A 144179-nucleotide genomic window follows, 5' to 3' on the forward strand; every position below is an offset into this window, starting at 1 on the left:
TTATTTTCCTCAATTAAGTTGGAAAAATAGGATGATCGAGCAGCAGTGAGGGCTCTTCGATACTGCACGGTACTGTCTTTCCAAGCTAGTCGGAAGACTTGTGGCGCCATTTCCGTTCCAATTTTCTGGAAGCTTACTCGGGTATTTTCTGTATACCAGGGAGCTAGTTTCTTTATGAGAAATGTTTTTAGTTTTTAGGTGTGCAACTGCATCTAGGCTATTGCGCAAGGTTAAATTGAGTTCCTCAGTGAGGTGGTTAACTGATTTTTGTCCTCTGACGTCCTTGGGTAGACAGAGGGAGTCTGGAAGGACATCAAGGAATCTTTGTGTTGTCTGTGAATTTATAGCACGACTTTTGATGCTCCTTGGTTGGGGTCTGAGCAGATTATTTGTTGCAATTGCAAACGTAATAAAATGGTGGTCCGATAGTCCAGGATTATGAGGAAAACATTAAGATCCACAACATTTATTCCATTAGTCAAAACTAGGTCCAGAGTATGACTGTGACAGTGAGTAGGTCCAGAGACATGTTGGACAAAACCCACTGAGTCGATGATGGCTCCAAAAGCCCTTTGGAGTGGGTCTGTGGACTTTTCCATGTGAATATTAAAGTCACCAAAAATTAGAATATTATCTGCTATGACTACAAGGTCCGATAGGAATTCAGGGAACTCAATGAGGAACGCTGTATGTGGCCCAGGAGGCCTGTAAACAGTAGCTATAAAAAGTGATTGAGTAGGCTGCATAGATTTCATGACTAGAAGCTCAAAAGACAAAAACGTAATTTTTCTTTTTGTAAGTTCAAATTTGCTATCGTAAATGTTAGCAACAACTCCACCTTTGCGGGATGCACTGCTTCAGCCATCAGGCTTAAGCCATGTTTCAGTCAGGCCAATCACATTGGTGTTACTGTATAGCGCAAGTTCTCAAGTGATTAGTTAATTGACTATAATTGCCTTTGAAGTAAGGGATCTAACATTAAGTAGCCCTATTTTGAGATGTGAGGTATCATGATCTCTTTCAGTAATGACAGGAATGGAGGTCTTTATCCTCGTGAGATTGCTAAGGCGAACACCGCCATGTTTAGTTTTGTCCAACCTAGGTCGAGGCACAGACACGGTCTCAATGGGGATAGCTGAGCTGACTACACTGACTGATCTTGGCACTCCTCCACCATTCTAAAAATATTTTGGAAGCTATAGAAATGCATTCATTAATGTTTCACATTTATTCTATTACAAAGCCTAAACCTCTGTTTTGGAAGATATTAATTTTATGGCCTTTTTTTGTCCATTTTGCCACTGGAATAAAGGTTTCTGATGAATATCGATGTCACATATGCCATTTTTTAAATGAGATAAGTCAGTTCTCGAGTTCAGTTCTGCTTTAATGTTTCCCAGCAATACTTCTGTAACCCACTTACACTGTCTGTGCTGATCTGAACATACAGGATAAGAGAAGGCAAATGTCAGAATACTTTCACATGTCAAAATCAAATATAAATATTTGTAAAGGAAAGGATGCTATTTTAGACCATTCATAAAGATCATTTATCTGAAAGGAATTCTCAATTTACAGTAGCGACAGATAAGCACAGTGATATACACACACACAACGCCAGATGCCTCACATCTGATCTAAAAACAAATAATAATAACGCGTTTCATTGGAACGTTGCAAGAACATTCCTGTGTCTATGGACGTTTAAAACACAGGACATTCTGTCATGGTCCCCTGGAGGTTTTTTGTTTAGTTGCCGGCTTGTTCCGGGTATGTACCTAAATACATTTTCAGGACCTCCACCGATGGTCCTAAAGAATCGTCTCCAAAAAAGTTTCATTCCACATCACCCCTTGTTACTGTTGCCGAGCACAGCAAGTCCCTGATTGGTGAACCACTAATCCATTCACAGTGTTAGGGACACCCCACACAAACAGCACTTTCAACATACAGCGTTTGTATGTTGAAAGTAGCAAGAGGTGGTGTGTAAAGAAACACATTCATTTTTAGAATGTTTCTTTGGGACCATTAGGTGTTTAAAAAAACACATTTAGGCATGTCCCCAGAACAAGCTGGGAACTAGACTAGACATCACAGGAAAATTATAGGTAATAACTTAACAAGACTCTTAAGGGACCATTCTCTAAAGTTGTGGCAATGTTTATTTTTGGGAAGTTGGTGTCTACATGTCAGCTAGGCCTAGTTATTTCTACTTGTATGTCTTTATTCCTTAAAAACAACAAAATATAATATAATGCATGATTTACTAAATTGATAACAATTCATTCTATGAGCTCTACTTATTTGGTTTCATCTCATTTGTATTATGGATGCTCGATGCTGATTGGTTAAAACCACATTCCAGCAGTTGTTTACCCTGGTTGCGGTCTCTGTTCAGCTATTACATTCCACTCCTTGCCACTTTGGAAAATGACAGGATCGGCAAGAAGTGGAATGTAAGCTAAAAAGACTGATACCCAGACTGGTAGTTTCGACACCGAACAAATGTAAACTGTTGGTCCCATGTTTCATGAGCTGAAATAAAAAATCCCAGAAATGTTCCATACACACAAAAAGCTCATTTCTCTCATATTGTGTGCACACATTTGTTTACATCCCTATTGGTGAGTATGCTGGAGAGTATTCTGTTTGTAATAAAGCACTTTTGTGGGGAAAAACTCATCTTGATTGGCTGGGCCTGGCTCCCCAGTGGGTGGGCCTCGCTGCCAAGTGGGTATGCCTATGCCCCCACAGGCCCACCCATGGCTGCACATCTGCCCAGTCATCCCTAAATTAGAGCCTAATGAATTTATTTCAATTGACTGATTTCCTTATATGAACTGTAACTCAGTAAAATTGTATTTTTGTTCAGTATATTTCACGACTACCTATGATGACAAAATGCCTATCTGCTGTTCCATCTAAAAAGTAAACGTCCCATCAGCCCAGCCAGGCAATTGATGAACAAGATCTCCACTTTAAAAAAGCATCTAGACAATATCTCCCCTTGCTTTTGGCTAGCATTTGGTTTGACTCAATGTCACTGCTACAGAGAATATACTAATAGTCGGTGACAATAATTTGGCCTAGGTGGTGACCTTGTTTCCCGGTCAGGGTTGTGCTGAGGTCCAGCTCCTAGTCTGCTTTCTGACAGATACAGCATCACCTTTGTATGTGTGTGTGTGTTCTATGTGACATGATTTGTGTTATGTCCCAATTCGCTACCTCAGGGGTTCAGCTTGAGAACCAAATGAGGAATTAACTATCCTACAACGACCCAAGTTAAGAACAAATAGTATTATGTGATTATAAATGTATTAACTCGTGACCTACCTCTCACATGCCCAGTGCCCACTTTGGGTCCCAACCCACAGTTTAAGAAACTCTGCTTTACCTCCCTAAGTGTGCACTAATGGCATACCTCATTATTGACTTTAAAGCATTGGATTGAGTTATATATTTTTTTCATTCTGGTTTGTATTTAAAACCCAGCAATTCAATATGATTTCAGATTTTCTGGTCAAAGAGCACTGAACACATTTTTATCGGCCATAGATTTAAAAAAAAATAATAACATAAATTGAATACCAAAGCACAAATGCTACACTTTTGGGAAAGATACAATGCCCGTAAGAACCCTGATAGTACTTATATAATTAAGAACTCTTTGTTTGGTTGGTTTACAGGTATTGGAGGAGGTTGCAGAGTGAGCGAGCACTTGACTCCCCTGTACCATAGATGGTGTCCAGACAATTGTGTAATCCGGTGTGTGTGTGTCAATCAGATTGCAGATTTCTCCAAACCTGTTTTAAAAATGAATTGTTAACTGAAATGATAAATGTGTTAACTGTTTATATTTAATTGTGTAATCCTGTGTGGTTTTTGTGTGTACACATCTTCTAAATAAAATGTTAGATGCACATGAGCTCAATTTTGAGTCTCATAGCAAAAGGTCTGAATACTTATGTAAATAAGGTATTTCTGTTTCTTATTTTGAATAAATTTGCACAAAAAAATTGTAATTCATTTTAGAATAAGTCTGTCATGTAAAAAAAATGTGGGAAAAGCCAAGAGGTCTGAATTATTTCTGAATACACTGGCTGTGCTTACGAGCAGCAGTTGTTCCTGGTTTTGGGTTTTCATAATTGATTATTTGGATGAATCAGGATTGGAGTCAATGCATTTCTTTTTTGGCCATGATAAACACGAGTGAAATTAGCGGAAGGGAGAGGTTTGGCCTAAAGTTTCCGTTGGGGTTGCCAGGTCTAAGCAAAAATGTCTAGCCCAATGACCACTCAACCTGCACAAATGGCCTAAAAAGTATCCCCCAAATTATTTTCACAGCAAGAGACGAGTTGCCATATTTATACAATAAGCCCTTTTTCCATGATGTTATCGAGCAAATTAAGAAGGAATATCGTAGTAACTTGTAACGACGTTAGAAGCTAAATGAGGTTTTCCTAAAAAATAATAATTGCGAGCTATGACATGCGTTATAAAGGAATTTGAATGCAGTACCAGTCAAAATTCTGGACACCCCTACTCATTCCGGGGTTTTCTTTATTTTTAATATTTTCAAAACTATGAAATAACACTAGGAATCATGTAGTAACAGTGTTAAACAAATCTAAATATATTTGAGATTCTTCAAAGTAGCCACCCTTTGCCTTGATGACAGCTTTGCACACTCTTGGCATTCTCTCAACCAGCTACACCTGGAATGCTTTTACAACAGCGTGGAAGGAGTTCCCCAGTGCTGAGCACTTATTGGCTGCATTTCCTTCACTCTGCAATCCAACTTATCCCAAACCATCGCAATTGGGTTGAGGTCAGGTGATTGTGGAGGCCAGATCATCTGATAAAGCACTCCATTACCCTTGGGCAAATAGCCCTTACACAGCCTGGAGGTGTGTTGGGTCATTGTCCTGTTGAAAAACAAATGATAGTCCCACTAAGCTCAAACCAGATGGGATGGCGTATCGCTACAGAATGCTGTTTTAACCATGCTGGTTAAGGGTGCATTGAATTCTCAATAAATCACCGTCAGTGTCACCAGCAAAGCACCATCACACCTCCACCTCCATGCTTCACTATGGGAACCACACATGCAGAGATCATCCGTTCACCTACTCTGCGTCTCACAAAGACACGACGGTTGGAACAAAAAATCTCAAATTTGGATTCATCCTTTAATTCAAATTTGCCATGGTTTGCTTAGATAAAGTCAGTTAGCCTATAGCCCCTTATAGGCCTACACCTAATTTCAGATAGTTTACAGTAGCCTAGACAAGATGTAGGAAAGACGTAAACTGAACGATTTAGCAGCTTGATTAGTTCAAATTAACAGACTAATTTGTTCAACATGAATAGCGAGACAATTTCGAGGTTATAAGTGCTTATGTTTCCCAATAGCCTGTTGGAAGGCTACTGAGGGTAGGGTCATCATTTCAACACTTAAAATATTAATAATATGTACATTACTGTTGAAAAGTTTGAGTCACTTAGAAATGTCCTTGTTTTCCATGAAAACATACATGAAATGAGTTGAAAATGAATAGGAAATATAGTCAAGATGTTGATAAACAATAATTTAAATTGATATCATTATTTGTCTTTCAAACTTTGCTTTCGTCAAAGATTCCTCCATTTGCAGCAATTACAGCCTTGCAGACCTTTGGCATTCTAGTTGTCAATTTGTTGAGGTAATCTGAAGAGATTTCACCCCATGATTCCTGAAGCACCTCCCACAAGTTGGATTGGCTTGATGGGCACTTCTTACGTACCATACAGTCAAGCTGCTCCCACAACAGCTCAATCGGGTTGAGATCCGGTGACTGAGCTGGCCACTCCATTATAGACAGAATACCAGCTGACTGCTTTCTCCCTAAATAGTTATTGCATAGTTTGGAGCTGTGCTTTGGGTCATTGTCCTGTTGTAGGAGGAAATTGGCTCCAATTAAGTGCCGTCCACAGGGTATGGCATGAAGTTGCAAAATGGAGTGATAGCCTTCCTTCTTCAATATCCCCTTTACCCTGTACAAATCTCCCACTTTACAACCACCAAAGCACCCTCAGACCATCACATTTCATCTACCATGCTTGTGAGATGCGTAAAGCACTCCTCCAGCATCTTTTCATTTTTTTCTGCATCTCACGAATGTTCTTCTTCAAATCAAATCAAATTTTATTTGTCACATACACATGGTTAGCAGATGTTAATGTGAGTGTAGTGAAACGCTTGTGCTTCTATTTCCGACCATGCAGTAATATCTAACAAGTAATCTAACAATTTCACAAAAACTACCTTATATACACAGGTGTAAAGGAATGAATAAGAATATGTACATAAAAATATATGGATGAGCGATGGCCAATCGGCATAGGCAAGATGGTATAAAGTACAGTATATACATATGAGAAGTAATGTAGGGTATGTAAACAATATTTAAAGTGGCGAGTGATACAATTATTATATCCAATTTTTAATTATTAAAGTGGCTAGAGATGAGTCAGTATGTTGGCAGCAGCCACTCAATGTTAGTGATGGCTGTTTAACAGTCTGATGGACTTGAGATAGAAGTTGTTTAATAGTCTCTCGTTCCCAGCTTTGATTCACCCATATTGACCTCGCCTTCTGGATGATAGCGGGGTAAACAGGTAGTGGCTCGGGTGGATGTTGTCCATGATGATCTTTTTGGCCTTCCTGTGACATTGGGTGCTGTAGGTGTCCTGGAGGGCAGGTAGTTTGCCCATGGTGATGTGTTGTGCAGACCTCACTACCCTCTGGAGAGCCTTACGGTTGTGGGAGGAGCAGTTGCCGTACCAGGCGGTGATACAACCCGACAGGATGCTCTCGATTGTGCATCTGTAAAAGTTTGAGTGTGGGTGGACCAATTCAGTTTGTCCGTGATGTGTAAGCCGAGGAATGTAAAACTTTCCACCTTCTCCACTACTGTCCCTTCGATGTGGATAGGGGGCTGCTCCCTCTGCTTTCCTGAAGTCCACGATAATCTCCTTTGTTTTATTGACATTGAGTGTGAGGTTATTTTCCTGACACCAGACTCAGAGGTTCCTCACCTCCTCCCTGTAGGCCATCTTGTCGTTGTTGGTAATCAAGCCTACCACTGTAGTGTCGTCTGCAAACTTGATGATTGAGTTGGAGGCGTGCATGGCCACAGTCATGGGTGAACAGGGAGTACATGAGAGGGCTGAGAACGCACCCTTGTGGGGCCCCAGTGTTGAGGATTAGTGTGGTGATGTTGTTTGATTGAAGTGGGTCTAGGGTGTCAGGTAGGGTGGATGTGATATGGTCCTTGACTAGTCTCTCAAAGCACTTCATGATGACGGAAGTGAGTGCTACGGAGCGAGTCATTTAGCTCCTTTACCTTAGCTTTCTTGGGAACAGGAACAATGGTGGACATCTTGAAGCATGTGGGAACAGCAGACTGGGATAAGGATTGATTTAATATGTCCGTAAACACACCAGCCAGCTGGTCGTGGAATTGCGACTACTTTGTCTCTACACTGACGCTTCGCTTGTTTGATTGCCTTGCGGAGGGAATATCTACACTGTTTGTATTTGGTCTGGTTTCCAGTCGCCTTGCCCTAATTAAAAGCCGTGGTTTGTGCTTTCAGTTTCGTGCACATGCTGCCATCAATCCACGGTTTCTGGTTGGGGAAGGTTTTAACAGTCGCTGTGGGTACTACATCACAAACTTAGATTAGTCTGTCCATAACACTTTTTTCAAATCTTCCTCTGTCCGGAGTCGCCTCTTCACTGTTGACGGTAAGACTGGGGTTTTTGCGGGTACTATTTAATGAAGCTGCCAGTTGAGGACTTGTGAGGCGCCTGTTTCTCAAACTAGACACTAATGTACTTGTCCTCTTGCTCAGTTGTGCACTGGGGCCTCCCACTCATCTTTCTATTCTGATTAGAGACAGTTTGCGCTGTTCTGTGAAGGGAGTAGTACACAGCGTTGTACGAGATCTTCAGTTTCTTGGCAATTTCTCGCATGGAATAGCCTTCATTTCTCAGACCAAGAATAGATTGACAAGATTCAGAAGAAAGTACTTTGTTTCTGGCCATTCTGAGCCTGTATTTAAACTCGCTAATGCTTCAGACACACAACAAGTGTAAAGGCCAGTTTTATTGCTTCTTTAATCAGAACAAAAGTTTTCAGCTGTGCTAACATAATTTCAAAAGGGTTTTCTAATGATCAATTAGCCTTTTAAAATGACAAACTTGGATTAGGTCACACAACGTGCCAATGAAACACAGGAGTGATGGTTGCTGACAATGGGCCTCTCTACGCATATGTAGATATTCAAAAAGTCAGCCATTTCCAGCTACAATAGTCATTTACAACATTAACAATGTCTACACTCTATTTTTGATTAATTTTGTTATTTTAATGGGCAAACAAATTTGCTTTTCTTTTAAAACCAAGGACATTTCTAAGTGACCACAAACTTTTGAATGGTGGTGTAGCTTATTAAATCATGTCTCAAAATACAACACTTCCCCTTTAAGCTCTTTACCTGACTGATGGGTAGAAATACACATGTGGTTTTATTGGAAGCAACCACTCCTCCATTGTTGCATATTGGCCTACTGCACCTCTGATTGGTTATGGTGCACCGGTCTGTGTAGTTGCCCTGGCCTGAGTTGTGCCTGTCAATGCAATATCATCCTACTCCAATGCGCTATGCCTACAGGAGGAGGTCAAAAAGGGAGGTCAAAAGGGGGGTGAGTGTAGCCGATGTGAAATGGCTAGCTAGTTAGCAGTGGTGCGTGCTAGTGGCGTTTCAATCGGTGACGTCACTTGCTCCGAGACCTTGAAGTAGTGGTTCCCCTTGCTCTGCCAGAGCCGCGGGTGACTGTTGACGTGTGCAGAGCGTCCCTGGTTCGCGCCCAGGTCAGGCGAGAGGACGGACGTAAAGGGATACTTTGGAACAGATTTCCACAATTTTTATCACTTGGAGCTGATTTGCTGTACTTTGTTTTATGTCCAGCAATGAACCATAAAACATAAATGTAAATGATTACTTAGAAAAGTAAAAATTTCACCCCTCCACTGGTTGGGCCACATAAAATAATCCGTGGACCAAATTTGGCCAATGGGCCACCAGTTGGGGAACCCTGTTGAAGCATGTCTGTCATTCACCATGTCCATAAGAGCATTATTCATTTTTAAATTTTGTCCATTTAGCAGACACTTGTCCAGAGCGACATACAGTCAGGACTTTCAACTAAGGCAAGTAAGACAACCCAGTCATTATTCACGTAAATAAGGTCATTTCAACAAACATAATTTCTATTTTTTCTTTCTTTATTTCAATAGATTTTACACTATCTTGCTGTAACATAAAATAGCACAAACTATACGCACAAAGAAAACAGAAAAATGGTTACATCAAAACTAATAATCCAATGAGTCTTGTCTTTTTCTCTATATATATATATTTTGTAAAGTAGATGGGATACTGCATTTCTGATGACTAAGCAGTCTCAATTCATTACCTGGGTAATATTCAATAGTGAAAACCGTAAGCGAAACGTTTTGCAACATTAAACAAAAACAAGCGTTTCTTATTGGACAAGTTCACTTAGCCCCTTCCCGTTTCAGCACATTTGCTTCCTTGTGAATAAGACCCTGGCTGCAGTCCTTTTAGGGACCATTACGCATGGCATGATGGCCACAACCCTCATCGTCAAGCTCTCTACAAGGGCAGAATAGGGCCCTGTTCCAATACTTTAACAAAATGCATCATTGCTTTCCCCCTTCCTTGAAGAAATACCTAATCTGCCATGGCTGGATTAGAGAAAGCTATATGATAGAACTGTTGCTTAAATTTCACAAATTGTGTTAGATCAGAAAGTAAGTAAGGAAGGGTGTGTTATTAAAGTATTCGAATGGGGCTTTAGGACACAACTTCTTTTTGTACAGCAGTTGATCCTTTTGGCCTCACCAAAAAATACTAAACTTAAAACGATATTTAATATGTGTATAAATAAAAATATTGTTTTAAGTTTTTACTTTTTTTATATATATACATACACACACACAACCGTTCAAAAGTTTGGAGTCTTAGAAATGTCCTTGTTTTTGAAAGAAAAACACATTTTTGTCCATTAAAATAACATACAATTTATCAGAAATACAGTGTAGACATTGTTGTAAATGACTACTTTTTATGGAATATCTACATAGGCATATTACATTATTACATACATGGAACATGTGTTCCAATGGCACGCTGTTAGCTAATCCAAGTTTATAATTTTAAAGGCTAATTGATCATTAAACCCTTTTGCAATTATATTAGCACAGCTGAAAACTGTTGTTCTGATTAAAGAAGCAATTACAACTGGCCTTCTTTAGACTTGTTGAGTATTTATAGCATCTGCATTTGTGGGTTCGATTACAGGCTCAAAATTGCCAGAAACAAAGACCTTCTTCTGAAACTCATCGGTCTATTCCTGTTCTGAGAAATGAAGGCTATATTACATGTGAGAAATTGCCAAGAAACTGAAGATCTTGTACAACGTTGTGTACTACTCCCTTCACAGAACAGCACAAACGGTCTCTAACCAGAATAGAAAGAGTGGGAGGACCCAGTGTACAACTGAGCATGAGGACAAGAACATTAGTGTGTTTAGTTTGAGAAACAGATGCCTCACAAGTCCTCAACTGGCAGCTTCATTAAATAGTACCTGCAAAAACCCCAGTCTTACCGTCAACAGTGAAGAGGCAACTCCGGGATGCTGGTGTTTTGTGGGTTCTATTTAATTAAGCTGCCAGTTGAGGACTTGTGAGGCGTCGGTTTTTCAAACTAGACACGAATGTACTTGTCCTCTTTCTTAGTTGTACACCGGGGCCTCCCGCTTTTTTTTCTTTGAAAAACAAGGACATTTCTAAGTTACCGCAAACTTTTAGTGTGTGTGTGTGTGTATATATATATATATATTATATATAAAACGTAAACGTCTTCAGTAGAGACTAGTTTATAGCCTTTAAAAGTTTATTTTTAACAGCTCTGGAACATAAAACCTTAAGCACGATGGACTAACGATAAGGCAAAGTGTTTGGATAAGCTGTCTGCTCAGCTGACCCAAGTGCTTGTATATTTTTCTCTTACCGTCAGTCAATGTCAACACATTTAATTTCAATCCAAGAACAACTTGGATTTTTGTCTCATGTGCAGACTATCTTTTGTGTTTTTCGGTATAACTAGAAACATTCAGTAAATTGTTTATTAATAAAAACTTTTTTCCATGCAAGATGCTCAAAGGTTATTTCTCTGATACAAACAGGTAGTGACTATTATACAGAATTACTGGTGTAGAGTAACTTTGCAAATTTCATTAGGTATGGCATCGGTAATAATGAAATGTTTTACTTTACCGGAAGTGCAATCCTTAACTGATGATAAACAATTTAACAAACTACATTCATAAATATTTTTCCATTGGTGTGCATGAAACCAGTGGTCCTTTCTCAGGGGAAAAGTTGTACATCTTAACTATTCAATTAATAGATCATTTGTTATAATTTCATCCTAAATAACATTGGTAACTTTGTCTATTACATCTTAAGTGTTAAAGTTACACCTTTACAGAGGCTGCTAAGGAAAATTGTCATAATCACGACAAATAAGAAATGTTGAAATCTGCTTTACAATCTAGTGATGTGTGCAGTGTTCTAGAAAAAAAGTCAACTTAATGATTACATAGTTTACAAAAATACAGAACTTTAGTAATTGCAACTTTGTTGCCACAGCAACAACTTAATATTATGAAATACTAGAGTGAAAAGTACATATTTAAATCATTTTTTTGGTAAAATTTCACCTATACAATTAACATTCTTATTTTCTTTTTTTTTGTTGAACAATAAGCAATTCTAAAGCCTTGTTCATTACTGTAATGCGATGAACTGTGTTGACAAGACAAGGGAGATCCAGTAGCTTTCTATTGGTGGCTTTTTAAGACTCCACCCCCTTGCTTCTGATCTGCATCTCATTGGCTGACCAAAGAGACACGACCTTGTAGGTATGCACAGCGCAATAAATTACATTCATTTCAAAATTGAATAGGTTACATCATTCTGACTCATTTGACAAAACATTAAAATACGATAAGTTACCAAAAAATACCTTCGTTCACCTTCCACCAAAAATTACATTAAAACTGTAACCTTTTAGAAGAAAATCTCAGTGAAAGTGAACAAAAATAAACAAAAAACAAAATACTAAGACCAGTGCCTTATTTTTGAACCAAAGGTGTCTCATTGTGGATTGTCTGTTGATCAAGCGCCATGAAAATATGTCATGATTCTGATCCTTTTTGTTGAACACAAGGAAAATAATTGGTTGTGTAGTGTCGAAAAATGTGATTTAGAGTCGAAATACACATCTCATAAACCATTAGGTAATAACGTGGAGGTTGGTTTAAAACAATGCTAGTACACAATTAACTATAGCATGGCATAAAATAACAGACTGTTCTGGTGACACACTTATTTTGATGCTTAACATCATAAAACAAATTGAAATAAATGTGAATACATTGCTGCTACAACCATGATTATAAACTCTCAAAGAAACACATTACATACATTACACAAGTCACAATTTCCTGTATTCTCAATCACTTTTTTCAATGTACACTACTAAAAACCTATGGTAAGAACAAAACATTACATCATGAAAATGTTTAACAAACATTCTACCAAGCTATCTTGGTTAGTTTATATATATTTTCTATTCAGAAAGTTATTTTTTGTTGTGTTAAATATATGTTTACAATAACACTAGGGTACTGCTTTAACCATGGCATCTGCATGAAAAGTGAATAGTCTTTTCTCTAAATAGGTCAACATACTATTGGGAACTTTGCTTGAACCATCCTTTAATATATTCTTATTTTTTTCTTTGACAATGTTTCTCCAGATGCTTGTTGTTTTAAAGTTAAAGGATTTTTAGGCACTTCTACAGTTTTTCTCAAATAGAAACAGGATTCTCGGTGATAGCAGGGTGACGACTGAGTCACAGATAGCCCTCCAGTCAATAACTTCACGTCATCTCACGACGATGACTAGCATCTTTGAATGCACCTTTTTGAGTCGTAGCACTTGTTTCACCCCTCGCCGATCTCACCCTTATCCCTCCTTCTAGCCCCACTCCCCAAAAGGCCTCGTCCCTGTGGTCTTGACTTTAGGGCCTCTGGTGGACTTAGTCGAGTCGGTCTGTTCCAGTCTGCTGGCAGAATCCATGGCTTGGCCCATTAGGCTGAGGCTCTCTCCCGCCGTATGCTTTCGGCCACCCGCAAGCTTTTGTTAAGCCCTTGGCACACAAACCGGGGCCATATAGGCTAGTAGCACTCCCTGATGCCCAGTATAACTCTCCCCAACACCGACCCCTCTAAGGCTTCCACCCAACCACACACACACACACACACACACACACACACACACACACACACACACACACACACACACACACACACACACACACACACACACACACACACACACACACACACACACACACACACACACACACCCAAATGTAAAATTGAAATTTAACGAAGGAGAAGAAATCGAAATTCTAGGTTCTTTTTTTCCAGACGTGCACAAAAACGAGGCCCGACTGCACGTTTTGGCCACGAAGCTGTTCCACGTCTGTTCCCTTGCAGATCGACTCCGATCGCTTCTGTCCGTTAGTCTGTCAGTCGTGATGACTTTCGTTTGGCAAGCCGTTGGTTTTCCAGAGATTAAATGTTGGCAAATGGTTCATATGGAGTGCATACACCATTTTAAAGGGGTGGTGGTGATGGGGTGGGGGAACGCGTTCAAACCATCATTAAGAGGACAGTCATTGAGTAAACATGTCGTCTTCCCTAACATTTGTCTTTTAAAAATAATTAAAACAAACAAAAAGTAAAACGATCCCTTCTAGCTTGATCTGGAGCGCCAGTTGCAACCAGGGGCTTCTCTGTGACTCTCCTGTTTAAAACAATGAAGCACTTTTGACAATAAGCACTAGTTCTCTTATAGTGCAAATAAGGTGTTTTCAAAGGGTGAACATTTGTGCAGATCGAGGTTCTGTTTTGAAAACAAAATATAAAAAAGGACCCATATTACTTTAACAGAGAAAACAATCGTTAAAATGAACTATTCGCCATCTCTCCACTAAGTGTATGTAGTTCAGTACATATTCTTTTTTGTCATAATTTTCATGGCAATAGTTTCCTAGCAATACATTTACATATTTTTGTTGTGTGTATCATCTTACACCAGCACTCAAGTCTTATGGTTAATTGGTAGTATTACACTCTTAGCATGCAGGTTGTTGAAGGGGAAGGTAGTATGTACAGAAAAAGGGCTGTTTTGGGCTTTGTAGTGCAGCTTCTTGACACTCCATTTCCTTCCTGACAGTTACTTCAGGATGATCTGTGGGAGAGGTGAACAAAAATGGAGAACAAAAACATCAGTTCATTGCCTAAACCTTTTCAACTGATAGGCTCCATCTCATTTCATCTTTCCGTGATTCCTCACATCTGATCCCCTCACCACCTTCTCAACCATACTGGAGAAGAACCAAGTTTCCTCTGACTTTCTCCATTGCAAGTAGAGAGGATGCAAGGAATCCAGGAAAGATTGAACAAAAGACAGATTGTCTTCATAGGGTGGCTAAAAAGCCAATCCCTAACATACACTACATGACAATGTAAGTGGACACCTGCTAGTCGAACATCTCATTCCAAAATCATGGGCATTAATATGGAGTTGGTCCCCCCAATTGCTGCTACAACAGCCCCCACTCTTCTGGGGAGGCTTTCCAATAGATGTTGGAACATTGGAAGCAAGTCCCAGCAGCATCCAGCCACAAAAGCATTAGTGGAGGTCGGGCACGGATGTTGGGCGATTAGGCCTGGCTTACAGTCCGCGTTCCATCGAACACCTTTAACATCCCAAAGGTGTTTGTTGGGGTTGAGGTCACACTGATCTCGACAAACCATTTCTGCATGGACATCGCTTCGTGTACGGGGGCATTGTCATGCTGAAACAGGAAAGGGCCTTCCCCAAACTGTTTCCACAAAGTTGGAAGCACAGAATCGTCTATAATTTCATGGTGTTGTAGCTTTAAGATCTCCCTTCACTGGAACTAAGGGGCCTAGCCCGAACCATGATAACTGCCCCAGACCATTATTCCTCCTCCACCAAACTTTACAGTTGGCACTATGCATTTGGCAGGTCGCACTCGGTTCTGTGAGCTTGAATAGCCTACCACTTCACGGCTGAGCCGTTGTGGCTCCAAGACGTTCCACTTCACAATAACAGCACTTCCAGCTGATCAGGGCAACTCTAACAGAGCAGAAATTTGACAAACTTACTTGTTGGAAAGGTGGCATCCTATGAAAAGTCACTGAGCTCTTCAATAAGGCCATTCTAATGCCAATGTTTATCTATGGAGATTACATGGCGGTGTGCTTGATTTTATACACTTGTCAGCAAGGGGTGTGGGGGAAATAGCCAAATCCACTAATTTGAAGGGGTGTGCACATACTTTGTATATATAGCGTGTGTGTGTGTATGCAATGTCGATCCTGCAAGCTCATAACAAGTACTTTTAATGACACGAGTGGAGTCATTTGACTTGAAGAAAAAAAAAGAAGCTGAGTGTTATATTGATGTTGTGTGATGTCCCGTTGGCTCCTAGTTGCTTACTGCTGGTTACCCAGACAGAGGTCTTCTCCAAACCCCTTGCCTCCACCCCCCACCCCCACCATTGCGACCTGTACGCTCTCGTTGGCTGGCCCTCGCTTCATACTCGTCGCCAAACCCACTGGCTCCATGTCATCTACAAGACCCTGCTAGGTAAAGTCCCCCCTTATCTCAACTCGCTGGTCACCATAGCACACGCTCCAGCAGGTATCTCTCTAGTCACCCCCAAAACCAATTCTTTCTTTGGCCGCCTCTCCTTCCAGTTCTCTGCTGCCAATGACTGGAACGAACTACAAAAATCTCTGAAACTGGAAACACTTATCTCCCTCACTAGCTTTAAGCACCAACTGTCAGAGCATCTTACAGATTACTGCACCTGTACATAGCCCACCTATAATTTAGCCCAAACAACTACCTCTTTCCCAATTGTATTTAATTTATTTAGCTCCTTTGCACCCCATTATTTTTATTTCTACTTTGCACATTCTTCCATTGCAAAACTACCATTCCAGTGTTTTACTTGCCTTTTGCCTTTACCTCCCTTCTCACCTCATTTGCTCACATTGTATATAGACTTGTTTATACTGTATTATTGACTGTATGTTTGTTTTACTCCATGTGTAACTCTGTCGTTGTATCTGTCGAACTGCTTTGCTTTATCTTGGCCAGGTCGCAATTGTAAATGAGAACTTGTTCTCAACTTGCCTACCTGGTTAAATAAAGGTGAAATAAAAAATAAAAACTTGCGTAGATCCAAGAATACTAGATGGGTGTAAGTAATATAAGAGGAAAAGGTCGAGCTACACCTATCCAATCCTTTCAAATATACAAAATAGGTCAACTGTTTAGGTGGTAGGGTCTAGGGGTCATTTTTGGACAGGGCCACAGAAAGCAAATTATTGGCTTATCATGGCAGTGAAAGGCCTCAGAAAGCAGACAGATACAGTATATGAGCTGGCTGATGCATAGAGGACCACCATGATGTGTTGTACCAGCTACAGCATTGAAATATAATGTTTTTTCCCCCTTTTAGGCATTTTATTTCCATGCGTTACAGGCCAATGCTAGGAAAGGCAAAAGGTCACTTCACACACTGGCACAGTTAACTGGCAAACTGCCTAAATGACCATAACAAGCGTTCTTATCACCTGTACATGCACACTGAACATGTGTAATGAACGCGTGAAAAATGATCATAAGTGTTCAAGGGTGGAGATGCTTGCATGCTTGGAAATGGAATACACAGACGTCACTGAGGACAGCAGTAACAGCAGCAAATCAGATAATCAGTCATTTGGAGTGAGTGAATGGGCCATGATGGACAGAAAAAAGGAAATGACAGGTCAGGGGTGGATGCCTGACCCACAATAAAATAAAAGCAAACATCAGATGATGTTGTTGGAATAAAATGTGTGTGACACTGATTGCACCAGTTTTTTTTGTGCTTCTGATGGAACTTTACATAAATCCTTACTGCAGACAGCAGCCCCAAAGGAGACATTGTACAATCATCCTGCAGATATGTGAACCAATGTTTACTCTAATTACTTTTTCTAACCAATGTGACAAAACCACCACTAGTGTATCTCGGTGTATTTGCCAATTCAGACAGAAGAGGGCGTCCCCATATCCGTGTCAGGGCAGTGAGAGGCTTGTCTGTGGGGCTGACGCCAATTAGTCGACCTGTTCGATTGTTTGGTAGTTAGGCTGTTAGGCTGTTGGTCGACCGAGATCGTTTTAGTCGAGCAGTAACAAATATACACTACTGGTCAAAATATTTAAAACACCTACTCATTGTACAACAATAGTGAAGACATCAAAACTATGAAATAGCACACATGGAATCATGTAGTAACCAAAAAAAGTGTTAAACAAAATCAAAATATATTTTATATTTGAGATTCTTCAAATAGCCACCCTTTGCCTTGACAGCTTTGCACACTCTTGGCATTCTCTCAACCAGCTTCATGAGGTAGTCACCTGGAATGCATTTCAATAAACAAGGTGTGCCTTGGTAAAAGTTAATCTGTGGAATTTCTTTCCTTCTTAATGCGTTTGAGCCAATCAGTTAGGTAGGAGTGGTATATTTGGTAAAAGACCAAGTCAGAAACCTTCTGTCCAAAAATGCAGAAAAATATATCCATGCTTTTGTCACTTCTAGATTAGACTACTTGCAATGCTCTACTTTCCAGCTACCCGGATAAAGCACTAAAAACTTCACTTGGTGCTAAACACAGCTGCTAGAGTCTTGACTAGAACCAAAAATGTGATCAAATTACTCCAGTGCTAGCCTCTCTACACTGGCTTCCTGTCAAGGCTAAGGCTGATTTCAAGGTTTTACTGCTAACCTACAAAGCATTACATGGGCTTGCTCCTACCTATCTTTCCAATTTAGTCCTGCCGGACATACCTACTAGTACGCTATGGTCACAAGACGCAGGCCTCCTTACTGTCCCTAGAACTTCTAAGGAAACAGCTGGAGACAGGGCTTTCTCCTATTGAGCTCCATTTTTATGGAATGGTCTGCCTATCCATGTGAGAGACGCAGACTCATTCTCAACCTTTAAGTCTTTATTGAAGACTCATCTCTTCAGTAGGTCCTATGATTGACTGTAGTCTGGAAAAGGGGTGTGAGGGTGACCGGAAAGGAACTGGAGCAACAAACCGCCCTTGCGGTCTCTGCCTGGCCGGAAACCCTCGCTCCACTGGGATTCTCTGCCTCTAACCCTATTACGGGGGCTGAGTCACTGGCTTACTGGTGCTCTTCCCTGCCGTCCCTAGGAGGGGTGCATCACTTGAGCGGGTTGAGTCACTAACGTGATCTTCCTGTTCGGGTTGGATCCCCCCTTGGGTTTGTGCCGTGGGGGAGGTCTTTGTGGGCTATACTCAGCCTTGTCTCGGGGTAGTAGGTTAGTGGTTGAAGATATCCCTCTAGTGGTGGGGGCTGTGCCTTAGCAAAGTGGGTTGGGTTATAATTCTGCCTGTTTGGCCCTGTCCGGGGGCATCGATGGACAGGGCCACAGTGTCTCCCGACCCATCCTGTCTCAGCCTCCAAGTATTTATGCTTCAATAGTTTGTGTGTCAGGGGACTAGGGACAGTTTATTATGTCTGGAGTATTTCTCATGTCTTATCCAGTGTCCTGTCTGAATATTCTCTCCCCCCCCAGGTTTTTTAACTAAATAAACAACAAAGAATATGATCCACATGATCAGTCACTTTGAAAAATAAAAAGTGGTTAATGTGAAAGCAAGCAGTTTGCATACGAATCACGTAGGTCACCTATTTTGGATTCAAAACGGCGAATTTTGCTGAAAGGTTTGCATCCCTGCCAAGTTCATTTTATGGCAAAAACAACTCTAATAAGCAAAGAAAAATGACAGTCCATCAATAGTTTAAGACATGAAGGTCAGTCAACCCAGAACATTTCAAGAACTTTGAATGTGCAGTTGCAAAAACCTTCAAGCGATATGGGTCATACGTAAATGCCAACAAAACTGAAAAACAAATATGCTTCACAGAGTTCAAGTAACAGACACATCTCAACTAGGGATGCACGATATATCGGTGAACATATCGGAATCGGCTAAAAAAGGCAACATCAGTATTGGCCCAATGTATAATTTAACACCGATGTTAAAAATCTATGTCAAAGCTACCGTGCACAGCATATAATGTATTTACATGACGTAATAACGCCACGTCAAATTTGCTCTACATGTGCAACACATCATTCCTAACCTAGCCCACAATGTCTGCTGTGTGGATCAAGCAGTCAACAAGTTGAACAGTCATTTGAAAGAGTTTAAACATTTCAGCGAGGCAACTCAAAAGGGCAAAATCCATTAAAGCCAAGATAATGGTATTCATTGCCCTTGACAATCACCGGCCACAAACGATGTGTTTACAATGCCGCGTTGGAAATAAAGCATAATTTGTTCGACCGCAACTTTTGGGGTAGCTATCTTTAGCTTGATAACTAGCTAGCACCAATACAACCAGCCTGAAAACAATGACCAGTAGAAACTGCAGTCATTTGAATTATTCTTAGCAATAATTTAGGAATCCTTGTGACTATTAGCTAGGTTGCCACTTGTTTTTCACCTATTGAAATTGAACTTCAGTTGATAAAATAAATAGCTAGCCAGCTACTGATGTGAAGCCAGCCACAATAAGGATTAGACACAAGTGGAATTTGCAGTTTTCCTTAATAAAAGTATGTCATTGACAGTGATGCAAATGAATACAAATAGTAGAACTATGCCATATTTTTATTTTGAAGGCTAACCCGCAAAATCCACTATTGTGGCTAATCCTTATTGTGGCTAGTTCCACATAGATGGGTCCGACCACCATTAATCAAATACGAACTGTCTTATAAATTAGGGTTATTTTTAGATGACAGCTAGCTAACTAACTATAGCTACTGAAACAGATTATGTCGTGTTATTTGACACGTTTTAGATGACACCTAACTATATAGTTAGCTAGCTAACTATAGATGCTAAAACAGATTATGTCGTGTTATTCAAATAGTGTTATTTGACGTATCTTTTTTGACACGCAAAGACCCAAACGGCGTTCCATAGAAATCGTGGTTGAGAATGAAATGACTAAACAATTGAAGAACAAAACAGCACAGCAAGTGAAAGAAACAGGTTTTGATGATGTTTTACTGGTAATGGGGACATACCTAAATGCCAACAAAATAACTTGTTGGTCAGTGTGGTGTGTGTGTGTAACTTTTATTTAACTAGGCAAGTCAGTTAAGAACAAATTATTATTTACAATAACCCTAACCCCAATCACAGCTGGATGTGATACAGCCTGAATTTGAACCAGGGACTGTAGTTACACCTCTTGCACTGAGATGCAGTGCCTTAGACTACTGCGTTCATGTGGGTGTGTGTTAACTATTTAACTGTACTAGAATGTTTAAAAGGCCGCTAAAATTTTTAAATATTGCTTATCGGTATCGTTTGTTTTTGGCAAGGAAAATATCGGATATCGGTATCGACCAAATATGTCATATCGGTGCATCACTAATCTCAACTGTTCAGAGGAGACTGTGTGAATCAGGCCTTCATGGTCGAATTTCTGCAAAGAAACCGCTACTAAAGGACAGCAATAAGAAGAAATGACTTGCTTGGGCCATGAAACTCGAGGAATGGACATTAGACCGGTGGAAATCTGTCCTTTGGTCTGGTAAGTCCAAATTTGAGATTTTTGGTTCCAACCACCGTGTCTTTGTGAAACACAGAGTAGGTGAATGGATTATTTTTTTCATGTGTGGTTCCCACCGTGAAGCATGGAGGTGTGATGGTATGTGGGTGCTTTGCTGGTGACACTGTCAGTGATTTACTTAGAATTCAAGGCACAGTTAACCAGCATGGCTCCCACAGCATTCTGCAGCGAGATGCCATTTCACATCATTTGTTTTTCAACAGGACAATAACCCAACACACCTCCAGGCTGTGTATGGGCTATTTGACCAAGAAGGAGAGTGATGGAATGCTGCATCAGATGACCTGGACTCCACAATCACCCAACCTCAACCCAATTGAGATTGTTTGGGATGAGTTGGCCCGCAGTGTGAAGAAAAAGCAGCCAACAAGTGCTCAGCATTTGCCAAGAGTGAGCAAAGGTTTGATTTGTTTAAAAATTTTGGGTTACTACATGATTCCATATGTATTATTTATATAGTTTTAATGTCTTCACTATTATTCTACAATGTAGAAAATAGTAAAAATAAATAAAAACCCTTGAATGAGTAGGTGTCTCCAAACTTGACTGGTACTGTATATCACCAGTAGTAATTCCTATCATTTCTAATCTACAATGTTTGTTACTTTGTTATGGTAATTTATGTTAATGCATTCAATATCATTATTCCAGTCTTCTCGTTATCATTGTCTGAGTAGACACAACCTATTATACACTTGTCAGAAACAAGTTCTGTTTAATTTCATTCCATTATTGTCTTTTGTTTGGACCGCTCCTGTCAATGTTGAGAGTAAGGACGCGCACACATAGAAGTTGGCCTAAAGAATACCTGGCCTGCAGGCAAATGTAGTCATATACATGTGCCCATTTGGGGATCTGATAGTATTTCTGATTGGCTTAACACACCACCACCTGTGGAGCTTCTCAAAGTAACGTGTTCTTGAGCTCAAACAGCAAGCAAACAAAGTATGTTTTTACATCCATTGAGAATTACAATTGTTCCTCAATGTATTTGAAAAATCTTCCCAGCTCCCTACCTTTTCGATAATCACTCAGCATGAAAGGGAAAAATTGCATTCTCTGATTCAGTGGAAACGTAATAAAATAGGTCTAACTGATTACTTCTTATCAGTGCTGGAGTTCGACTGAAATAAGTTCCGGTACTCATTTTGTGTGCTGGTACTGTTTATATGTAGGAGATCCACAATACCTTTTAGCTAATGTTCTATAAGAGGAACAGGAGCTCAAGCAGTAGAAAATGTGAGGTGTCGGGCAGGAGCTCACTGGGGCTGAGTACCAAGTCAAGCACTGCTTCTTATCCCTTGCGCAAATAGCCTACAACTGTGTCTGTCCCGTGCTCACTGGCGTGGGAAACTGAGGGCCCAGAATATTTTATACAATGTTTCAAGTTAGCTAGTGCAAGCTGCAGCCTGAACCAAGTTAATATGTGATACAATGTTTCAAGTTAGTTGTAGTCAGGCAATCTGTAGCCAATGTGATTTATAGGATTTATTTATTTTTAATTTTTAATCGGGATATTTTGTACCTGCAGTCTGCAATGGTTTTATTTGTTGGCTTTATGTAGGCTATTTTTACATTGTTGGCAATGGCAATAGAAGTTACTTTCAGTTTATCATTTTCATTTAAATTTGGATAGAATTTTGATTAACCACAAGACAATGACTTTGACAGTGACTGTTTCACGAAAATGTGCATATGAAAACCATAACTGGCAAGCAGAATGGTAGAAATGTTAAGATAAATTGCATTCCATAAGGTGAATGCACCAATTTGTAAGTCGCTCTGGATAAGAGCGTCTGCTAAATGACTTAAATGTAAATGTAAACAAAGGTCAGTGTAGCCCATTACCGGCAACTTCAGGAGAGTAATGGCAGAATCTGCGAAAGCCAGCATGAGGAGAATAGGGTCAGCTAAGTTTTTTTTTTTACTCTTTCTTATTGGTCTATTAACACATTTACCGCCTGGTGATGTTACCAGGCCAAAACTCCATCCGACCAAAACTGGCAGAAATTTCAGTTAAAAGGGCATGATCATCATCTTCGCAATTTCACAGTATTATTCCAAACTCATAGTGCGGAAATATATATAAAACACTACAAAAATCACATTTTTGACTACACTGGGCCTTTAAAAGAGGGTCCACTTCACCCATGTCAAACACGTTACTCCAAACGATTACATTTTGTACTGTGAAAACACAATGTATATGATATATTATAGATAGACAACTCATGTAATACTGTAGCTGGGTTGTGTCTGGACTGTGAAGGTATATACCCTGAATCTCTATACATTGCTTACACCCATCCACTCCGCTTAGATCTACACAAGTGCATAGGGGTTAGGGGTAGGTATGAGATTCAGGTTTGTCCCCCACATTGAACCCTCTTCCCTGTATAGTGCAATACTTTTGACCAAAGCCCAAGGGACGGACCCAGGATGCAGACAGAGAGAGGGCATGTGAGGGGAAGGCTATGGCTGTCTCTACAGCTCCTGTAAGACATATACACAGTCACAGCCCGCAGCTGTTAGCTAGTGTCCATGCATTATGACTAGAGCCATGTGTTTCACTAGCTCACTGCGATGATGAGTCAGTGATAATGACGAGATCCACATTGGAACATCAAAAGTGGTCCCTCCCTCAGTTTCTCCCTGCCACTCTCTCTTCTACTCAGACACACTGGACAAAGCAACACCATCTGAGACTGGGAGGCGGTGTGTGTTTGTGTGTGCCACGTGTCCTCCCCGACGCGCACCTAGCAGTCTCATCTTCAGCTGCCTCACCAGGTGTGCTACTCTGAGGGTGGTGTGATGTTAGGGATGCATGCGAAACGGCACCCTATTCCCTATATAGCGCACTACATCACTGATCAGGGCTCATACGACTTTATGTGCACTGTAGGGAATAGAGTGACATTTGGGACGCGCCATAGCGAGAGGCTACAAAATGGCGATGGGTGTGTGTTTCGAAGGTAATCATTAAAAAGCTTTTCTCCCTGGTCATGGTCCAAAAATAGAACAATATCAAGGAAATTGCTAGTCATGAATGATAAATAGCAAGTGGGACTGAGTTTTGAGGAAAATGGTAGAGAGACATATGCGTAATAGTAGGCCTACAATAATAAAACATTACAGGTAGCAATAATAGGTAATGTGCTAGTAATAATACTAGTGTGGTTGGTCATACAAAAATAAATAAAAATACATTTTCATCCATTTTGAATTCAGGCTGTAACAACAAAATGTGGAGTAAGTCACACATGACTGTAAGTCGCTTTGGATAAAAGCGTCCGCTAAATGGCATATTTCATTTCATTTCATTTCAAGGAGTATAAATACTTTCTGAACGCACTGTATGATGTGTAAGAGTGCATTTTCTGGTCCATTTTTTGACCAAATAAAGCCTGGGATTGAATGTGTAATGATGTGAAAACTAACAGAAAACCAACCATCACTTTCTCTCAATATAAACCAATTCGAGGGAACAGTGTGAAATAATGATGATTCACCCACAACCGGAAGTCTTGATGATCATGGATCGACGTCATCCGTCCAATACATTTATGGGAAAGCTCACTGACCACTGAGTTGTAAATCAAATCTCATCAAGCCTGTAACGTGGCCAACGCTCAAGGCCTTTCTAAGTGGGGTTAATGGGAGGACTGCTTGGTTTGCTGAGGGCGCTCCACCTGGCAGTGCGCTGTAATTGTCAGGTTTAAAAAGAGTAGTGTGTGTGTGTGTGTGCGCGTCACCTGACTTCCGCACCAAACTGCACCTTCCCGGCCCCTGCTGACACAGAGCCATGCATCTAACTAGTAACTGTGCTTATCTGGAGCTATCTTAGGCCTTTCCGGAGACGTCCTTCCTGTCTCTTGTAACACTAATATAGCAGACATGTCCACCCTGGATCGACAGTTTCCTCAAGGCTTTTGTCCTCACCCATCACCGCCAAGCAGAAGAGGAAGTCAGAGAGTAAAAGCTGTGTTTGCTGACAGGAGCCAACATGGTGGATGGAGAGGCTAGGTTTTTTTAGGTGGAAAAAAAGTGTATGTGCGTGCGTGTCACGAAACACACAAGTGATGTATGTTTCTAACGTAAGTGAAGATGGAAACTCGACCACGTAAAGTGGATGAAAAACAACATGCATGCAAAACAAAACCTAGCATCTAGTGAAACACAAGACAACAACTATTATCTGCAAATGTGAGAGCTCTGAATAAGTGCTTCACTGGGTCATTGTGAAACATGCCCAATAAATTACTACACATTACTGTACGTTTGTACAAGTATGTCTTCTGAAATAATAGTCAACACATTCTGACACCTGTGGCAGATATTGAAATACCACAGTAGCAGACTAAGCATGAATGGGACAATACAATTTGATTTGAAGGACGTGGAGGTTGGGCTCAGCCATAGAGTTGGATAGAGGGCACACAAAGAAATTGACTAGTTCAATTGAAATTATAGAAGAGGAGCTCTATGGTCATCAAGCACTTATTTAGAGCTCTGGGACTGGATGAAAAAGCTTTAAAATGAGCAAACCTGATTGGCTGGCGCTGCTGCTGCGTAGGGGACACTTGTGACAGGAGTTGTTGTTGCAGAGATAGTAGCAGGCGTAGCACTGTACATCATGGGTACTTTTTCAGGAAGGGGGGGGGACATGGAAGCAATGAACAGGTAGGCAGTGTGATAACAATGGCAACGGGTGTTGATTGTTTGGTTGTTGTTTTTGGGCATGATGCATATTACAGAGGGGCGAGCCATCATTAGGTTAGCCCAGCGGAAGGTGTGCGCATCACAATGCAAAAGCGAGAGAAAGCATGGGAGAAAAAAAAGAGGAGAAAAAGCTGAATTACAATCACAAATTTGGACCCACAATCAGTTGTTCCCAGAGGACTGAGTGAGATATGATGAGTGGTATTATAAGATTTAGATTAACTAGAAAACAATTAAGAGCCCCATCAAGATCGAGAGCTTTTCTACCAATTGTGTTCACCCACTATCTATTTTTCTCTGGGATCAACACAGCACAGTAAAAAGCACAATATCTACTTTTCAACAAACAATTAATTTGGAATGCCATTTTTTAAATGTATACTAGTAATACTGATAATGTTAAGAATTACACTTCACATTTCATAATTAGGGTAGAAGACAGTAAGTAGCTAAGTAACAAAATATATTACATCATAATTGACAATCATTTCTAACAGGTGAGTTCAAATTAACATGTAAGGACTGCGCATTACTTTGTGGCACTTTTCAGTAAAAACAATCATGCACTCTAGCCCAATGTTCTACAACCGTGCCTCTCACTGTGTCACAACATCCATGAACTTTGTGTCACCTGTAATCGCTTACATCTCCCGGCCTGTTCCCGCTCTCCCCCCAATTTAAAGAGGCTCCATGGTGAAGTTTCCCCTAGGTACAGATCTAGGATCAGCTTCTCCTCCCCCAATCCTAACCTTAAACATTAGTGGGGACCCAAGATCAGAGTCTAGGGGCAACTTCACCCTATTCCTTTAAAAGCATAGTGAGAATGAAAAAGGGAAAGGAAGGAACCTACCAAGGCTGCTAGCTGGAGTCATGCACAAGACTGACCCTGTGTGATCATGCAGTGGAAGAGAGTGAACAGAGGGTTAAATACGGGGAGGAGAAAAACATGTTAAAGAGGAGACAGAGATTTTGGTTGTAGCCTGGTTCCAAATCGGTTTGTACGGTATGGCATGCCATTGACCATAGGAGTCGGCAAGTGAGCACAAACAGATCTGGGACCAGGCTAGAGATTTTGGTAGCTAGCTATATAAACAACATGTCTTTAAACAAGCCTGCAATTGGTATGACTGCACTGTGCAGTTTGACTCCATTTGTAGTCTTATGCCATACATTATGCCACACATCTGGCCGTGATTGGGAGTCCCATAGGGCGGTGCACAATTGGCCCAGCGTCGTCCTTGTTTGGCCGGGGTAGGCCGTCATTGCAAATAAGAATTTGTTCTTAACTGACTTACCTAGTTAAATAAAGGTTCAATTCAACAAAAAAAAAGTCTGGTCTGTAAATAAATCATTAAAAAAATATGTTCTGGGGGGGTGGGAAGGTAAGATCACATACTACAAATGAAACTAAGTGTCAGTGGTTTATTAGCCTCATATGTGTGTGCCATCTTGCCAACTCCTATGGTCTCTGTCACAGCAGACACATGGTGTGACAATGGCAATAGGAGCTGGCAAGACAGCACACATATTTCTGGGATCAGGCTAGAGAAGGTTAGGGGCTGGATGCTTGAACCATGCAGTGAGAACGAATCAGACCTGGGTTCAAATAGTATGTCTTCTTTCAAATGACTTTATGCGTTGGACCTGGAGTGCCAGATGGGCAGCGTTTGCACTTTTGGTTCAATAAAGCACAGCTAGAATATTCCAAGAGAAATCGTTATTATTTGAACCCATGTGTGGTGTGTACACAGCATTCTGAACATGCTTCCTACACTGGGAAAGGAGAGGAAGGGTGTAAAGGCCATGGAGGATGATAACACTAAAGAAAGGAGTAGGTAGGGAGGGATAGGGGGTTAGAGGAAGGTAGTCTCATCCACAAGAGGCTTAAAGGGACAGTTCGGGATTTTGGCAATGAATACCTTTATTTACTTCTCCAGAGTGAGATGAACTCATGGATACCATTTGTATGTCTCTGCGTCCAGTATGAAGGAAGTTAGAGGTAGTTTTGCGAGCCAATTCCAATTGCAATCTTTGAACAGGGCCCATAACAACTTGAGGAAAAGCGGTTGATCACACTGTTGGTTTAAAGAGAGACTGGCCTCAAACTTTTGGAGAAAATATGGGGAATATCCCATTTCTTCACAAGCTCACCTGGTGAAACCTTTTACGGGTTATATACTTGAACTTTGCCCTTTGATGCTTTTATGGGGAAACGGAAAGTTAGGGAAGCTCTATCCAGCTTGTGTCTACATGCTACATGGGTGTGTATCTGTGCACATAAATGTGTGTGTGTGCCTACATGCGTCTGTGTGCAGGTACATGTGCATGTGTTGTGGGCAGGTGTACTCCCTACCAGTGGGAAAGCCACAGAAAGCTGTCTGCTGCTGCAGCTGTGCGTTGGCCAAGGCCTGCTGGTAGTGCAACATACTGGGGTGAAAGAGCGAGCTGGCCCCGTTGCTCTTCTCAAGTGCTGGTCTCTTTGGTAGGGGCTGCAGGCAGCCGTGGGGGAACGCCTGTACGGGAGGGACGAGGAGACATTAGATACAACGAGGCGGAGGCCTCAAAAATGACTACATTCATATGACTATTCTCTATACTATCACACTGCTTCTCTGGGTCTTTTGTGGCTACTAGCTACAAAACAGCACAAAGTTACAACAGAGAAGTCACAATGGCAACTTGGGTTTAAATAACCACATGGGGACAATAACGGAACTACACACGATATCTAGCAAGGCAATTTTAAACAATGATTTACAGTAACAAACAAATTGATACTTGGGAATTAACATTCTCATTGTTGTTATACGATCAATCAATGTAAAGCATACTAAAATAATAACTACAAGAATCATATTGGTGGATATTAATTGCATAATAAAAAATACTTGGACATTTAAAACAGCAAAAAGCCAAATTAAAATTATTGTGAGTTGCTACAGTACATTAAAGAAGCTACATGCAAAGCAAAAGGTGAAAGGTCAAAGTACCAGTTCTACAGTTGCCTCGAGGGGTCGCTTCATTGCTTTGGCAGTCGACTGAGTCTTTAAATAGCAGGCAGCGAGCACATGATGGCAGTGGGCCAATGGGAGTCAAGCGTATTAACATACAGGTAACAGCAAGCAGAGGTGCGTCATGGGGGACAGCATTGCATTGTGGATAGGTGAGAAGGAAAAACAAAACAAAATAATCTGAATGCAGTATACCACATACAAAACAATAGGCATGCACATAAACAAAAAATAGTTTGCTGTTTGTTTAAAGAAACATATCACTAAAGTTCTGTAAAGCAAAAAAAGCATCTACTATACCTTTGGTTAAAACGTTTAATAAATACAAAGATTTTCAAATGCACTTATGAAGTAAACAAACTATTTGGATTGCAGTTATTAGTTCTGTAAAGCTAGTTACGTCTTTACAAGTAAATCAGTTATCTAATCAATCTATGTATCAACATATGTTGGGGTATTATTGATAAACAATTGACATTCAGTTGGGCCAAATCCTAACTTGAGATCTGTGCGCATAACTCAACTTTTTTCATAAATCTCCATTTGAAATCGTGATTCACGTGAAAGTTTGAGTTATGTACACAGATCTAAAAAAGGTAGGATTCGGCCTCTTCTGTAAACACACTTGTACACGATCTGCTGTATGGAATATTGTTGGCTCTGTTTTTGGTGCTTTGGTGTGACTGGCCACCATGACAGAATAGGATGTGAGTGCAACAACCATTTCTCACCGAAAAACCCTAGTCTTTGTTCTAGCCCTTACTATTGTGTTCATAGAGCTGAAAGGACTGGATAGGTGAAAGCAATAGGAAACATATTAGAGGGCTAGGATGGAACCATCACCATCGCATAAACCTATCCAGTTCTTTGAGATGAGAAAACACAAAAACAAGGGGCTAAGGGAATGGGCTACCAGGGAATAGATGTTCTCAGCAAGTGAGAGTTTCTGATCAATGTACAATGGAGAATCATTGTTGAATAAAGTATTGTTGATTGGACAATGAAGGACCACATGTCTTGTTGATTGGAATTTTTAGTTTTTACAATAAAAGCAGTGCAATTTTAGAGCACATTTTAGAGACCATTATGACCAATGGTTTGATAGAAGATGCCCTATGGCAGACAATGGTAGAAAGGACAATCTTTTGGCAGCCGGTTGGTCACATCCATTTCAGTCACGGGGTAAAATAAAATCTGATTTAGGTGTTAAAAGCAAAACTATTATTTTTCTTTCCATAACTACACTAATAAATGAGTGAACCCAAATGTGTAACTTGTTAGTGTGTGGTTAATGGGCAACTTTGTAACAATATTTGTTATTAGGAAAGTCATCACAAAATGTGGAGCTCTGTTTATTCTACATTCCTCTTTGATTATACAGTAAATATATATATATATTTGCTCAATGCAATAACATTTGAAGAAGAGAAAATGGATGTTTTTAGCAAGGCTTCTGAATGAAACCAATCGATGACATTGCACAAAGGAAACATCGATGGGACAACCAAGGCACTTATGATTACTAGGCCATGCACAAGCCTTTGCTTTATGTGTAGGATAATACTAAGATTATTCGGTAACACTTTATATTAATGTACCTTTTATAAAGATATTCGATATTTTATAAAATGTTACCGAACATTCCAAATGAATACACCTCAGATTCAGTGTTAGATTTAGACTGAAATGTTATGTTAATGGAAGCATACGGAGGGGAGGGAAATATGACAGCATTCAACTTGCGACACAACAGGCTATGGAAGGCAGAAATGGAGCTAAATTAAATCAAATGACACCTCAGTGTAACTGTATAGTCTAAAACTAAACACATAGCAGGATCTAACCTCCACCTGTTGTTTATAATCTTATGTACTATAAACTTGGTTCTGTCTGGGGTGTATTTCCAGATGAACAAATCTTTGGGTAATGTAAGCTCATGATACATGTATTGTTGGTACAGTTGTGGGCACTAAAAAGTTACACAATGCATGAGCAACATGGCACTTGGTCTCCTTTTGATAGTTTGTCACAAAAAAACTGTACTATGGTACAACTTTTCAGTGCCCGTAACTGTATCTAACTTAGGACAAGAGTCTGGTCGAGTGGTTAACCCTCTCGCTTCCGGAACCATACGATTCCCCCTTCGGGAGGGATCTAGTTTTTTTAATCCTGCTAATATCCTGCTAATAATAAAATATACGCAAGTTCTCCTTTATAAAAAACTAACACAGTATCTAACTTACTGTACCTTGTGCCAATACATTGTAATGGCTGTATAGTACATGATACATTTATGCAGAGGATTGCAGTGGGGAAATGCTCCCATAGAGCTGACTAAAAAGCTCTTTGTCCTCCGGTAAACCATAAGCCCCGTCGCCCCAATATCTTATCTAAGGTCACACCAGCTTAAGGAAACAAAGCGTGAGATGTCATTAACTCATAATCATGTCTTCTGCACTGGATGACGTGTGTTTTCCTATTGTTTGTGTCCTTTTTCTTTTAAACCCTAACTGTGCTCGAGTCATCTTTTCACCCAGTATCAGTGGAGGTGCGTGCGGTTGGGGTTTTAGAGAGCAAGCAGCGATGGAGGAGCAAGCTGATGAGACGAAAAGCATGCTGGACGATGCCATGGAATCAGACAGCAGCGCGAGAGCAGTGACGGCAGTGTGAGTGGCAGCGGGCAAGACAGAGCCAAGTCTACTCATTCAACAGCCACTGACTCGGACCAATGTTGACACAGAGTATAGAGAGGGGGAGGGAGGGTCACAGCCAAGTGAAAGTCCTATTACCAAAACCTGCCTGCCTCTCTGCCTACCTGCCTCTCTGCCTGCCTGCCTCTCTGAAGGGGGAGGGTCCAATAATGATGGAGTGGATCAATGACCAACCAGAGCACTAATGTCAGTTTGGCCTCGCATTCTCACCCATCTCTCTTGATTCAATTTGTACTGATCTACAGAGAGCTACACTTATCATTGAGAGGAGGGCGGGCATTGTCTGTTTGTATGATCAAGGGCGAATATAATAGCTCCTAGCCTGAAGCTAATAATAGTCTGCGTCCCAAACGGCACTCTATTCCCTATATAGTCCACTACGTTTGAACAGAGGGCTGGTAAAAAGTAGTGCACGATTCTAGGAAGGTGGTATATCAACTGTATGGAAAAATAAAGCAGTGCTCCACATTTTATATACTTGTGTTCTTTTCTAGATGTGTAAAATATAATTTTTTAAAGATTCTAGTGTGTGTACTTTACCAAACTAGTTGTCTATAGTTGATTACATATTATAAACATTAGAAATGATATTTTTTGATCTGGCCCTTTGTCAGGTATGCTTTCTGACATTGCTGGGGCTACAAAAGTCTTGTGACTTTCCCAAAAGTCCAAGGTTTTCCAGAAATTACAGTTCAAGGAATCCCTCCTGACTTCAGGAATATTTCAACCAGGATTTCTGGAAAACCAGGGAATTTGGAAAAGTTAGCAAATTTTTGAAACCTACTTTAGTCAGTGTGCTGTACTCACTACTCTACAGGCTGTGAGGGTGGCGGAGGGTCTCACCATGGCAGCAGCTTGCGCGGCCACGGCCGTCTGGTTGGCCTGATGCTGCGCAGCCTTGATCTTGGCCTGCAGGTGGGCCGGCGGGTGGAAGTACTTGCACTTCTCCCGGGAGCAACGTGACTTGATGTAGTCCATGCACACGGTCACCGTGTTATCGCTAGTGTCAATCATAGGGCTGTCACTGGGGTGTGCGAAGCGGCAGTCCGTCTCGCCACGGGCGCAGTTGCCCCGCTGGAACTCCCGGCACACCTGGGAAGGGGGGTGGGGTGCACACGGACAAACAGACATGCACACGTACATACATGGACAGACACACGCATAATCACACACAAATGGACAGACATGCACAGTGACAGACAGACACAAATATTAGCTTAATATATCATACAATATAATACACATACCAATAACATATCAACAACTTATCATTATGTTTATAACTATGGACTGAATAATGAACAGACTAAGATGTTACTCTATTCAAAGCCTGGGCGTAGTCAATCAGAGGGGGCTTCACTCACAGCCTGGGATGTAAAACATAACACCGCACACTCACTAAGTGTGGGGCAAGCAAACGCGCGAGCACGCAAACAAACACACACACACACACACACACACACACACACACACACACACACACACACACACACACACACACACACACACACACACACACACACACACACACACACACACACACACACACACACACACACACACACACAAGGCGGTAAACAGTCTCACTTAGTGTGGGAGTATCCCCATTCCTCAGTGGAACATGGCCTCTCATTAGCAACCACATCGCTCTGTTGCTAAGTGACGGTACTTTGAGGAAAACACACAATACACCTACACTCCCAGGTCTGTCTGTGCATGCCATCCTTCCAAGGCTATTCTTTGTTTTCATTAACTCACAATTGCCTTGGTGCTTTGTTGTGGTATAAACAAACCCCCCATTGAAATAATCTCATCCATTTTAAGTAGATTTTTAAAATATAGATATTTTTAGAGATATTATAGATATTTTTATTTAACTAGTCAGTTTAAGAACAAATTATTATTTACAATGACGGCCTAGGAACAGTGGCCTTGTTCAGGGGCAAAAACGACAGGTTGACCTTGCCAGCTCGGGGATTCGATCCACCAACCTTTTGGTTACTGGTCCAACACTCTAACCACTAGGCTACCTGCCGCCCCGTTAATCAACGGTGAGGTATAGAATTCTGTTGGCCAGCGCTCAAGTTCTTAAAGTGATCTATTATTTTAAAGTAAAGGTGTGTGGAAAGGGAGTACGTAAAATATAAGTTTCATATCTCTGATGGTTAAGACTAGGGAAAATAAGATCTGTGATAAGGGGTAACTTCCACCTCAACCTAGGTGGGTAAGGATGGTGTCGTAATGTAATTATGGAGAGGCTTTCCCAACCCGCTCAAAGGGCAAACTCTTGATTCCTCGTATCGTGACTTCCCAGAGGCCGGCTCTCCTAACTCCTGGTATTGTACTTGGTTATTTTGTGATGTCTCCTAACTGCTAATATACTTCGATATACTATGACTTTTGGTATTGTTATTGGTTGGTGGTGGTGTACCTCCAGCTTGTCCGTGCGTAGAAGCTTCTGGTTGGAGGAGGAGCTCTGCATGGAGCAGGGAGGGCTGCCGGGGACGATGATACTCTGGGTGCTGGGCTGGAGCATCTCGGTGGGCATCATGCCCATGCTGTGGGTCATGTGGGTCAGGTAGGGAGCGTAGCTCAGCCCCGGGCTGGAGCCCAGCCCCTGGCTAATAGGAAACGACTGCTACCGAAAAATAGGAGGCGAGATGGGGGGGAAGATGGGAGACCGAGAGGAACAGAAATGTTAAAAAGGCAGAGAGAGAAGAGGTTGGATGGAGGAAGAGAAAGGGAGAGACCCCAAAAGTTATAGAGTAAGAAGAGAGAGAGAGAAAAGAGGGGAGAGAAATAAGCAATTGTACACATCAGCGGTAGTAATGCCTCGTAGTCCGTTACTCACCATGGTAGGCTGCATGGTCGTGCCAGGGAACATGAAAGGCATCTGTTGAGCCAACATGGCTGCTGCAGTCTTCTGTTGTATGAGGTTGTTGCGGCCGTTGATCTCCAGCTGGGTCTTCAGGTGGGCCGGGGGGTGGAGGTATTTGCAGTTCTCCCGTGTACATCGGCCCTGAAAAAAAATACAATAAAAAAAATATGGTCATATGGTCAGAGGTGAGGCATATGCAGACATTCTTCAATACATTGAATACTGAGGGGCACATTGATATTCACAGCTGATGCTTTTGCAGCGGTTAATGGGGATCCTAATATCAAATGACGAGGAGTTGGGCGTATTGGCCTCAGCAGCCCGGTGGAGCAAGCTCAGGGGTTTGCGCTTGATGGCTAGCTGCTTCAATAAAGGATCTTTAACACCTTACAATGTGTGGCTTTGGCTTCAACGTGTGTTAGCAAGATAATGACGCCAGATGCTTCACCAGATGTATAAATCTGAAGCATCCGGTATCCATCTCCTGCTGTTGAAATGCCTCACCTCAACACCACCAGGCAGTAAGGGAAGAGCAGTGACCCAATTAGCTGAGCATCAACGCCCCAGTCACAGGTCTATGCTGAAATAGGACAACCTCCCTAACAGTCCACTGACAAACAAGCATACAGCCAGCCGCTCTCCATGCGCACACTGACCAGCTGGCTCTGACCCCCAAAATAGTTCCACTGCGGTTACTACTACAGTACGCTAACAATATTGTATGGTGTGCAGTAAATGTTAGGATGAGCCTAATGATGACCTTAGACGTGCTTTGCTTGTGATTATTTTGGATTGGGCCACTAAACATTCCCTAAATGAAGGCTGAAGGAATCTGTGTTGCGGGGCAAAGGCACGTGCTCCCTCAGATTTGTCCTGTTTTAACATTCTCAGATGTTAAATGACAATTTTTTATTTTATTTTTAAGCCCACAGATATTTTTAGAAATAATTATGATACTATCAGTGGTATTTTGAGGAAGGTGCCCACTGACTAGACCAGGCAAAGAGTACCCCCCCCACACCCTATTTTCCCTAGTAAGTGGTTCCTTCCAAGGTGCAGAGCAAAGGGATGCCTAGGCAAGACACTAAATACTCAATGGAGGAGGAGACGGGAGTAGAGTGACACACACAGGATTTGTCTAGTCATTCCTTCGCAAATAAAACAAATGTTTTGTTGTGTCTCTGCAACACTAGCCACAAAGCAGTTTTATGAAGTTGGCTTCAGCTAGCTAGATTGGAAACCTATCTCCCAACTTCATAACTAGCTATAAATCAAGTCAGAGTAGATTTTCTAACTATCTGAGCTGGCATGTCTGCTGGCAAGGTTGCATAATGATTATCGCTCTAGATTGCAGGGGGAAAAAGCCGTTTCAGATGTTTGAAAAATTAAGTACCAAATAATGGGTACATGACGCCTCTGCTTTTAGCCAAGGCAACATGTCAGAGAAGATGAAGTGGACCGCATTCTTGATATTCTTCTTGACATCACATGTCAACGTCAACCCTATAAGGGTGGTTGTAAATCTGAACCACGCTTTATTTATGGTTCCCCCGTTTCAATATCCAGATTATTGTTCTGGCCACGAACATGAGCGGACCTTTATTCAATGAGGGGTTATTTGACCCCGGGGAGTCCGCAGAACAAATAACGTGTAATCACGCTGGTCAGCCGGGTGTTGTCTTCCCGAGGCAAAATTAGAAACCTGATGAAAAGTGCTTGTTTTTTACCCCACTGTGATAAAAAAGCACCAGTGAGAGCATCAAACTGAGAGCAGACATTCACACTGATTTGGGACATGAAGTTGGACATAGAAGGCCAACCTAGGGCCGAACTGAGCCCAACAAAGCTGTATGTGTGAAGGTATGCCTTATTTATGTAAGATACTAGCTATAGCTAGATATAATATGATTATAAGTACTAAACCCATCATACAATCATCTCTAAGACAATTCTGGGGCAAAGCAGGCTACACTGTTAAAAACAAACACTGATAGTCATCTATCATCATGGGATTAATGCAGAGTTATTTTTTTTGTGTCGGTGGATAAAACATGATTGTGTTCCTTTTACATCAGGCCTATCCTTCAAATAACTAATATTTCAGGATATGAACATAATTCTCCCTAGTGGAGGGGCACAGAGGTCTTGGTTTAGTGTGGGGGAAGTCAAGTCACCCGTCGGATGGGGTGCCACAGGGCTGCACTCTACGCTCCTTTCAGTTTCTACAGATGGTTCGTGCCAGTGCTGCACTGTACTCCTTCTCAGTTTCTCCACTGGCGCAGGATATCCCTCCTCCTCCTCTCCACTCCATCCCCAGCCAAAGAATAATGTTATCGCTGTGCCTCGCAGCCAAGAGCCTGAGAGGTGTCAAAACCAATCAGAGCCTCTCTCACTGATGCCGCTCTAGGCAGACAGACTCCATGGCGACTGCTGGGAGGGGAAGAGTGATGGGGGATGCGGTGCTGCTGAGGCTGAGCTTTCGATGCCTTCCCTGTGACTGTGAGGATGGCTTGAAGGGCATTAGAGAGTGCTGTGACCCCTGACAATCACACACATGAGTAGGGCCGTGAACACCTTGACCAAACCCCAGAACCTAGTTATAGCCTATTTTCTGTGGTCAGGGAAAAACTCAGAAAATCCTGGGTTGCTTGCTTAGAAACAAGCCACATGACAACAATGCTTTCTTTGTTACATTTTGCTGCCAATGTCGTGATTGATTCAATGCATTCGGTGCCAGTTTAGAGCATCGTTACTCACCATTTGAGGGAGGAGTTAAGCTGCCTTAAAAGCACTTGGGGAGAGTGTTTCATTTGACACGTTAGAAAGGAGGGGGTTATATTCATAAGTGTGTGGCACAGCGGTCAATATGCTCTCCCTCCACATTACTTTACTTCTGCTTATTAGCATTGACGGAGCGGTGTAAATTTTAACAAGCATTATTAAATGATAATCACAGGGTCCTTTTCACTCAGGTACTAATTAACTTACAGCCCACTGACTCTCTAAGTCACAGCGATGCTGGCTAGAACACTTATGCAGTAAGTACACGTGAGATGACGCAAGCAGGGTCGGTCTGTTCAGAGAGTCGTGCCACTGACTCTGCAGATAAGAGACAACTAGAGGAGCGTTTCTGAGCAGAGCTGCCGGAGAGCGCCCCGGAGCGTTCCTCGTGTAACAATGACAGTGCTAAAAAGCTGCCTGTCTCAGATGATGAAAAACTGAGCGAGAGGCTGTGATTAGAGCTCGAGTCAGATGTTATCTTGCCCAGCGGAAGAATAGAGAGAGGCCCGTTGTCTTAACCACCCACACTGATGGAGCAAGAATTTATTCATCCTCACCATCGCATCGGAGCACGCATTTATGAAAAGGGGCTTTTGAAACCTGAGGCACATGATTACCCCGTTAAACAAGCCCATTTCAGACGCTACATCGTTCAGCTGTAATGACACAGTGGATCCCTTCTGATAGCTGGGTCTGTCTCAAAATTTCAGCACAAAGTCAAGGATCTATGCATCTAGCTAACTTGTGATACTAGGCCTAATAATATAATAGGGTTAAGAAGATAATTATCTCTTCTGGGTTTGAAAAGCGATGACAACGAGGCCGGGAGTATAATACTAATAAATGCTGGCCCGTTTTTTTACATATTTAACCACAGGACCGAGCTTTCTTGCCACCCACTTTTAAAATGATGGCTCTTGGGAGACTAAACCTTCCTTTTTCTACCCAGTTAGCGGTCACCCTTCCCTAACCAACTGAGTTTCTATGAACAGCCCCTGTACATTAGATTAATCCCAGGGGGACGCAGATGAACGTCTGTAATTTCATGAACAGATTAGGATTATGCTCACTTAACCCATTTAGGCCCGTCCCCTTGGAGGCTAATTACACCTATTAATTGCCCATGTGAATCCAAAGTCTTTAACACCGAGAAATTTGGGGTTTCACATGCATGTTGTGATCGAATCATGACAAGTCATTCAATCATGGTAGCACTTTTCCCTTGTCATATTGGGGTAGTCAAATGGAGCCAAAGTTGTTTCCCTCAAGAATCTCAATAATAAACTAGCCTAGTTAGTCTCTTCCCACAGCTGCTGTGAGTTTGGGGCAAGCAAGACTACGAGAACACTGTATGATGCCTGCTGTAGCTATAGCATTGTTACATTTACATTTACATTTAAGTCATTTAGCAGACGCTCTTATCCAGAGCGACTTACAAATTGGTGCATTCACCTTATGACATCCAGTGGAACAGTCACTTTACAATAGTGCATCTAAATCTTAAGGGGGGGGTGAGAGGGATTACTTATCCTATCCTAGGTATTCCTTAAAGAGGTGGGGTTTCAGGTGTCTCCGGAAGGTGGTGATTGACTCCGCTGTCCTGGCGTCGTGAGGGAGTTTGTTCCACCATTGGGGGGCCAGAGCAGCGAACAGTTTTGTCTGGGCTGAGCGGGAGCTGTACTTCCTCAGTGGTAGGGAGGCGAGCAGGCCAGAGGTGGATGAACGCAGTGCCCTTGTTTGGGTGTAGGGCCTGATCAGAGCCTGGAGGTACTGAGGTGCCGTTCCCCTCACAGCTCCGTAGGCAAGCACCATGGTCTTGTAGCGGATGCGAGCTTCAACTGGAAGCCAGTGGAGAGAACGGAGGAGCGGGGTGACGTGAGAGAACTTGGGAAGGTTGAACACCAGACGGGCTGCGGCGTTCTGGATGAGTTGAAGGGGTTTAATGACACAGGCAGGGAGCCCAGCCAACAGCGAGTTGCAGTAATCCAGACGGGAGATGACAAGTGCCTGGATTAGGACCTGCGCCGCTTCCTGTGTGAGGCAGGGTCATACTCTGCGGATGTTGTAGAGCATGAACCTACAGGAACGGGCCACCGCCTTGATGTTGGTTGAGAACGACAGGGTGTTGTCCAGGATCACGCCAAGGTTCTTGGCGCTCTGGGAGGAGGACACAATGGAGTTGTCAACCGTGATGGCGAGATCATGGAACGGGCAGTCCTTCCCCGGGAGGAAGAGCAGCTCCGTCTTGCCGAGGTTCAGCTTGAGGTGGTGAGCCGTCATCCACACTGATATGTCTGCCAGACATGCAGAGATGCGATTCGCCACCTGGTCATCAGAAGGGGGAAAGGAGAAGATTAATTGTGTGTCGTCTGCATAGCAATGATAGGAGAGACCATGTGAGGTTATGACAGAGCCAAGTGACTTGGTGTATAGCGAGAATAGGAGAGGGCCAAGAACAGAGCCCTGGGGGACACCAGTGGTGAGAGCGCGTGGTGAGGAGACAGATTCTCGCCACGCCACCTGGTAGGAGCGACCTGTCAGGTAGGACGCAATCCAAGCGTGGGCCGCGCCGGAGATGCCCAACTCGGAGAGGGTGGAGAGGAGGATCTGATGATTCACAGTATCGAAGGCAGCCGATAGATCTAGAAGGATGAGAGCAGAGGAGAGAGAGTTAGCTTTAGCAGTGCGGAGCGCCTCCGTGATACAGAGGAGAGCAGTCTCAGTTGAATGACTAGTCTTGAAACCTGACTGATTTGGATCAAGAAGGTCATTCAGAGAGAGATAGCGGGAGAGCTGGCCAAGGACGGCACGTTCAAGAGTTTTGGAGAGAAAAGAAAGAAGGGATACTGGTCTGTAATTGTTGACATCGGAGGGATCGAGTGTAGGTTTTTTCAGAAGGGGTGCAACTCTCGCTCTCTTGAAGACGGAAGGGACGTAGCCAGCGGTCAGGGATGAGTTGATGAGCGAGGTGAGGTAAGGGAGAAGGTCTCCGGAAATGGTCTGGAGAAGAGAGGAGGGGATAGGGTCAAGCGGGCAGGTTGTTGGGCGGCCGGCCGTCACAAGACGCGAGATTTCATCTGGAGAGAAAGGGGAGAAAGAGGTCAGAGCACAGGGTAGGGCAGTGTGAGCAGAACCAGCGGTGTCGTTTGACTTAGCAAACGAGGATCGGATGTCGTCGACCTTCTTTTCACTTTTGCATTGTGCTACATTACCAAAACCAGAACGACACAGCTGCCCTCGAAGAGGCCTTGGTGAGTAGGGAAAAACATATATCCTTAAGGCAACACTGTGGCTGACTGCTGCTGTACTGGCATGCCCCCCCCCCCTGCCTAGAAAAAAAAATACCTCCGACCCCCCCACCTTCTCAATCAGCTGTGCACTGAATCGAGACAGTGATGACTGCGTGTCTGTGGGTGGCACAGCACAGAGGGCCGCAGAACGGTGATTCAGTTGAGGCCTCCGCTGGCCATTTGCATTTTCCTTTCAATGGAACTCTATTCTGCCTCGCCCGAGGTTCACCATCACTTGAGCCGACAGAGGTGCAAAAAAAAATTTCAAAAGTAAAGCTAGACCCTAATTCAGGGAAGGCTGGGTGGCATAGCGGCCCCTCTCGTTATGTGGGTGGTAGGGGTTCAAAAACCCCCTCCCAGTCCATCATTCAAACTCTTGCTCGCATACATAAATCGGTTCTGGTACTCCTTGTATATAGCCATGTTATTTTCTACTCCCTATGTATAGCCATGTTATTTTCTACTCCCTATGTATAGCCATGTTATTTTCTACTCCCTATGTATAGCCATGTTATTTTCTACTCCCTATGTATAGCCATGTTATTTTCTACTCCCTATGTATAGCCATGTTATTTTCTACTCCCTATGTATAGCCATGTTATTTTCTACTCCCTATGTATAGCCATGTTATTTTCTAGTCCCTATGTATAGCCATGTTATTTTTACCTGTTATTGTTTTTTTTTGTTTTTTTTTACCCCCCTTTTCTCCCCAATTTCGTGGTGTCGAATTGTTGCAGTAGCTACTATCTCATCTCATCGCTACAACTCCCATACGGGCTCGAGAGACTAAGGTTGAAAGTCATACTATCTCATCTCATCGCTACAACTCCCAGACGGGCTCGAGAGACTAAGGTTGAAAGTCATGCGTCCTCCGATACACAACCCAACCAGACGTACTGCTTCTTAAAATAGCGCGCATCCAACCTGGAAGCCAGCCGCACCAATGTGTCAGAGGGTACACCGTGCACCTGGCAAACTTGGTTAGCACGCACTGCGCCCGGCCCCCCACAGGAGTCGCTGGTGCGCGATGAGACAAGGACATCCCTACCGACCAAGCCCTCCCTAACCCGGACGACGCTAGGCCAATTGTGCGTCGCCCCACGGACCTCCCGGTCGCGGCCGGTTACGACAGAGCCTGGGCGCGAACCCAGGGACTCTGATGGCACAGCTGGCGCTGCAGTACAGCGCCCTTAACCACTGCGCCACCCGGGAGGCTACTTGTTATTGTTATTCATTATTCACTGTGTATTTATTTCTTATGTAACTATTTATGTCTTATAACATTTTGTATCTTCTATTTAATTCTGTATTGTTTAATATAATGACCTGTAAGTAAGCATTTCACTATTAGTCTAGACTTGTTGTTTACAAGGCATGTGACAAATTAAATTAAATTAGATATACATGACTTCGGGGAGGGAGATTATGTTGGTGAATGAGAATGGGGGCTTTAGTTATGGAGGGAAGTGGTGGGGTTCTCGCTCTCTTTGTGTGACTAGGGTCAGACACAAGCTACTCATTCACCCTCAGGAGAAAGGCACTGTACAGGGTTCGCATAGCTGAAACCCACATTATGACATTATCACCATCCTGACAGCTCGACAGCCAGGATCGATGGCCTTTTGGAGAAGAGTGACAGACGAGAAGGCCAATAAGACCTAATGCCAGTTTAATCAAGGGAGAAGAGTCGTGGGGGGGAAAAAAAAAAACGAGGAACTGGTGAGACATAGTGGAACGCCGCGGGCGAGGCTTCTCTCTGTATGTTACAGTTAATGCGCTAAACATTATTTCTTCATGCCTTTGCGTTAGAGACATCCACCACAACTCCTGAGATGACGGCACCTCCTGGAGAAACTGACAACACAAAGTCCTTTCTCTTTATCCGTTTGTCCTTCTCCCCGGCGACGACTTCTCTCACTGTGAGAACTGACACTAATTTCTCTGACAAGAAGCAGGGAATATCTGTAATCCCTTTACACCATATCAGAGGGGCTTGTGTCTCCACTGACCTGGTGGCCTCTTTTCCTCTCAGTCACTCTCCCTCTCTTCGTCTTTCTCTCTCTAGGTCTCGCTCTCCATCTCTCGGTCTCCTTATTCCCAGTCAGGTGTGACATTTAAGCGAAACCTCGTGCAATGAGAACCCAACAGGATGGGCACTTACGGAACACGTTAAGGTCCAGAAAAAGCAGGTCCTGACACCACTCTGGAAGAAAGCAGAAGGGTTCTCGTTGCTGGATGCACACAGACAGGAGGTCCCTTCATCCTCCTTAGGGGTAGTAATGTCCCTTTCCGGTGCCCTATTCCACTCAAGCCCACTGTAACAGGTTCACCTTAGCCATGAATACTACTCAAGGTGCCATGACATCCGTGAGCAGTACTGGGCACCATAGCTGCAAATGGCTCTCATGTTGAGGCATTCAACTCCACACACATAGGTCTTCTAAAAGGAAATAAGCACTAATTGAAATGGTGTACTTTAAAATAGTGAAATTATATCCTATGGCTTTTAATCGTGACATTTGAGAAGATGAACTATACCTATTAGCGTTTCCTTTAACGTAAGAGTTTCTTACACCATAGAAATAGTCAAAGGTACAAATCGAAGAAAAACAGTAGATACATCTGTAACAAAACTTGCCCATTTTGTATTGGCCTACATGTCTGGCGAGTCTCATAATAAGGCTATTATGCGACAACACAAATGAGAGCCACCATTAACAAAAATAAATTATGGAACAAAGGCCTGTTTTTGCTTTTTGTCACACACACGTCTCCCGTTGCATTCACGCGCTGCCTACTAGATTACAGTGTTGTCTCGGCGGTAATTACATATGCCTTTGTTTGAACACCCGTAATCCTAGAGATGGGCGAGCGGTGCTACGGCTGACACGCCTGAGATTACCCCAGGAGTGTGGCAAAGAGCCTCCTAAGCCTCCTGGCTTTCCACTACAGAGGAGAGAGGAGCGAGAAAGAGGGAGGGAGGGAGCGAGGGAGAGCGAGCGAGATAGGTGATAATACCCCCCTCCTGTTCTCTCAGACGCAGACAGTGTCATCTGTGTAGGGACACTCCTCAGCAGGGGTCCCTCTACCACGGGCCCACACACAGAACACACACACTCCCAAAAACACACATCTCCATCTGGGGAGAGGGCATTGTATAAAAGTGTGGCAGGCAGTACTGTGTATGAATCAGAAATAGATCAACTTATTCTAATTCTTTGACTGTAACATCAATGAGAGTGTATTCAGAGTGAGGTGCTGCCTGGAACATTGAGCACACACACACCGTTTCTGTGAAAGAACACAGCTTGAAAATAGCAGGGTGGCACTTAATACAAATGATGAACCTTGAGATACAGCAGAAATAATCACACAGTCTTTCTGACTAAAAGCATGTCTAACTTATGTGCTTGTTGAAAAAGGACTGTGTAACAATGTATTGTTGTGGACAAGTTATGAGGGAGCGTCCAGACCGAAGAGCGAGGGCAAGTTTTTTTGTGCATGTAAGTTACAGATTTGTGTGTGTGTGTGTTCTGCTTGCCTGTCAACATAGAAATAGGATTTGTGTGTGTGTCTGCAATGCTCTTACAACTCTCTTGCCTCCCAGGTCTATGCTGTAGCCCAGTAGGTTGGGCTGGTAATCCAGTGAGCCCTGCCTACTCCAGTTAATCTGATCATCTGTGACCTGCTGAGACATGAAACCCACCCTGTTGAGCTGCACTAATCTAATCACACACACACACACACACACACACACACACACACACACACACACACACACACACACACACACACACACACACACACACACACACACACACACACACACACACACACACACACACACACACACACACACACACACACAATCTCTTTGTTGACCGGCTGAGGTAAAGGACTGAGGCAATATTCCTGACAAATAAGCCTAACTGTCATGAGCACTCGGAGTCCATTTCAGACACTTGCGTACCAGTTGTAGATTGGCCTATTTGTCACTGACACCTTCTAGGAGGAAAATAATTGTAAAATAAATACTAGCCAACGTCAAGCAGCAACTAGAGAAAAATAGCCATTTCGAGAGAGAAAATGAACAACAATTGCTAGCCTATCTACAGTGCATTCGGAAAGACCCCTTGACTTATTCCACATTTTGTTACGTTACTGCCTTTTTCTAAAATGGCTTACTTTTTAAAAAATCGAATAAATGAAATCTTGCATTTACATAAGTAAATCAGACCCTTTACTCAGTACTTTGTTCTAGCCTGGAGTCTACTTGGGTATGACGCTACAAGCTTGGCACACTTGTATTTGGAGAGTTTCTCCCATTCTCCTCTGCAGTTCCTCTCAAGCTCTGGGGAGTGTCGCTGCACAGCCATTTTCAGGTTTCTCCTGAGATGTCCGATCGGGTTCAAGTCCGGGCTCTTGCTGGGCCACACAAGGACAGTCAGAGACTTGTCCCGAAGCCACTCCTACGTTGTCTTGGTTGTGTGCGTCGTTGTCCTGTTGGAAGGTGAACGAACCTGCACCACAGTCTGAGGTCCTGAGCATACGGGAGCAGGTTTAAGGACCTCTGAACTTTGCTCCATTCATCTTTCCCTTGATCTTTCCCTTGATCCAGACAAGTTCCCCAGTCCCCCCACAGAGGAACTTGGTCACCTCCCTGAACAAGGCCCTTCTCCCCCGATTGCCCAGTTTGGCCGGGCGGCCAGCTCTGGAACCGCCTAGGCCCTTCCTAAACTTCTTCCATTTAAAAATAAAGGCCACTGTGTTCTTGTGGACCTTCAATGATGCAGACATGTTTTGGTACCCTTCCCCAGATCTGTGTCTCAACACAATCCTGTCTCGGAGCTTTACGGACAATTACTTCAACCTCATGGCTTGGTTTCCGCTCTGATATGCACGGTCAACTGTGGGACCTTATATAGACGGTGTGTGCCTTTCCAAATCATGTCCAATCAACTGAATTTACCACAGGTGGACTCCAATAAAGTTGTAGAAACATCAAGGATGATCAAAGTTAACAGGATGCACCTGAGCTCAATTTCAAGTCGTTTTCTATTTATAATTTTTTTTTTTTTATATTATAAAAAACTGTTTTCGCTTTGTCATTATGGGGTAATGTATGTAGATTGATGAGGAAAACATTTACTTAATCAATTTTAGAATAAGGCTGTAACGTAACAAAATGTGGAACTAGTCAAGGTGTCTGAATACTTTCCAAATGCACTGTATACTGTTGTTTAGAAACAAACACCCAAATCCCCATGGGATTCAGTTCCAATCTGTTAGCTAGATGCTAGTTACTTCTTGAAGGGGTTTTTTCCCTGAAAATGATAGGGCAAAAATGGGTACGAGTGTTTCCTTGCATACCTCCGAGATTCTGAGCAGCTCCACAGAGAAGTCCTCTTTAAAAGGCATACTGAAGGACCTGGCCAAGGAGGGCTGCACACGACCTCCAGTATGCCTAAGTCTCCAACCTGGATTACACAATATTTGCACATTATTATTATTTTAATTCATCAAGCTCTGTCAAATTGGTTGTTGATCATTGCTAGACAGCCATTTTCAAGTCTTTCCATAGATTGTCAAGCAGATTTAAGTCAAAACTGTAACTAGGCCACTCAGGAACATTCAATGTCATCTTGGTAAGCATCTCATGTGGATTTGGCCTTGAGTTTTTGGTTATTGTCCTGCTGAAAGGTGAAATCATCTGCCAGTGTCTGTTGAAAGCGGACAAGCAGAATTTAATCTTATCAAATCAAATTTTATTTGTCACATACACATGTTAGCAGATGTTAATGCAAGTGTAGCGAAATGCTTGTGCATCTAGTTCCGACCATGCAGTAATATCTAACAAGTAATCTAACCTGACAATTTGACAACAACTATCTTATACACACAAGTGATGGCCGAACGGCATAAGCAAGATGCAGTAGATGGTATTGAGTACAGTATTTACATACGAGATGAGTAATGTAGGGTATGTAAACATTATATAAAGTGGCATTGTTTAAAGTGGCTACTGATACATTTATTACATCATTTTTTTATTATTATGGTGGTTAGAGATGAGTCAGTATGCAACTCAATGTTAGTGATGGCTGTTTAACAGTCTGTTGGCCTTGAGATAGAAGCTGTATTTCAGTCTCTCGGCCCCCGCTTTGATGCACCTGTACTATTAAATCGGTTAAATCGGAATGGCCGATTAATTAGGGCCGATTTCAAGTTATCAAAACAATTGGAAATCGTTATTTTTGGGCGACGATTTGCCGATTTAAAAAAATATATATTATTTTTAATACTTTTATTTAACTAGGCAAGTCAGTTAAGAACACATTCTTATTTTCAATGACGGCCTAGGAACGGTGGGTTAACTGACTTGTTCAGGGGCAGAATGACAAATGATCACCTTGTCAGCTCGGGGGAACCAATCTTGCAACCTTACAGTTAACAAGTCCAACGCAATAACGACCTGCCTCTCTCTCGTTGCACTCCACAAGGAGCCTGGTTACGCGAATGCGTAAGTTGCTAGCTAGCATTAAACTTATCTTATAAAAGACAATCAATCATAATCACTAGTTAACTACACATGGTTGATGATATGATATGATGATACTAGATATTATCTAGCGTGTCCTGCGTTGCATATAATCTGACTGAGCATACAAGCATCTGACTGAGCGGTGGTAGGCGCGTAAACATTCATTCAAACAGCACTTTTGTGTGTTTTGCCAGCAGCTCTTCGTTGTGCGTCAAGCATTGCGCTGTTTATGACTTCAAGCCTATCAACTCCCGAGATGAGGCTGGTGTAACCGAAGTAAAATGCCTAGCTAGTTAGCGCGCGCTAACTAGAGGAACGGAAGCTATACTGTTACACTGGCAATACTAAATTGCCTATAAGAACATCCAATAGTCAAAGGTTAATGAAATTCAAATGTTCAAGGGAAATAGTCCTATAATTCCTATAATAACTACAACCTAAAACGTCTTACCTGGGAATATTGAAAACTCATGTTAAAAGGAACCACCAGCTTTCATATGTTCTCATGTTCTGAGCAAGGAGCTGAAACGTTAGCTTTCTTACATAGCACATATTGCACTTTTACGTTCTTCTCCAACACTTTGTTTTTGCATTATTTAAACCAAATTCAACGTTTCATTATTTACTTGAGGCTAAATTGACAAAATCTCAATTGAACAATTTCAGGCTTTAACACAAAGTGTGGAAAATGTCAAGTGGTATGAATACTTTCTGAAGGCACTGCAATGATCACATGTTAGATGCCTTTAATCAAACTCAAGAATTTCAATTGATATTCTAAAAATCACCAGTCACACAAGGGAGCCTTAGCAGGTACTCCGAACACTCAAACCAGAAAAACCACAAACTTTGAACTTTAAAAAGAATTCTTTAGAACATGGAATTCATTTTTAAAAACATTCATTTTTTAAAACTCTGCCTCCTTTGTTTACCTTTATGTTTTGAGTACATGCTTAACTCTATAGCCATGCAATTCTCTCTTACGCACCGGCCACGATTCACCTAAGCCTGAGAGCCGACCCTCATTGATAGCGTGTCAGGTGTCGAATGTTTCAGAGTGATGTAAATCCATAGCCCAGACCAAGGGGGATAATATGGTGGAGGGAGGGATGGAGGGATGAGTTGGAGGGAGAGCAGGAGCCGATCTATTCATCAAAGCCCATTTCCAACACACTCAGCAAATGGATGAGCACAGATGCGTACCAAATGGCATATCATTCCGTATTTAGCGTACTACATACCCCCATAGGGCTCCGGTCAAAAGTAGTGCAATAGGGTGCCATTTGGGACAGACCCGGAAATCTGTAATATGGGAGACATGGCTGACGCAGGCCAGTGTGTCTAAGGTTACAGTGTTGGGTTGTGTTATGGGCCTTTTCTATCATTCACAATTCATAGAAGGAAAATGCTGTATTAGTAAAATCACTCTCAAACTATGAAGTGGTGCTTATAAACAAGACATCAGTCCTCCATATGCGTTGAAATGGCACCATATTCCAGCTTAAGGTTTTTTTTCATCAACGTCAACTGCCCTTCAAGAGTGGCTTAGTATATTCTCGCATAACCCAATTCATGCACGTCGGTTTGGCATATACCTTTTCCTCTACCCTGTGCATTTCTGTCATCTTTCTATAATATGCCACTTTTTATCAAAAATTAATTTAATTACAAGCCCCACAGGACCACAGGAGTAAGAGAGTAATTGGGGAGACACCTTGTGCGAGCATGACAACCAAGCGAGGACAGAATGCATACAAAATATTGTTTTCTGGTTGGGATAGAGTTTCCCCTGGTGACAGATATCCACCTGTAGGGCTGAACTCAAGAGCCTCTGAAGGCTTAGAGATGTCGTGGCAGCTCCTCTCCAGGGCCATGTTCATAAGGAAGAAAAAAACATGAAATGGACTGAAACAGGGACGGACTACCTGGACTTGTCCAATGAGAAATACAAATGTTTGTTTTCCTTTGCAAAGCGTTTTAAAATTATGCATGCCCTAATGAACATGACCCAGAGGTAGGTAGCTAGCTAGGTAGGTACTGTATGTAGGCTCTCTAGTGATGTTGGCCTTCTGGTTCTAAATATAAGCCCAAGGTTGCCTCGCGCAACAGGAAGTGAATTAGATCCCAAGAGCGATGACTCACACAAGCCACTCAAGTGGAGTAAGCACACCTTTTATTTCTACCGTCAGCATACACACACGCCAGAATGACCAAGCCAACACTCGTGTATTGGGAATAGAGGGAGAGAGGCACAGCAAGACAGAGCAACCCCCCAGAGAGAGTTTGTGTTTCTATGAGTAAAGCCTGTCTAGCAGAAACAATAAATTAGTCTCATTTCATCAGTTAATGAATGTAAACGTTGAATTGCATTAGTCTTTATTAAACAATGACAAATGGAAGTATAACAGGTTAGAATCCCTGAGTCACCCGAAGAACACACGCTCATTCCTTCCCTCCACCATATCACTCCTACCTCCCTATGCCTCCACCATATCACTCCTACCTCCCTATGCCTCCACCATATCACTCCTACCTCCCTATGCCTCCACCATATCACTCCTACCTCCATATCCCTCCACCATATCACTCCTACCTCCATATCCCTCCACCATATCACTCCTACCTCCATATCCCTCCACCATATCACTCCTACCTCCATATCCCTCCACCATATCACTCCTACCTCCATATCCCTCCACCATATCACTCCTACCTCTCCCTCCAAACCACCCACCTACTTTTTCCCTCTCGCCCTTGGTCCCGCCTACCTCTCCCTGCCTTCCTCCCTCACTCAGTGGTCCTTCTGTAGCTCAGTTGGTAGAGCATGGCGCTTGTAACGCCAGGGTAGTGGGTTCGATCCCCGGGACCACCCATACGTAGAATGTATGCACACATGACTGTAAGTCGCTTTGGATAAAAGCGTCTGCTAAATGGCATATATTATTATATTATTACTCACTCCTTATACCTAACTCTCCCACCTCTCACCTACTTTTCCCCTCCAGCCCTTGGTCCCGCCTACCTCTCCCTGGCTTCCTTCCACCTACAGCTCCCTCCCGCCTAGGGTAGTTATAATTACTACAAATACAAACACACCATGAGTTTTAATTAACTGTAACAGTATATGCGCTGCCAATTTGTGTTCCCCCCCACCACCAATACTCCCATCCATCTTTCCCTCCCACTGTACACCCTTCTCTCTCTCCATGGGATCATCTGAGTCTGGGGAAGTGTGTAGGCATCCCAAATGGTACCCTATATAGAGCTCCACTTTTGACTAGAACCCATGGTGCTCTGGTCAAAAGTAGTGCACTATAAAGGGAATAGGGTGCCTTCGGGATACCACCATTTTATAGGCCCTGACCCTATGTGCGATGCCAATTAGTATCCCCCACCTGTCACTGCGGGTTAGTAGCGCAGGCATCTGCTGGGTGTGAAATTGCCCATCTCAATTTCATCCCTGAACTCTGCATGCCCCCCCACCCCTGCTCCTACCACCAGCAGCATCTATAGACCTTTACCACACGACCATACACTGGGGGGAAGGGAGGAAAGGCATGCTGCAGATATACTCCAGCAGTAGGCTATGGTGCACTGGTCCGTATCATTAGTACATACCAGTGCAACATTTTGCAATGAAAGCAGGTGTTTCTTATTGTTCAGGTAGTCCCTCCCCATTTTGGTCCGTTTTATTCAGTTTGGTTTTCTAGTGATTACAACCCTGGAGTGTGTAGAGCACTGGAGAACATGGAAAACACGGCTGTTGACCGAAAGGCTTCTCAACCTCGTCGGTCGAACCATATCACTATAATAACGACTCGTCTAATCTAGTATTTGTAGTTGTCAGTTATGTAATTATGAGGTACTTTGTTCATGGTCAAATCATTAGGCACCCTTAGTGCAGTTGGAATGGTAGTCAATCTGGCCTCTGTAATCATTGGAACACTATCCACAATTGAAACGCATGTGCACAGCGCAGACGTTGACAGATGCCATCCTGTCACAAAGTTCAAGGCAACAGTAAACATGTCGTTCCCCACGAATGATGCAGCAACACAACCCCCCCCAGCCAATTGGAATATCACATGTGACCAACACATTTCAGTTAATTACTAAACTCACACCTTGGGCCAATCAGTGTAATTTTGTAAATGCTGAATCTCTATGGCAAGATGCATCATTCACCGAAGTTTCTCAAAAATCCAGCCAGTGCCATCTGAGATATGGCGTGTGCCAAACGTACGGATGGAGACACCCTCCCCGATTTCATCGTGGGGACAATTTTGAAATGTGACCTAACGGTTTACAAGTTCAGCGATTGGAAACGTTGTAAAGCATTGCCTGACGGATATATTGTGTGTGCCATATGGCACCATATTCACTCACTAAATATAGTGCACTACTTCTGATCAGTCCTATGGGTCGTGGTCAAAGGTAGTGCACTACTCCGGGTCAAAAGTAATGCACTATATAGGGAATCGTGGGCCATTTGGGACACAGTATTAGCGTGGTATGGTTGTTCAGACATCGAGGGAGTTTAAGGTAAGACTCAGTGGGCAAGAATGAAAAACACCAGCTCATTACAGAGGTGCTATTATTTTGGTGGCCTCCACATCTGGTTTCCCCCGCTTTGTTCATTAATCACTGGTGCACTACAGACACTCACACGACAAATGAAGTAGATTCCACATTAACAGCTTGTTGGGTGCCCACCACTGCAACCCACGGTCAGTATGATAACAGTAAGCTGGGGTGTATTAGCATTAGCTCTGCAACATAAAACATGTTTCTTATTTGACAGATTTGGGTAGGTCCCACCGTGCTAGCTTCTGTATGACTCCAAATGAATACTTCCCGGATCAGTCACCTTAAGGGGAAATTCATATCATATTGCATATCTATGCATTCAGATAGGATATAGGCTCTGAATTGCATTCCAATGAGTTTAAAAGTATAGTCAAGTTAAGCCTACAGGAAAAAAAAGGTCCAACGGAGCCTTTATCGCAAAATCCTTTCAGGGTAACAATTAAGTACCTCTAGGTGAGGTATTAAAATGGTCAAAAAGAAAGAAATGCTGTCGCATCTTGGCACAGAGCAACTTCTCAAGAAATACATTTACTAGGATTGTCTGGGAAAGAACATCTGAAAACTAGCCATTATTAGCAAAGAGGTTTGGAACTCTTTGGTCTATTAACTCATTTACAGCTTGGTAACATCCCTGGGCAGGCCAAAACAGGCTGGAATGTCAGGTGTTTTTTTTTTTCAAACAGTTCTTACACTAAAAGGGCATTATCATAATTTGCACAGTATTATTCCAAACTTAGTGTGGAAATACAGTATATAAAACACAGGGAAATGCTTTTTTTTTGACTGCAATGGGACTTTAAGGCTACCTCACCTGACTAAAACAAAAGAGTGCTTCACTTCAAGGGTTAAATCACGCCAAGATGGCCAACCTCACTCCCCCCCAACATTCCCAGAAAGTGAAAGAGGAAATCATTCAATCTCTTATACATACAGACAAGTCATTCACTGGGCTAGTGATAAGTAATCTACTTTGCTTGATATGATACAGACAGGGAAGAGACCTGCCTGTCAGCACAGCTTTAGACTGCATTCCAAATAGCTGGGTTTCTCAACTCAACTATATGTTTAGTTCCCTCAGAAAGTATTAACACCCCTTCACTTTTTATACATTGTTTTGTTACAAGATGGGAATCAAATTGAATTAATTGTTTGTCAATGATCTACACAAAATACCATGTAATGTCAAAGTGGAAGAAAAATTGTCACATGTAGACTGAACCAGGATTTCCTCTAGGATTCTGCCTGTGCTTAGCTCTATTCAGGTTCTTTTTATCCTAAACATCCTAGTCCTTGTCGATGACAAGCATACTCATAACACGAAGCAGCCACCACTATGACTGGTACTCAGTGAGGTGTTGTGTTGGATTTGCCCCGAATATAACGATTTTGTATTCAGGACTAAATTAAATTCTTTGCCGTTTTACTTTAGTGCCTTATTGCAAACAGGATGCATGTTTTGGAATATTTGTATTATGTACAGGCTTCATTCTTTTCACCCTCTCATTTAGTTTAGTATTGTGGAGTAACTACAATGTTGTTGATCCTCTTTTCTCCCATCACATCCATTAAACTCTTTTTTAAAGTCACCATTGGCCTCATGATGAAATCCCTGTGCGGTTTCCTTCCTTTCCGGCAACGGAGTTAGGATAGACACCTGTATCTTTTGTGACTGGGTGTATTGATACACCATAAAGTGTCATTAATAACTTCCCCATGCTCAAAGGGATATTCAATGTCTGCTTTATTTTTTACCCATCTAGTAATAGGTGCCGGTTGTGAGGCATTGGAAAACCCCCAGGTCTCTGTGGTTGAATCTGTGCTTGAAATGCCCTGTTCAACTGGGGGATCTTACAGATAATTGTATGTGTGGGGTACAGAGAGGAGAATGTTTCAAATTATTTTTTAACGACTACTATTGCACAGAGTGTGAGTCCATGCAACTTATTATGTGATTTAAGCAAACGTTTACCCCTGAACTCATTTAAGCTTGCTATAACAAGGAGTTGAATACTTATTGACATTTCAGCTTTCATTTTTTATTAATTTGTAAAACACTCTAAAAACATAATTCCACTTTGACATTATGGGTTATTGTGTGTAGGCCAGTGACAAAAATCTAAATGCAATCCATTTTCAATTCAGGCTGTAAAATAACATTTGGAAAAAAGTCTAGGGGTGCGAATACTTTCTGAAAGCACTGTACATCTCGGTGGAGTTGGATTACGACGACTGAGCAAAATGTACTTCCGACAACATCGAGTCCGTCAGTCGATACGAGGAAACAGTCAGTGGTTATTTGACAAAAGTTTTACTTAAAGTATATATATTTCAGCAAACAATGAAATGCACGCAGCAACAGAGGACAAAAGGTACACACTAAGGGTTTAAGAATTACATTTTTACACGTATTGACAGACAACGATTTGATGTAGTCGGAGGTTCAGTCCGCCCACAGTCGTCTCCACTCAACTCCATTGTAGAGTTGAGGAAAAACTTGGCTACTTCCCAAATGGTCAAAAGTAATGCACAAAATAGAGAATAGGGTGCCAATAGGGATGCAGCCCTAGTCTCTTCTGGTAAACCTCAAAGACCTCATATCAGCTCTTATATCACATGGGCTTTCAGTTGATAGCTTGTCTGCTAAAGATGAGTCATACTGGTCCGTCATACTGGTCCACTAAGTCTACATTCGTACACTAAGTCCCTCAAGGACTCTCTTGGGATATAGGCCTGCTGTATAAAGCCATGATTGAACATAGTGTTTTGTCTGGATCAAAAAGAGGCTTAGGTGGTGGCGTGACAGGGGGTGTGGCAATGGGCACAGCCGACTTGTCAATGTGGCTGAATTGTGAAGAAAATTTTAAAAAGAAATTGACATGCAGCTGAGAGAACATGTTGCAGTTTTAAAGTTAATTCCCTGCAATTCTATGCATTTTTCCATGGCTAACACTGTTATTTTGCTCAAACATAATAAATCCATGATGCTAAATTCATTGTTTTTGAAAGGACAATACACATATTTTCCTTTTTTGGGGGTAAGGGGCTCACCATTAGAGCTAGTTATGCAGGAAAATTATGCTTTTGCAGCCTGAATAGAGGATACTTTATGCATGAATAGGGCTACGGGACACAAGTGCATTACATCAAACCTAGACGAGAGTGCAGATCTAGCGGTCACTATTGGCTGCCTAGGCTAGCTCCATACCCAATGGCACCCTATTCTGCATGGCACTAAAGCTTACCAGTCAAATTAATTGGTCGTGGTTGTGCCTCAGATTCGATTTTTTTAAGGCCAATTAAAATAAGGCCCGTGGCTCATTAAAGGGACTCAATCCTCTGAAGACAGCTGTGGCTGCCTGTCTCCTAGCTGCTCCCAGACTGGTTACGTTCTGTATCACCAGATCCCAAGGCTCACAAAACACAACGAGGAAAACAAAGTACCTAGGTGGAGTGTAGGTCATTGAACAAATAAGTAATGTAGTCCCGTCCCAAAAAATTATAAATGTTAATTTAGCTTAATTTTAAAGTTATGTAATAAAGAGCACATGTTCAACTTCATAACAAATACTTCTTCCCAGAGGTTAATAAATACACAAAAATACTATAAAAAAGTGACTACAAAAAAGGGACAGGGTTGACAATTTCATCTTAAAACCAGCCATTAATCCCCTTGTGACAGAGGGGATGGAAGCTTGTTGTGTGCAACATCAAGGGGAAACTGAATGCAAGCTTAAAGATGCACTCGCAAACTTTTGTATTAATTTCAGCCAGTAGTTTTGAAAGTTGTGCTAATGAGCCAAGTGGTCCCCGTTTTTTGTGTACTAAAAAAAATATCAAAAGTTTATTGGTCGCATACACAGATTCGCAGATGATCTCGCAGGTGCAACGAAAAGCTTGTTTCTGTCCCGAAGCCTGCGTTGTCTTGGCTGTGTGCTTAGGGCTGTTGAAAGGTGAAGCTTCGCAGCTTCACAGTCTGAGGTCCAGAGCGTTGTGGAGCAGGTTTTCATCAAAGATCTCTCTGTACTTTGCTCAGTTCATCTTTCCCTCGATCTTCACTTCTCCCAGGCCCTGGCACAAAAACAAAACAAAAAAACATACCCACAGCATAGATGCTGCCACCACCGCCTTCACCGTAGGGATGGTGCCAGGTTTCCTCCAGACGCGACACTTGGCATTCAGGCCAAAGAGGTCAATCTTGATTTCATCAGACCAGAGAATCTTGTCATGTGCCTTTTATTGAAGAGTAACTTCTGCTTGGTCACTACCATAAAGGCCTGATTGGTGAAGTGCTGCAGAGATGGTTGTCCTTCTGGAAGGTTCTCCCATCTCCAGAGAGGAACTCTAGAACTCTATCAAAGTGACTATTGGGTTCTTGGTCACCTCCCTGACCAAGGCCCTTCTCCCCTGATTGCTCAGTTTGGCCGGGCGGCCAGCTCTAGGAAGAGTCTTGGCGGTTCCAAACTTCTTCCATTTAAGAATGGAGGCCACTATGTTCTTGGGGACCTTCAATGATGCAGAAATGTTTTGGTACCCTTCCCCAGATCTGTACCTTGGCACAATCCTGTCTCGGAGCTCTATGGACAATTCCTTTAACCTCATGGCTTGCTTTTTGCTCTGACATGCACTCAAAACTGTGGGACCTTATATAAACCGGTGTGTGCCATTCCAAATCATGTCCAATGAATTTAATTTACCACAGGTGGACTCCAATCAAGTTGTAGAAACATCAAGGATGATCAATTTCAAAGTCACTTGGCTCTGTCATAACCTCACATGGTCTCTCCTATCATTGCTATGCAGACGACACACAATTAATCTTCTCCTTTCCCCCTTCTGATGACCAGGTGGCGAATCGCATCTCTGCATGTCTGGCAGACATATCAGTGTGGATGACGGATCACCACCTCAAGCTGAACTTCGGCAAGACGGAGCTGCTCTTCCTCCCGGGGAAGGACTGCCCGTTCCATGATCTCGCCATCACGGTTGACAACTCCATTGTGTCCTCCTCCCAGAGCGCTAAGAACCTTGGCGTGATCCTGGACAACAAACTGTCGTTCTCAACTAACATCAAGGCGGTGGCCCGTTCCTGTAGGTTCATGCTCTACAACATCCGCAGAGTATGACCCTGCCTCACACAGGAAGCGGCGCAGGTCCTAATCCAGGCACTTGTCATCTCCCGTCTGGATTACTGCAACTCGCTGTTGGCTGGGCTCCCTGCCTGTGCCATTAAACCCCTACAACTCATCCAGAACGCCGCAGCCCGTCTAGTGTTCAACCTTCCCAAGTTCTCTCACGTCACCCCGCTCCTCCGCTCTCTCCACTGGCTTCCAGTTGAAGCTCGCATCCGCTACAAGACCATGGTGCTTGCCTACGGAGCTGTGAGGGGAACGGCACCTCAGTACCTCCAGGCTCTGATCAGGCCCTACACCCAAATAAGGGCACTGCGTTCATCCACCTCTGGCCTGCTCGCCTCCCTACCACTGAGGAAGTACAGTTCCCGCTCAGCTCAGTCAAAACTGTTCGCTGCTCTGGCTCCCCAATGGTGGAACAAACTCCCTCACGACGCCAGGACAGCGGAGTCAATCACCACCTTCCGGAGACACCTGAAACCCCACCTCTTTAAGGAATACCTAGGATAGGATAAAGTAATCCTTCTCACCCCCCCTTAAAATATTTAGATGCACTATTGTAAAGTGGTTGTTCCACTGGATGTCATAAGGTGAATGCACCAATTTGTAAGTCGCTCTGGATAAGAGCGTCTGCTAAATGACTTAAATGTAAATGTAATGTAAATCAATGGAAAAAGGATGCATCGGAGCTCAATAGAGTCTCATAGCAAAGGGTCTGAATACTTATGTAAATAAGGTATTTCAGTTTTTAATGGGGTGTTGTGCGTAGATTGATGAAAATAAAATAATTATATACATTTTAGAATAACACAATCCACTCATGGAATGACAAGTTTTCTATTTTTGACATAGGGGAGAAAAAGTGTGTTAACGAAAGTATGCTACTGTTGCTTAATCCCCATTCCACCTCCAGCAAAATTCACTGAATCCTACGGCCTCCTCCACGTCTCCTGATGTACTGGCCTGTCTCCTGGTAGCGCCTCCATGCTCTGGACACTACGCTGACAGACACAGCAAACCTTCTTGCCACAGCTCGCATTGATGTGCCATCCTGGATGAGCTGAGCCACTTGTGTGGGTTGTAGACTCCGTCTCATGCTACCACTAGAGTGAAAGCACCACCAGCATTCAAAAGTGAACAAAACAGCCAGGAAGCATAGGAACTGAGAAGTGGTCTGTGGTCACCACCTGCAGAACCACCCCTTTATTGGGGGTGTCTTGCTAATTGCCTATAATTTCCACCTGTTATCTATTCCATTTGCACAACAGCATGTGAAATGTATTGTCAATCAGTGTTGCTTCCTAAGTGGACAGTTTGATTTCACAGAAGTGTGATTTACTTGGAGTTACATTTTATTGTTTAAGTGTTCCCTTTATTTTTTTGAGCAGTATATATATTATTATTTTTTATCTAGTGGTTTATTTGTCTAGGATGTGATAGACAAATTATTTTGTAAATTGTATATATATATATATATATATATATACACTGCTCAAAAAAATAAAGGCCGTCCCTCATCAATTTACAAAATAATTTGTCTATCACATCCTAGACAAATGAACCACTAGATTAAAAAATCAAATAAACGTGTGTGTGTGTGTATGTGTATATATATATATACATACATACATACATACATACATACATACATACATACATACATACATACATACATACATACATACATACACACACGTTTATTTGATTTTTTATCTAGTGGTTTATTTGTCTAGGATGTGATAGACAAATTATTTTGTAAATTGATGAGGGACGGCACAGTATCAGAAAAAACAAGGTGCCTTGTAAGGGTAACTCGATTATGCTCAAACCAGTTGAAGAGAAAAACTGCTACCCAACAAAAGTGAATGACCAAAATCTAGGGCCGGGACAATTCCAGTATCGCAATATTTTTTCCATGGCAAAAATGAAAACATGAAGCAGACAACTATTTGGTCCTATAAAAACCTGCCGTATGTAAAATATTGTGTGCTATAGTGTCATGTCTACTCCCGCTCCTCCCCTCCGGCGTTCAACATCGCCGGAATACTAACCACCAGCCCTAGGATCCATCATTACGCACAACTGGCATCAATCATTACGTGCACCTGCATGTCCTTATGATAGTCACCTGGACGCCATTACCTTCCTGATTACCTCTCCTATATTGGTCAGTCCCTTTGGTTCTCTCCTTAGTCAGTATTGTTCCGGTGTTTATGAGTAGACACCGCTGTTATGTTGTCTCTTTTCATGTTTTATTAAACATTTCACCTGCACCTGCTTCTCAGCGTCTCCATTACATATAGCTTGAAAAACAAATAAATGTGACTCTGAATGACAGCATAAATTACAACATTAGGGCTGTTTCCCAAAATAAGTTAAACATGCTTGTGTTTTGTTTCCTTGCCACGATACTAATGACTACTGCAATACTTGTATCATCCCAGCCCTAACAAAATCATGTATAAATAAAATATATATATATTTTTTAAAGTAAAAGGCACAATTAAAATGTGCATTAGGCTCATTTCAGATGAATAAGTAATGACGATGGTTATGTCCCAAATGGCACCCTATTACCTATATAGTGCATTACTTTAGACCAGAACCCAATGAGCCCTGGTCAAAAGTAGTTTACTACATAGGGAATAGGGTGCCACGTAGGAAGCAGACAACGGCATAAAGGCCAAGCGTGTAGCAAGCTTCCGGCCTGCCTGCCTTGCACCTCCCCTTGGTCTGCTGCAGTGCCTGTTTACCACATCCCACAGTGGATGGATGGTGCAATTAACAAGTGTGAGGGATACTGTAGAGGGATACATCCCGCAGAAGAAATTCTTCAAGGAAAAAAAGCATTTCTCAGAGAGCATCTTGTTTTATCAAAAGAAGAGAAAGAGAATGATTTAGAGCCTGTGTGGGAGAACTAGGTGAAGCCTCTGTCCTACAGATATATTTTTTTCTGGTCTGGCTCCCATTATTGGCTTGGTAGTAATACTGGGTCACTAACACCCTATGCTGAATCTTTGTATTACATCATGAAGGGGAAGAAATCAATACAAAATGACTACGCTTTTAGTTCCCAATAACAGACTAAAGCAGCCAATGCTTCAAACAGCCTAGACCAATTTTGCAGAGGTCAGAGCGGGGGCTGTGCTATATCAGTGGTCTGACCTATTCTCACAGCGTAATTTGTGTTTAGGAAGTCCATTCCAGGACTGTGGTTTCCAGCCCACAGAGACTGTCACTGGTCCCGCACTGCGCTATACTGCACTGTGGAGATGAGCAGGCGGGCGGGCGCACACACACACAGGTCAGAACAGTGGCCCATTTAAGAGGGAAACACTGGGCTCATCAGCTGCAGCAACCATCTGCGCCAACTTAACCTTCGCCTCGTCCCATTAACTGTCTGTCTCGGGTCACAAGACAGTAGCAGGGAAGAATGACGTCACAGGGACCAAATTAAGTCTGGCGTGATTGAGTGTGGTGGGGGGGGGGGGGGGGGGGGGGGTCATCAAAGCCTGGCCTCCCCCCCACCGGTAGCGCTAGACCTACCGTTAAAGCTCAGGTCAGCAGCCAGCGCTTCTTTGTTGCTGTGAATGACCCTGGGGGGGGAATCACTAGCTTTACTATGCTTTGCTGCCTGGCATACATTCCCCCATCCATGCGTGTTTGCTCAGACGAGGGTGTGGCCCAGTTTAGGGGATTACCCTGAGGAATGCATGTCCTCCCACAATCCCCTAGAAAAGTTTGCAAGCTTTATATATATATATATATATATATATATATATATATATATATATATATATATATATACACACACATATACACACACACACACACACACACACGAGAAGTTAAGACGAAGACGAAGTGAAGCATTCCTTCCTCGTACGCAAACGTAGCAAATAGGCGAGGTATGATTTTGATCAAAATTCAAGATCTAAGATCTAAATTTAAAAACAAGATTTGAAAAGTGTGCCAAGTTAAATCCATGCTCCGCTGCCCAGATCCTGTACTGAAGCATGAGGGAGTGGCTGCTGTACAGAGCTCAAAAATGTCAGGGGACGTTTTTGGTTGAATCCAAGTCAAGATCTTTGACAATTGGTTTAAATCTTGCACCAGGCTTCCTGCCTGACTGCACATGCTAAGATGTTCTTACAGGGGCGATAAAACAAAGGCATGTTCACACGGTGGGGCTATGTCAGTGACCCAAATGGCATCCTATTCCCAATATAGTGCACTATGTACTAGAGGTCGATCGATTATGATTTTTCAACGCCGATACCGATTATTGGAGGACCAAAAAAGCCGATACCGATTTAAAATCAGGCCGGTTTATATTTTTTACATTTAAAAAAAAAATGTAATTGTAATAATGACAATTGCAACAATTCTGAATTAACACTTATTTGAACTTAATATTAATACATCAATAAAATTAATTTAGCTTAAATAATGCAAAAACAAAGTGTTGGAGAAGAACATAAAAGTGCAATATGTGCTATGTAAGAAAGCTAACGTTTCAGTTCTTTGCTCAGAACATATGAAAGCTGGTGGTTCCTTTTAACATGAGTTTTCAATATTCACAGGTAAGAAGTTTTAGGTTGTAGTTATTATAGGACTATTTCCCTCTATACCATTTGTATTTCATGAACCTTTGACTATTGGATGTTCTTATAGGCACTTTAGTATTGCCAGTGTAACAGTATAGCTTCCGTCCCTCTCCTCGCTCCTCCCTGGGATCGAACCAGCAACACAACGACAACAGCCACCACATCGAAGCAGCGTTACCCATGCAGAGCAAGGGGAACAACCACCCCAAGGCTCAGATCGAGTGAAGTTTGAAACGCTATTAGCGCGAGCTAACTAGCCAGCCATTTCACTTCGGTTACACCAGCCTCATCTTGGGAGTAGGCTTGAAGTCATAAACAGCGCAATGCTTGATGCACAACAAATAGCTGCTGGCAAAACGCACGAAAGTGCTGTTTGAATGAATGTTTCCGCGCCTGCTTCTGCCTACCACCGCTCAGTCAGATACTTGTATTTTCAGTCAGATTATATGCAACACAGGACACGCTAGATAATATCTAGTAATATCATCAACCATTGATTGTTTTTTTATGAGATAAGTTTAATGCGAGCTAGCAACTTACCTTGGCTTACTGCATTTGCGTAACAGGCAGTCTCCTTGTGGAGTGCAACGAGAGAGAGGCAGGTCGTTATTTCGTTGGACTAGTTAACTGTAAGGTTGCAAGATTGGATCCCCTGAGCTGACAAGGTGAAAATAAGTCTTTCTTCCCCTGAACGAGGCAGTTAACCCACCGTTCCTAGGCCGTCATTGAAAATAAGAATGTGTTTTTAACCGACTTGCCTAGTTATATAAAGATTAAATAAAGGTGTAAAAAGATATATATAATAATAGGCAAATCGACACCCAAAAATACAGATTTCCGATTGTTATGAAAACTGGAAATCGGCACTAATTAACCTCTTGGGGGCAGTATTTCATTTTTGGATGAAAAAAGTTCCCATTTTAAACAAGAAATTGTCACGAAAAGATGCTCGACTATGCATATAATTGACAGCTTTGGAAAGAAAACACACTGACGTTTCCAAAACTACAAAGATAGTCTGAGTGCCACAGAACTAATGCTACAGGCGAAACCAAGATGAAATTTCATACAGGAAGTGAGCCAGATTTTGAATGCACTGTGTTCCAATGTCTCCTTATATGGCTGTGAATGCGCAAGGAATGAGCCTACACTTTCTGTCGTTTCCCCAAGGTGTCTGCAGCATTGTGACGTATTTGTAGGCATATCATTGGAAAATTGACCATAAGAGACTACATTTACCAGGTGTCTGCTCGGTGTCCTCCGTGAAAACTATTGCGTAATCTCCAGGTGCGTGCATTTTTCCATTTTGTTCAGAGGAGAAACCAAACTGCCACGAGTGATTTATCATCAAATAGATGTGAAAAACACCTTGAGGATTGATTCTAAACAACGTTTGCCATGTTTGTCGATATTATGGAGTTAATTTGGGAAAAAGTTCAACGTTGTAAATGACTGAATTTGTTTTTTTTTCTTAGCCAAATGTGATGAAAAAAACGGAGCGATTTCTCCTACACAAATAATATTTGGGGAAAAACGGAACATTTGCTATCTAACTGAGAGTCTCCTCATTGAAAACATCCGAAGTTCTTCAAAGGTAAATTATTTTATTTGAATGCTTTTCTTGTTTTTGTGAAAATGTTGCCTGCTGAATGCTAGGCTTAATGCTATGCTAGCTATCAATACTCTTACACAAATGCTTGTGTAACTATGGTTGAAAAGCATTTTTTGAAAATCTGAGTTGACAGTGTTGTTAACAAAAGGATAAGCTTGTGAGCCAATATATTTATTTGATTTGCGATTTTCATGAATCGTTAACGTTGCATTATGGTAATAAGCTTGAGGCTATAATTACGCTCCCGGATACGGGATTGCTTGTCGCAACAGGTTAAATCGGCCATTCCGATTAATTGGTCGACCTCTACTATGTTGTCAATAGGGTGCCATTTGAGACTCAACCGATGTTTATCTGACATGAGGAAAACACAAACATAAAAAACAATTACTATTAGCGTAGCTAACCGCTTCTGTTTAAAAACTCTGAAATCTGATAGGCTGAGGCAGCGTTGGAAAACAGGTTGGATGTAAACACTCAAGTCAGACATGGTGGTCACCGAGAAGTAGCGCTGATGGTGAAGATAACAGGCATGGAGGCGAGGGAGGAATAATCCAACACCTCACAACAGCATTCCGCTGGCACTGGGAGATTCATGGGCAGTTTTTACTTTTAAAATCACAATTAATAAGAGAATATGGACAGGGGGGGCCTTATCATATATCAGCACCTCTACTCTGAGATACTTATTAAATTTGTCCCCTCGTCGTTTTCATTCTAAGGAATTTCTTTGATATTCAAACCCCTTTACTTATTCCACATTTTGTTGTGTTTATAGCCTGACTTCAAAATGGATTAAACAAAAAAAAAACATCTCACACAACACACAATACCCGATAACGACAAAGTGAAAACATGTTTATAAATTTTAACACAATGTATTGAAAATGAAACAGAAATATCTCATTTACATAAATTCACACCGAGTCAATACCTTGTAGAAGCCTCTTTGGCAGCGATTACAACTGTGAATCTTTCTGGGTAAGTATTGATAGCTCCAAACCTGGGTTGTGCAACATTTGCCCATTATTCTAATCAAAATTCTTCAAGCACTGTGAAATTGGTTGTTGATCATTGCTTTGAGAACCATTTTCAGGTCTCGCCATATGGTTCCATGTAGATTTAAGTCAAAACTGTAACTTGGCCACTCAGGAACATTCACCATCTTCTTGGTAAGCAACTCCGGTGTACTGTAGATTAAGCCTTGTGTTAAGCAACTCCAGCGTCGATTTGGCTTTGAGTTTTAGGTTATTGTCCTGCTGAAAGGTGAATTGATCTCCCGGTGTCTGGTGGAAAGCAGACTAAACCAGGTTTTCCTGTAGTATTTTGACTGTGTTCGGCTCAATTCCATGTTTCATCCTGAAAATCTCCCCAGTCCTTAATGAATACAAGCATAACCATAACATGATTCAGCCACTACTATACTTGAAAATATGGAGAGTGGTACTCAGTAATCTGTTGTATTGGATTGGCCTCAAACACTTTGTATTCAGGACAAAAAAAATGAATTGCTTTGCCACATTTTTTGTAGTATTACTATAGTGCCTTATTGCAAACAGGATGCATGTTTTGGATTATTTGTATTCTGTACAGGCTTCCTTCTTTTCACTCTGTCAATTAGGTTAGTATAGTGGAGTAACTACAACGTTGTTGATCCATCCTCAGTTTTGTCCTATCACAGCCATCAAATACTAAGTCACCATTGGCTTAAGGTGAAATCCCTGAGCGGTTTCCTTCCTCTCTGGCAACAGAGTTAGGAAGGACTCTCTGTATCTTTGTAGTGACTAGGTGTCATCCAAAGTGTAAATAATTACTTAAACATGCATAAAGGTCCTGATCTTTTGGATTCCTGCTTTTTAAATCTGGCAGCTGATTTCATAGCTGAACCACTTACAGTGGAGCAAAAAAGTATTTAGTCAGCCACCAATTGTGCAAGTTCTCTCACTTAAAAAGATGAGGCCTGTAATTTTCATCATAGGTGCACTTGGAAAATAAGTATTTGGTCCCCTACAAACAAGCAAGACTTCTGGCTCTCACAGACCTGTAACTTCTTCTTTAAGAGGCTCCTCTGTCCTCCACTGGTTACCTGTATTAATGGCACCTGTTTGAACTTGTTATCAGTATTAAAGACACTTGTCCACAACCTCAAACAGTCACACCCCAAACTCCACTGTGGCCAAGACCAAAGGACACATGAAACTAAAATTGTAGACCTGCACCAGGCTGGGAAGACTGAATCTGCAATAGGTAAGCAGCTTGGTTTGAATAAATCAACTGCGGGAGAAATGATTAGGAAATGGAAGACCTACAAGACCACTGATATACTCCCTCAATCTGGGGCTCCACGCAAGATCTCACCCAGTGGGGTCAAAATGATCACAAGAACGGTAAGCAAAAATCCCAGAACCACATGGGGGGGACCTAGTGAATGACCTGCAGAGAGCTGGGACCAAAGTAACAAAGCCTACCATCAGTAATACACTACGCCGCCAGGGACTCAAATCCTGTAGTGCCAGACGTGTCCCCCTGCTTAAGCCAGTACATGTCCAGGCCCGTCTGAAGTTTGCTAGAGAGCATTTGCATGATCCAGAAGAAGATTGGGAGAATGTCATATGGTCAGATGAAACCAAAATATAACGTTTTGGTAAAAACTCAACGCGTCTTGTTTGGAGGACAAAGAATGCTGAGTTGCATCCAAAGAACACCATACCAACTGTGAAGCATGGGGTGGAAAAATCATGCTTTGGGGCTGTTTTTCTGCGAAGGGACCAGGACAACTGATTCGTGTTAAGGAAAGAATGAATGGGGCCTTGTATCCTGAGATTCTGAGTGTAAACCTCCTTCCATCAGCAAGGGCATTTTTTATTTTATTTTTATTTCACCTTTATTTAACCAGGTAGGCTAGTTGAGAACAAGTTCTCATTTGCAACTGCGACCTGGCCAAGATAAAAGCATAGCAGTGTGAACAGACAACACAGAGATACACATGGAATAAACAATTAACAAGTCAATAACACAGTAGGAAAAAAAAATGGGCAGTCTATATACAATGTGTGCAAAAGGCATGAGGAGGTAGGCGAATAATACAGTTTTGCAGATTAACACTGGAGTGATAAATGATCAGGTCATGTACAGGTAGAGATATTGGTGTGCAAAAGAGCAGAAAAATAAATAAATAAAAACAGTATAAAAAACAGTATGGGAATGAGGTAGGTGAAAATGGGTGGGCTATTTTCCTATAGACTATGTACAGCTGCAGCGATCGGTTAGCTGATGTTTGAAGTTGGTGAGGGAGATAAAAGTCTCCAACTTCAGCGATTTTTGCAATTCGTTCCAGTCACAGGCAGCAGAGTACTGGAATGAAAGGCGGCCAAATGATGTGTTGGCTTTAGGGATGATCAGTGAGATACACCTGCTGGAGCGCGTGCTACGGATGGGTGTTGCCATCGTGACCAGTGAACTGAGATAAGGCGGAGCTTTACCTAGCATGGACTTGTAGATGACCTGGAGCCAGTGGGTCTGGCGACGAATATGTAGTGAGGGCCAGCCGACTAGAGCATACAAGTCGCAGTGGTGGGTGGTATAAGGTGCTTTAGTGACAAAACGGATGGCACTGTGATAGACTGCATCCAGTTTGCTGAGTAGAGTGTTGGAAGCCATTTTGTAGATGACATCGCCGAAGTCGAGGATCGGTAGGATAGTCAGTTTAACTAGGGTAAGCTTGGCAGCGTGAGTGAAGGAGGCTTTGTTGCGGAATAGAAAGCCGACTCTTGATTTGATTTTCGATTGGAGATGTTTGATGTGGGTCTGGAAGGAGAGTTTGCAGTCTAGCCAGACACCTAGGTACTTATAGATGTCCACATATTCAAGGTCGGAACCATCCAGGGTGGTGATGCTAGTCGGGCATGCAGGTGCAGGCAGCGATCGGTTGAAAAGCATGCATTTGGTTTTACTCGCATTTAAGAGCAGTTGGAGGCCACGGAAGGAGTGCTGTATGGCATTGAAGCTCGTTTGGAGGTTAGATAGCACAGTGTCCAATGACGGGCCGAAAGTATATAGAATGGTGTCGTCTGCGTAGAGGTGGATCAGGGAATCGCCCGCAGCAAGAGCAACATCATTGATATACACAGAGAAAAGAGTCGGCCCGAGAATTGAACCCTGTGGCACCCCCATAGAGACTGCCAGAGGACCGGACAGCATGCCCTCCGATTTGACACACTGAACTCTGTCTGCAAAGTAATTGGTGAACCAGGCAAGGCAGTCATCCGAAAAACCGAGGCTGTAGAGTCTGCCGATAAGAATATGGTGATTGACAGAGTCGAAAGCCTTGGCGAGGTCGATGAAGACGGCTGCACAGTACTGTCTTTTATCGATGGCGGTTATGATATCGTTTAGTACCTTGAGTGTGGCTGAGGTGCACCCGTGACCGGCTCGAAAACCAGATTGCACAGCGGAGAAGGTACGGTGGGATTCGAGATGGTCAGTGACCTGTTTGTTGACTTGGCTTTCGAAGACCTTAGATAGGCAGGCAGGGCAGGATGGATATAGGTCTGTAACAGTTTGGGTCCAGGGTGTCTCCCCCTTTGAAGAGGGGGATGACAGCGGCAGCTTTCCAATCCTTGGGGATCTCAGACGATATGAAAGAGAGGTTGAACAGGCTGGTAATAGGGGTTGCGACAATGGCGGCAGATAGTTTCAGAAATAGCGGGTCCAGATTGTCAAGCCCAGCTGATTTGTACGGGTCCAGGTTTTGCAGCTCTTTCAGAACATCTGCTATCTGGATTTGGGTAAAGGAGAACCTGGAGAGGCTTGGGTGAGGAGCTACGGGGGGGGGGGCGGAGCTGTTGGCCGAGGTTGGAGTAGCCAGGCGGAAGGCATGGCCAGCCGTTGAGAAGTGTTTATTGAAGTTTTCGATAATCATGGATTTATCGGTGGAGACAGTGTTTCCTAGCCTCAGAGCAGTGGGCAGCTGGGAGGAGGTGCTCTTGTTCTCCATGGACTTCACAGTGTCCCAGAACTTTTTGGAGTTGGAGCTACAGGATGCAAACTTCTGCCTGAAGAAGCTGGCCTTAGCTTTCCTGACTGACTGCGTGTATTGGTTCCTGACTTCCCTGAACAGTTGCATATCACGGGGGCTATTCGATGCTATTGCAGTCCGCCACAGGATGTTTTTGTGCTGGTCGAGGGCAGTCAGGTCTGGAGTGAACCAAGGGCTGTATCTGTTCTTGGTTCTGCATTTTTTGAACGGAGCATGCTTATCTAAAATGGTGAGGAAGTTACTTTTAAATAATGACCATGCATCCTCAACTGACGGGATGAGGTCAATGTCCTTCCAGGATACCCGGGCCATGTCGATTAGAAAGGCCTGCTCACAGAAGTGTTTTAGGGAGCGTTTGACAGTGATGAGGGGTGGTCGTTTGACTGCGGCTCTGTGGCGGATACAGGCGATGAGGCAGTGATCGCTGAGATCCTGGTTGAAGACAGCAGAGGTATATTTGGAGGGCCAGTTGGTCAGGATGACGTCTATGAGGGTGCCCTTGTTTACAGAGTTAGGGTTGTACCTGGTGGGTTCCTTGATGATTTGAGTGAGATTGAGGGCATCTAGCTTAGATTGTAGGACTGCCGGGGTGTTAAGCATATCCCAGTTTAGGTCACCTAACAGAACGAACTCTGAAGCTAGATGGGGGGCGATCAATTCACAAATGGTGTCCAGGGCACAGCTGGGAGCTGAGGGGGGTCGGTAGCAGGCGGCAACAGTGAGAGACTTGTTTCTGGAGAAGATGGCTAGGTCTTTCAGCATGACAATGATCCCAAATACACCGCACGGGCAATGGAGGAGTGGCTTCGTAAGAAGCATTTCAAGGTCCTGGAGTGGCCTAGCCAGTCTCCAGATCTCAACCCCATAGAAAATCTTTGGAGGGAGTTGAAAGTCCGTGTTGCCCAGCAACAGCCCCAAAACATCACTGCTCTAGAGGAGATCTGCATGGAGGAATCGGCCAAAATACCAGCAACAGTGTGTGAAAACCTTGTGAAGACTTACAGAAAACGTTTGACCGCTGTCATTGCCAACAAAGGGTATATAACAAAAGTATTGAGAAACTTTTGTAATTGATCAAATACTTATTTTCCACCATCATTTGCAAATAAATTAATTTAAAAAATCCTACAATGTGATTTTCTGGATTTTGGAAAATCATTTTATCCGTCATAGTTGAAGTGTACCAATGATGAAAATTACAGGCCTCTCATCTTTTTAAGTGGGAGAACTTGCACAATTGGTGGCTGACTAAATACCCTTTTGCCCCACTGTACATATATGTTCAATCTAACCCTGGAATGTAATGAAATTCCAAAGATCAGCATTTGTCCTACCACTTTTAAAAGGGGGAGATCCAATTTTTTAAAATAATTATAGACCAATATCAAAGCGGTCACCCCTGGCGAAAATACTTGAAACCCTTGTGAGTGAACAGCTAAAATAGTTAATTTACTAAATCTATTTTATCAATGTACCAATTGGGCTTCAAGACGAAGCATAGCACAATTATAGCAGCCATGAAGGTTTTAAATGATATCACTGAAACCATTGACAAAAAACAGCTCTGTGTCTCATTTTATATCGATCTCGCTAGGGCATTTGATACAGTTGATCATGCAATAAAAAGGAAGAGATTGTCGAGTGAAGGTCTTCCAGAGCATGCAGTTGCATGGTTTGCTAACTATCTGTCTGATCAAACTCAGTGCACTCAATTTGATGGGCTTATGTCTGTTAAATTGTCTGTCTTTAATGGTGCGCCTCAAGGCTCTGTACTTGGTCCTCTCTTATTCACCATTTATATAAATGATTTAAACAAAAATGTCCAAAATGCGCAACTTCATTTTCATGCTAATGAGACTGTTATTTACTGTTGTGCCTCATCTCTTACAAAAGCTATCCAGAACTCGTAAACTGCTTTTTATACTGTTCAATATACCTTGTGTCAATTGAAGCTTATCCTCAATACTGACAAAACTAAACTAATGGTCTTTTCTAAAGCAAGACATAAACCTCTGAACCTTTCACCTATTACTACCTGTCAGGGCAAGGAGATTGAGGTTGTAACCTCATAAATATATTGGAATTTTAATTGATGACGGCCTCTCTTTTAAATTGCATATTCAACAACTTACAAAACAATTTAAACTGAAATTAGGATTTTATTTTAGGAATTAGGCTGTTTTTTCTTTTGAAGCCAGAAGGAGGCTAGTAGTATCAGCTAATTTATGCCCTTACTAGACTATGGGGATATTTTATATATGAATGCTTCCGCTCAGTGTTTGAGATCAATTGACACCTTTTACCATGGCACTTTGAGATTTATTTTAAACTGCAAAACCCTTACGCACCACTGCACTTTGTATACCAGGGTTGGCTGGCCTTCTCTTGTCACTCGTAGGCTCAGTCACTGGTATACTTTTAAAAAGCCATTTTGGGTTTACTACCTTTTTATTCGGGCATTTTTATTGTTCAGAAATGTGGTGGGTACTCTCTTCATTCGCTGGACTTTATCCTGCTAACTGTTCCAAATGTCCGAACTGAATTTGGTAAAAGGGCTTTTATGTACTCTGCGCCATTGTCTTGGAACGCCTTACAAAATACTTTTCAACTGGAAGAACTTGTCCCTATTGGTATTTTTAAATCATTGATGAATGATCTTGAGACGGATTCCCTGACCTGTGAATGTTTTAAATTTGCTGTTTTTGATTTTGTTATACTCTTGTGAATTCTACGGTTTTTACTAGATTACTTGTAGTTTTCATGTACCATGTGTAGTTAACTAGTGATTATGTTAAGATTGATTGTTTTTTATTAGATATGTTTAATGCTAGCTAGCACCTTACCTTGGCTCCTTGCTGCACTCGCATATCAGGTAGCCAGCCTGCCACGCAGTCGCCTCGTGGAGTGAAATGTAATCGGCCATGATCGTTGTGCAAAAATGCTGATTACCGATTGTTATGAAAACTTGAAAATCGGCCCTAATTAAATAGGCCATTCCGATGAATTGGTTGACGTCTAGTGTGGGGTACATAGATTAGGTAGCCATTAAAAAATAAAAATAAATAATGTTAACGCCATTATTGCACAGAGTGAGTCCATGTGACTTGTTATTGTGACTTGTTAAGCACATTTTTATTTATTTAGGCTTGCCATAACAAAGAGGTTGAATACTTACTGACTCAGGACATTTCAGCTTTAACATTGCTTATTCATTTGTAAAAATATTTAAAAACATAATTCCACTTCAACATTATGGAGTATTGTGAGTAGGGAAAAAAAATGTCAATTAAATATATTTTAAATTCAGGCTGTCACACAGTGTGGGAAAGTCTTACATTGAAACAATTGAGTCTAGTCAAAGACAGTTGATTGAAGCACAACCATTAATTTCCATAATGAGTGAGAAGAGCCCTAAATGAATGTCTATGCAGAAAATTGTCACTGTGGACTTGTCTAGGGGTGTAACAGTACACGTATTTGTACCAAAATAGTTCAGTACATTCAGGGACCTCTGTTCGGTCCGAACTGTGAACCCAAATTACTACAGAAAAAAATATATACAAAATAAAAACACTTGGCCTATAAAAAAAGCATTTCAGGCTGTTCCAATAAAAACTTTAGCGTACCTTGTAATCAAAATTCTAATCTTGATTGGCGCATTTCAAACTGTGCTTTTTTTAAGCGCAGCTGGGAACTAGTTATGCATGATGGCGAGTGGTGGGGTCGATAAACCAGGAGGATTCTATCAATGTTTGAATATCCAGTTTGTAATCTACTGGGGAGCCAAAATGTCCCCAAAGGCGATGGACAAAAATAGTGTATTGCCACTGTACAACGAGAATGGCCTACGCAGCTGCCGACACAGTTACACTGAAATCACCCCAGTATTCCTACCACCGGAGAAAGACGGAAACGTAAAAAAAACAACACAAGCAGAGGATTCTGACTGGGACAAAGAAGTTATGAGTGATAGGTATGTTTATAGCCGTGGAATGCGCCCATTCTTGGTGGTTGAGAAGAATAAGGAATTTCAGCACCTCGTAAAAATCTCAAGCCACTTTATGAACTTCGCCCTCTCGCACCCATTGCAGCCTACCCACTTCTATAAGGAAGCTTAAGCCGAAGTTGTAAATGAATTGGCCAATGCACCCTGTATTGCACTTACTACAGGTTTATGGACCTCCAGGGCTTAACAAGGCAGACACGCCCCCTTTATGAGTAACAAGAGCGCATATTGTAGCATAGGCCTATATAATGTCTGAGTGATGTTTACATATTGATTTCACAGATATTGCACTTTATAATACTGTTGTTGATGACTAATCGTGCGTTTTCATTTAAGAAAATCTAAAGTGTTGGTATTCCTGATGGTGCTCCCATCAGGCATGATATGACTCATGATCATATATGGAAATCAGGAATACCAACACTTTGGATTTTCTTAAATAAACAAAAACTACAGTAATGGTTGGCATTAAATGTTCCCGCTGTACCGAAACCAAATCATGACCACAAAACGAAAAACTGCAATATGTACCGAAAAGGTGGATTTGGTAAACTGTTATACCCCTAGACTTGTCAGTAACAGGCGGCACTCAACAACAGGCTATTCACTCACAGCCACCGTGACACAATCACATGACTCCGGCATTTGTGTTTTCATAGATCGCTTCTGTCCTTCAGTGCTGTCCCGCAATCCCTCCTCCTTCACGGTCATCGTTCCCTTAGACAGTAGTCTGACTGTTGCCAGGTTAGTTCAAAGCAAACCTGTAGCCTATGCCACAAAGCGTGAGAGGAGTAAGTGAGCCAAATTAGGCCAATTCTGGAATCAAAACCAGATAACCGTTGTCACCCAGGTGGCTCACCTTTTAGCCAGGTAAATTGCTATGGCAACACATCATTCAGCTCTAACCTGCTCTGGGGGAAAGCTCACTCCAATTAATCCTGAATGTGTCTTAGCTTAAACCAAACCTAGTTTATAAACCCAGATTATTTTAAGGGACAGTTTTGCCTACAGTAATGATAACATATTGTGCTTTACACACAGTGTGTATGCGACACACAACTTCTGTCCATCAGGAGAGAAAAGTACCTGAAAGGACGCACGCAATCCACGAGACCGTATGAAATGTTGAGAGCAGCAAGACAAAGTCACAACGGCACGGTGAACATAAACGATGCCTGTGACAGAATTTCTCTTGCACTTCTTATAAATGCAAAGCACATAGAGGTGGGAGAATGCAAAGCCTGTTGTTCAAACCTGCCTCTGCAGGTCAATCCTGCCAGCGTTTATTTGGGCTCTGCTGCCAGTGGCCTGACTGGCATCTGTCCCACTGCCCTGCCCCCGCCCCGTGGAACCTCTTGGTCGGGTGACTGTCATGCCTCTGGGGGTTTGGCGAGAAGGCTGAAAGGCCTGGCTGTTCTGTTCTCGTCTCGCCTTATGCCTCTATGCAGCAGAGTATCTCTGCCTCACCTCTCTGAGGTTACGCCTTTGAATGGATCCCTTCAGATCTCCCCGTGTCACGCCTCGCACTACAGACAGGCTCAATAACCTTGGTCACAGATGGGGTGGCGGAGGAGGATCCAGGCAGGCAGACATAATAGTAGACAGCTCGGACTCTGACATTGGCCTGGTGGTGATGTCTCAACTGGCTCCCGAGGCACATGAGGATATGCCTCGGAGGGACAGGTCAGCAGAACAGGGCTCCCCCAGATAACCACCAGAATAACACTGAGTTTACAATGAGGGTTAGGAGGACACACCGTTTCAACACAGCCTTGCAGTTAGTTCCTTCATATTTGACTCTGTGGCATCTCAGTATCTGTTTTACACTTCATATGAACAATAACATCGCATTTAAAATGTCAGTGACAAATCAGACATTTCAATGCAGTTTGCGTCTCGACAGAACGTAGGCTAACACCCGGAGAACGGACATCAGGTCCTTACGCGGCACAATTACAAATCGTTCCCAATTGGAGTCAGCTGTAAACCCATTAAGCTGCTGCAGGGTTTGACGGAGCCGGCCAGCTGTAATAGACCGCCAGTCAATTGGCCGATTGCTCTGCAATAACTCACAGGGATTTACAAATAACAAGGGGGTTGCCAAGAAAACAGCTGATGTCCCCATAAATACAATGCCATTTTCAACAGTGTTGCCTCTAAATGAGATAGAGCTGCCAATACTCATGTAGTTAGAGTGGTTATTGGGTTTGGTTCTGAAGCAGGCAGAAATCCACACATGCCAAGGAGGTGGTGATCATTACAGATGATGACATACTATACTTTTCATTTGCAAATTGTGTATATTGGCCCTAAATCTTGCTGGACAGAGAGTTTGTATCATGTAGAACGCACATTGACCTTAACCCACATTCTTAAGGGGTCAGCGACAGCGGGAACAGCCCCAGAATAATAACAGACCCACAGTGAGTTCCCAGTATTGGTATCATGTAAAAAGCGCATCTCACGCTTGTTTGAAACTCATGCTCTGCCTTTGACCCAAAGCATGACCTTGAAGATTGTGTTATAAACACTGCATAACCTTCTGGTTGGTGTCCCTTTAAAATTGTTGCAATAGCTCACACTTTCATCTCAAAAGCTAAGGCATTGTGAGGTACGACTATTGTTCGGCAAGATACCTGCTCCAGTTTCTCTGGTCATTCATCATTGTCACTGTGTAGGTGTCCAATGTTTATTGCAGCTACTGCTGCTGTCTTAAAAACAAGGGAGCCTGCACTCCCCCACCCCCACTGCAGTAGTTCACTGTTTAATGTTATGTAAGGGGACCTGCTTTTAATATGAGGTTCTTGTCAGGTTCTTTCATCTTGAACTTTCTCAGGGATTTAGTTGTACTTGATTTTCTTATTGATTCCCTGTTGAATTATTGGATTACGAGGCACCATGATTGCAGTATCGGCCTAGGTCTTTTCAATATCTAAAACAAAATGTTTCCACAGTGTAGAAAAAAATATGGATAAATAAACATGAAGCATAAATCCTTGAAACACTATCTGGATAGTGCCAAGTAGATGTTCAATAAGGGTCAACAACATTTCCACTAACTATCCACCAGCCCCAAAACTAATCCTAAAATTAACCCTTAACCTAGCCCTTACCCTAACTCTTATTCGAAACCAAACCATAACCCTTTTGTAACAGTCGCAAGCATTTGCTGATCAACAGCTAGTCATACGATAAACACACTCTGTTGATCATCTATATGGGACTATCCAAATAAAGTGACCATGCAGCATACTCTTATAGTTTTATGCTATTGCAACAACTGCTTGCATGAGCTAAATAAAAACCATTCACCTTATTCAACATGTTGTTTTGTGTAACAGCTGACACAGTCTAGAAATAGAACCATCGGACACCTCTACACCGATCAGATGTTAGACACTAGTATAAAGGATGGACGTGGAATGGTAACAGAGCTAAACATATAACCCACAACTGGTGGCAGTGATCACAACAGAAGACCTCTGACATTTCGCGCTATAGGTCAAGACTCTGGCATTGCGTGAAGAACTGACACACTCTCTAATTTGAGCACCCACCCTAGCATTGGAACAGCAAAATGTTAAAATCAGGTGTACTTACATGTTACTGTGGTATGAATGATCTATAGCACATGTTGTTTATCCATTACCTGCTCCAGAATGAGTCCCCTCATATTACAAAGTTGTTACGTAATAGGCCAAGCTAATTTGCTTCGATTGAATATATGAAGACACCTTCACTTCTTTGGGACTGGGGGGCAGTATTGCGTAGCTTGGATGAATAAGGTGCCCAGAGTAAACTGCCTGCTACTCAGGCCCAGTTGCTAATATATGCATACTATTTGGATAGAAAACACTCTGAAGTTTCTAAAACTGTTTGAATGATGTATGCGAGTATAACAGAACTCATATGGCAGGCAAAAACCTGAGAAAAAAATCCAACCAGGAAGTGGAAATTGTAGGTTTGTAGTTTTTCAACTCATTGCCTATCGAATACACAGTGTCTATGGGGTCATATTGCACTTCCTAAGGCTTCCACTAGATGTCAACAGTTTTTAGAACCTTGTTTGAGGCTTCTGATGTGGAGTGGGGGCGAAAGAGAGGGGATTGAGTCAGGGCTCTGAAAGAGTGCCATGAGCTGACCACGCACATTCACGTGAGAGTTAGCTTGCGTTCCAATGCAATTCTGCAGACAAAGGAATTCTCCGGTTGGAACATTATTGAAGATTTATGATAAAAACATCCTAAAGATTGATTCTATACTTCATATGACATGTTTCTACGAACTGTAATATAACTTTTCATCTGAACTTTCGCTTGGACTTGCGCGTTGTGTGTTTGGATTATGTAATAAACGCACGAACAAAAAGGTTTAAACATTAATTCTGGAACTGGGATTCCTGGGAGTGCATTCTGATGAAGACAATCAAAGGTAAGTGAATATTTATAATGCTATTTCTGACTTCTGTTGACTGCACAACATGGCGGATATCTGTTTAGCTGTTTTGTTGTCTGAGTGCTAAAGCTTTTCTGAAATCAGAAACAGCGGTTGCATGAAGCAGAAGCTTATCTAAAGTTCCATGTATAACACTTGTATCTTTTAGCGATGTTTATTATGCGTAATTGTGGAAATTGATGTGGCTCTGCAAAATCACCAGATGTTTTGGAACTACTGAACATAACACGCCAATGTAAACTCAAGATTTATGGATATAAATATGAACTTTATCGAAAAAACATAGTGGGGCAAAAAAGTATTTAGTCAGTCACCAATTGTGCAAGTTCTCCCACTTAAAAAGATGAGGCCTGTAATTCTCATCATAGGTGCACTTCAACTATGACAGACAAAATGAGAAGAAAAAAATCCAGAAAAATCACATTGTAGGATTTTTTATGAATTTATTTGCAAATTATGGTGGAAAATAAGTATTTGGTCACCTACAAGCAAGCAAGATTTCTGGCTCTCACAGACCAGTAACTTCTTCTTTAAGAGGCTCCTCTGTCCACCACTCGTTACCTGTATTAACGGCACCTGTTTGCTGTTGGCTCCACGCAAGATCTCACCCCGTGGAGTCAAAATGATCACAAGAACGGTGAGCAAAAATCCCAGAACCACACGGAGGGACCTAGTGAATGACCTGCAAAGAGCTGGGACCAAAGTAACAAAGCCTATCATCAGTAACACACTACGCCGCCAGGGACTCAAATCCTGCAGTGCCAGACGTGTCCCCCTGCTTAAGCCAGTACATGTCCAGGCCCGTCTGAAGTTTGCTAGAGAACATTTGGATGATCCAGAAGAAGATTGGGAGAATGTCATATGGTCAGATGAAACCAAAATATAACTTTTTGGTAAAAACACAACTCGTCGTGTTTGGAGGACAAAGAATGCTGAGTTGCATCCAAAGAACATCATACCTACTGTGAAGCATGGGGTGGAAACATCATGCTTTGGGGGTGTTTTTCTGCAAATGGACCAGGACGACTGATCCGTGTAAAGGAAAGAATGAATGGGGCCATGTATCCTGAGATTGAGTGAAAACCTCCTTCCATCAGCAAAAGCATTGAAGATGAAACGTGGCTGGGTCTTTCAGCATGACAATGATCCCAAACACACCGCCTGGGCAACAAAGGAGTGGCTTTGTAAGAAGCATTTCAAGGTCCTGGAGTGGCCTAACCAGTCTCCAGATCTCAACCCCATAGAAAATCTTTGGAGGGAGTTGAAAGTCCATGTTGCCCAGCAACAGCCCCAAAACGTCACTGCTCTAAAGGAGATCTGCATGGAGGAATGGGACAAAATACCAGCAACAGTATGTGAAAACCTTGTGAAGACTTACAGAAAACATTTGACCTCTGTCATTGCCAACAAAGGGTATATAACAAAGTATTGAGAAACTTTTGTTATTGACCAAATACTTATTTTCCACCATAATTTGCAAATAAATTCCTTAAATATCCTACAATGTGATTTTCTGGATTTTGTTTTTCTCATTTTGTCTGTCATAGTTGAAGTGTACCTGTGATGAAAATTACAGGCCTCTCATCTTTTTAAGTGGGAGAACTTGCACAATTGGTTGCTGAATAAATACGTTTTTGCCCCACTGTATATGTATTGTGTAATATGAAGTCCTATGAGTGTTGTCTGATGAAGATCAAAAGTTAGTGATTCATTTTATCTCCATTTCTGCTTTTTGTGACTCCTATTTGGCTGGGAAAATGGCTGTGTTTTCTGTGACTAGGTGCTTACCTAACATAACCGTTTGGTGCGCTTTCGCCGTAAAGCCTATTTGAAATCAGACACTGTGGCTGGATTAACGAGAATTTTATCTTTAAAATGGTGTAAAATACTTGTATGCTTGAGGAATTTTTATTATGAGATTTCTGTTGTTTTGAATTTGGCGCCCTGCACTTTCACTGGCTGTTGTCGAGGTGGGACACTACCATCCCGAATATCCCAGAGAAGTTAACAGGCTGTTTTAAACTTACTATAATTAGGGAGTTGTGTAAAAATGATTAGGCCTACAGCAAGACATATCTATTCAAACCAGGGTAAAATGCAAGCCATTATGAAACAAAACCTGTTGATTCTTAAGGGGTCTTCACTCTGTAGTGCCCAATTTAAATATACAGTAAATCTGTCCCAATTTAATGAGCAAAGGATTTGGAGAGCGATACCACAGAAGCCCTTAGAACAGGGGAGTCAAACTCAATCACTGCAAGTGGCCATATTGGAAAGGGGAAAAAAATTGTGGGCCAGACATAGCCTGTTTGTTTTTAGAAAAATATGTTAATTAAAAACGTACATAGGATGCTGGATAGAACATTAACATTAAACAAAAGATAATACTTGTCCAGCCGTTGCTGCTGTGTTTGCAGAGGTGCATAATATGCTACAACCCTAATCAAAAAGTATTTCAAAATTGCAAATAACAAAAACGTAGGTAGGTTGTTGTAACATTTAAACTTAAAATATGTTTATAATTTTTCACACTGCATGGATCACAGGTAGTTGAAAGCAGCTGTATGTTAGTGGTCCTTCTGTAGCCCAGTTGGTAGAGCATGGCGCTTGTAACGCCAGGGTAGTGGGTTCGATCCCCGGGACCACCCATACGTAGAATGTATGCACACATGACTGTAAGTCGCTTTGGATAAAAGCGTCTGCTAAATGGCATATATTATTATTATTATTATATGTTGCTTTAACGGGCCTATAGGTTTACCCTTTGCATGGTGTTTTGTTGCATGTTTAGTTTTTTGTTTATTCATTGTCAAGCTTTAAAAAACTGAAGCCAGACTCCAACATTTTAGTAGCCTAGGAATGTGGCATGTGTCCATGCACTTTTTCTCCACTGCGCACTTTGGGAGCGTATCAAACTGTTGACTCACCACACTCACATGTGAATCCTTTATCTAATAATGTCATATTGGTTGACAAAAAGTTGTCTGTAGTACAGCAATTGCCTGGTTCTGACAACACGCTTAAATTGGTCAGTACCATTAATGAGAACAGTTGGGGATACTGCAAATGTTTAGTGATGATATGATACAGCACACTGGCTGGCTCATGGGTAGGGGTGTGTGTGTGTGAGTCTCTGGGAGGAGGAGTGTGTGGCAATGCACCGCCTTTGGCGCACAGAACGGGCCTGACAGAAATGTGTCATGGGCCAGATCCTGCCAGTGGGCCTTGTGTTTGACACATGTGCTTTAGAATAAATACTTCCCCTTTATCTGTGCTCTGCATTCCTTACCTTTAGCGAGTCAAAGCAGGCAATCACCCTTCCGTTCTCCACCTGGCAGCTTTTGGGCGGGTGCGCAAATTTGCATTCCTCGTCACTCCGCGAACATGTCCCCCTCTGGAACTGTCGGCACACCTCCAGCGTCAGCCATTTTGTGTCTCGCATCGAAGCAATATTTAAAGCCATAGCAATGCCGGGGTGGGGTAAAGCTAGCCACTTGTTTAAGGAGACGCTATACTCTAATGGCTCTTCAGTGTGCTAAAAAAACTACTAAAAGTGTAGCAAAAAAACTGTGTGGGTCAGTGAAAGTCGTTTGCCCTTGCGGACTTCAGAGCAGCAGAGTTGGTGGACTTGCAACCTGGATGTGGGCGCAGCTTGGGAGATGGCGGCTATCAGAGAAGCTGTCAATCAAGAGACGTCGCTCGTCAATCAGTTAGTCCCAGGTGCAGGCCACTGACAGGTCAACGGGGGCATGCTCAGAGGCAGGGTGGACTGAAGGACCGTCCGAATGTGGTGGTAGTGGGAAGAAAGGGGGAAGGGGTGGGGAAGATAATTGAAACTGGTGCTATTTCGAGGGTGATGGCACTGCTTGGGCGAGAATATAAATTTGTGCAGATGGTGGGTTGGGTATTGACTAAACTTCTCCGAATGGGTCAGTCAGCACTCTGTTTTGGCAGAGAGTCCAGCCAGTTCCCCCAACCGCTGCAGTTAAATATTTCTGCTTGGGTTTCTGAGGCAGCGCAGCGACGGAGCCAGATAAAGATGAGTTTGTAGGGCAGCGGCTGAGGTTGAGCTATCTTCTGTCACAGCGAGGGAGGGAATGTTGCATGCTTGGTGGAGGTGACGTGCAGGCAGGCAGCTCAAGTAGGGATGTCTGACAAGGCACTTTCTGTCGACGATCTGTGTGTGAGAGAGAGAGAGAGAGAGAGAGAGAGAGAGAGGAGTTATATTCAGAGGAGTAGTTAAACAACTGCCTGAGGCATTAATGCAACAGTCTGTTTTTTTTATTTTAAGCTAAAACAGTTCATGAAATAAAGTGGAAACGTATTGCTGGGGACAGCATTATTTCCCCAAATCAATTAGTGGACAATCAATAAGAAAACTCTATAAACGCAATAAATCCACTGTTCACAAGATAAAGCTGTGAATGTTCTTTAACAATACAGACCCATAGGCAAAAGTATTCAGAGATTTTTCTGCCTTTGTACTGCTTGGGCAGGCCGCTAACAATGTTTCTATTTCATAACATTTTTGGGATGGAAAAAGTTTCAGTGGAAACTTAAATGACTAAAACCAAACAAACGTAAGCTATGTAGAAAATAATAGAACATTAAAAAAACAATTAATAATAAAAAATATTATACATTGTTATTATGCGAAAAATAAAATAACAGCATCAGCAATGGAAAAATGGATAGAATTGCAGGAAACTAGCTTTAAAAATCATAAAATGTTATATAAAATTTACTTAAAAATTCCAACATTTCTATACACCGCCAAGGGGAAAATGTAAAACAAAATGTCACGCAGAAAGGCTGCCAATATAATTCTGATCCATTGTCAAGAATTCGGTCAAGCCCTCCAAATCGGAACAAGCTTAAGCTATAAGAACATTTTATTATGTCAATTTCATGGCCTATTCTGTCCTGTCCTAACTAGTAGACTTTACCAGTAGTGGAAAAAATATCCAATTGTCATACTTGAGTAAAAGTAAAGATACCTTCGTAGAAAATGACTCAAGTAAAAGTTTTAAAAAGTCAGCCAGAAAAATACTGCTTGAGTAAAAGTATTTGGTTTTAAATATACTTAAGTAACAAAAGTAAAACTATAAATAATTTAAAATTGTAATTTAAAATTATATTTTAAAATTATTATAATTTAATTTAAAATTATAATAACAAAATCAGATGGCACAATTTACACTCGACGCATTTGTGTTTTGTGAGTCCTTCCGATCAGAGGCAGTAGGGATGACCAGGGATGTTCTCTTGATAAGTGAGGGAATTGGGCCACTTTCCTGTCCTGCTAAGCACTGAAAATGTAACAAGTACATTGTTTTCTTTCGGAATCTAGTGAAGTCAAAAATATAAAATGGTAAAGTACAGATACCTAAATAAAACTACTTAAGTACTTTACACCACTGGACTTGTGCTTGTGCCCTAGAAATGTAGGGCCAAAGCCAAACATTGAGAAATGTTATAACAGTGTTTAGCCTATCATATTAAGAATAGGAGAATAATATGGCTGTCGAAAACACATTGATATACAGATGACTGGCGCCCTGTTTTTAGTGGTGTGAGTGAGAGTGAGAGTGAGGCGCCCTTGTTTGTGTGTGGCTAGGTAGAAGGAGGCTGGCTTGAAGTGTTGTGTAAGCCAACAGAGGGCAGTTGCGAGGTTATTCAGCTGCCACTTGGTCTGAGTTCCCGATCATTACTTTGCGTCATTGTGCGCCAACTCGCCCGGCGCAGCCATCAGGCGTGTTGAATACAAAGCAGCGACCCCTGTGCAATGAGACAGCAAGAGTGCAGTAAGCCAAGCCAGTGCGGGACAGGAGGGACAAAGCCCCTGGGGTCCACCCACCCTGTCGAGTAATGCCGTGACGAGAGCCGCTAGCTAATAGAAAACGTGCAGCACAGCAGTATTCCGGGAAGCCATCCAACAGGCAGAGCAAGAGAGACCGAGACAGATGCATGTGCCAGACACGATTACGCCACTGCCTGGGTACCTAGAGTGCCTCAACACCCACCAGACAAGACCAGTCAAATTAGACGTCAGATCATTGATATGGCCAGTGGATTTTCAATTCACAGAGAGAGAATAGGAGTCTCGCGCCTCTCGCTCTGCATCTGTTTTCAGGCAATGTCCTCCGGCTACTCGGTTTGGGGAGGGGGAAAAGGACTTGATAGATCAAATTTAAGAAGGGGCCTAGCCTTTAGCTTGCTTTTTCAATCCATTACAAACTGACTACCGTGCAGGGAGCCTCTTTCCCTTAGAACATCTGGAAATACTTTCTGGTGATAACTGGGAGAAGGAAGTGGGGGTAGGGCAGGCGAACAAGGGAGGGAGGGTTGTAAAAAGCTGCAGCTGCTGTTTAGAATTCTCTTCACTGTTTCATATCCCACAGATCCCTCCATTCAAAGACATGGGACAAAATAAGTACAACAACACTAGCATAGTGAGCATACTGCACTCCACAATGAACAAGAGACATTGGTCGGACTCCATACAAACACATAGACCTATGTACAAATCATAGTCAAAATTTTGAGGGAGTAGCTTTAGTGGTCATGAAAGAATACGAGTCCAGACAGTAAAAGCCATGGCAGTAGTCTACTGTAAGATAGACCGCCCATCTTTGATCACTTGGCTCGATATCATGGGCAGTTGTCACATTCAGGTCTGCTTAAATATAAAGTTAGAATAAAAAAATACATATCTACGACTATAACCATGCAACAAGCTGCTGGTGCTAAGTTAAAGTAGGCCTAACCATTATCAGCCATGATGCTACATTTCTGGACCTGGAAACCAACATATAGGCATACTTTATGGGCAAATTTACAATATTATAGTCACATTCTCATTAAGGCACATGAAAGTTCACATGTATTTTTATCAAATATTTTTTTACATTCAAACGGCTCTCCTGTGAAGTCGTGACTTGCGACATACGCCTAGTTCCTGAATCGGGTCACATATCGGCCCAACCCTAGTGTGTGTGTGTGGTAAAACACCATCCTGTCATCTTGGAAATTGGCCCACTTTAGAACCGTACTACAAATATGAAATGAGATGCATTTTCTCTCTGACTCCAAGCCTGCAATCCCAAAGGCAGGATTTCATTTCACAGCATCTCCCCCGGGGACAAGATGGTCGCTATGAAAGAACCAGGTAAGAATCATGTCAGATGTGACCTCACCAGTTTATTTTTCTATGTTTTTATTTGGCTCAGAAAACACTTTTGTTCCTAAATCATGGTAAATTCTGAATCATCGTCGCTTAGAAGTGAAGTATTTCTTAATTTCCCGGCATCAGCAATTCCCACAAATCTATGTGTTATTTGAATAACTGTCTGGGTTACAATGTGAGTGCGGGCAAAGTTTTTTATTGTAATGGAATTTTGCTAAAAGATTCAAACAAAATGTCAACACAGTGTCTTCTTTCAATGTATTATGACCCCATATCAGGGTGACATATGATAAATGCCTTTCTGCTTTATCTATCAGGTTACCAGTTTAATATGTTATTGGCCTACTATAACACTTATTTCCTGGTTCAGAAAATACAAAGAACACAGCTAAGATACCTGGTAGCCTACATATCATGGAGAATGCCCTAGAAATCAGGTTACTTGAGCGAGAGAGAGCTCATTCAGCCATATGATATAGCACAGCTTAGCCCTAGCATATTACTGAGCCCCTTGTTTGTACTATAGCCTATATACTGTGCATGGGCTACATAAGGGTAGCCTAGTGGTTAGAGCGTTGGACTAGTAACCGAAAGGTTGCAAGATCAAATCCCCAAGCTGACAAGGTAAAAATCTGTTGTTCTGCCCCTAGGCTGTCATTGAGACAAAGAATTTGTTCTTAACTGACTTGCCTAGTTAAATTACTTTTTCAGCTTTTTTGAACGACTGCCTCATTTCTGTACCCCGAACATACAATTATCTTTAAGGTCACTCAGTTGAGCAAGTGCATTTCAAACACAGATTCAACCACAAAGACCAAGGAGGTTTTTGAATGCCTTGCAAATGTAAACTTAATTTAACTAGGCAAGTCAGTTAAGAACAAAATCTTATTTACAATGGACGGCCTACTCCAGCCAAACCCGGACGATGCTGGGCCAATTGTGCGTCGCCCTATGAGACTCCCAATCACGGCCAGATGTGATACAGCCTGCAAAGAAGGGCACCTATTGGTAGATGGGTTAAAACTTGTTTTTTAATGCAGACATTGAATAGCCCTTTGACCGTGGTGAAGTTACTAATTATCTGAGCAGCTAACTGATCGCTGCAGCTGCACATAGTCCATCGGTAAATAGCCCTACCTCATCCACATACTGTTTTTATTTATTTACTTTTCTGCTCTTTGCACACCAGTATTTCTACCTGCACATGACCATCTGATCATTTATCACTGCAGTGTTAATCTGCTAAATTGTAATTATTCGCCTACCTCCTCATGCCTTTTGCACACAATGTATATAGACTTTTTTTCTACTATGTTATTGACTTGTTTGTTTACTCCATGTGTAACTCTGTGTTGTTGACTGTTCACACTGCTATGCTTTATCTTGGCCAGGTCGCAGTTGTAAATGAGAAATTGTTCTCAACTAGCCTACCTGGTTAAATAAAGGTGAAATAAAACAATAAAAAAAATTATCATTTGGATGATGTATCAATACACCTAGTCACTACAAAGATAGAGGTGTCCTTCCTTAACTCAGTTGCCAGAGAGGAAGGAAACCGCTCAGGGATTTCACCTTGAGGTCAATGGTGACTTTAAAACAGTTAAGGGTTTAATGGCTGTGATAGGAGAAAAATGAGGAAGGAGCAACAACATTTTAGCTACTCCACAATACTAACCTAATTGACAGGGTGACAAGAAGGAAGCCTGTACAGAATAACAAGACACTAAAGTAATGCTGTAATTAGATATTTATGCGTTTCATTTTCAATAAATTCGCAAACATTTCTAAAAACTTGTTTTTACTGTCATTATGGGGTAAAATACAAAAGCAAATATGTTACCAATTTTGAATTCAGACTGCAACACAACAAAAATGTGGAATAAGTCAAGGGGTATGAATACTGAGGCTAGCCTAGTGGACACACCTCCAGGAAAGAGTGCTGATGAGGACGAGTGGAGGGACAGATGGTGCGCAGATAGGTAGGGCCATGCGACACCCTTGTTGTGACCTGCACAGATCAGTCCTGTACGCCCCTGCCAAGCTCTCTCTTGGTGCTTTCAGGACAGAGTGATGTGCGCAGTGCTCAACAGTCAAACTTTTTTGACTTTCATCTACAAAATAAAAAATGGCATATGCAAAAAAAAAATAATGATCCCACTAGGTACACTGAAATGTGCAACCTTTAAAAACTGTACTCTATCGCTCTGTTCCTTGAAAAAAAGAGGCAGGCAAAACCATGCCATCCAGTAAAAGTTCAACATTTTAACAAAGAGCAACTAGCCTAACCAGCCAGGAAAGCAGACCAGAGATTTGTGGAGACTGGGGAAAGCTCCATGTTACGACTAGACCGTCATGGATTCCAGTTACGAAAGCCAGCTGGCCAGGCATTATCGTGGCCATCTCCTAATTTGAATGAGAGCAGGCCAGTGCAGGGTTCTCTCAAGTAAAAGTCATTAGCTGACGTCTGAACACCACCCACGTATCCTATTAGCTGTGTATGCGGTGTTAGTCTCTCCTGGATGTTGTCACCCTGAGAGAAAGGCCTAGCAGAAACTTTGCATCGTTTTCATTTTACAGACAATCTTCTTAAAGCACCAGCTAGCTGTCAAACAGCAGGTCTATAACAATCAAGCAAATGAATACCTGCTCTTTTGAATTTATTACAATGCAGGAGATGGCAATCCACCATATATTTGCATATGGCCAAGAGAAACACGAGTAGGCTACATTTTCCATGGCAGCAAAGAGTGCGAGTGTGCTTCAGTGTAATGAAAGCAAAAATGTCCATCTCCAGTTGGTTGTGGGAAAACAAGAGTGTTGTTTTTTATGATCAGGCTAGTTTATGATGATTTATGATCAGGCTAGTTTAAAATTATTCCTGATGTGTTTTACCATCCTAATAATAATGGTTCTAAAAAGCATATTTGATGAAGGCATTTTGTTATGAATTTCCATATGGTCAACTGCCGTATCGTGCAATCCGTTTGCTGAGAATTCTGCATAATAATATAGGTCTAGGCTACTTATTTGAGCTGAAGATTTCTCTTAAAAAGATCTTGTTAAATTTACAAATTTAAGTACATTCACATCACATGGGAACATATTTAAATAAGCTAAACTTGTATATCACAATTTCCTGGAAGTCTACACAAATGTCTTAGCAATGCATATTTTCGAAGCTCAACTCATAGGCCTGCTATTGAAATATTAGGCTAGGATAAATGGATGGAAATTAAAAGTATGTCATCCTGCAAATTGATATTGGCATTAGCTACAGCTCCTGGAGCTTCAAATTATCAAATGTCATTAGCGTAAGGAGAAATGAGAGACACCTAGCTAAGCAGAGGTTAGCAGACTAAGCTAAGCAGAGCTACTGGGAAGGGGCAAAGCAGAGAACATTTAACAAAGTCAGCAGAAATGTGTGCCTGATATCCTAATAGCCTTAACTAAAAACTTGGTGACCGCAATGGTCATCTCATGCCACTGACAGGGGGAACTGGCCTATAGGATATTTAACCAATCCCCTGCCCTGATTAGCCTATCTACAGGTCAATATATATCTGATAGCCAATGAGAGGACTGGATTTTAAGTGCATGTAGCCTGTAACAGACAGAAGACCCATTTACTGTGACTGTCAATTACTTTCCAGAATCGAGTACTAAAAGATATGATTGCAACTGTGCATTCACACAAAAGTTACTCAGGAAGAAATGCATTCACACAAAAGTTACTCAGGAAGAAATGCTGGACACTATTATATCATCCAACTTCAGATGATCCTCTAATAGCCTGTCTGTCTTTTTAAATTGAGCATTTAGCTAAATTAAATCACTTCCCAGTAGTTCTGGAAGAGAAAACCCTTAAAAACAACTCAACTGTCAAGCTATGACTCATGACCAACTAGCAGGCTAATTTTCAAATGGCTTCCAATGTGGCCTGTTCATTTTAAAGTAGAATTATCCTTTCACTGAAAAGCCATGCTAATGTGAGGGCCAAATGATTCAGCTTTCTTTTCCATCCATCACAGCACACACACAAAATCGGTGCTTGGACATAAAGAGCTTATTTTGAAGGTAATGTAGATTGTTGTTACTGTTTAAAAGGTCTGGAGGAAAAAGAAATTGCTAAAAGCTCCCAATCCTTTATAAAGGCATGGCTAATTACCTTTGTGTCAGCAGTGACAACCCACTTGTGAATCAATTTAGGGAGGGAGTTGCTCAGGCTTGCAGCTCTGGCCTTCCTAATGAAAAGCCATTGCATGTCTGTGACGTTACTGTTTTTTGTTGTTTATTTTTTGTAAACAGGCAGGGCTTAACGGTCTTCCATTTCAGAAAACACCCACTTCGTCCTCCACTTCCCCCCACGACTGCCAACTGTTAGTTAGACAGACACCTTTCTAGTGTTTTCCAGCTCGTTTCCAGGCCGCACCGGTCAACATTTACAGCTCCCTCCCATAATAGCACAGTACAGAGCAGTGGATAAAGAGCTTACTGTGGAGTGTGGCTGTGGACCTCCTCTGTGATAAAAGACGTGGGACCTCCTTTAAAAAAGTAAGAAGCCCAAGCAAGGCTAATTAGGGAGCCAGCCCTCAGCTCTGTTTCATGTCCACCTCCAGTACAAGTGAAAAATATTTTATCTACGCCTATGAACTGCATTGAAAGTGAAACTCTTTTCTGGCATAAAAGGAAAGTTTGAAACAGCCTAATGGAGCGGTCTACAAATAAATCTGACAAATCTTTCTCTATCTGGCTAGTCCATGTGCTCTGAACTTCATGGAGAGAAGTCTGCATAATTTTTCTACATCATGAAGGGAAGGGAGAGGCACTGTCTGTCTGTGGAAGTTAGTTTCCCTAGTCATCAACAAGTCCCAACACAAGCACGAGAAATTCAAGCGGCTGTAACCAGCAAAGCGTTCGTTAGACTGTACCAGCGAGCTCCCCTCACCCATTTGTGCTGCCCCTCTCTGTAGCTCCCTCTCCAACACAGACACTCTCTCTTTCCTCCCTACCCACCCAGGATGGTATGCACCATACTGCAGCAAACTACTTTTTAAAAAATAGATCAGAGACGTTCTTCCCACCTCGTTTTTTGCTGAGTCCTGTATAGCTCTGTCGTGCCTCTCTCTTTAAGCCACAGCAAAGAGACACCAGGTGCAGCTGCTGTGCCTCGGAGTAGTTCCCCTGCTTCAGCGTCTGGAGCTAATGACCATGTGAACTGTTGTCATTCCCTGGGAGGAGCTGCAGAGCGCTGCAGCAGCCAGAGTCCCATGCCTAGACAGAGATATTTTTTTTCTTTCTCTCAGCCACAGAGGGGAGGGGAGCGAAGCAGGCAGGAAGCAGAGGAGTGTCTGCTCAACTATCTGGCTAAAATGCATAACAGCCATCCCCCACAGCCAGCCCCTTCCTGCCCACCCGCCTCCAGCCAGGTCTGCCCACTCCTTGCTCGGTCCAATAGGAAAAGGAATATCAGATCACAGCTCTTTCCTGGTTGGCTCGTAGGGTACTAACTGGCAGGCAGAACTCAGAACTACCCAATGACACAGACACTGCTGGACCTTAAAGGTATTTCCCCAATTTCATGCCCAGCTTACACACCATAATAATAATAATAATATATGCCATTTAGCAGACGCTTTTATCCAAAGCGACTTACAGTCATGTGTGCATACATTCTACGTATGGGTGGTCCCGGGGATCAACATCCATCCCCCTTTTGGCCATTCCACAAAGGACACAACATGTAGGCTACTAGGCAACCAACATGAAAACATCACATCATCCTCTGTATCACCATAGGCAAAACATAAACACAGTTTAAATAATAAATATGAAATTATCTGATGTAGAGCATAAGCTCTCCCCACCTGCACTGTAACATGACATAAGCTTAGCAGCAGCCCCTCTGGAAAGAGAACATTGTCCCTCCTCTTCTCCCCACCCCAGTGACGACACAAACAGCAGCCTATTTAGTATCACGTGAGATGTTGTGGATGGAACGGCGGCAGCACAGAACTGATGAGTCAGAGCCCCTGCTTCATGATTTTTCAAATCCAATACAATATCCAACTGTCCCTTTTTATCTCGCTCACCCTCTCTCTTTCTGTGTTGAGCTCCCACTCCTATACATGGACAACAGATTATGTGGCAGCCTGAGTGCTTCAACATCAATGAGGCTAGATATGCTCTTTCCAGTTCACTGCCAAATAAACCTGATAACCCTCAAGGTTAGCTCGGACAATAACACCTCTCTAAATCTGTGGTATGGTGTGAATCTATCTTCCTAAACAAAGTGAATTGTGTATCCTACCTCAGCAGTTGACAGACTAAAACATTTATGTTAGCGCCATCCACCAATGTCACCTTTGCATGCGACCCACCCATAGATCGTAATAGGGGACCCAACTTAAAGAGTCGTATTCATTAGTGCACATTGTAGCAAAACATTTTACAAACGAAAACATAAACAAGCGTTTCTTATTGGACAAATTCAGGTAGGTCCCTCCTTGTTTCAGCTTGTTTGCTTCTGTTTGGTTTTAGTGAATAACCCCCCAGGTGATATAGAATCAGTTGGTGCTCTACTCTCATTCCTATGCTTGGGGGGGAAGGGGGCTGGAAATGCCTTGAACAGACAGCAAACTCACTTTACAGCTATGCTTGACAACACTAGAAAGTGCTTCAGAGAGGTGGAAGGGAGATGACTGCTGGAAAACAACTGGAAAATATAGCCTAGGAGGCTATTGGGGAGCAAGTGGTCCTAAACAAAGTCCAATATTCTATCTTAATCACCATGTGACGATGGTATACTAGCCATAACAAAAGTAATGTTGCAGAAACAGATTTTCAACAGGAAAACAAAAGCCTTGCGGACAAACAAGTCAGGCTACTTTCTTCCCACCATGGTATCCCCTCCTTAACCCCTGTCCTGGTTCACCCTTGTGCCTCGCTGTGATATTAAACAACAGGCTATAAACTGCACAAGTGACTTTCCAATGAGTAGGCTAAAGAAACAAAAACAACCAACGCAGAGATATACAACAAGGTATAACAAATAGAGGAAGGTTTAGAATTTTAATTGCACCCTGTGCATATGACAAACATGATATACATTTGATTTATATAGCCTATGGCTAAGAGGCATGCGCACCAATTGTCCACATAAAATAAAGGGTGTGGTATCTCTCCATTTCAAAGATTTTAATAAAGGAAATAATAGAAACCAGTGAAAGATCAATGATAGGCTACTGCCTTCCTGTTCTTGGCTGTAATTAAATAGCAAAAGGCAGGAGAGGAGTTGTGTTTCACTTTGAACCCCTTGGATGGACTTTCTGCTGACCAATGAATACTTGACTGAGTAAAATGTACAGAACACTATATAATAGAGTGAAATGAGAAGGATTACCCTACATCGAAATGCAGCATCGTTCAGATGACTGACAATACAAAGAGGCTCCATCTTGTTGAATTGTTTATTTGCCCCTGCAATGTTGCAGAGCTTTAAGTCTCAATCAGCAGTGGGTTTCCATGGCTACCGAAGATGGACAAAACAGATCCACGGATAGACCCAATATCCTCTGTGAATCTCATCAACAGTTCTTTGCAATGCATATTCATTTCAGGATCTCTCTTTTTGTAAGACAGACGATAACATGCTACTTGAAGGGTAGGCTATGCCATTAACTTCTAAAGTCCTAGCAATTCTCCAGAACACTGAGCAAAATAACATTTGTTAACCTGATTCAATAACTTTAAAAAAAATTTTTTAAAAAACAGGCCTAAGCCATTGCATTAGTTGAGTCTGAAATCTGTATTCTGCTCTGCAAACAGTAGCCTGTCTGCAGTGCATACATACATGAACATCAGAGCATGCAATAAAACAATTATTAGTAATGAATTATGAGTCACATCCATTGCCTAACTGTTTATTGAGCCTTACTATATCATCCTCAATCAGCATCAATCATATTTGGTACATTAACACACAAGCATAGCCTATTGACCTTCACTCACGCTACAAGAAAACTGTGAGTGAGTGAGTTTTTGTATTTCTAAGTCATAAAATATGTTATATGTCAAAGTTAAATAACCCACATTATGTTTACTTCACCTACAATGTGATGTATGTACTGTTACTGTGGGTGATAATGTCTGCAACACACTGTCATTTGGATCTAACTTGCTCAACCTATCCATGAACGTTAATGAATAGATTACTCGTCCGTCCCCCCTTTAAAATTGGACCAATATGTGGCCATTTAATTTATTTCAGGTAACTAGCTAGTTTGCATCGCCTTTGGTATGGCAATATTGGCATGCCAAAGCCAACTAGTTAGTTAGCTAGGTAGGTACAACAACTATCAAGTCAATAACAACATTAATAACGTTAATGACACTGACTGCCACCTGAAGCTTGACAGCTCGATAACACGTTCGCCTGCCGTGAAGTTAGGGAACCGTTCTTAGCCAATAACGTTAGTTGGAAGCGACCTCGTGGGGGGAATTTAGTGCGAGCTGACAACATTGGCTAACTGAAGCAATAGTTTCTACAAAATCTGTCAACTCACTTTGAAAGCCTACGAGATGCTAGCTAGTTAACGTTAGCTAGCATTCCTGTTGAAGTAGCTGCGGCAAAACGAACGAACGTTAGTTCGCGCTGGTATAATAACATAGCTATCTATCTATGTTGGCAACCACATTCACATAGCCACGCACAAGGTGACGAAGTAAACAAATTGGCTAGTTAGCAGGTAACTAAACACAATCGTAACAACCCAAGTATGAAATTAGCTAGCTAGCTATTCTATGCTAGCTGGCTACCTGCTTACCTGTCGCATGCAGATGTACTTGTCACCGCGCGCAGGCAAGAGACTTCCAACGGCCCACGCGGAACTACTATCAGGAAAGGTAATATCGAGTTGCAAACATTCTGGTCGGAAAATAAAAATAGAAAATCGGTATGGCAGAAATTACTTTTTCTCACAACTAACTACTTTACAGTAAGGCTATCGTGTTGCACAAGCAACAAGCTATTTTGCAGTTCAGTCACAGCCAGAAGGGGTAACCCAGACACGTCACAGGGATTATAAAACTGAAGCATCCGTTTAGAACGTTTTCTCTTTACCAAATATGGTAGTGAGAGGAAGTCCAGTGGAAGTTAGAGATGATGGAGAGGTGAAATTGGGCCAACATTCTTCTAATTATCTCATCGATTAAACATCTGATGTCAAAACTGTGTTTCTGTTTCCAAAACTATAATCTGTTACGAACACAGTGCACTACGTTTTTATAGACTTTACGCTTTGCCAAAGTTTAAAATGGCATTGTTTAGAACGAGTGGGGTCGAATTGAGTTTGTGCACACACGCACTTTACAGAGAAGGCGGAAATATGCAAATTCATGCTACAACGCGCGAATGGGATCTCGCTTGCTCGTGCTTGGATTTGCCCACCTCCTTGCTTGTTCTGCCCCCTATGCTTCATTTGCTCTCACTGTAAACGACACAGATTAACTATCTTATGTTACTTATAAATATCTTTGGTTCAGGGATGGCCAAATTATGGTAAAGAAGGATGCACTTGACTACAGGGGGGTAGTGATATAATTATGCATTGATTGTATTAACACTCTATTTATTTTTTTACAATGTCAATTTAATTTGTTGTCCAACTTGCACGTTTAAATAGATTATGTTTAGATAAATATCCCCGTCATCCTACCAATAGCTGTACTTGGTATGGTCCAAAAGGAACGTCAGCAGCACACGGAAGGGCAAGGGATCCACTTGTTGCCTAGGAAACAACTGTGAATCTCATGGGACAAAATATGTAGCTAGCAAGCTACAGATTTTAATAAACAAAATCAAATCAATCAAATGTATTTGTCACATGGTTAGCAGATGTTAATGCGAGTGTAGCGAAATGCGTGTGCTTCTAGTTCCGACAATGCAGTAATAACCAACTAGTAATCTAACCTAACAATTCCAAAAACTACTACTTTATACATTTAAGTCATTTACATTTAAGTCATTTAGCAGACGCTCTTATCCAGAGCGACTTACAAATTGGTGCATTCACCTTATGACATCCAGTGGAACAACCACTTTACAATAGTGCATCTAAGTATTTTAAGGGGGGGGTGAGAAGGATTACTTTATCCTATCCTAGGTATTCCTTAAAGAGGTGGGGTTTCAGGTGTCTCCGGAAGGTGGTGATTGACTCCGCTGTCCTGGCGTCGTGAGGGAGTTTGTTCCACCATTGGGGAGCCAGAGCAGCGAACAGTTTTGACTGAGCTGAGCGGGAACTGTACTTCCTCAGTGGTAGGGAGGCGAGCAGGCCAGAGGTGGATGAACGCAGTGCCCTTATTTGGGTGTAGGGCCTGATCAGAGCCTGGAGGTACTGAGGTGCCGTTCCCCTCACAGCTCCGTAGGCAAGCACCATGGTCTTGTAGGATACACACAAGTGTAAAGGGATAAAGAATATGTACATAAAGATATGAATGCGTGATGGTACAGAACGGCATAGGCAAGATGCAGTAGATGGTATCGAGTAGAGTATATACATATGAGATGAGTAATGTAGGGTATGTAAACAAAGTGGCATGGTTTAAAGTGGCTAGTGATACATGTATTACATAATGATGCAGTAGATGATATAGAGTACAGTATATATATATATATGAGATGAATAATGTAGGGTATGTAAACATTATATGAAGTAGCATTGTTTAAAGTGGCTAGTGATATATTTGACATCAATTTCCATCAATTCCCATTATTACAGTGGCTGGAGTTGAGTCAGTGTGTTGGCTGCAGCCACTCAATGTTAGCGGTGGCTGTTTAACAGTCTGTCTGATGGCCTTGAGATAGAAGCTGTTTTTCAGTCTCTCAGTCCCTGCTTTGATGCACCTTTCAGAGCCACTGAGATTGATATTCAGGATTTTTGCAATTAATTTAATATTCATAATTTCGTAATGTAGTGTGCTTAATCGACACTGAGCTCAACATTGATAAATAAATCAATAAAAATCACAGCCCATCATCACGGCAAAACTATAGGTGTCGATGAGTTATTAAAAAGATAGTGATTATCAGAGCACCTTTATTTATTTTTTTCATTATTTTTTAAATTTCTGTACAATTTATTGATTGAGATTGTATTTCTGTGTTGAGTATTTTTTATTTGATTTTACACACACAGCCTACACACACACAGTCGTTTATTTGACATTTTCAAGTATTAAGTAATACATACATTGGAATGTTTTGTTGGAGCTCTCTCACAAATAGGACACTATATACTAATACAGTAAAAAGATCATAAAAATAACATCAATTTAAAAAGTGTTTTGTGGTAAGATCATTAAAAACAGTTCAGTCATGCTAAAACTAGCTCAGGTTGTTTGGTTTAACCATTTAATTAGGAATTAGAATACGAGAATGGACATGAACCATGTTATTTAATTTGATTTAACTAGGCAAGTCAGTTAAGAACAAATTCTTATTTACAATGACCGCCTACCCTGGCCAAACCCGGACGATGTTGTGCGAATTGTGCGCTGCCCTATGGGACTCCCACGGCCGGATGTGATGCACCCTGGATGCTGCATCACAAACAAAAATGTAGAAAACAAAAATGTTGACATTTATGGTCTGTTTACATATATTGTAGAGGCTATTTATACAGAACATCTGTATTAAACCCCTATAAACTGTATTTATAATTATATTACAATATTTTAGGTTGAGAAATATTCTATTACACAATTTCTGATCTATCACATGCCTTACATTTATTTTCCTGCAAAGTAAAATCAGGATTAGACCTCTACTGTCATTCATGGATTTCTCCCTGACCAATATTGCTGCCATTTTAACTGCATTCTGATGCTGTGTTCTGGGGTTTATGACATAGTCCCTGAGATCTCTATGGGTTTAACACACACACACACACACACACACACACACACACACACACACACACACACACACACACACACACACACACACACACACACACACACACACACACACACACACACACACACACACACACACACACACACACCACTGTGTGTGCTCTTGTAGTTAAAGTAAGGTTTTGACCCATAAGGCCTCACTTGAAATGGACACCTCTGTCACCTTCATAGAGGAGCTCCCCTTCTATGACATTAGCATATTCCTCATGCTCAGATGCTCCGCAAAAGCTCCCACTTGTTATGATATTTTACAATGTTGCCAAAACTGGATTTAGCATCCATCTGCCACGCAAACACTTCTGCCCTCAGCAAGTTGCACAAGTCAGGGAGGACCATGTCAAAAATATTCATGGAATGAGCAGGGCATGGATTTGGCTCTTCTCAGTCCTACCCACGCCATGCCTAGGGCCTATTGAGTGAATGAACAATGAGCCAGCTAGCGTTAGCATGCACTGTGCTCAAGACCAAAGGGCCAGCATAGTGAAATGTGTGTGAATCCTAGCACATGATCAGCAGCAGATGAAGGGGGAACATTTACTCATCTTTAGGGATTGTCAAGGATTGACAACTGTATAGTAAAGGCATGCTTTTTATGGTTAAGTAAATAGAATGAATTATATGGGCAAAACACTGAACATTCGTCAATTTAAAAAGATTATGGAATTGTAGCCGACGGCGACAGTAAAATGTAGATATTGTAGTACAAAATATGTGACACATGTTTCATTATGCTACTACGTGTAAATACATCACTCTAAAAGGACTTGTAGAGAGAATACTACAGACACAATGGAATCATTGATCAAAATATGACAATTATTGATGAAATACAATACAATCATAACATAGGTTTCTTTGAAACAAAGCAAAAATAATTAGCTACAAAAAAAGAAAAAAACTACAGTAAAACGTCAACTGCAGTGTTCCTCACCTGGCTTACTGTAAAACATCACTGCAGTGTTCCTCACCTGGCTTACTGTAAAACATCACTGCAGTGTTCCTCACCTGGCTTACTGTAAAACATCACTGCAGTGTTCCTCACCTGGCTTACTGTAAAACATCACTTCAGTGTTCCTCACCTGGCTTACTGTAAAACATCACTGCAGTGTTCCTTGTCATGTATTGTATTGTCATGTCTTGTCCCTGTGCTTTCTCTTCTCTTCGTTTCCCCCTGCTGGTCTTATTAGGTTTCTTTCTCTCTCTCTATTCCTCTCTCTCTCTATCGTTCCGTTCCTGCTCCCAGCTGTTCCTCATTCTCCTAACGACCTCGTTTACTCTTTCACACCTGTCCCCTATTTTGCCCTCTGATTAAGTCTCTATTTCTCTCTCTGTTTCTGCTTCTGTCCTTGTCGGATTCTTGTTTGCTGTTTGCTTTGCTGTTGTTCCGTCCAGTTGTATTCTGCCTCGTCATCAGATACTACGTGTGAGCAGGTGTCTCTATCCTCTACGGCCCGCGCCTACCCGAAGGGACCTGCAGTCTGTTGCCGCTAGCCCTGCAACTCTCCTCAACAACTAGAAGGGGGACTCTCCTGTTAAACTAGAGGATTTGTGTTTTCCCTGTTTGGACTTCCCCTGTAATGATTGAGGATTTATGTTTTCCCTGTTTGGACATTAAAAGACTCTGTTTCCGTTATATCGCTTTTGGGTCCTCACTCACCTGCATAACAGAAGAATCCGACCAAGAATGGACCCAGCGATTTTGGATTCTCTCCACTCAGCCGTCGAGTTCCAGGGAGCGATGCTAGGCAGACACGAACAGGAATTGTCTGCTGCTCGACATGCCGTTGAGACCCCGGCCGCCCAAGTCTCCGGCCTCTCGGAGGATATTCACAATCTCCGCCTCGATCCACTGGTTACCTCCTGGGCTTCCGGGTCTCCGGAGCCCAGAATTAATAACCCACCGTGTTACTCTGGGGAGCCCACTGAATGTCGCTCGTTCCTTACCCAGTGTGATATTGTGTTCTCTCTCCAGCCCAACACGTACTCCAGGGGTACTGCTCGTATCGCCTACGTCATATCTCTCCTTACTGGACGGGCTCGTGAGTGGGGCACGGCTATCTGGGAGGCAAGGGCTGAGTGTACTAACCAGTATCAGAACTTTAAGGAGGAGATGATACAGGTTTTTGATCGTTCTGTTTTTGGGAAAGAAGCTTCCTGGGCCCTGTCTTCCCTATGTCAAGGTAATCGATCCATAACGGATTACTCTATAGAGTTTCGCACTCTTGCTGCCTCCAGTGACTGGAACGAGCCGGCGTTGCTCGCTCGTTTTCTGGAGGGTCTCCACGCTGAGGTTAAGGATGAGATTCTCTCCCGGGAGGTTCCTTCCAGCGTGGATTCTTTGATTGAACTCGCCATTCGCATAGAACGACGGGTAGATCTTCGTCACCGAGCTCATGGAAGAGAGCTCGCGTTAACAGTGTCCCCCTCTCCGCATCTCTACCATCTCCCCCACTGGCTCAGGTGTTGAGCCCATGCAGCTGGGGGGTATTCGCATCTCGACTAAGGAGAGGGAACGGAGAATCACCAACCGCCTCTGTCTCTATTGCGGTTCTGCTGGTCATTTTGTCATTTCATGTCCAGTAAAAGGCCAGAGCTCATCAGTAAGCGGAGGGCTACTGGCGAGCGCTACTACTCTGGTCTCTCCGTCAAGTTCCTGTACTACCTTGTCGGTCCATCTACGCTGGACCGGTTCGGCAGCTTCCTGCAGTGCATTAATAGACTCTGGGGCGGAGGGCTGTTTTATGGACGAAGCCTGGGCTCGGGAACATGACATTCCTCTCATGCAGTTAGGGGAGCCCACGGCTATGTTCGCCTTGGATGGTAGTCCTCTCCCCAGGATTCAGCGTGAAACGCTACCATTAACCCTCACTGTCTCTGGTAATCATAGTGAAACCATTTCTTTTTTTCTTTTTTGTTCACCTTTTACACCTGTTGTTTTGGGCCATCTCTGGCTAGTGTGTCATAATCCTTCTATTAATTGGTCTAGTAATTCTATCCTCTCCTGGAACGTCTCTTGTCATGTTAAGTGTTTAGTGTCTGCTATTCCTCCTGTTTCTTCTGCCCCCTCTTCACAGGAGGAGCCTGGTGATTTGACAGGGGTGCCAGAGGAATATCATGATCTGCGCACGGTCTTCAGTCGGTCCAGGGCCACCTCCGTTCCTCCTCACCGGTCGTATAATTGTTGTATTGATCTCCTTCCGGGTACTACTCCCCCACGGGGTAGACTAGACTCTCTGTCGGCTACCGAACGTAAGGCTCTCTAAGATTATTTGTCTGTAGCTCTCGACACCGGTACCGTGGTCCTTTCCTCCTCTCCCGCCGAAGCGGGGTTCTTTTTTGTTAAGGAAGAGGACGGGACCCTGCGCCCCTGCGTGGATTATCGAGGGCTGAATGACATAACGGTTAAGAATCGTTATCCGCTTCCCCTTATGTCTTCAGTTTTCGAGATTCTGCAGGGAGCCAGGTTCTTTACTAAGTTGGACCTTCGTAACGCTTACCATCTCGTGCGCATCAGGGAGGGGGACGAGTGGAAAACGGCATTTAACACTCCGTTAGGGCATTTTGAATACCGGGTTCTGCCGTTCGGTCTCGCTAATGCTCCAGCTGTCTTTCAGGCATTAGTTAATGATGTACTGAGTGACATGCTGAACATCTTTGTTTTTGTTTACCTTGACGAGATCCTGATTTTTTTCACCGTCACTCCAGATTCATGTTCAGCACGTTCGACGTGTCCTCCAGCGCCTTTCAGAGAATTGTCTTTATGTGAAGGCTGAGAAGTGCGCTTTTCATGTCTCCTCCGTCACTTTTCTCGGTTCTGTTATTTCCGCTGAAGGCATTCAGATGGATCCCGCTAGGGTCCATGCTGTCAGCGATTGGCCCGTCCCTAAGTCACGTGTCGAACTGCAGCGCTTTCTCGGTTTCGCAAATTTCTATCGGCGTTACATTCGTAACTTCGGTCGAGTGGCAGCTCCTCTCACAGCCCTTACTTCTGTCAAGACGTGCTTTAAGTGGTCCGTTTCCGCCCAGGGAGCTTTTGATCTCCTCAAGAAGCGTTTAACATCCGCTCCTATCCTTGTTACACCTGACGTCACTAAACAGTTCATTGTCGAGGTAGACGCGTCAGAGGTGGGCGTGGGAGCCATTCTGTCCCAGCGCTCCCATTCTGACAATAAGGTCCACCCTTGCGCGTATTTTTCTCATTGCCTGTCGCCGTCGGAACGTAACTATGATGTGGCTAACCGCGAACTGCTCGCCATCCGCTTAGCCCTAGGCGAATGGCGACAGTGGTTGGAGGGGGCGACCGTTCCTTTTGTCGTTTGGACTGACCATAAGAACCTTGAGTACATCCGTTCTGCCAAACGACTTAATGCGCGTCAGGCTCGTTGGGCGCTGTATTTCGCTCATTTCGAGTTCGTTATTTCTTATCGTCCGGGCTCAAGGAACACCAAGCCTGATGCTTTATCCCGTCTCTTCAGTTCTTCAGTAGCCTCCACCGACCCCGAGGGGAGATTCCGTGAGGGGCGTGTTGTCGGGTTGACTGTCTGGGGAATTGAGAGGCAGGTTAAGCAAGCACTCACTCACACTTCTTCTCCGCGCGCTTGTCCTAGGAACCTTCTTTTCGTTCCCGTTCCTACTCGTCTGGCCGTTCTTCAGTGGGCTCACTCTGCCAAGTCAGCCGGCCACCTCGGCGTTCGGGGTACGCTTGCTTCTTTTCGCCAGCGTTTTTGGTGGCCCACTCAGGAGCGTGATACGCGTCGTTTCGTGGCTGCTTGTTCGGGCTGCGCGCAGACTAAGTCCGGTAACTCTCCTCCTGGTCCTGCTCCTGGCCTTGCTGTGTCTCAGTCTGTCCCCAGCCATCGCATCTCTCCTGCCCTTGCTGTGTCTGTCTGTCCCCTGCCACCGCATCTTTCCTGCCCTTGCTGTGTCTCAGTCTGTCCCCAGCCACCGCATCTCTCCTGGTCCTGCTCCTGCACTTGCTGTGTCTCAGTCTGTCCACAGCCACCGCCTCTCTCCTGTTCCTGGTCTTAGCCTTGCTGTGTCTCAGTCTGTCCCTAGTTGTTACTCTCCTGGCCTGTTTGGTCCTGATTGCTCAAACTCTTACAGTTCTCTACCCATGTCTCATTTTTATAATAGTAATTGCACTAGATTCCCTCTTCATCGTTTCCCGTTACGGTCCTGAGGAGAGGAGTTGGGTTCCATCTCGGGACGTGCTGGACCGTTCGCTGATCGATGATTTCCTCCGTTGCCGCCAGGTTTCCTCCTCGAGTGCGCCAGGAGGCGCTCGGTGAATGGGGGGGTACTGTCATGTATTGTATTGTCATGTCTTGTCCCTGTGCTTTCTCTTCTCTTCATTTCCCCCTGCTGGTCTTATTAGGTTTCTTTCTCTCTCTCTATTCCTCTCTCTCTCTATCGTTCCGTTCCTGCTCCCAGCTGTTCCTCATTCTCCTAACAACCTCGTTTACTCTTTCACACCTGTCCCCTATTTTGCCCTCAGATTATGTCTCTATTTCTCTCTCTGTTTCTGCTTCTGTCCTTGTCGGATTCTTGTTTTCTGTTTGCTTTGCTTTTGTTCCGTCCAGTTGTATTCTGCCTCGTCATCAGATACTACGTGTGAGCAGGTGTCTCTATCCTCTACGGCCCGCGCCTACCCGAAGGGACCTGCAGTCTGTTGCCGCTAGCCCTGCAACTCTCCTCAACAACTAGAAGGGGGACTCTCCTGTTAAACTAGAGGATTTGTGTTTTCCCTGTTTGGACTTCCCCTGTAATGATTGAGGATTTATGTTTTCCCTGTTTGGACATTAAAAGACTCTGTTTCCGTTATATCGCTTTTGGGTCCTCACTCACCTGCATAACAGTTCCTCACCTGGCTTATTGTAAAACGTCAACTGCAGTGTTCCTCACCTGGATTACTGTAAAACATCAACTGCAGTGTTCCTCACCTGGCTTACTGTAAAACGTCAACTGCAGTGTTCCTCACCTGGCTTACTGTAAAGAGCAAAACAAAGGATTGATTACTGTACTTCTATATTTCAACGCTGTCTTGTGGATTTGGCCACTGGTTCTCATCCACATCACAATGGATGTTTTCATTAGCCAAACATCTTGGGAAGAATCTTCAGGCATTGCGAATCCAGGCCTGACACTGGTCTGCCGTGATGTCATTGCATGCTTCATCCATGGCCTGCAGAAGGGTGGCTTGTTCATGAGGGTGCCTATCATATACCTTCCACCTCCATGTGTAGAAAAAATCCTCAATCTAGTTAAGGAAAGGAGAGTATGGGGGTAAGTACAAGGTGGTAAATTGTGGTTAGGCCTGAAACCATGCTTATACCATTTGAGCATGGTGGAACCTGACATTATCCCACTCAATGACATTGGTCATGCCATCGGCTCTACAGACCTGATTTAGTTAATCAAAGAAGGTTACATTCGAACGGCAAATCATGTGGCTGCCTGCAACTCAATATATAGAGTAGATACTGTAGAGCTTTAGATGTTGTTCGACCAAACTTTAGAACAGGCAAGATGAGTAATCTAAGCAATTTTGACCGTGGTCTGATTGTTGATGTCACACATGGTGATTCTAGCATCTCAGAAACAGCTGCCCTCCTGGGATTTTTACGCACTACAGTCTCTAGAGTTTACAGAGAATGGTGTGATAAACAAAACACATTCAGTGAGCGGCAGTTGTGTGGGAAAAACACCTTGTTAATGAGAGAGGTCAGAGGAGAATGCCCAGACTCATTCAAGCTAACAGAAAGGCCACAAATGCTCAAATAACAGCTGTTTAAAACAGTGGTGTGCAGAATACAACAACATGAATAATTCAGGCTGTTGTGGAGGCAAAAGTGGGTCCTACCCAGTACTAGATATGTGCACCTAATAAAGTGGCTGGTGATTGTACAGTAATGTAAAATCTGAAAACATGGTCTGAAAAAGTGGTACATGGGACCATAGAAACAGTGTCTGATAAAGAATGATGATGAAATATTACATCCATAGATAATGTAGTCCAATTGGTTCATATTCCACGGTAATTGGTGTCAATGAATCTCATTATCCTGAAACTTTCATGATCTAAACATGAAATATTGTTCTTCAGTTTCCATAAAACTATGCATTAAGAGTAATGCAACAGCTACTTATCATTTTGAGCAGTTGTACCAATTGATAGTTAGATCATTGTAATGAAATTAATAGACAGTCATTTCAGATGTAATGTGTGAATTGCATTTTGAAATGGTAATACTTTGATGTTAAGTTGTGTCATTTTGAACAGGTGATTTTAGTTCAATGAACAAATGAACTTAGCGTTATGTGTATTGTATCCAAGCAATTGGAAAAAGTGTTAGCGTTTTGAAGAATTTGCATTTTGATCATTGGTTGTGGGTTTTGTATCTAGAGTTTTGAAAAATGACATTGAGTTTCCGAAATTAGTGCCAAAGTGATTGTAAAAACTGTAAGTAAAGCTTAATTCACAAATGGGACTTCGTTACTTATCCGTTTGTCATTGGAATTTCCTTAGCAAACAGAGCAAGTCAGTTACTGTGTCCCAAATGGCACCATATTGCCTTTATAGTGCAATACTTTTGCATGGCACTCTATGGGCCCTGGTCAAAAGTAGTGCACTACAAAGGGAAAAGGGTGCCATTTGGGACATACACAGTGTCAGATATGTGGAAAGTATTTTACAATAGTGCTCATGTTTGAGGGTACTAGAGTCAGATGTAGTTTGATTCTACTGACTGTGAACATACCCTACATACACAGCCTGTTACTTCTACGTGTGTGCATACCTGCATGTGTGTGTCACAAGGTAAAAGGTTTCACAAATAATGTGCATAATTTTTGTAACCTTTTCAGTTAAGGATTTCATGGTAGTGGAAAAATGTCTCTACAATGTGCTGAATTCGCCTCTGAAAACTCAAAATGGGGCTCATGTGCTTTTCCTTAAGTGGAAAGTGAAGATTGTCCGACAACGACAATTTACAAATGCATCCTAGACCTTTAATCCCAGAGAATGATGTTAACACTTAAGTGGTTGATAAATTTATGTTATTGCATGTCAGGTATGCAACTGCATGGATAACAACATAACAAAATGTTTTAATGTATCCGATCTATACTGTACTTTTCTATTGTGTGTTACAAGAAATAAGTATATGAATGGCCTCATGGTATTATAACAGGGAGTTATTGTAAATACTTTGTTTAATGAATTTAAGGGTAGATTTAAAGGGTATCCTCTTCACCCCAGAAAGCCCACTAGTGACAACTAGAGCACCAACTATGCTACCAGCTAGTGAGAGGAATCCTTTATACTGGAAGATATAGATTCATCACAACACCTTCAATATCCATATGTTTGACATTGAAATTAAAGTTTGATATTCAAATATTATACTGAATAAAAATATAAACACAATATGTAAAGTGTTGATCCCATGTTTCATGAGCTGAAATAAAAGATCCCAGAAATGTTCCAGATGCACAAAAAGCTTATATCTCTCAAATTTTGTGCACAAATGTATTTATCCTTTGCCAATATAATCCATCCAACTGACAGGTGTAGCATATCAAGAAGCTGATTAAACAGCATGACCATTACACAGGCACACCTTGTGCTGGGGGCAATAAAAGGCCACTCTAAAATGTGCAGTTTTGTCACACAACACAATGCCACAGATGTATCATGTTTTGAGGGAGTATGCAATTGGCATGGTGAGTGCAGAAATGTCCACCAGAGCTGTTGCAAAAAAAAAAGTTAATTTCTCTACCGATGTCGTTTTAGAGAATCTAGCAGTACGTCCAACCAGCCTCACAACCACAGACCATGTGTAACCATGCCATCCCAGAACCTCCACATCCGGCTTCTTCGCCTGCGGGATCGTCTGAGACCAGCCAGCAGGACAGCTGATGAACCTGAGGTGTATTTCTGTCTGTAATAAAGCCCTTTTCTGGGGAAAAAACTCATTCTGATTGACTCCCCCATTGGGTGGTCCTAAGCCCTTCCAGGCCCGACCATGGCTGTGCCCCTGCCCAGTCATGTGAAATCCATAGAGTGGGGCATCATTTATTTAAATTGACTGATTTCCTTATATAATGAACTTTAACTTAGTAGACTCGTTGAAATTGTAGCATGTTGCGTTAATATTTTGGTTCAGTACCCTGTATGGATAGACCACATGTTAATGTAATTTAATTATGCCAATGTGCTTTCATTAATTGAAAACCCTTCATCTATTTTATGAGAATTTGTAAGATTCTTGTTTGCATAAAATAGACGCAGACCAGTCTTTCAATAAAAGGTAACAGAATTTATTCTCGGAGCGTGCTCCCACTTAATCACGAGCAACAGTTTATATACAGATCATGACGTCATTTCATTGCTTTAACAGAATCCCCTCCTCTCAACCGGGAAAAAGTAAGGTGAAAAGTTCATTCTAACTTACTAACACACTCCCAGGTAACTTTTGACCCCTCAACATTATCAATCACCACTGAGCTGACAATTCTAATTAACAGAAAGCTTAGGAATGCACTCATTGTCTTATCCAAAATCCCAAGAGCTAAGTTTCTGTAGGGTCAACCATAGGCTAACGACCTTATCTGTTTTCACAGTCCACAACCCATTCGTTTCTTCCTAGTTGAAATGGTGTTCATTAACTTTAATTACTCCTTGTCTGTGTCTCACAATCCCTTCTTATGAACTCATATTGTTAATCAGATATAATAACACAGAGTATAAGTTTTACTTAGTTACAGTTCCATTTAAAATGATTTGTTCAGTCATTTAATCATAATTTTACCAACACCATATAATTAAAAAGAACACAGAACAGGAATGTAGACCATATAATTCAAATGAACATAGAACAGGAACATAATGTACTGTACAGTATCTCAATATCTAAATATCAAAATGAACATCATATGGTTCTCCACAACTGAAGTACAGCACCCGTAATTGATGGGTAGTATCTCCCATATGACATCCTGACCTACTAGCCTGGACAACACCGGCTCCGACACTCGTCGGATGTGGCAGGGCTTGCAAACCATTACAGACAACAAAGTGAAGCACAGACGAGAGCTGCCCAGTGATACGAGTCTAGAAGACGAGCTAAATTACTTCTAAGCTCACTTCGAGGCAATTAACACTGAAACATGCATGAGAGCTACAGCTGTTCCGGACGACTGTGTGAGCACGCTCTCCGCAGCCGATGTTAGTAAGACCTTTAAACAGGTCAACATTCACAAGGCCGCAGTGCCAGACAGATTACCAGGACATGTACTCCGAGCATGCGCTGACCAACTGACAAGTGTCTTCACTGACATTTTCAACCTGTCCCTGACTGAGTTTGTAATACCAACATGTTTCAAGCAGTCCACCATAGTCCCTGTGCCCAAGAACAATAAGGTAACCTGCCTAAATGATTACCGACCCGTAGCACTCACGTCTGTAGCGATGAAGTGTTTTGACAGGCTGGTCATGGCTCACATCAACATCATTATCCTAGAAACCCTAGACCCACTCCGATTTGCATAACTCCCCAACAGATCAGCAGGTGATGCAATCTCTATTGCACTCCACACTGCCCTTTCACACCTGGACAAAAGGAACACCTATGTGAGAATGCTGTTCATTGACTACAGCTCAGCATTCAACACCATAGTGCACTCAAAGCTCATCACTAAGCTGCCAGGACAACAACCTCTCCCTCAACGTGATTAAGACAAAGGAGATAATTGTGGACTGCAGGAAAAGGAGGACCGAGCACGCCCCCATTCTCATCGACGGGGCTGTAGTGTGGCAGGTTGAGAGCTTCAAGTTCCTTGGTGTCCTCATCACCAACAAACTAACATGGTCCAAGCACATCAAGATAGTCATGAAGAGGGCACAATAAAACCTATTCCCCCTCAGGAGACTGAAAAGATTTGGCATGGGTCCTCAGATCCTCAAAAGGTTTTACAGCTGCACCATCGAGAGTATCCTGACGGGTTGCATCACTGGCTGGTATGACAACTGCTCGGCCTCCGACCGCAAGGAACAACAGAGGGTAGTGCGTTTGGCCGAGTACATCTCTGGGGCCAAGCTTCCTGCCATCCAGGACCTCTATACCAGGCGGGTGTCAGACGAAGACCCTAAAAATGGTCAAAGACCCCCAGCCACCCAGGTCTAGGTCCAAGAGGCTTCTAAAACAGCTTCTAACCCCAAGCCATAAGACTCCTGAACGTCTAATCAAATGGCTACCCAGACTATTTGCTTTGCCCCCCGTCTTTTACGCTGCTGCTACTCTCTGTTATTATCTATGCATAGTCCCTTTAATAGCTCTACCTACATGTACATATTACCTCAATTCCCTCGACTAACCTGTGCCCCCGCACATTGACTCTGTACTGTAGCCTCGCTATTTCTTCTTCTTCTTAAAGCTGTATTGTTGGTTAAGGACTTGTAAAGTAAGCATTTCACTGTAAGGTCTACACCTACTACACCTATTATATTCGGCGCATGTGGCAAATACTATTTGATTTGACTTGATTAGGTTTGGTGAAAAGGTTACTGTGTGATTTTGTGTGTTGTACTTAGTCAATTGAATATGTGCTTAAAGTTTTGAAAAAACAGCCTTTTTGATGATATGAGTTTTGTAATAAGAGTTGTGAAATTTGAACACATACTTGTGAAAATATTATTAAAGCGCTAAAAAAAAACTGTAATGCAAAAAGGAGGCCATACAAGGCAGAAGTGAGAGGTGTGTGTGTGAGTGTGTTTACGTGTGTTATGTGCATTTGTGTGTCCGTGCATGCATGTTTGCACTTGTGTTTGTGTGCAAGCATTTGTGTGCATGCTTATATGCGTTTGCATGTACAGTGTGTGTGTGTGTGTGTGTGTGTGTGTGTGTGTGTGTGTGTGTGTGTGTGTGTGTGTGTGTGTGTGTGTGTGTGTGTGTGTGTGTGTGTGTGTGTGTGTGTGTGTGTGTGTGTGTGTGTGTGTGTGTGTGTGTGTGTGTGTGTGTGTGTGTGTGTGTTGTGGGCATCTATCCTCTGTCAGTCACTTTGATTGATTGAGCCTAGCTCACCTGGGTATTCCACATCCTAGTTTTGCCATTTATGTTAATTCCCCTAATCACTATGCCTAAGTAATGATGGATTCACGATTTCCCCATAGTCATTCCTTATGCTCAAACTTTAGCTGATGTGCTGAGTGTTGAATTCTTGTCAAATGGCACCCTATTCTCTATATATGACATTTTTTTTACGAAAAAGGAAAACAAAAATTATCATTTCTTATTGGACATTTCCCTGTTGTCCTTCCCTGTTTCAATACATTTTCTTCCGTTTAGTGTGTGCTGAACATGACCCTTGTAATTTAATTCAAGACTACAGTGTCACAGCAGATGAGTTTCAAGTATGGCTTCCTTCCTCCAGGCTGTCCTTCATACTTTTTCTAAGATCTCCTCTTCTATGCAGTATTTGTGTGTGTGTGTGTGTGTGTGTGTGTGTGTGTGTGTGTGTGTGTGTGTGTGTGTGTGTGTGTGTGTGTGTGTGTGTGTGTGTGTGTGTGTGTGTGTGTGTGTGTGTGTGTGTGTGTGTGTGTGTGTGTGTGTGTGTGTGTGTGTGTGTGTGTGTGTGTGTGTGTGTGTGTGTGTGTGTGTGCATCCATTAAACATTTATTGGTCACATACAGATGTTAATGCAAGTGTAGCGAAATGCTTGTGCTTCTAGTTCCGACAGAGCAGTAATATCTAACAAGCAATCTAACAAATTCACAAAAACTACCTTATACACACAAATGTAAAGGGATGAATAAGATATGTACATATAAATATATGGATGAGTGATGCCCGAACGGTATAGGCAAGATGCAGTAGATGGTATAGAATACAGTATATATATATATATATATGAGATGTGTAGACATTATTAAACTGACGTTATTTAAAGTGATTTAAAGTGACACACTGTGCAAACTTGATGATAGAATTGGAGGCGTGCATGGTCACGCAGTGACGAGTGATACCTTTATTGAATCCATTTATTACATTTTTTAAAGTGGCCAGAGATTTGAGTCTGTATGTTGGCAGCAGCCACTCTATGTTAGTGATGGCTGTTTAACAGTCTGATGGCCTTGAGATAGACGCTATTTTTCGGTCCAGATGCACCTGTACTGACTTCGCCTTCTAGACGATAGCGGGGTGAACAGGCAGTGGCTCGGGTAGATGTTGTCCTTGTTGATCATTTTGGCCTTCCTGTGACATCGGGTGCTGTAGGTGTCCTGGAGGGCAGGTAATTTTCCCCCAGTGATGCGTTGTGCAGACCGCACTACCCTCTGCAGAGCCTTGCAGGCGGTATTACAGCCCGACTCGATTGTGCATCTGTAAAAGTTTGTGAGTGTTTTAGGTGACAAGCCAAATTTCTTCAGCCTCCTGAGGTTGAAGAGCCACTGCTGTGCCTTCTTCACCACACTGTCTGTGTGGGTGGACCATTTCAGTTTGTCCGTGATATGTACGCAGAGGAACTTTCCACCTTCTCCGCTATTGTCCTGTCAATTTTGATGGGGGGATGCTCCCTCTGCTGTTTTCTGAAGTGCACGATCATCTCCTTTGTTTGTTGACTTTGAGTGAGAGGTTATTTTCCTAACACCACACTCCGAGGCCCCTCCCCTCCTCCCTGTAGGCCGTCTCGTCGTTGTTGGTAATCAAGCCTACCACTGTAGTGTCATCTGCAAACTTGATGATAGAGTTGTAGGGGTGCATGGCCACGCAGTCATGGGTGAACAGGGAGTACAGGAGAGGGCTGAGAACGCACCCTTGTGGGGCCCCAGGGTCTTGAGCTTAATGACGAGTTTGGAGAGTACTATGGTGTTAAATGCTGAGCTGTAGTCCATGAACAGCATTCTTACATAGGTATTCCTCTTGTGTAGATGGGATAGGGCAGTGTGCAGTGTGATGGTGATTGCGTAATCTGTGGACCTATTTGGGCGGTAAGCAAATTGGAGTGGGTCTAGGGTATCAGGTAGGGTGGAGGTGATATGATCCTTGACTAGTCTCTCAATGAAGACAGAAGTGAGTGCTATGGGGCGATAGTCATTTAGTTCAGCTACCTTAGCTTCCTTGGGACACTGGAACAATGGTGGCCATCTTGAAGCATGTGGGCACAGCAGACTGGGGCAGGGATTGATTGGATTTGTCCGTAAACACACCAGCCAGCTGGTCTGCGCAAGTACTGAGGACGCGGCTAGGGATGCTGTCTTGGCCGATAGCCTTGCGAGGGTTAACATGTTTAGATGTTTTACTCACGTTGGCCATGGTGAAGGAGAGCCCACAGGCGTTGGTAGCAGGCAGTATCAGAGGCACTGTATTGTCCTCAAAGCGAGCAAAGAAGTTGTATAATTTGTCTGGGAGGAAGACGTCCGCGACGGGACTGGTTTTCTTTTTGTAATCAATGTCTGTGTGTGCGCCTGTGCCTGTGGGTGTTCCCGTGTGTGTGTGTGTAATGAGTACTGACATTTACAAGATGCTAGCTGGGAGAATAGACTGGTGTAATTAGAGGAAGACACTCTCACTCCTCCAAATGTTAGTGAAATGCTAATGTCAATAAAGTAAAGTCTATATTGTTTTTTTTGCAGGGTAGTTAGTGGAGCCGGGCGTCTTGTCTCAGTATGGCACCCTGATGCTGCATGGCCACCAAGAAATGTCACAACACACAGCTCAGAATCAGGGCCTACAGTGTATTACCGTAAATTAATTTGATTGGGCAAGCACTTTGAGCACTTTGAGCTTTAAATCCAAGAAACAAGCAATGTGTGTACTCGTCACAGTTTGAAATATTGATGGTGCTGCTGTTAGGTTACATGGACAGTTACTATGACTAGGGAATCTGTGGGAAGGACAATGTGTGCTAGTGGTAGTGGAGTGACCTGCAACTTTAAGAATAGAAAAAAAGAAAGTCTTCGAATAGCTCGGTGAATAGAACAAACACCAACTTTAAGTATGAATATAAAGTATGTTTTCTCAATCTATCTCTCTATCCACATTACTACAATGTAACGGGGAGCAAGTAGCCTAGTGGTTAGCGTTGGGCCATAACCATTATCAGTGTCCACTTCTGATATAACTTAATAGTAAGCTATACAAGACACAAAAAAATCTATGGCAGTTATTGAGTTTCACTCTCTTTCCCAAAGAGGTTCCATCCACACTGTACAGTAAACCTCTTTATATTATGAATGTATCAAGGTTGCATTAATCGTTGAGAGCCTGGAAGTGACTGTGCTCCAAAACCCCACTTCTTCTTCTCCCTCTGCTCCTCTTAAGTGTGTCCTAAATGGCACCCTATTCCCTATATGGTGCATTACTTTTGACCAGAGCCCTATGGGGCCTGGTAAAAAGTGGAGCACTATATAGGGAATAGGGTGCCATTTGGGACGCATATCAAGGCTATGAACCCTGCTTAGCAGTCTCCTCTTGGCCCTCAGGATTTAGCTTATTTGTAAATATTCAATAAAGCATAAGGATCGGAGAGAATTCGGCTAATTACTATCTGTCGACGTCACGCTCACTCATGCTCACTCTGCTCAGCCCAACCCACCAGCCCAGCAGCACATTAGGATGTACAACAGTTAGACAGCAAATGCTGACTGGCGACATGGGTTTTTGTGAATGAAAAATTAATGGCTGAGGTTGAGGTTATGCATGATGAGTGTGTGTGTGTGTGTGTGTGTGTGTGTGTGTGTGTGTGTGTGTGTGTGTGTGTGTGTGTGTGTGCGTGCGTGCGTGCGTGCGTGCGTGCGTGCGTGCGTGCGTGTGTGTGTGTGTCTGTGTCTGTGTGTGCTTGGTAAATAACCACTTACATACCATGCACAGTCTGAGAGACAATAATAACCTGTCTCAAGGCGCTCCATCAGTTTGAAATATTGATGGTGCTGCGGCTACAAAGCTGCTGCAATAGGTTACATGGACAGTTACTATGACTAAGGGAATGAGAGAGGCAGAACCAAAGACTGTGGGAAGGACAATGTGCAAGAAATAGACTAGTGACATGAAATATTAGAGTGGAGTGACCTGCATCCCTTTAAGAATAGAAAAAAAGAAAGTCTCCAATCGATCTCAAATTTTATGAGAACAGCTCGGTGAATAGAACAAACACCAATTTCTTTGTGGCTTTAAGTATGAATATAAAGTATGTTTTCTCAATCTATCTCTCTATCCACATTACTACAATGGTAACGGGGCAGCAAGTAGCCTAGTGGTTAGAGCGTTGGGCCAGTAACCAAAAGGTTGCTGGATTGAATCCCCAAGCTGTCGTTCTGCCCCTGAACAAGGTAGTTAGCCCACTGTTCCCCGGTAGGCCGTCATTGTAAATAAGGATTTGTTCTTAACTGACTTGCCTGGTTAAATTTAAAAAAATAATGATTGATGTAGTTGTGCATTCAATTGCTCAGTGAATACAACAAACATGAATCAAAGGAAAATAAGCCATGTTCTCTCCCGTTACTGAATTGATGTAGCCTCACATTTTAAAGCTCAGTGAATGGAACAATTATAAACATTTTCACAGTCATTAGTGTCTATTAGTCATCATTCAAGTCCAGCAACTACTGTAGTGTTTTACTGTTACTATGGTAATATGCAACAGGTGGTGTGGACCAATAAAAAGGCTATATCTGGTTTATAAATTTACACCCTTGCAGCCACATATGGCTCTAGTTTTTCAATAGACATGATATTGATACAGTATACAGAAGCTAATGGATACAGTATGTATGTAATGGATACAGTAACAAATACTTGCAGTAGCTAATGATGCATGCAGCACCTTCAGAAAGTATTCACACCCCTTGACTTTTTCCACATTTTATTGTGTTACAGACTGAATTTAAAATTGATTTAATTCAGATTTTGTGTCACTGGCCTACACTTGACAAAGTGGAATGATGTTTTTTGATATGTTTACAAATTAGTTGAACATTTAAAGCTGAAAAGTCTACAAAACATGCATCATGTTTGCAATAAGGCACTGAAATAAAACAAAACAAAAATGTCCTGAATACGACGCGTTATGTTTGGGGCAAATCCATCACGACACATCAATGAGAACCACTCTTCATATTTCCAAGCATGGTAGTGGCTGCATTGTGTTATGGATATGCTTGTCATTGCCAAGGAGTAGGGACATTTTTAGGATGAAAAAAAAACATTATTGAGCCAAGCACAGGCAAAATCCTAAAGGAAAACCTGATTCAGTCTGCCTTCCAACAGACACTGGGAGATTAATTCACCTTTCAGCAGGACAATAATCTAATACACAAGGCCAAAAAATAGACTGGAGTTGCTTACCAAGACGTCATTGAAAGTTCCTGGGAGGCCTAGTTACAGTTTTGACGTAAATCTCCTTGAAAACATATGGTAAGATTTGAAAATGGCTGTCTAGCAATGATCAACAACCAACTTGACAGAGTTTGAAGAATGAAAATAATAATAATGTGCAAATATTGTACAATCCTGGTGTGCAAAACTCTTAGAGACTTACCTAACATGTATTGACTCAGGGGTGTGAATGGGTATGTAAATTAGATATATTTTTGCTAAAATGTCTAAAAACATGCTTCCACTTTGCCATTATGGGGTACTGTGTGTAGATGATTAATATATATATATATATATATATATATATATATATATATATATATATATATATATATATATATATATAATTCAGGCTGTAACACAACAAAATCTGGAAAAAGTCAAGGGGGTATAAATACTTTCAGAAGGCACTGTATATACATTTAATCGATTGATGTGAAAAATAGAGCAGATACTATAAGTTGATGTTGTTATTGTTGTTGTGTTTTCCATCTCTCTCTCTCTGGCCAGGCACAACACCAGTGAGGACGGGGTGGTGGGTGGCAGGTCAGTGTGAGAGAGGAGCCAGGAGCGAAACCACCCACACACCTCCCACAAGCCCTGCCAGTCCTGCCAGTCATACATACATACACACACATGCATCAACACACGCACACATGCACACCACACACCCGCACACACCTACACACATTGAATTTGTATGTTGCAAATTTTCATGGTGACTTTCTTCAAGTATTAACGCCAAAGGAGCATCATAAAATCTACAGGCAAAATTGCCATTTTAGCCTTTGGTACCTGGTACCTGATACCTGACAATGACATCATTAATGACAATGTGTTAACTGTGATATGTAGGCCAATCACCACTTAAATTATCCTTGTCCACCTTGTGTTCTTCAAGTCAAGTGTTAAGTGGGATCAAATATTGAATTGGATCTTAAAAGTCCAGTAGTCAAATGTTGCTGTTTAATTTTCCTAATTAGAGTCTAATTAAATATACTGTTTCAGATACACACAACAGTATAATTCTACTATTTAAAGATGTTTGCAAAATGATATCAAGCTGCAGAAAGCTTCAGCGAACACTTCCATGTTGTTCCCCATCGTTGTTCCCCATCTAGTGGGCAATTCTGGTACTTCTTGTACCATATCGTAAGCTCTAGTTCAGATGTCCTCAATTACGTTCATGCTTGTGACGATTTTTCCTTGAGCGGATGGTCAGGGGGCCTGAACATAGTGCAAAATGTACAGTGCAAATTGACTGTCTATTTATGCGTGGGGATACTTGGGAACTATAGGAGGCTGCTGAGGGGAGGGTGGCTCATAATGGCCGGAACGGCGCTAATGGAATGGCATCAAACCCATGGAAACCAGGTGTTTGATGTATTTGCTACCATTCCACCTACACTGCTCCAGACTATTCCAAGAGCCCGTGCTCCCCAATTAAGGTGCCACCAACTTCCTGTGTTGGGAACAGATTTCCTAAACAACTGCCACTGTCTCTTATAACCGAAAAATAACTTCTGGATGTCAGAACAGCGATGACTCACCTTGAACTGGACAAAGATTTTTTTATTTAACAAGTCAGGAGCGAAGGTTTTCTCCAGTTAATGAACCAGGCCCAAATCACTGTCATTTACATGACGAAAAGACACCGGTACAGGGGATACAGGTCAGATGCCTTGTGAGAATTTGTTGGTGAGTGGGTAACACGCCTCTACCATCCATCCTATTGGCCAACGTGCAATCATTGGAGAATAAACTGGTTCCATTTAAGACTATCCTACCAATGGGATATTAAAAATTGTAATATCATATGTTTCACAGAGCTGAACGATGACATGGATAATATACAGTTGGCTGGGTTTTCGGTCCATCGGCAAGATAGAACAGCTGCCTCCAGTAAGACAAGGGGTAGCGGTCTGTCAATAACAGCTGGTGCATGAAATCAAATATTAAGGAAGTCTCAAGCTTTTGCTCACCTGACGTAGAATATCTCATGATCTGATGTACTGAAGGCCACACTATTAACCAAGGTAGTTTTCATCTATATTTTTTGTAGCTAGAGCATAATTCTATCCTACTGATTCCTGCTTACAAGCAAAAACTAAAGCAGGAAGTACCAAACCCATGCCAAATCTTTTCAGTCTCCTGGGGGGGAATAGGGGGTGTCATTCCCTCTTCACGACTGTCTTGGTGCTTTTGGACTATGATAGTTTGTTGGGGATGGGGACACCAAGGAACTTGATGTTCTCAACCTCCTCCACGACAGCCCCGTCGATGACAATGGGGGTGTGCTCGGTCCTCCTTTAACCTGTAGTCCATAATCATCTCCTTTGTCTTGATCACGTTGAGGGAGAGGTTGTTGTCCTGGCACCACACGGCCAGGTCTCTGACCTCCTCTCTATAGGTTGTCTCATCATTGTCGATGATCAGGCCTACAACCATTGTGTCGTCGGCAAACTTGATGATGGTGTTGGAGTTGTGCCTGGCCATGCATTCTTGAGTGAACAGGGATTACCGGAGGGGAATGAGCACAGACCCCTGAGGGGCCCCCGTGTTGAGGATTAGCGTGTTGGATGTGTTGTTACCTACCCTTGCCATCTGGGGGCGGCCCGTCAGGAAGTCCAGGGTCCAGTTGCAGAGGGAGGTGTTTAGTCCCAGTGTCCTTAGTTTTGTGATGAGCTTTGAGGGCACTATGGTGTTGAATCCTGATCACTAGTCAATGAATAGCATTTTCACATTGGTGTTATTTTTGTCCAGGTGGGAAAGGGCAGCGGGGAGTGCAATAGAAATTGTATCATCTGTGGATCTGTTTGGTCAGTATGCAAATTGGAGTGGGTCTAGGTTTTCTGGGATAATGGTGTTGATGTGAGCCATGACCAACCTTTCAAAGCACGTATAGCTACAGACGTGAGTGCTATGGGTTGGTAGTCATTTAGGCAGGTTACCGTAGTGTTCTTGGGCACAGGGACTATGGTGGTCTGCTTGAAACATGTTGGTATTACAGACTCAGTCAGAGACAGGTTGATTATGTCAGTGAAGGCCTCCCGGGTGGCACAGTGGTTAAGGGTGCTGTACTGCAGCGCCAGCTGTGCCATCAGAGTCCCTGGGTTCGCGCCCAGGCTCTGTCGTAACCGGCCGCGACCGGGAGGTCTGTGGGGCGACGCACAATTGGCCTAGTGTTGTCCGGGTTAGGGAGGGCTTGGTCGGTAGGGATGTCCTTGTCTCATCGTGCACCAGCGACTCCTGTGGCAGGCTGGGCGCAGTGCGCGCTAACCAAGGTTGCCAGGTGTACGGTGTACCCTCTGACAATTTGGTGTGGCTGGCTTCTGGGTTGGATGCGCGCTGTGTTGTATGGCTGGCTGGGTTGTGTATCGGAGGACGCATGACTTTCAACCTTCGTCTCTCCAGAGCCCGTACGGGAGTTGTAGCGATGAGACGAGATAGTAGCTACTACAACAATTGGATACCATGAAATTGAGGAGAAAAGGGGTAAAAAAAAAACATTAAATAAAAAAAACATGTCATTGAAGACACTTGCCAGTTGCCCAGCGCATGCTCGGTGTACACGTCCTGGTAATCTAGACATGCGGTCTTGTGGTTGTTGACCTGTTTAAAGGTCTCACTCACATCAGCTACAGAGAGCGTGATCACACAATCGTGATCACACAATCGCCTCAAAGCAAGCATATAAATTATTTAGCTCATCTGGTAGTCTTGTGTCACTGGGCAGCTCGCGGCTATGCTTCCCTTTGTAGTCTGTAATAGTTTGCAAGCCCTGCCACATCCGATGAGCGTTGGAGCCAGTGTAGTACGATTCAATCTTAGTCCTGTATTTACGCTTTGCCTCCTTGATGAATCCTTGGAGGGCATAGCAGGATTTCTTATAAGCTTCCGGGTTAGAGTCCCGCTCCTTGAAAGCGGCAGCTCTATCCTTTAGCTCAGTGGGGTTATTGCCTGTTATCCATGGCTTCCGGTGTCATCAATGCATTTATTGATGAAGCCGGTGACTGATGCGGTATACTACTCAATGCCATCGGAGGAATCCCTGAACATATTCCAGTTTGTGCTTGCAAAACAGTCCTCTAACTTAGCATCTGCTTCATCTGACCACTTTGTTATTGGGCGAGTGACTGGAACTTCCTGCTTTAGTTTTTGCCTGTAAGCAGGAATCAGGAGGATAGAATTATGGTCAGATATGCCAAATGGAGGGCGAGGGAGAACTTTGTACGTGTCTCTGTATGTGGAGTAAAGGTGGTCTAAAGTTTTTTTCCCTCTGGTTGAACATTTAACATGCTGATAGAAATGAGGTAAAACGGATTTCCGTTTCCCTGCATTATACAGTCCCCGGCCACTAGGAGTGCCTCCTCTGGATGAGCATTTTCCTGTTTTCTTATGGGCGTACACAGCAAATTCAGTGCGATCTTAGTGTCAGCATCGGTTTGTGTTTGGTAAATAGACAGCTACGAAGAATATAGATGAAAACTCTCTTGGTAAATAGTGTGGTCTACAGCTTGTCAAGAGATACTCTACCTCAGGCAAGCAAAACCTTCCTTAGATTTCATGCACCAGCTGTTGTTTACATATATGCATAGACCACATACCCCTTGTCTTACCAGAGGCCACTGTTCTATCCTGCCGAAAAGCGTTATACCCACCAGCTGTGGGTTATTCATGTTGTCGTTCAGCCATGACTCAGTAAAACATAAGATATTACAGGTTTTAATGTCCCATTGGTAGGATAATCTTGATCGTACGTCTTTGATTTTATTTTCCAATGAGTCCACAATGGCTAATAGAACGGATGGCAGTGGGGGTTTAGCCGCTCGCCTGCAAATTCTCGGAGACCAACCGCCCCCTCTGTCTTTTCTTCACGGAAATGACAAGGATTTGGGCCTGTTCTCGAGAAAGCAGTATATCCTTTGCATCGGACAAGTAGCATGTGCCACATCTTTGGGTTTGCAAGAATACAATGAAACTCCCTGTCTTTTTCCCCCATCCCCTGTCCGTCTACAGTATCTATACCAATTATATCTCCTTGATGAGACATATGATATAGGATGCATCTCCTTGTTTTCTGTTCTTCATCTTTACTAAGAGGAGAATCCTATCTTCCACTTAGGTAACATTTTCACTTGGTCTCCCATAGACTAAGTGAAAATTCAATTAAAAGTTAGGATTTACCCCTAATATGTATATTTTTAAAGGACAGGTGAAAGCAATATGGAGGATCCCTGCCTGAAAAGTGTTTTCCATTGTCCAATTTCTTTCCCATTACTGCAGATGAAGGAATGTAGTGGAGGAGATGAAGCAATATGAGGATGCACCCACGGTGTGAATTTTGTTTTTAACATATAGTGCTTGAGCTGCAGGGGGCAATATTGCTCTTCTCTACAGATTTCACTGCATTATCATCCCACACAGTTATTGAGCTGTGAGGGAACAGTCGAGGTAAATCTGCTTTCACTGTACGAGAGTGATATGTTTATTGTAGGCTATACCTGGAACTGGATAAAAGACTGATAACCACTCAAATACTAAAACAATACTAATTTAAATATAGTTGACCTTACTTACTCACTCACTTACTTAAATCAGAGAAACACAATTGACAGGTAGTCTATTGTGTAAACTATACACTGAGTATACAAAACATTAAGAACGCTGCTCTTTCCATGACATGACTGACCAGGTGAATCCTGGTGAGGTGAAAGCTATGATCCATTATTGATGTAATTTGTTAAATCCACCTCAATCATTGTTGATGAAGGGGAGGACAATTGAATCAACTGAGGCATGGATTGTGTATGTGTGCCCTTCAGAGGGTGAATGGGCAAGACAAAAACATGTAAGTGCCGCCGAAAGGGGTATGGTATTAGGTGCCAGACGCACCAGTTTGAGTCAAGAACAGCAAAGCAGCTGGGTTTTTCACGTTCAACAGTTTTTTGTGTGTATTAAGAATGGTCCACCACCCAAAGGACATCCAGCCAACTTGACACAACTGTGAGAATCATGGGGGGGGGGGGTCTACATGGGGGGGGGGGTCTAATTTGAATTACAGCAGAGATTGATAGTGATACAGAACTCCCCTGCCGAGGATACTACAGGACGGTATATCACTGTGTTGTGTGCACATATGCTTATTTTCTGGCTCTCACCGTTTCTCCCCCTCACCTGAGAGATCGATATGTCCCGGCTTTGTCGTGGCTTCAGCCAATCGGACAATAGCCACGTGTCTCACTCCTGTGTACTCTCTAGCCATGCAGTCTATCCAGGCCCTGATTGGCTAGTAGCCTAACCCATTCTCTCCAAGGGAGTAAAATATTCCCCATACCGAACGGTATTTTTCCAGTATGTGAGTGTAGGTGGACTTGTATACATAGGATGCTTGAGAACATGTACATTTGTATCACTATTGTAATGCCTGTTAGACGTTTTACAGATGTGTTTACAACATACATTGCCTTCAGATAGTATCCATATCCCTTGACATATTCCACATTTTGTTGTGTTACAGCCTGCATAGAAAATAGATAAAATATTTGTTAAAAATATCATCCATCTAAACACTTTCCCATGATGACAAAGTGAAAACATGTTTTAGAAATGTTTGCAAATGAAATACAGAAATGTCTCATTTACACCCTAGTCAATCATTTGTAGAAGTACCTTTCTGAGAAAGTCTCTAAGAGCTTTCCACACCTGGATTGTGCAACATTTGCCCATTATTCAAAATTATTCAAGCTCTGTCAAATAGGTTGTTGATCATTGTTAGACAATCATTTTCAGGGCTTGCCATACATTTTCAAGTACATTTCAGTTCAAACTGTAACTTGGCCACTCAGGAACATTCCCTGTCTTCTTAGTAAGCAACTCCACTGTAGATTTGGTCTTGTGTTTTAGGTTATTGTTCTGCTGAAAGGTGAATTAATCTCTGTGTCTGGTGGAAAGCAGACTGAACCAGGTTTTGCCTTGTTCTGAAAATGTCCCCAGTCCTTAACGATTACAAGCATACGCATAACATGATGCAGCCACCACTATGCTTGAAAATATGGAGAGTGGTACTCAGTAATGTGTGTTATTGGATTTGCTCCAAACTTAAGTCCGGGAAAACTCCAGGGCTGGATGGCATACCAGTTGAGCTATACCAAACCTTTCTTAATGCACTCAGAGGATCGTTATTAGCATGTTTTAACCACTCCTGTAAAAATGGTAGATTATCAGATACTCAACAAGAAGGTATGATTTCATTATTACTGAAACAGTGGTAAATATAAATATCCAGTGAATGAAAAAAATTAGAGGCCCCTTACACTTGTTGTGATGCAAAAAATCTAGCAAAATGCATAGCGCATAGAATTAAAAATATATTATTCATCCTAATCAGACAGTTTTCTAAAATGGACGATACATTGGGTATAATATAAGACAAGTTATGGAAACAGTAGAACACTATGAAAAATCTGGGAAACCAGGCCTGGTATTCATAGCTTTTGATAAAGTATGCCTGTGTCACACCTTGGTCTTAGTATTTTGTGTTTTCTTTAATTATTTGTTCAGGCCAGGGTGTGACATGGGGTTATTGTATTGTCGTATTGGGTTTTTTGTAGGCATTGGGATTGTGGTTGATTAGGGGTGTGTCTAGTATAGGCTTGGCTGCCTGAGGCGGTTCTCAATCAGAGTCAGGTGATTCTTGTTGTCTCTGATGGTGAACAGTATTTAGGTAGCCTGGGTTTCACTTTGTATTTCGTGGGTGATTGTTCCTGTCTCTGTGTAGTTTCACCAGATAGGCTGTAATTAGGTTTCACGTTCTGTTTTGTTGCTTTGTATTTTGTATCAGTTATTTCATGTACCGCGATTCCTTCATTAAAGACATGAGTAACCACCACGCTGCATTTCGGTCCGACTCTCATTCGACAAACGAAGAACGCCGTTACAGCCTGGAATATTTAAATTTTGGAGAATCTCTTCTACAATGGGATAAAGTTATTTATAGTAACCCTATGTGTAAAATAGTAAATAATGACTACTTCTCAGAAAGTATTAAACTGTCAAGAGGAGTAAAACAAGGTAGTCCACTATTGGCACATTTATTTATTATGACCATCAAAATGTTAGCAGTTAAAATCAGATCTAACAATAATATCAAGGGCCTAGAAATCCAGGGCTTTAAAACAAAGGTGTCATTGTACGCTAATGATTCATGTTTTCTTTAAATCCACAATTTGGATCCCTCCACCGCCTCATAGAGGATCTAGATAATTTTTCTAACCTCTATGGATTACAACCAAATTATGATAAATGTACTATATTACGTTTTGGATTACAAAAACATTACAACTTTTACATTACTTTGAAGTTTACCAATAAAATGGTCTGACGGTAAAGTGGATATGCTTGATATTCATATCCCCAAATTGATCTCACTACAATACATACTTCTCGGCCACCCCTGTCATGCAGGTGAAAGAGGACCCAAAAGCGACTTGGCGAAAACAGAGTCTTTAATCCAGTAAAGTAAATACAATCAAAAAACACAACTTTCACTCGAAATGACGAGGACAAACTGGAGACTCGATCTTGAACAGCAGGTGAACAGCAGGTTGCCTCGGGAAGGCACTTGAACCAAACAGACTCAGACACCTGCTCACCACGCAGCATCTGAGGAAAACACGACACGACAGGGCGATACACAAACACAGCACGGTGAATTCTAGACAAGGAACCGACAGGGCAGAAACGAATAACAAGGAGAGAAATAGGGACTCTAATCAGGGAAAAGGATCGGGAACAGGTGTGGGAAGACTAAATGATTGATTAGGGGAATAGGAACAGCTGGGAGCAGGAACGGAACGATAGAGAGAAGAGAGAGCGGGAGAGTGAGAGAGGGAGGGGGAGAGAGAGGGATAGAAAGAGGGAAAGAACCTAATAAGACCAGCAGAGGGAAACGAATAGAAGGAGAAGAACAGGGACAAGGCATGATAATCAATGACAAAACATGACAGTACCCCCCCACTCACCGAGCGCCTCCTGGCGCACTCGAGGAGGAATCCTGGCGGCAACGGAGGAAATCATCAATGAGTGAACGGTCCAGCACGTCCCGAGACGGGACCCAACTCCTCTCCTCAGGACCGTAACCCTCCCAATCCACTAAGTATTGGTGACCCCGTCCCCGAGAACGCATGTCCATGATCTTATGTACCTTGTAAATAGGTGCGCTCTCGACAAGGACGGGAGGGGGGGAGGGAAGACGAACGGGAGTGCGAAGAAAGGGCTTGACACAGGAGACATGGAAGACAGGATGGACGCGACGAAGATGTCGCGGAAGAAGCAGTCGCACAGCGACAGGATTGACGACCTGGGAGACACGGAACGGACCAATGAACCGCGGAGTCAACTTACGAGAAGCTGTCGTAAGAGGAAGGTTGCGAGTGGAAAGCCACACTCTCTGGCCGCAACAATACCTTGGACTCTTAATCCTGCGTTTATTGGCGGCTCTCACAGTCTGTGCCCTGTAACGGCAAAGTGCAGACCTCACCCTCCTCCAGGTGCGCTCACAACGTTGGACAAACGCTTGAGCGGAGGGAACGCTGGACTCGGCAAGCTGGGATGAGAACAGAGGAGGCTGGTAACCCAGACTACTCTGAAACGGAGATAACCCGGTAGCAGACGAAGGAAGCGAATTGTGAGCGTATTCTGCCCAGGGGAGCTGTTCTGCCCAAGACGCAGGGTTTCTGAAAGAAAGGCTGCGTAGTATGCGACCAATCGTCTGATTGGCCCTCTCTGCTTGACCGTTAGACTGGGGATGAAACCCGGAAGAGAGACTGACGGACGCACCAATCAAACGACAGAACTCCCTCCAAAACTGTGACGTGAATTGCGGGCCTCTGTCTGAAACGGCGTCTAACGGGAGGCCATGAATTCTGAATACATTCTCGATAATGATTTGTGCCGTCTCCTTAGCGGAAGGAAGTTTAGCGAGGGGAATGAAATGTGCCGCCTTAGAGAACCTATCGACAACCGTAAGAATCACAGTCTTCCCCGCAGACAAAGGCAGACCGGTAATGAAGTCTAGGGCGATGTGAGACCATGGTCGAGAAGGAATGGGGAGCGGTCTGAGACGACCGGCAGGAGGAGAGTTACCCGACTTAGTCTGCGCGCAGTCCGAACAAGCAGCCACGAAACGGCGCGTGTCACGCTCCTGAGTCGGCCACCAAAAGCGCTGGCGAATAGACGCAAGAGTGCCTCGAACACCGGGATGACCAGCTAACTTGGCAGAGTGAGCCCACTGAAGAACAGCCAGACGAGTGGAAACAGGAACGAAAAGGAGGTTACTAGGACAAGCGCGCGGCGACGCAGTGTGCGTGAGTGCTTGCTTAACCTGTCTTTCAATTCCCCAGACTGTTAACCCGACAACACGCCCATAAGGAAGAATCCCCTCGGGATCAGTAGAAGCCACAGAAGAACTAAACAGACGGGATAAGGCATCAGGCTTGGTGTTCTTGCTACCCGGACGGTAAGAAATCACAAACTCGAAACGAGCGAAAAACAACGCCCAACGAGCTTGACGGGCATTAAGTCGTTTGGCAGAACGGATGTACTCAAGGTTCTTATGGTCTGTCCAAACGACAAAAGGAACGGTCGCCCCCTCCAACCACTGTCGCCATTCGCCTAGGGCTAAGCGGATGGCGAGCAGTTCACGGTTACCCACATCATAGTTGCGCTCAGATGGCGACAGGCGATGAGAAAAATAAGCGCAAGGATGAACCTTATCGTCAGACTGGAAGCGCTGGGATAGAATGGCTCCCACGCCTACCTCTGAAGCGTCAACCTCGACAATGAATTGTCTAGTGACGTCAGGAGTAACGAGGATAGGAGCGGACGTAAAACGTTCTTTTAGAAGATCAAAAGCTCCCTGGGCGGAACCGGACCACTTAAAACACGTCTTGACAGAAGTAAGAGCTGTGAGAGGGGCAGCAACTTGACCGAAATTACGAATGAAACGCCGATAGAAATTAGCGAAACCTAAAAAGCGCTGCAACTCGACACGTGACCTTGGAACGGGCCAATCACTGACAGCTTGGACCTTAGCGGAATCCATCTGAATGCCTTCAGCGGAAATAACGGAACCGAGAAAAGTAACGGAGGAGACATGAAAAGAGCACTTCTCAGCCTTTACGTAGAGACAATTCTCTAAAAGGCGCTGTAGAACACGTCGAACGTGCTGAACATGAATCTCGAGTGACAGAGAAAAAATCAGGATATCGTCAAGATAGACAAAAACAAAGATGTTCAGCATGTCTCTCAGAACATCATTAACTAATGCCTGAAAAACAGCTGGCGCATTGGCGAGACCAAACGGCAGAACCCGGTACTCAAAATGCCCTAACGGAGTGTTAAACGCCGTTTTCCACTCGTCCCCCTCTCTGATGCGCACGAGATGGTAAGCGTTACGAAGGTCCAACTTAGTAAAGCACCTGGCTCCCTGCAGAATCTCGAAGGCTGATGACATAAGGGGAAGCGGATAACGATTCTTAACCGTTATGTCATTCAGCCCTCGATAATCCACGCAGGGGCGCAGAGTACCGTCCTTCTTCTTAACAAAAAAGAACCCCGCCCCGGCCGGAGTGGAAGAAGGCACTATGGTACCGGCGTCAAGAGACACAGACAAATAATCCTCGAGAGCCTTACGTTCGGGAGCCGACAGAGAGTATAGTCTACCCCGAGGAGGAGTGGTCCCCGGAAGGAGATCAATACTACAATCATACGACCGGTGAGGAGGAAGGGAGTTGGCTCGGGACCGACTGAAGACCGTGCGCAGATCATGATATTCCTCCGGCACTCCTGTCAAATCGCCAGGTTCCTCCTGAGAAGTAGGGACAGAAGAAACGGGAGGGATGGCAGACATTAAACACTTCACATGACAAGAAACGTTCCAGGATAGGATAGAATTACTAGACCAATTAATAGAAGGATTATGACATACTAGCCAGGGATGACCCAAAACAACAGGTGTAAACGGTGAACGAAAAATCAAAAAAGAAATAGTCTCACTGTGGTTACCAGATACTGTGAGGGTTAAAGGTAGTGTCTCCAATCTGATACTGGGAAGATGACTACCATCTAAGGCGAACATGGGCGTAGGCTTCTCTAACTCTCTGAAAGGAATGTCATGTTTCCGAACCCATGCTTCGTCCATGAAACAACCCTCAGCCCCAGAGTCTATCAAGGCACTACATGTAGCACCCGAACCGGTCCAGCGTAGATGGACCGACAAAGTAGTACAGGATTTTGATGGAGAGACTTGAGTAGTTGCGCTCACCTGTAGCCCTCCGCTTACAGATGAGCTCTGGCTTTTACTGGACATGAATTAACAAAATGTCCAGCAACTCCGCAATAGAGGCACAGGCGGTTGGTGATCCTCCGTTCCCTCTCCTTAGTCGAGATGCGAATCCCTCCCAGCTGCATGGGCTCAGTCTCTGAGCCAGAGGAGGGAGATGGTTGCGATGCGGAGCAGGGAAACACCGTTGATGCGAGCTCTCTTCCACGAGCCCGGTGACGAAGATCTACCCGTCGTTCTATGCGGATGGCGAGAGCAATCAAAGAGTCCACATCTGAAGGAACCTCCCGGGAGAGAATCTCATCCTTAACCACTGCGTGGAGTCCCTCCAGAAAACGAGCGAGCAGCGCCGGCTCGTTCCACTCACTAGAGGCAGCAAGAGTGCGAAACTCAATAGAATAATCCGTTATGGACCGTTCACCTTGGCATAGGGAAGCCAGGGCCCTAGAAGCCTCCCTACCAAAAACTGAACGGTCAAAAACCCGAATCATCTCCTCTTTAAAGTTCTGGTACTTGTTAGAGCAATCAGCCCTTGCCTCCCAGATAGCTGTGCCCCATCCTCGAGCCCGGCCAGTAAGGAGTGAAATGACGTAAGCAACCCGAGCTCTCTCTCTAGAGTATGTGTTGGGTTGGAGAGAGAACACAATCTCACACTGCGTGAGAAAGGAGCGGCACTCAGTGGGCTGCCCGGAGTAGCAAGGTGGGTTATTAACCCTAGTTTCTGGAGGCTCGGCAGGCCAGGAAGTAACAGGTGGCACGAGACGAAGACTCTGGAACTGTCCAGAGAGGTCGGAAACCTGAGCGGCCAGGTTCTCCACGGCATGGCGAGCAGCAGACAATTCCTGCTCGTGTCTGCCGAGCATGGCTCCTTGGATCTCGACGGCAGTGTAACGAGCGTCTGAAGTCGCTGGGTCCATTCCTTGGTCGGTTCCTTCTGTCATGCAGGTGAAAGAGGACCCAAAAGCGACTTGGCGAAAACAGAGTCTTTAATCCAGTAAAGTAAATACAATCAAAAAACACAACTTTCACTCGAAATGACGAGGACAAACTGGAGACTCGATCTTGAACAGCAGGTGAACAGCAGGTTGCCTCGGGAAGGCACTTGAACCAAACAGACTCAGACACCTGCTCACCACGCAGCATCTGAGGAAAACACGACACGACAGGGCGATACACAAACACAGCACGGTGAATTCTAGACAAGGAACCGACAGGGCAGAAACGAATAACAAGGAGAGAAATAGGGACTCTAATCAGGGAAAAGGATCGGGAACAGGTGTGGGAAGACTAAATGATTGATTAGGGGAATAGGAACAGCTGGGAGCAGGAACGGAACGATAGAGAGAAGAGAGAGCGGGAGAGTGAGAGAGGGAGGGGGAGAGAGAGGGATAGAAAGAGGGAAAGAACCTAATAAGACCAGCAGAGGGAAACGAATAGAAGGAGAAGAACAGGGACAAGGCATGATAATCAATGACAAAACATGACAACCCCAGGTGAGTAGGCACCAAACTCACCCAGGGCTCCCTGTTGGTCACATGCTTTTATTTTGTATTTTTTCCTGCGTTTTTTCCCTCTCTCCAGCATAAGGCGCTAGTCGATTCAGGCGCAGCTTGGAGTTTTATGGATCACAGACTCGCCTGTAAGTTGGGGTTTCCATTGGTGCCTAGTGGTTAGAGTGTTGGACTAGTAACCGGAAGGTTGCAAGTTCAAACCCCCGAGCTGACAAGGTACAAATCTGTCGTTCTGCTCCTGAACAGGCAGTTAACCCACTCTTCCTAGGCCGTCATTGAAAATAAGAATTTGTTCTTAACTGACTTGCCTTGTTAAATAAAGGTTAAAAAATAATAATAATAATAAATAAATAAATAGACCCACCCTTCCCCGTGCACTCCTTAGATAGCCGACCATTAGGGTCAGGGCTGGTCAGGGAGACCATGTTCCGCTGGACATGGTAACGCGGCGGGATCATAGGGAGCGGATCAGTTTCTACCTTATCGATTCACCTGCGTTTCCAGTGGTGTTGGGGATTCCCTGGCTGGCTATTCACAATCCCCTCATTTCCTGGAGACAGGGGGCTCTTCAGGGGTGGTCAGAGGAGTTTTCAGGTAGGTGTATAGGAGTTTCCATCGGTGCCACGTCGGTGGAGAGTCCAGACCAGGTTTCCACTGTGTGCATTCCCCCAGAATATGCCGATTTGGCTATCGCTTTTTGTTTAAAAAAGGCGACCAAATTACCACCCCATCGATGGGGGGATTGCGTGATAAACCTCCAGGAGAACGCTGCACTTCCCAGGAGTCACGTGTACCCATTGTCACAGGAGGAGATGTTGGCAATGGAGACATATGTCACGCAATCTCTGAGACAGGGGTACATTCGGCCCTCCATGTCACCTGTCTCCTCAAGTTTATTTTTGGTGAAAAAAGGAGGGAGGACTGCGTCCGTGCATTGATTATCAAGGTCTAAATTCGATCACAGTGGGATTTAGTTATCCACGCCTCTCATCGCTACGGTGGTGGAATCATTCCACAGAGCGTGTTTTTTCATGACACTGGACCTCAGGAGCGCATATAATCAATCTGATGCGTATTCGGAAGGGAGACGAGTGGAAAACAGCGTTTAGTACCACATCAGGCCACTATGAGTACCTCGTCATGCCGTATGGGTTAAAGAACACCATAATAATTTGCAAATAAATGTGAACAATGTGATTTTCTGGATTTTTTTTCAAATTTTGTCTGTCATAGTTGAAGTGTACCTATGATGAAAATGACAGGCCTCTCTCATCTTTTTAAGTGGGAGAACTTGCACAATTGGTGGCTGACTAAATACTTTTTTGCCCCAGTGTACGTCAAGGCTGAGAAATGTGTGTTCTCCAAAGGAGCCGTTTCCTTCCTGGGTTATCGCATTTCCACCTCGGGGGTGGTGATGGAGTGTGACTGCGTTAACGCCGTGCGTAATTGGCCGACTCCGACCATGGTAAAGGAGGTGCAGCAGTTTTTAGGGTTTGCCAATTATTACCGGAGGTTTATCTGGGGTTTTGGCCAAGTAGTTGCGCCTATTACCTCACTGCTGAAGGGAGGGGCCGGTGTGTTTACGGTGGTTGGCTGAGGCAGATGGAGCTTTCAGCCAGTTGAAGGCGCTGTTTACTGACGCGCCGTGTTGGCGCATCCGGACCCTTTTTTAGCATTCATAGTGGAGGTGGATGCGTCCGAGGCTGGGGTTGGAGCCGTGCTGTCACAGCACTCGGGCACGCCACCGAAGCTCCGCCCCTGCGCTTTATTTTCTAAGAAGCTGGGTCCGGCGGAGTAGAACTATGATGTGGCGGACCGGGAGTTGCTAGCTATGGTAAAAGCCCTGAAGTTGTGGAGACACTGGCTTGAGGGGGCATGGCACCCTTTCCTCATCTGGACTGACCACCGCAATCTGGAGTATATCCCGGCGGCGAGGAGACTGAATCCTCGTCAGGCTAGGTGGGCCATGTTCTTTACCCGATTTAGATTTACAATTTCTTATAGACCAGGTTCCTTCAACACTAAGGCAGACACGCTGTCCCGTCTCTATGACGCTGAGGACCGGTCCATCGATCCTACTCCCATCCTTCCAGCTTCTAGGCTGGTGGCTCCGGTGGTATGGGAGGTGGACGCGGACATCGAGTGGGCGTTGCAGTTGGAATCTGTGCCTTCACAGTGTCCTACCGGTCTCAGGTACGTGCCGCTTGGTGTCCGTGATCAATTGATTCGGTGGGCTCACACACTACCTTCTTCAGGTCATCCGGGGATTGCGAGGACAGTGTGGGGTCTTAGGGGGAAATACTGGTGGCCTACCTTAGCCAAGGACGTGAGGCTCTATGTCTCCTCCTGTTCGGTGTGTGCCCAGAGTAAGGCTCCTAGGCACCTGCCTAGAGGGAAGTTACAGCCCCTCCCAGTTCCACAATGGCCCTAGTCTCATCTTTTGGTGGACTTTCTTACTGATCTTCCCCCGTCTCAGGGGAACACTACCATGCTGGTCGTTGTGGATCGGTTCTCTAAGTCCTGCCGTCGTGGTCCTTCTGTAGCTCAGTTGGTAGAGCATGGCGCTTGTAACGCCAGGGAAGTGGGTTCGATCCCCGGGACCACCCATACGTATAATGTATGCACACATAATAATAATAAATAATAATAATAAATGCCATTTAGCAGACACTTTTATCCAAATCGACTTACAGTCATGTGTGCATACATTCTACGTATGGGTGGTCCCGGGGATCGAACCCACTTCCCTGACGTTACAAGCGCCATGCTCTACCAACTGAGCTACAGAAGGACCACGACGGCAGGACTTAGAGAACCGATCCACATGACTGTAAGTCGCTTTGGATAAAAGCGTCTGCTAAATGGCATATATTATATTATATTATTATATATTCTTCCCATTGCCGTCTCTTCCCATTGCACTATAGGGTGCCGGAGTACTTCATATCTGATTGAGGTCCCCGGGGGGGGGGGGGGGGGGGACTGTCATGCCCTGGCCTTAGTTATCTCTGTTTTCTTTATTATTTTGGTTAGGTTAGGGTGTGACATGGGGGATTTATGTGTTTTGTCTGGTCTAGGGGTTTTGTATGTTTATGGGGCTGTATCCTTTCTAGGTAGTTTTGTATGTCTATGGTTGCCTAGATTGGTTCTCAATTAGAGGCAGCTGTCTGTCGTTGTCTCTGATTGGGAATCATATTTAGGCAGCCATGTTCTTTGTGTATTTTGTGGGTGATTGTCTTCTGTCTTTGTGTCTATGCACCAGATAGGACTGTTTCGGTTTTCACATTTGTTGTTTTAATGACTTCCGGGTTGGAGCGAGTGGTCGCATCGGCACTTCGCTCCGCAGGTAGTATAACTTTTTCATTACATTTCATTATAGCACAACGGTTTGATTTGTCTAATCTTAGCAATTTCTTCTTAGCTAGCTACATAGCCGTCTTTGTATCAAAGATAATTGCGTAATTATCGTATTTCGCCGTCCTAACGTAGTCTTCACTAGCCAGCTAGCTAACGTCCACTGATTAGCTGCACTGGAGAAACTATTACACTCAACTGAATGACTTGATTAGTGTAGTGTTAGCTAGCTACATAGCTGTCTTTGCTGTGTAGTCTTAGAGTGATTATCTTAATTTACCGAGGTTAGCTAGCCAGCTATTTGTCGTCCTTAATGTAGGAGACTCTGCTAGCTAGCCAACAGCTAGCCAACGTATACCAAATAGAACTTCCCCACTCAACAACCCGGTCGCATTCACAGGTAGTATCACATTTTCATTTCATTTCATTACAGTACAACGGTTTGATTTGTTTGATCGTAGCTAGCTACATAGCCGTCTTTGTATCAAAGATAATTGTGTAGTCTAGAGCGATTTTCTAGGTTAGCTAGCCAGCTATTGTCGTTCTTTTAACGCAACGTAACGTAAACAACACTACTAGCTAGCCAGCTAGCCCCCGAATAGCAGCACTGTCGAAACTATTACACTCAACGGAACGACTTGATTAGTGTAGTGTCAACAACGCACCCACTGCCAGCTAGCCTACTTCAGCAGTACTGTATCATTTTAATCATTTTAGTCAATAAGGTTCTTGCTACGTAAGCTTAACTTTCTGAACATTCGAGACGTGTAGTCCACTTGTCATTCCAATCTCCTTTGCATTAGCGTAGCCTCTTCTGTAGCCTGTCAACTATGTGTCTGTCTATCCCTGTTCTCTCCTCTCTGCACAGACCATACAAACGCTCCACACCGCGTGGCCGCGGCCACCCTAATCTGGTGGTCCCAGGGCGCACGACCCACGTGGAGTTCCAGGTCTCCGGTAGCCTCTGGAACTGCCGATCTGCGACCAACAAGGCAGAGTTCATCTCAGCCTATGCCTCCCTCCAGTCCCTCGACTTCTTGGCACTGACGGAAACATGGATCACCACAGACAACACTGCTACTCCTACTGCTCTCTCTTCGTCCGCCCACGTGTTCTCGCACACCCCGAGAGCTTCTGGTCAGCGGGGTGGTGGCATCGGGATCCTCATCTCTCCCAAGTGGTCATTCTCTCTTTCTCCCCTTACCCATCTGTCTATCGCCTCCTTTGACTTCCATGCTGTCACAGTTACCAGCCCTTTCAAGCTTAACATCCTTATCATTTATCGCCCTCCAGGTTCCCTCGGAGAGTTCATCAATGAGCTTGATGCCTTGATAAGCTCCTTTCCTGAGGATGGCTCACCTCTCACAGTTCTGGGCGACTTTAACCTCCCCACGTCTACCTTTGACTCATTCCTCTCTGCCTCCTTCTTTCCACTCCTCTCCTCTTTTGACCTCACCCTCTCACCTTCCCCCTACTCACAAGGCAGGCAATACGCTCGACCTCATCTTTACTAGATGCTGTTCTTCCACTAACCTCATTGCAACTCCCCTCCAAGTCTCCGACCACTACCTTGTATCCTTTTCCCTCTCGCTCTCATCCAACACCTCCCACACTGCCCCTACTCGGATGGTATCGCGCCGTCCCAACCTTCGCTCTCTCTCCCCCGCTACTCTCTCCTCTTCCATCCTATCATCTCTTCCCTCTGCTCAAACCTTCTCCAACCTATCTCCTGATTCTGCCTCCTCAACCCTCCTCTCCTCCCTCTCTGCATCCTTTGACTCTCTATGTCCCCTATCCTCCAGGCCGGCTTGGTCCTCCCTCCCGCTCCGTGGCTCGATGACTCATTGCGAGCTCACAGAACAGGGCTCCGGGCAGCCGAGCGGAAATGGAGGAAAACTCGCCTCCCTGCGGACCTGGCATCCTTTCACTCCCTCCTCTCTACATTTTCCTCCTCTGTCTCTGCTGCTAAAGCCACTTTCTACCACTCTAAATTCCAAGCATCTGCCTCTAACCCTAGGAAGCTCTTTGCCACCTTCTCCTCCCTCCTGAATCCTCTCCTCCCCCCTCCTCCCTCTCTGCAGATGACTTCGTCAACCATTTTGAAAAGAAGGTCGACGACATCCGATCCTCGTTTGCTAAGTCAAACGACACCGCTGGTTCTGCTCACACTGCCCTACCCTGTGCTCTGACCTTCTCCCCTCTCTCTCCAGATGAAATCTCGCGTCTTGTGACGGCCGGCCGCCCAACAACCTGCCCGCTTGACCCTATCCCCTCTCTTCTCCAGACCATTTCCGGAGACCTTCTCCCTTACCTCACCTCGCTCATCAACTCATCCCTGACCGCTGGCTACGTCCCTTCCGTCTTCAAGAGAGCGAGAGTTGCACCCCTTCTGAAAACCTACACTCGATCCCTCCGATGTCAACAACTACAGACCAGTATCCCTTCTTTCTTTTCTCTCCAAAACTCTTGAACGTGCCGTCCTTGGCCAGCTCTCCCGCTATCTCTCTCTGAATGACCTTCTTGATCCAAATCAGTCAGGTTTCAAGACTAGTCATTCCACTGAGACTGCTCTCCTCTGTATCACGGAGGCGCTCCGCACTGCTAAAGCTAACTCTCTCTCCTCTGCTCTCATCCTTCTAGATCTATCGGCTGCCTTCCAATACTGTGAACCATCAGATCCTCCTCTCCACCCTCTCCGAGTTGGGCATCTCCGGCGTGGCCCACGCTTGGATTGCGTCCTACCTGACAGGTTGCTCCTACCAGGTGGCGTGGCGAGAATCTGTCTCCTCACCACGCGCTCTCACCACTGGTGTCCCCCAGGACTCTGTTCTAGGCCCTCTCCTATTCTCGCTATACACCAAGTCACTTGGCTCTGTCATAACCTCACATGGTCTCTCCTATCATTGCTATGCAGACGACACACAATTAATCTTCTCCTTTCCCCCTTCTGATGACCAGGTGGCGAATCGCATCTCTACATGTCTGGCAGACATATCAGTGTGGATGACGGATCACCACCTCAAGCTGAACCTCGGCAAGACGGAGCTGCTCTTCCTCCCGGGGAAGGACTGCCCGTTCCATGATCTCGCCATCACGGTTGACAACTCCATTGTGTCCTCCTCCCAGAGCGCTAAGAACCTTGGCGTGATCCTGGACAACACCCTGTCGTTCTCAACCAACATCAAGGCGGTGGCCCATTCCTGTAGGTTCATGCTCTACAACATCCGTAGAGTACGACCCTGCCTCACACAGGAAGCGGCGCAGGTCCTAATCCAGGCACTTGTCATCTCCCGTCTGGATTACTGCAACTCGCTGTTGGCTGGGCTCCCTGCCTGTGCCATTAAACCCCTTCAACTCATCCAGAACGCCGCAGCCCGTCTGGTGTTCAACCTTCCCAAGTTCTCTCACGTCACCCCGCTCCTCCGTTCTCTCCACTGGCTTCCAGTTGAAGCTCGCATCCGCTACAAGACCATGGTGCTTGCCTACGGAGCTGTGAGGGGAACGGCACCTCAGTACCTCCAGGCTCTGATCAGGCCCTACACCCAAACAAGGGCACTGCGTTCATCCACCTCTGGCCTGCTCGCCTCCCTAACACTGAGGAAGTACAGCTCCCGCTCAGCCCAGTCAAAACTGTTCGCTGCTCTGGCCCCCCAATGGTGGAACAAACTCCCTCACGACGCCAGGACAGCGGAGTCAATCACCACCTTCCGGAGACACCTGAAACCCCACCTCTTTAAGGAATACCTAGGATAGGATAAGTAATCCCTCTCACCCCCCCTTTAAGATTTAGATGCACTATTGTAAAGTGACTGTTCCACTGGATGTCATAAGGTGAATGCACCAATTTGTAAGTCGCTCTGGATAAGAGCGTCTGCTAAATGACTTAAATGTAATGACTTAAATGTAAATGTTTTGTATTTTGTAGTGTTCACGGTTATTGTCATTATTAAATATGTTGAACACTAACCACGCTGCATTTTGGTCCTCCTCTCCTTCAGGGGAGGAAAACCGTTACACATAGACATATGGAAATGTATGCTCTAACCAAAATTACAACAAACTAATTGCAGCATTACTACAAAAATGGAAGAGGCAAGTGGAAGGGGGGAAAAGTAAGGAACTTGTCTTTCATAAAAGACCAAAATTGGTTCAAGAAAATTGTGATAAATAAAAATATATACCAGTTTCATTAGAGTTAACTGCACCTCACATTGCAGCCCAAATAAATGCTTCACAGAGTTCAAGTAACTGACACATCTCAACATCAACTGTTCAGAGAAGTTTACATGAATCAGGCCTTCATGGTCGAATTGCTACAAAGAAATCACTAATAAAGGACACCAATAAGAATAAGACACTTGCTTGGGCTAAGAAACATGAGCAATGGGCATTAGACCAGTGGAAACCTAAATTAGAGACTTTTGGTTTCAACCGCCGTGTCTTTGTGAGATGTGGAGTATGTGAACGGATGATCTGAAGCATGGAGGAGGAGGGGTGATGGTGTGGGAGTGCCTTGCTGGTGACTCTGTCTGTGATTTATTTTGAATTCAAGGCACACTTAACCAGCATGGCTACCACAGCATTCTGCAGCGATGCGCCATCCCATCTGGTTTGCGCTTATTGGTACTATCATTTGTTTTAAAACAGGACATTGACCAAAACACACCTGCAGGCTGTGTAAGGGCTATTTGACCAAGAAGGAGAGTGATGAAGTGCTGTATCAGATGACCTGGCCTCCACAATCACCTGACCTCAACCCAATTGAGATGATTTCCTGCTCATTATACCTTATCCAACCTATTAGTTCCACCACCCACACATGCAATGACATCTCCTGGTTTCAAAGATGTTTCTAGAGACAATATCTCTCCATCACTCAATACCTAGTTTTACCTCCACTGTATTCACATCCTACCATACCTTTGTCTGTACATTATACCTTGATGCTATTTTTATCGCCCCCAGAAACCTCCTTTTACTCTCTGTTCCAGACGTTCTAGACAACCAATTCTTATTGCTTTTAGCCGCACCCTTATTCTACTCCTCCTATGTTCCTCTGGCGATGTAGAGGTGAATCCAGGCCCTGCAGTGCCTAGCCCCACTCCTATTCCCCAGGCGCTCTCTTTTGATGACTTTTGTAACCGTAATAGCCTTGGTTTCATGCATGTTAACATTAGAAGCCTCCTCCCTAAGTTTGTTCTATTCTCTGCTTTAGCACACTCTGCCAACCCGGATGTTCTAGCTGTGTCTGAATCTTGGCTTAGGAAGACCACCAAAAATTCAGAAATTTTAATTCCAAACTACAACATTTTCAGACAAGATAGAACTGCCAAAGGAGGCGGTGTTGCATTCTACTGCAAAGATAGCCTGCAGAGTTCTGTCCTACTATCCAGGTTTGTACCCAAACAACTTCTACTTTTAAAAATCCACCTCTCTAAAAACAAGTCTCTCACCGTTGCCGCCTGCTATAGACCACCCTCTGCCCCCAGCTGTGCTCTGGACACCATATGTGAACTGATTGCCCCCCATCTATCTTCAGAGCTCGTGCTGCTAGGCGACCTACACTGGAACATGCTTAACACCCCAGCCATCCTACAATCTAAACTTGATGCCCTCAATCTCACACAAATTATCAATGAACCTACCAGGTACCTCCCCAAAGCCTTAAACACAGGCACCCTCATAGATATCATCCTAACCACTTTCCCCTCTAAATACACCTCTGCTGTCTTCAACCAAGATCTCAGCAATCACTGCCTCATTGCCTGCATCCATAATGGGTCAGCGGTCAAACGACCTCCACTCATCACTGTAAAAACGCTCCCTGAAACACTTCAGCGAGCAGGCCTTTCTAATCGACCTGGCTGGGGTATCCTGGAAGGATATTGATCTCATCCCGTCAGTAGAGGATACCTGGATATTTTTTTTAAATGCCGTCCTAACCATCTTAAACAAACATGCCCCATTCAAGAAATTTAGAACCAGGAACAGATATAGCCCTTGGTCCTCCCCAGACCTGACTGCCCTAAACCAACACAAAAACATCCTATGGCGTTCTGCATTAGCATCGAACAGCCCCCGTGATATGCAGCTGTTCAGGGAAGCAAGAAACCATTATACACAGGCAGTTAGAAAAGCCAAGGCTAGCTTTTTCAAGCAGAAATTTGCTTCCTGCAACACTAACTCAAAAAAGTTCTGGGACACTGTAAAGTCCATGGAGAATAAGAACACATCCTCCCAGCTGCCCACTGCACTGAAGATAGGAAACACTGTCACCACTGATAAATCCACCATAATTGAGAATTTCAATAAGCATTTTTCTACGGCTGGCCAAGCTTTCCACCTGGCTACTCCTACCCCGGTCAACAGCACTGCACCCCCAACAGCAACTCGCCCAAGCCTTCCCCATTTCTCCTTCTCCCAAATCCGTTCAGCTGATGTTCTGAAAGAGCTGCAAAATCTGGACCCCTACAAATCAGCCGGGCTAGACAATCTGGACCCTTTCTTTCTAAAATGATCTGCCGAAATTGTTGCCACCTATTACTAGCCTGTTCAACCTCTCTTTCGTGTCGTCTGAGATTCCCAAAGATTGGAAAGCAGCTGCGGTCATCCCCCTCTTCAAAGGGGGGGACACTCTTGACCCAAACTGCTACAGACCTATATATATCCTACCCTGCCTTTCTAAGGTTTTCGAAAGCCTAGTCAACAAACAGATTACCGACCATTTCGAATCTCACCATACCTTCTCTGCTATGCAATCTGGTTTCAGAGCTGGTCGTGGGTGCACCTCAGCCACGCTCAAGGTCCTAAACAATATCTTAACCGCCATCGATAAGAACCATTACTGTGCAGCCGTATTCATTGATCTGGCCAAGGCTTTCGACTCTGTCAATCACCACATCCTCATCGGCAGACTCGACAGCCTTGGTTTTTCAAATGATTGCCTCGCCTGGTTTACCAACTACTTCTCTGATAGAGTTCAGTGTGTCAAATCGGAGGGTCTGCTGTCCGGACCTCTGGCAGTCTCTATGGGGGTGCCACAGGGTTCAATTCTTGGACCGACTCTCTTCTCTATATACATCAATGAGGTCAATCTTGCTGCTGGTGAGTCTCTGATCCACATCTACGCAGACGACACCATTCTGTATACTTCTGGCCCTTCTTTGGACACTGTGTTAACAACCCTCCAGGCAAGCTTCAATGCCATACAACTCTCCTTCCGTGGCCTCCAATTGCTCTTAAATACAAGTAAAACTAAATGCATGCTCTTCAACCGATCGCTACCTGCACGTACCCGCCTGTCCAACATCACTACTCTGGACGGCTCTGACTTAGAATATGTGGACAACTACAAATACTTAGGTGTCTGGTTAGACTGTAAACTCTCCTTCCAGACTCACATCAAACATCTCCAATCCAAAGTTAAATCTAGAATTGGCTTCCTATTTCGCAACAAAGCATCCTTCACTCATGCTGCCAAACATACCCTTGTAAAACTGACCATCCTACCAATCCTCGACTTTGGCGATGTCATTTACAAAATAGCCTCCAATACCCTACTCAACAAATTGGATGCAGTCTATCACAGTGCAATCCGTTTTGTCACCAAAGCCCCATATACTACCCACCATTGCGACCTGTACGCTCTCGTTGGCTGGCCCTCGCTTCATACTCGTCGCCAAACCCACTGGCTCCATGTCATCTACAAGACCCTGCTAGGTAAAGTACCCCTTATCTCAGCTCGCTGGTCACCATAGCATCTCCCACCTGTAGCACACGCTCCAGCAGGTATATCTCTCTAGTCACCCACAAAACCAATTCTTTCTTTGGCCGCCTCTCCTTCCAGTTCTCTGCTGCCAATGACTGGAACGAACTACAAAAATCTCTGAAACTGGAAACACTTATCTCCCTCACTAGCTTTAAGCACCAACTGTCAGAGCAGCTCACAGATTACTGCACCTGTACATAGCCCACCTATAATTTAGCCCAAACAACTACCTCTTTCCCAACTGTATTTAATTTATTTATTTATTTTGCTCCTTTGCACCCCATTATTTTTATTTCTACTTTGCACATTCTTCCATTGCAAAACTACCATTCCAGTGTTTTACTTGCTATATTGTATTTACTTTGCCACCATGGCCTTTTTTGCCTTTACCTCCCTTCTCACCTAATTTGCTCACATTGTATATAGACTTGTTTATACTGTATTATTGACTGTATGTTTGTCTTACTCCATGTGTAACTCTGTGTCGTTGTATCTGTCGAACTGCTTTGCTTTATCTTGGCCAGGTCGCAATTGTAAATGAGAACTTGTTCTCAACTTGCCTACCTGGTTAAATAAAGGTGAAATAAAATAGAATAAATAAATAAATATTTTGGATGAGTTGGACCGCAGAATGAAGGAAAAGCAGCCAACAAGTGCTCGGCCTATGTGGGAACTCCTTCAAGACTGTTGGAAAAATATTATGAAGCTGGTTGAGAGAATTCCAAGAGTGTGCAAAGCTGTCATCCATGCAAAGAGTGGCTACTCCAAAATCTAAAATATATTTAGATTTGTTTACAATTTTTTTGGTTACTACATGTTTCCATATGTGTTATTTCATAGTTTTGATGTCTTCACTATTAGTCTACAATGTAGAAAATAGTAAAAATAAAGAAAAACCCTTGAATGAGTAGGTGTGTCTGAACTTCTGACTGGTGCTGTACATTTACCCAACAAATATATGGTGGATTGGAAATGATGCAGACAATTACCTTGATGGAAGCCCCAATCTGTCTGGAATATTAAAGATGATCTACCCCCTAAAAACATTCAGGCTGTAACACAACAAATGTGTGAAAAGTCAAGGGGGGAATCCTTTCTGAAGGCACTGTATGTGCTACAAATAGAGATTAGCTCTTTTTGCCATTGATGTTGCCTATTTGGATGTAGCTTCACTGTGTTCTTTGAATGTCATTAGGTAACATGTGTATTGTTAGCATGAGTACCATTTGTGACTTTTGTTACTCTGTAATACATGGCTATTAGAAACAGTCCTTTGCTCTAGTTGTTCTATTTATTATCATTCCTTCATGCATAACTATTCCCATTCTTTTGCACTCTACACATATCAATGCAGTGTATTTATATCCTGTGTATTATATTCATAATCTCTGTCTCTGTTCCTTTACAGAATAATCCCCATGTTTATCCTCCTCAGTGTGTTTAAATAAAGTTCCTGTGTGTGTCAACTCTTGGCCTGCTTGATTCCCCTCTAACTGGGGGCGGTGTCAGTGGGTCACAAACCAGTAAAATGCATAGAGCCAGGATGCTTTCGTTGGGTCCAGGCCGGGTTACTGTAAAGCAATTTGTGACAACTGCTGATGTAAAAATTATCTTTTAACATTGTATTGATTGATTGACAGATGGAAGTTGTGGCTGGGGATTATGAGGAACAGACAGTTTTAGAGGGTGTAACCAAGGAAAATCCTGTTTTCATACCTGGGTCTTTCAGCAAGGTCATAGATTTATCAACTGGTGAAAGATATACCAGCAAAGCAGGAATGGACATTTTGCTAAAAGGTGAATTCTCTAACCTGTGACATAGACACACACACACACACTCACGTGTACAACCACACGCAACGACTCTCTCTCTCACACACGCACACACGCACACACACACACACACACACACACACACACACACACACACACACACACACACACACACACACACACACACACACACACACACACACACACACACACACACACACACACACACACACACACACACACACACACCTCCCTTGGGGCTGAAACCCAGGAGGACAAAGAAAAACAGGATTCCATTTCTCTGTGTAGCAAAGGAAAACCAAAAAAGAAGTGCTGACGGCTTCCTTCACTCAAACCCGATGGGAGCGTTTATCACATTGGTGCCGCAAGATAGAAATCTGCTTTATTTTTTCAGGTTGCCGGTTCATCCTCATTTAAATGATAAGGAATGCGTTGTTATGCTGGCTTGATGCCGTTTCCTATATGCCAATCAGGATTTAAGGTCACACTCTACTGGACATGAACAATATTGGTATATTAGGATTCATAAACGTTGAGCAATTGCACATTTTTTGCTACTCCAGGGAGGAACGCTCTTTAGCTCCCATCTCAAAACGGGGCTCAGAGATAAGTTTCCTATAATCTGCCTTCCTCCTATCTCCCCAATACACACTCGGTGTATTACTGCACCGTACACAGACGCACACACACATACATGCATGCACTCGCACACACACCTGGCATCAAAGGAACATTTGCTACACTTTAATCCACCAAAGGAAAGACAATTGCAGACTTTTGACCAGTGTCTAATACCACATAAAACCACAGTAAAAGTAAGACAAACAGTGCTTTTGGTAGAGTTTCTACTCATAGAGGATGGAGGCAAGGTGCCATGTTTGCTTTGGGATGGATTTCTGCTTTGTCAGAGGAGAAATCCATCTGCTCCACAGTAAGAGATATCTGTGTTAAATTCCCTGTTGCAAACAGTTCCATGGGCCGACCATCTATTTGTATCGTTACGCTGGTTTGGAGGAGTGTGAGAGGCCTCCACCTTGTGTTAGCACAGCTGATATAGGGAATCACAGGAAAATAGTCTTGCAAGAAATAGGTTCTTCTTCTGTCTTCAGCTGAAGTCTGTGATGATAGATTTACTGTCCAATTGAAATACAAGGAACATATGTATGGCATGTCATCGATTTGGCATTTGGGGGATCTGATCATACTATGTGCAGCCCAACTGCCATAAAGACAACCTGGAACATACCCAATAACAAAGATATAAGAAAACTAGCAAGGCTGTAAGCTATACAATTGAGGTTATATGCTGCTGATCTAGGTGTATAAACTAAGAGAGTACACTGTGACATGTTGCTCTGGGTTAGAGACGAGAGAGAGAGCAACCTCTGTCAAACGATCTCTTCCGACGATTTCCATCCATGGCTCATAATGAACCCTGTTAACTAAGATCCTGGTTAAGGAAGAAAAAGAAAACGGGGTTGATAATGGAGGAAGGGGATCTAATTAGCCTCTTCAGATCCAGACTCACAGGACACAATTAAGGATCTCTTATCCCGCCTTAATGGGCTTCAGTGAGGGAGAGCCCCTCATTCATTCTCTCTTATTTAGTCTTTCGCTAATATGCTGATGACATGCTACCACTAACCTCTTTTAGAGCATCACAAACAGATGGGAATGTGTGTCAGAAGTTGTGGTTAAAGCAGCCTAGTCTATTGGTAGAAAAAAGAAAAGAAAGAAAGAACGGTTTTAAATAAGTTGATAAGAGTTCTTCCCGGAGATCATTCTGCAAAAACAGGTTCCCCTCAATCTGTCTTTACTGTAATTTGGCTTGTTTTCATTTCTTCGTCTAGAGGAAATTGATATTGTCTCCAGAATGGAGTATTTTGTGTTGAGTAAATAGAGGGATGGCGAGCTATCCTGTCTCTGTATCTTCCAGTAAATCTGTCTGTCTGTCTGTCTGATAATCAGTCTCCTAATGTTCTAGTCCCTTTCATCCATCCGTGTGTGTGTGTGTGTGTGTGTGTGTGTGTGTGTGTGTGTGTGTGTGTGTGTGTGTGTGTGTGTGTGTGTGTGTGTGTGTGTGTGTGTGTGTGTGTGTGTGTGTGTGTGTGTGTGTGTGTGTGTGTGTGTGTGTGTGCGTTCATGTGCGTGCATGCATGTGTTCTTGTGTATATTTGCTTGATGTGTACGTATGTGTGTGTATGTGTGTGCATGTGTGCGCATTTGTGTGTGCTAGGAAGAGAGAAAGGCTGCGGGGCAACCTTCAACCTTTGCCTGCTATAAGGTCACTGTCCCTCCCAATGGAAGGAAGAGGGGTGACTGCCCTAAAGAACCACACCTCATAACCCCCAAAAACATCCCCAAAGGGAGCTGCAAGAATTTCTGTGATCTTTTTTTGGTTTTGCATCCTCGGGTCAATTGATGCTATTGTGCTATTTTGTTTTCCCATTCATGTTCAAAGCCATCCATGACCGCTTGATGTTAACTATCCTTTGTTTGGAAAGAATCCTTCCTACTGACAGCAACTTGCAGATTCACATCCTATGTCTCAACCACACTACGCCTCAGGACGACAACTAGGGCTAAAGTGTGGAGAGTAAACATCTCAGGAATCACATTGATATGATGTGCAGCATGACTGCAGTTGAAGAAGACCTGTAATACAACCGGTTATTTGGTTAATGTAATTTATTGGCTAGTGAGCCCATTTATTTACAGTTTTTTCCAACTGCTTACACACAAAATCTTTTCATGTCACACGATTTTTGAAAGCTCTCACTCAAAGTGCAAAACTACACACCAAATATCCAAAACCATAAGCTATTTCTCAGAGTTTGACTCAGTTGTCAATTGCATAAAACACTTTTTTCAAAACACTACACACAATTCTCTACCTAAAACACAAAAATCTAACAGGAAGTGACTTACTTTCCTTTTCCAAACACAACCAATCAAGATGCTACACTTATTCACCAGGTCACACACACTCCTCACATGTGCAAACACTAATAGCTTAACTGATCACTAACCAATCACTGCTTTACTGTATTATAGGCCTATAAATAGGTCAAATTTCAGGTGACCTGTTTTGAACAATGGATGCCAACAATGGACAGAGAGCAAGAGGAGTAGGAGGGAGAGGAAGAGGAAGAAGAGGACGAGGACAAAGAAGAAAAGGAAGGAGAGCCATCTCTGATGAGATTAGGGCAACACTTGTTGATCATGTGATTAACCACGGTTTGACCATGAGAGAGGCACATCCTCCATCACAATGCCACACTGGGTCCGTACAACACCGGCCATATGCTCACTTTTCTGGATGCAATTTACACAAGGCTTGTCCCTGATCCAGATCAGGAGCCTGCTAGATTTGTGGATTCAATCTGTATTGCGGAAGTATTACTGATTGCGCAATATAAATGTTAAAGTAATTTACGATTGAGCCGACATGCAGCGGTTACTGTGAATGCGGTCTCCACTAAGGCGGGAACATTGCCTTTACGTTTCAATCACGCTGTACTTCCGCTATATGGATTGAACCCAGCCCATACACTTTTACTTCACAAAAGCACTTCCTACAGAACCATATTTTCAAAATTGCCATGACCATTACCAAACTAACATGGTCACAGGGTTAGTCTAGGCTTGCCTGGTTAATCTTAAAATGGACTGACATGAAGAGTAATTCCATTGTTTTTATTAGTGTACTACAATTTAGAGCTAAAATTCCTGGGGTGGCAGGTAGCCTAGTCGTCAGAGTGTTGGGCCAGTAACCGGAAGGTTACTAGATCAAATCCCCGAGCTGACAAGGTAAAAATATGTCCCCAAACAAGGCAGTTAACGCACTGTTCCTAGACTGTCATTGTAAATAAGAATTTGTTCTTAACTGACTTGCCTGGTTAAATAATAAATGATAGTCCAACAAGATGGGTTTTCCTTCTAGTGGTTGCCATCTTTCTTACAGTACCAGCGGCGGTGAATTCATGAAACACAGTGCTTATCATGAACTGTTGCTTACCAGCCTTGGAAGATAATAGAGATGATTAAAAAGACCATAAAAGCAATACTGTGAGCAATTTTTACAGTAATATGTAAGGCCCCACTTTAATTGGGTGTTTGTTCCCGTGTGGCTGGCGGTTGTGTGTGTTTTGGGTGTGCTACACGCATGTTCGTGCCTGCCGGCTGGGTATTTGATTGGTAGTGTATCAGCCATTTTGCCTAACAGGATACATGACCCAGAGGGCAGCCACACATCAAAGACCTGTCACATGTCTTTCAAGCAGAACATTGTTATTGCACCCAGATCGTTGAATATATATCGCTCCATGACATTGGTATGCAACGGCCATATACACATACTTTCATACCACAGCTGTGTGTGATGACAGCGCCGAACATGAAACACCAGACGGCATGTTTTTCATCAAACCACAATGTAATAGTGAGGACTGGGATCAGGGCTGGCCTTAGCCTGGTTAAACCAGACTGAACATCGTGCTCTGAAACAGTGAGTCTGTTTCAGTCTGTTTTAACCAGGCTAGCCTACAGT

At 43.2% G+C, this 144179-nt stretch overlaps 1 protein-coding gene across 17 annotated transcripts; it reads right to left on the reverse strand.

Annotated features, from left to right (window-relative positions):
• Positions 1 to 10855: 10855 nt before the first annotated feature.
• On the reverse strand, positions 10856 to 92587 carry LOC124010372 (muscleblind-like protein 2a). 17 transcript variants are annotated; one of them, XR_006834420.1, is made up of 11 exons: positions 92344 to 92587; positions 79625 to 80512; positions 34263 to 34430; positions 33843 to 34049; positions 32255 to 32503; positions 28680 to 28733; positions 28043 to 28202; positions 26540 to 26575; positions 26321 to 26438; positions 25516 to 25610; positions 14409 to 14453 (listed from the first exon to the last, which is right to left on the reverse strand). XR_006834420.1 is itself a non-coding variant. In XM_046322746.1 (10 exons), exons 2-10 carry the CDS (start codon positions 79796 to 79798, stop codon positions 14439 to 14441), a joined length of 1155 nt encoding a protein of 384 aa, XP_046178702.1. In that variant the 5' UTR covers positions 79799 to 80512; positions 92344 to 92587; the 3' UTR covers positions 10856 to 14438. The 17 variants fall into 17 exon arrangements, 16 of the variants coding, with proteins under 16 accessions (XP_046178702.1, XP_046178701.1, XP_046178709.1 ...); XM_046322746.1 differs by lacking the exon at positions 26321 to 26438 and having other exon boundaries at positions 10856 to 14453; positions 33843 to 34046; XM_046322745.1 differs by lacking the exon at positions 26321 to 26438 and having other exon boundaries at positions 10856 to 14453.
• Between the last annotated feature and the right edge of the window lie 51592 nt (positions 92588 to 144179).

Source organism: Oncorhynchus gorbuscha, linkage group LG23 (genome assembly GCF_021184085.1).
Source record: "Oncorhynchus gorbuscha isolate QuinsamMale2020 ecotype Even-year linkage group LG23, OgorEven_v1.0, whole genome shotgun sequence".
NCBI lineage: Eukaryota > Metazoa > Chordata > Actinopteri > Salmoniformes > Salmonidae > Oncorhynchus > Oncorhynchus gorbuscha.

Coding starts and splice junctions, on each gene's coding strand:
- LOC124010372 (XM_046322741.1), bottom strand. CDS start 79,798: ATGGCTTTAAATATTGCTTCGATGCGAGACACAAAATGGCTGACGCTG. Junction 34,431..79,624: donor CCTGCTTTGACTCGCTAAAG/GTAAGGAATGCA, acceptor ATTTTTTTTCAG/GGCCGATGTACACGGGAGAA. Junction 32,504..33,842: donor TACGCACGGACAAGCTGGAG/GTACACCACCAC, acceptor CCCCCTTCCCAG/GTGTGCCGGGAGTTCCAGCG.